Source organism: Lycorma delicatula, chromosome 9 (genome assembly GCF_047948215.1).
Source record: "Lycorma delicatula isolate Av1 chromosome 9, ASM4794821v1, whole genome shotgun sequence".
NCBI classification, from domain to species: Eukaryota; Metazoa; Arthropoda; class Insecta; order Hemiptera; family Fulgoridae; genus Lycorma; species Lycorma delicatula.
The window spans coordinates 88,221,759-88,353,368 of record NC_134463.1 but is presented as its reverse complement, the minus strand read 5'-3'; the positions used below and the strand labels follow the sequence as shown (position 1 = coordinate 88,353,368).

The following is a 131,610-nucleotide window of genomic DNA, read 5'->3' as shown; positions in this document are numbered from 1 at the left end:
TGTAACTAGACAAAAAAACACATATTTCATTGTGGGGCAGGCATTTAATTTTATATTTTTGCCTTTGTAGTATACAAAATTTTGTTCTAATTATTCAAGTATACTTTATATAGACTTACTAAATTTTAAATAGATTTAAATCAAGTATTAAGAAATGTATACATTTACACAAGGTTCAAAGGTAGGTGTTGAACAACTGCTATAACTTTCCTAAGTAAGATTACAACTAAAATGACATTATCACCTGAAGAGATAAAAATTAATTGTAGAGTTCTTGATTTTGTATTTTACTAAATAAAATTTTAGCAAAAGTTAATCATTGGATACACTTTTATCTATTAGTCACTACCCTCAAAACAGGTTGAAATATGGATTTGCTGTACAATTAAACAAAATTATTTCTATGATTTTAGATGGTATAAACTTTGCCAGCTCTACAATCTTATCCAATACCAGGTATAACCAACAAGGTTTTATTTATATACATTAAAAATAATACGTTCGTGCTAAAATAAAATTTCATTATAATAGATGAATTTAGAATTTAAAAATGTCAAGCCTTACCAGGTTTCATAATCAGAATCTTCTGTATGGCATTAATCAGCAAATGTTTCTAATAAAATCAAAGTATTTCAAAAACCTAAGTACTTTCCCTTCTGGCACGTACTTGAGTCGAAGTGAAGACATTAAAATCATATTTGTACAAATATTACCATCATTTTTTAACTGTGTATACAATATTGTAGGATTCTTCAAACTTGGTACAAACTAGCAGAAAAATGATCTATGGTTTACAATAATCAAACAGGTGATGCAGTGTAAAGTAATGTGGAGGCATTCAAAGGCCACATAAATAGCATATATTTGAATTCCTTCAGGAATACATCTTGGCAATTCATTTTTTATTATATATGTAAAAAATTATAGATCAGTAGTCATTTGATCCACAGTGATCAGAATAGTAACTGAACAGTATGGATTTATAGCTAGAAGGGTGTGACTACAACCAACTTGGTTACCTAACAATTATATTTATATATTCTCTGGAAAAAAAATCAGAAGACTACATTTATAGTTGGAGTCTTTATAGCTTTTTTAAATAGATTAAAAAGAAAAATCTGAGTTATGGTTTGTTGAAATGTAATTTATGGTTTTTTTCTAATATGAGAAATAAAACACAATTCAATTATATTAAATTAATAACAAGATATATTTTCTGTGATATACAATCACTATCAAATTCTTGGAATAATTGGAGATGTACATTTATTATCCATATATGTTAACATCTCTTGTGTAAAACAATTGATTGCTCTTAAAAATTTTCAGATTTAGAAAACATATTTTAAAGTAATAATTGATGACTAAAATAGATAGAATTAGTCAAAATCAGCATTAACTGCAATTTTTTTTAAAGAAAATTATTTTATTTGTATTAAAAAGGTAATAAATCTAGGAAAAAAATTTACTCAAGCATTTTTACAAGGTAGAAGAGTCTATATATTTTCTATTGCAGAATATATAGAGGAAAAATATTGTTTTAATGTAAAAAATGACCCAACAAAATCTACTGTACATAAATATATATATATATATATATATATACACACACAAGAGTATTTCTAAAATGGTGGGCAGGCTATACTTTTTCAGATTCTACTTGTAAAGCTAAACAAAAAATATCCTTAGGAAAAATGACAATTTCTCCTTTGTTATTTTTGTATAAAATGTATATCTCAAGTTTGGATAGAGTAATCATAATAATATTTGGTAACGGTCTTGGTAATAGTTTTAAAATTAGCAAAAAATCAAGACTTAAATATCTTTGCAAATTACAAAATGGTGGCTATGTTTATTTTTCAATCCATTATATCTCCATAAATATTAGTTTTATCAAAATTTATGTTATTTGCTAAAATATTAAGCCTTTTATTTTGAACAAAATGACATTTTATTTTTTTTAAATCTGTTAATAAATAGCTGAGTTAAAGCAGAAAATTGATGTAATTTTGTGTCTGTTTTCATGTCCTCCACTTTATGTTCAATTAAATATTAATTGTTACTTCTAGTATTGTAAATTAGGTAATAATTTTCTCACATTGACAGACCTATTAACTGCGACACAAAATTACATCAATTTTCTACCATAACTCCCAAAATTTTAAGCCTGTAGCATTAATAGTTCCTGCGATAATGGGCTTCAATGTAGCTAAAATTAACATGCAAAGGATAGGCCTTTATTGTTTTTATAGTTTATAACAATGGTGCCATGCTAAGAAAATTTAACTTAAAGGATAGGCGATTACGACTGTCCATTAAAACAAGGTTAGTATGACTTAACCAGTACAGCTGGGCAACCCACCGGGTTGGTTTAGTGGTGAACGCGTCTTCCCAAATCAGCTGATTTGGAAGTCAAGAGTTTCAGCGTTCAAGTCCTAGTTAAGCCAGTTATTTTTACACGGATTTGAATACTAGATCGTAGATACCGGTGTTCTTTGGTGGTTGGGTTTCAATTAACCACACATCTCAGGAATGGTCGAACTGAGAATGTACACAACTACACTTCATCCTCTGAAGTATTATCTAAACGGTAGTTACCGGAGGCTAAACAGGAAAAAGAAAAAAAGTACAGCTGGGCAAGTACCAGCTTTTTTGTATAGGGCAGATCCACTCCAAAAAAAATTATTTTATAATTGTAGTTCATTCCTTATCACAGTGCATCGAGTGGTAGAGAAAGTTAATGTTGGTCTTCTTCAACAGGGAAATGACATTACAAGACCAGGTCGTATTGCCCTTTTGTTTCATCCTTATCAGCTTCTCCTTGACACTGCTGCCCAGCCACCGTTCTTTTAAAATATATTTTTTAATTACCTGGACCAGGAAAGAGAGGGCTATAACAAGCTATAAGGTATAGACACTACACAAACCAGAGTCAACAGACTGGTGGCCCTGATTCAAGAAGGCTGGCTAGATATCAGGCTTTTTGAGTATTATTAATCACTACATATTATCACTAAGTATATTTAACAATCTCCCAGATATAATAATAGGAAGAAGAAATAAAACTACCACAATTTCCATTTAACTTTTTTCAGACATAAATTATTTACTATGTATTTAATTGCACTTCATTATTTATTTATACAAATATAATTCATTCTAAAATAGTGAACTAATTTACACATTTTTTTATTTATTGTTTAAAAACAATATAAACTACAAACATTTTAATATAGTATTTGCTAGCTACAATGATTTCAACTACCTGTAGAAATATATTTGTAAATAGGAAAATATTTTGGTGTTAATTATTTTTATTTACTTTCTTGTAAGCAAAATGCATTAACATTCTATTACTTGTTATCCAAAAAACTCTACTAACCAACAGATTTTTTTTAAAGTGTGCCTACTGAGTTAAAGAGAACTGCTGTTTTGTGTGTGAACACAGCTTGTGCAAAATATTAATATGCTTTTGTGAATTTTTACTACTCCCTTACTGAATGGTAATGTAGTAGTAGATCATCCAATAATGCCTGAAAATGTAGGAAGACTATATAGTTTATTTATTTGTTTCTCTTACCTATCACCCACTGAAATAAGGATGAGGGCAACACTGTATAGGTGTCCTTAGGTTGCTTCAAAAGATATGGTTCCATTTGACTACATCTAACTGTCCCTTGTGAAAGAGTTCTCTCCAATTTCCTATATCTAGGTTGGCAAGCACCTTAAATGTCTAGATGTTTATTTTAATTTTTAAATCATTATGCCAAATGTGCTCTCAGTTTTTCTGATACAGATATTGAAAATCTAAATTGGTTTTAAATTTTATTACATATATAGAAGGGGCTGATAATTTGGAGCAACAAGAGAGTTTCAAGTGAAAATAATTTGACTTTGAATTCTCTTAAGATTTTAATGGATTAAGATTAAGATTTTAACTCCCTTTGATTTTAATGGACTACAGCCCATTAAAACATTATCCTTTTTCCTTAAAAATCATTATACTTAAACAATCTATAATATTATGTTAATAGTTTATAAAATTCAGTCCACTGATCAACGTTCAAAACAATTTGATCACTACCTATCTGTAAAAAATTTCTATATTGTTTTTAATTCCATGGTAAAATTATTGGTAATATTAATATTTTTTATCAAATCCATATTTCTTTTATATTACAATAGGAAATTTTTGGAAAAGGATAGACAAGTTCAGTTTGTGAACCTATTACTGATGCTTAAATGTTTCCATTTCTCTTTTATTAAATAACCCTGCTAAATCCTGTCAACATCCAAAAGAAAATAATCATCTCTTCTACTTTTAATTGAAATTCCAGGGAAATCTTGTGAAAGTGGTTCCATTTTAAAATCTGCTAGCTCCACTTTGCATGCAATTATTATAAAATTATCTCTACATCTGTTGAAAACGGCATCCAGTTCTTTTAAAATCTGTTTTAATTTTATAAGTTCTTGTTTACAGTAAATTTTATGTTTTTAGCCTTAACCCCCATGTCCTGCTAACTTGCACTTGTAAAACTGACCATGTGAATACATATTACAAAATCCACAAATTTTTTTTAACGATTAATGTTCCATTTTTAAGTTCGCATCTAAAATTTTGAAAATCATTACATTGCCACAAAAAGGTTCTCTTAATGGCTTAAACAATCTTTTTTTTATCGTAGTTGTCAACATGGTATATCCACTATGTTTGTAACAAGATGTCGTCCAATATTTTCTGTTAAAAGTCTGTTAATTATTCCAGCATAAGTTAACTCTTTGTTAACCCATTCCAAATAAATATTTTATTATTGTTTTTATAGAGTTGGAACGTTATTTCTAACTACTTTTTGTTCATTCATATTCTTGAGTCTTTATTATAAGAAATAATTTCTTTAACAACCATATACATTTTCAAGTACCTTTTTTATTTTCCAATTACTTTCTCTTGTGGTCCCTTACTTTACATTCTCCAACTTCATTTTGCTTCCTCTTATTTTTATTCTGTTAGTATTGTTAGATTTCTGTGAAGATATTGTATAAGTATTTAAATAGTTGAAAACTGGTAGTTTATGTCAAAAGTCAAACTAATTTTTTACTTATCTGATGAATGGTGTCTGCCAGAGTAGTTGAGTTAATTCATCAGTGGTAGATGTTCTCATATATCCTTTTCCAAAAATTTTCTGTGTTATAAAAAACATAATTTGGTAAAAGATATATATTATAAAACAGTAACTTTACAATGTAATTCAAAAACAACATAGAAATTGTTTTTCAGATCGGTAATCATCAAATTGTTTTGGATGTTGATCGGTGGACTGAATTTTATAAACTAATTGATACTAATAACAAAGAATATTATAGACAGTTTATGTATCAATATTATGATGTTTAAGGGAAAGGATAAGGTTTTAATTTTAATGGGCTTTGGTGGTCCATTAAAAACAAGGAGAAATTAAAATTTATCTTGCTGGAAATTATCTTAAGAGCATTCAGAGTCAAAATTATTTTCACTTGAAACTCACATTGTTCTTAATTATCAGAGTTACTATATTTACATACATGCACATCTAGAACATTTCCTATCATATAACGTTTGAAACCTAGGCATTTGAACTTCACACAGTCCTGTAAATCTCAAAGATTTTGAGATAATTAAAATAAATTTTATTTTTCTTTCCAGGACAATAAATGAAATTTTATCTGAAAAGATACAAAATACTCATATATTTTAATGTAACTAGTCATATGCCTGTAGCTTTCAAGGCAAAGTGGATCCTTCAAATTTATGTACACAAATTTGCCTATGGTGTTTCTCAATTTATAGACAGAGTAAGAGGTTTGGCTACATTATAAATGGTTATGCTGTTAAAATACAGTATTAAGAAATGTTTAATTTTCATTATTGTGCAGTTCATTTATGAATAGTTCTTCTACTAGCTTTTAATAAATGTATTTTCTATTAAGGGACTTTATTGATGCAAAAATAGTTACACATACACACACAGATATAATATATATGTAATATACATTCACAAATACAGATGTAAAATTACAATAATTCAAATTCACTTTTATTACAATACATCAGTATTTCTCAAACAGTGGTCTACAAGATCTGATCTTGTAGCCCTCTAGATTGAGCATTATTCCAATAATGTTGGGAAAAATCAAATTTAATTAAGAGAATCATATATCACACAATATAATTAAAAATCTCAAAACAGGATTTCTGAAGCAAGAATATGTCTTGAGAATTGTCTATTTAGTTAAGAAATTTCATGTAGCATGTATCTGTCTCAGGACTGTCATTTTATAAAATTTATACTACTTAATCTATTCTTATTGAAAAAAAGGATTTTTCATTGTAAAAAAAAAAAAAAAAAAAAACAGTTGCTGTAAATCTTTTTCAGCATATGAACCTTTTTGTCTCCCTAGGACTGATATTTTATGAAATTTACAACACGTCTACACTAATCCCACATACAAAGGCTGGTTGCTGTTAAAAATAGCTTTTTACATGTAAACATGTGTTGGGAAACAATTTGGTAATGTCCAAGATAAATAGCGCCTATTATTTAGAAAGGAAACTGGTTCTGAACTAGATCATTGTAAAGAAAGAAATGTTACCATGATACACTTCATGTAGGCAATGCTAATAATGTGAATCTGATATTAATATCACTGGTGTTAGTGCCAATAGAGAAATGTCTAGTGATAGCTGTTTAAAGAAAATGTTGGAAAATATTAAAGTTATTTGGAATTTGATTTAGCAATAAAGTGAACCAAAACACCAGTACATTGGAGGTCTAGAAGCTCTTTTGAACAAATGTATAAAAGCTGCAAAATTGAAATTATATTTGGAAATGAAACATGCAAATATAAAAAGTAAATTTTTTTTAAATTTTTCAAATAAGTTGAAAACTGAGTAAAGTTGTTTATATTGTACGTTAGGTAATTAAAAAGACCTTAGAAACTACTATTAACAGTATTCACATAATAGCGCTATTCATCATCATGAAGAGAGCAGGAACTCCAGTCTATACACAAGATTTTAATACTTTCAGTTGCAAAAGATACAGGTCAAACAATATTTGGTGAAAAATTACCAAAGCATTTAACACTACTTTCAGGCAATACAACACTAATCATATTAATAATGACATGGCTAATAATGTAGAATCTGAACTTATTGGTGGAATAAAAGAAAGTTCATTTTATCTATGAGGGCAAGTCAAAAATTATCTGCACTTTCACCATAACACAGCTTCAAGGTTGTCATACTGTCTTCTGCGCATGCATACTTGGGAAGAGTTGGTTAAATTTAACATGTATGCTTAAGCGTGTGCAAAATCTATGTCAAAGAAAATGTTGTTCCATGATAACAGTCGCCTACACATGGCTCACCACAGCATTCAAACCATCAAGTTGAATTTTAAGGTACTGGAACACTCTCCAAGATGATGTTATAGATCATGATTCCTCCGACTTTCATATGTTTGGGCTGCTCAAGGATGCTTTGCGAGGTCATTGATTTTCCACACATGTGCAGGAACTGGTGCAAATGTGGCTTTGTGACCAACTGCAAACCGTCTTTTTAAGAATATGCAGGCTTGTGAACCGCTGGATCAACTGCATCAACAAGGGAGGTGGCCATGCAGAAAAATGATGTAAATGTTGAACCCCTACCTTTGTGTAAATAAATTGTAGAATGAAAAGTGTAGAACATTTCTGACTCGCACTCATATTTCAGATAATCAATACACCTGACATTTTAATTAAAGCACAATTAATTTGTTATATCAGATGCAGGTTAACAGTATGAAAATATATTACATGTCAACTTCTTCAAGTAAATAACATATTTTTTAGTTCTTAATGAGTACCAGCAAAAGGTGCATAGGTTTCCGATCGAATGGAGTTTGTGCGTTCACCGATAGATAAGTGACATTGTAGAATTCAAACTCCCAGTGTTATCTGGACTTAATGTTTCATTTATAGCAAGCCTTGGCAGCCAAAGGTATGCCATCTAAATTCATATGTATGTTACAATACAATCTTAAAATAATAAATTTTATTAAGGAAAGGTTTCTGAATAGCAGACTTTTTATTTCTTTGCGACAACATAAGTCATATTTCAGAAACAGCTTCTTTATTCTGAAATGTAGAGGCTCTGAAATTACGATAATAATAAATGAACTGTAACCTATCAAATAATAGCATATTTTGTTGTCAATATTATTAAAATCTGTTATGTATGTTAATATTTAACTTAAATAAATTAATCTAGTACATAATCAGTTGATTAATAATAATTCAATATCTGGACTACATATTAATATATTTATTAACCTGTATATCCTTATCTATTTTCATGCAAAGGTTTTAAAGTGTTAATAACTACTGAATGAGTATTATTAAATTATAATGAACTCTAAAATGTTTCTACACATACTGGTCTTCGAAGTACTGTAAATTCTATTTTACACTGCATGGGTATGAATATTGTCATATTCCTTTTTTCAAGAACTATTACTAATTAATACAATAATACAAAGGTTATATAAATATAATTAAAATTGAAACATAATTTTTTCTTCAAAAATTGAAATACATATTAAAAAAAAAAGAAAGTAAACTATGCAACATTTATCAATAAAATATTAGTACATGAAATCTATTAAAAAGTACAGTTCTTTTTGTAATAAAAATAATTAATTTTTAAAAAATGTACAGGGTAGGCATTAAGTCTCTTTACACTCAATAAATCCAGTTTAATCAGGCTTTGTTGCTGCTGGAAAAGGTGGGGAGGATAAGCCATGGTGGGGATTGTCCAATGTGTTCATTTGTGGTGGGATCACCTTAGTCACAGTTGAGTGTGGAATGATGGCAGATACGAGTGTGTTCATTGGAAAACATTACGAATGACTTCTATGTATGTTTTGGGAAATCATCACCATCATGGAAGAAAACATTTCTGACATGGGAAAAGAAGACTTTTGCAACAGGATGTGTTCTTGAAGAGCCACGCAGTGGAGGCATATACTCAACAATCACTGATGAAATTAACACGCAAACATTATGCAGAGTTAGGCATTCCAAGATCGCAATATGAGACCATATGCGGAAGGACTTGAGCCACACTTTTTCATCCAACCACAGTTAAAGAGTTGAGTGATATAACCACCAACTTGTTTATTCATGTCAGTTACTGCTTGAACACTTTATGAGAGCAAACGATAAAAAGAATGTAATGTTCTCAGACGAGTGTGCAATTTATCGAGGCTCTCATAACCGAATTGTTTAATTCTGGACAAAAGACAAGCCTCACTTTTTTGAGGAAATTGAACACCATCTGCCTCATGCTATGATTTGGGCTATCGGTTGAACATCTCCTTGGTCCTTATCTTTTTGATGGTGCAGTTCAACACAGTTATCTGAAAATGTTTGACGAGTGGTTGCTACCAGAATTAACGGCAAAAGGGATCATTGACAACAATCATCTGGAAATTGACAAGTATAGAGTATGATAATACCATGTTTTAATGAACCAGTTCCTGTAATCACTAAAACCAAAAACACTGGGGGCAGTACACCTCACAACCTGTTGGCATTTTTTTATTGGCTAATATCTATATCAGTCAATGTTATAATATACATACAAGGTGTGTTCAAAAAGTAATGAGAATTTTGAAATTTTGCAGGTTTTATTAGTCTAATTCTAATTCGTATCAAATTACATATTACTATTGAAATTAAAAATCATCCTATACTATACTTAAGATTTAAAATTGTTAAAAGATCCTTTTCTAAATTAAAAATCAAAACAAAAATAAAACTAAAAAATCTTTAAATTAAAAAATTCTAATGTTTCTGATAAACTTAATAATACACATTCAATATCTGATATTCATACAAATTTAGAAATACTGGAAATTTAAGAAATACAATAAAATTAATATTGTATTAAAATAAATAATAGAGTTTTTGACATTTTAGAAAGATTTTATATATATATATATATATATATATATATAAAAGTAATTTAATTTGACATACAGAATATGAGGATGACACATCATAAAAGCTGCTGTAGATAGCACTTCTTTAGATATTGATACTTCATAATATTTCAACTCTGTACAGTCACATAACTTTGGCTAGCTAGTGCACATGGATTTCTATTTTGTTTAAATTATTATTTTATTTTTATTATTGATTTTACTTTTAACTTAATTTTAGTAAATGACTTCATATTTATATATATGCAATTTTTAGTTTTATTTCTGTTTTGATTTTGATAAGAATCTTTTAATAATTTTAAATCTTAAGTATAGTATAGGATGATTTTTAATTTAAATTTTAATATGTAATTTGATATGAATGATTTGAAAAAAAAATTATTTGGAGCAACTGATGATGTGAGAATAATTCCCGAAGCACTCTTGCATGAAGTATGGAATAAGGTAGGTGTCATTCTATTTTATTTTATTTATTAATTCTGTACTTAGGTTGATCGGATTAATATAATTTGTATAGTGTAGACGAACATGATTCTTGAAAGGATCAACTTTAGAAATATATATATTAACAGTGTAGAAAAACTTTGAAGAAGCAGAGCTAATATAAACTTCAATTAATGTGTTGTAAAAATAATAATTTTCCCGAATGCATTAATTAAAAGCCTACCTTCCTTTTTACAAAAATTAAATATTACTGTTAGCCACATTCAAGGTTGAATCCCATCTTAATAGCACATCTGAAAAAAAAGACTATGAACATAACAGTCTTTGTACATCTTCTGAATTAAAGAAAACATATCTGAAATTTCAATATAAATAATTATTTCATTTCAATGGTTAATTAAAAAAAACTCCATTGGTAATAAATTAAATTTAAATATTTTTGATTGAAAGAAATTAGGAAATTTAAATTAAAATTAATTACTGATACTTGTAGAATGTTATGGCTATAAATAATGATTAACTTATGTTATAAACATGTTCACCTAATAAGGGTTATTACTGATCTGATTATATGACAGTAAAGAAAATAAAATTATATTGAGGATTAACGTTTTGAGCATGCAGGATCCCGTGAAAGTACTTTAATAAGAAATTAAGGTAAGATATGTCTTATCTGAATATTCTGTACTATGTGGTTTATTGAATAGAATTTAAATATAATTTAACAGTACAGAAAAATAATATGAATTTTAAAAAGATTAATTTCAGTAAAATAATAATAAAGTTATTATGTAAATAAAACAATTATCTGACATGTTAAGTCAATTTTTATGCTGTACTAATATAGAATTTATTTATTTAATTGGTTATTAATAAACTGTAACTTGCTACTATTTTATAATAATAACAATGCATGTCATACATAAAAAGAATGATTTTAAATCAATTTGGTAATAAAGTGTCAACTTATAAAAACAAAGAACAAAATAAATAATATATAAAATAATAAAGAAAATAGATATTTCTAAAAAAAAATGCTAATAAATAATTAATTTAGAAATACTGAAACAGTATTGCAAGTCATCATGAACAAGTTATTGTCTTAACAAGAACAAAATGTATGATTTTTCTAAGATTATAATAAAGTATTTAGTTTACCAAACTGCCAGTTTGCTACTTGGTTTTGTCATCTAACAAACAATATGCACTGAATAATTAAAATAAATCAACATTCTATAATTTAATAATTATAATTTCATTAATTTTAAAATTACATTTAAATCAATAAAGTAATTCAAGTCATTTCACACAAAGCATAAATATAATTGTTTCCACTTAGTATTCTCTAATTGCCACTTGTTTATAAACACGGAATATTTTTTTCTTCATATTCTGATACACCTCTCATTAGATTATTGTAAAAAGCATTAAAATTGTTACTATGGTTTAATGTATCAATAATTATAATTTTTCCTACTAACAAAACAGTAATATAAGTTCAGCTATTTTTAAAGAAAACAACAAACTTAAATTAAAACATTAATGAAAAGACTAACTTGTAACAATTTTTTATTTATTCAATAAATCTATAATTTTTTTAAGGAAACAAAGTATAGACATGGAAATAAGTACAAATACTCACTGGAAAAACTTTCAAAAATTATATATTCACGAGGACCAACAGCATGGTACCTATAAGTATATAGGAGAGATACTGTTTTACAGCACAGTAAATACATTTAACAATACCATGTTTGGGTGCAACTGGTTAATCTTGAGAAGACTTCAACTTTTAAATGTAATTTACATTAATCTATATAAATATACACACAATGTGTACATAAATAATTCATTAGCATTATTTAGTGATACAAATGTATTAAGACTTTTAATTCGGAATCATAATTTTGTTTTTGTATAAAGACTGATAAAACAGAAAGATTTTATAGAAAACTGTTAATGATGCTATATCTCCTAAACTATGAAAAAACTTACTTAAGGAATGGAATGTAATTCTGGAACTACACTAATACTTTTGAAATACTTTCTTTTTAGGCTGCACTAAAGATTTCTTAATGAAAACAGGAAACCGTATTTTTAGTCTGCATTTGTGTAAAAAGTTTTATAAAAATTATGAATATACTAGGTGGGTATTCTGTACGCCTTTCTATCTTGGGCCAAGTGTTCATGCCATTAAACACAGGTTAGAAACTTTAAAACAACAGGAACTACTTTGAAAATGAAGCTACCAGATGGAAGAATAGTTCATAGATCAGAAAACATTAATGTTATTATTGCAGCAATCAGCATGAATCAAAATTTTCTGCAAAATGCCATACAATAGCATTAAATATTTCTGCAAAAAGTATACAAAGGATTTCGCACAAAGACTTACATTTATATCTGTATAAAATTCACATCATTCGTGACATTAAAATTAGATAAAATTGCTTGAGTTTTTGTTGTATTGAGACAATGATGAAGAAATATCCGATCACTTGTGAATGTCTGATAAGGCACATTTTCAGTAAAGTGGTTTCAAAAATAAAATTATTGATAATGGTTAAATGAAAATCCTGAACAATTGCTTCATAGTGAAATAATGTCTGTGTGGTCAGCTGGTTAAATAGGCCAATTTTTTCTTTGAAGACAAAGAAGGAAGAACGGTAAATCAGTTTAGATTGATTCAAACATTTCTTATAATACATAACACTTTACCTTCATTTGAATTCTTCTCAACAAGGCGATCCTATCACGCACAGATTCAATAACTGTCTTATGGTTATTTTTCCCAACAGACTCGTTTTTTTGGGGTGGTAACATGCTACAGACAGTAAAACCTGCAGATCTATCTGTATATGATTTTTTTTTTTTAAGAAAAATATCTAGAAGACATCAGAAATTTAAAACAAAAGATTAGGCAAGGCATTTGAACATACCAAAAGATATGTTGTGCAGTGCTCATATGATCTGGATCGCTAATGGAACAGAATGTGTTTACACAGAGTGAAAAACATTAGACTCATCATATTTAAAACATAAAATGCACAGTATATATAACTTACTACTATATTTATATTTTAGAAAATTAATATATATATATATTATAACTGAAAGTATTGTTTAAATTATTGCCTATTTCCCTAGTTAACTCTTTATGTATTTATTTATTTTACTTTATTAAGACCTTGGTGGTGGTTTAACATGAATTTTAATGAATATGAGATGAATGAAATTACAGGATGAACTGTTTTTTTTCTCACAAACAGATTTTATAAATATCTCACCTTTATTATAAAGAATTTATTTTTTAAACATGTGCTATATATAAAATAAAAGTTGTTGAACAAACAAATAACTTCTGCCCCTTTCTTTTTTCCCCTAAAGAAAATAAATATATAATTAGGTGTCACTAGTACTCATTTGCTATTAAACTATGGCAATTATGTTATATGGTATGACTAGTTAAATCATTTAAATTTATTTAGCATATTTATTGTTTTAGTTTTATAAACTATAATATAGAGAGGTACAAGCTTTACTGTGAAGTACAAAATTAATGAAATGAAAATATTACTTACTATTGTAAAAGATTTATGAGCAAATATTTAATACTAGCTTATAAATTATAAGAATTATTAATATAAAAAAAGTTTAACTGCTTCCATATTAAAAAATAAAAGTTACTTTATTTACAAAAAAAAATTATTTTCATCAATAAAAGAATTAAACTGACAAATAAAAGTAGGATAACCATAGGATAAATCAAAGTATAAACAAAATTGATACTCTATTACTAACATGATTTTAAAAACTCTGGCTGTTGTATTCTTAACAAATATTGTTTATATAAACATATATACAATTTATAAAGCATTTTAAATAAATTATAAAAAATAAGACCATGATAAATAATTAAAATTAGTTCATTACTATAATGAACAAAATAATTTAATTAAAATATACAGAATCAAAGAGATACCAAAAAGTTTTCCAGATTTCCAACCGTGTGGCAGTGGTAGAATAGTCTAATAGCATTGAATTCAATATACTGTATAATATTGATTTAATAAAATAGATAAAATTTGTTAACATTTTCACATGAAGGGTGAACAGCAAGGAACATTATTTACCTATATTTTTAAACACTATGGTTTTTTTAAGTAAGCTTAATTTTACTTTAATATTTTTAAAATGTAATAAAGTGAAACTAAAATCTGTTTACTTTTTGATACCGCTTGCTCAAATTTATTTATTGTCATATGAAGTCCTGTTTATATATAACCTAATAAAAATTGTACTGCATTATGAATAGATTATCTATTTTACCTAGGTAACTAAAGCAAATATATCATATTTGAAAGATAAAATAGTTCAGCTAGATATAAAAACACTATTATAATAAAAAGTACACAATTATACAAATATAACCCTGCTTATCTGAAAGTTGGATCAAACAACCTTTTGATGGGTTAAATAACAATTTTTAAATTTAATTGACTTCAGCCCATAAACTGATGCCTGGCCGAAGTTAGTTAATGATATTTATGAGTTTTTTAATAACATGAAAAAATTCAGTCTGACAGAATAGAATTCAGAACTTTCTGGATGAAAAGAAGTTACCATTCCACCATAAAGAGAAAACATTGGTTATAAAAGTGATAAGATTATAGTATGAATATGTCTCCTTATAATATGTTGTTCTACAATACTTAAAAAATCTCAAATGACAAATTTCAAATAATGAAAATTATGCTGGAATCTACCCATGGCGTGTAATTTTTTTTAATGTAGATTTAATGCAGATGCCATTTAGTTGCTTCAATAGCAAATAGGAACTGTGCAGAATTTTTGTATGTTTATTTACTACAAAAGCTAAAAGCTTATGCTGTAGGTATATGAAATGAAAATCCAAAGCATGAAAAATGCCATGCCTGACCAGGATTTGAACTGGGACCTCTGGATATAAGGCTAATAATGACAATTTTGCCACTGCAATGAGTGGATTTTTTCTTTTCAATGGTAATAATGCTGGTTTTTTTTTAGCTTTCATCTTGTAATATTATGAAAATTTTATTACTTAAAACTCGATTTGTCTCCTTTACATCAGATAAACAGGATAGTGATAAAAATTTTAAGACAAGATAAACAGTAAATCTGTAAAGTAACTATTCTGTGGAGTTTAAAAGTTAGTTCTTATTATTTAAATGTCATAATACACACAATAACAATTTTTTTTAAAGTAAATTCATCATTATACATATAACAATACTTACTCATTACAAGTTTTGTTAGTTTTTCTAAAAAAAAAAACAAAACATAATGACAGAATAACACTCATCTCAAACATGTACACAATAAAACTATTAGGCTGAATAATAAAATTATTACAATATGACCATATACAACCTTATTAAAAAACAGAATAAAAATATATTATTTCACAAAAAAATTATTAGTAAATTAATACAACATAAAACAATCCTATATAAACATTTTATATCTCTAAGTAATTTTATGAAATCTATTTACCACATACGCAAACGTTTAACATTTCTACTTTTAAAAATGATGATTTGAAATATTTCTAAATATTCCTGAACACTACTACATTGATATACTTTCTTTTAAATGTATTTACTAAGTAGTACTTATACAAAATAAAATGTGTTATTCTTAATAAAATTAAAACTAAAAATATTACTAACCACGAAAAAATAAAACTATAATTAATTTAATCATTTTCACAATGCGAAGTATTTTACCAGTTAAGAACTCAGCAGTAAATAAAAATGTTTGAAAAAAATCATTAATAATTTTATTTTGGTTACAATTTTATTAACCAACATGCAGTATCTATAAATGATTTAAGAGATTGCAAACCGGTATATACATAAAGAATACAATAATAAAAAATAGTCATAGCTGATCGATTGATCTCTGCCTTTCATCCAGAAGATTCTGGGTTTGAATCTGGCTCAGACAAGCATTTTCACATAATAAAAAGTTCATAAATATAAAAATGATTCTAATCCATCTCATTATTTAGTAAATATAAAAGAAAATAAAGAGATCTACAACTCTATATAATACACTACCGCTTTCAACCTAAAAATGTAAATTTCCTAAAAAAATTATTGACAATATGCAATTTTACTAACTTTATATGTATACTTATAATTGCTTTAAATAAGTGATATCAGTTAATCATCATTTACATATTAAATTAGCATATTTTATAAAATTAATGTACATATGGAAACAAGCATTCTTTTGGTATGATTTAATGTGCAAAATTCAAGTTTTAGAGTCTTTTAACTCAATACATAAGAAGTTGATCTTTTTTATATACAGAAATCCTCTGATCAGATACTTTGTTGATATTAATATGAACATAGCATAAGTAAAACTAAACAATATATTTTTATCTGGGTAATATGTTTCATTACTAGTTCATAGCTTATGTTTCTGAAGGGGAAAGGGCTCTTTGCCTACTCATCTTCTTTAGTTTCTTATGATTTGTATAGCAACTGATGATGTGACAATAAGTACACCAAACTGTACTTTTACAGCTGATAAGAATACGAAAAATTTAGTTATTCACATTCATTTTTATATGATACATTTTTTTAACAGAATTTGCATCGTTTATAGATACCACAAATGGTAAGTTTTTATAATTAGTCCTCAATTTTTATACATAATTTTTCCTTAATCCTTAAAAGGTATTAAAAATTAAAAGTCTTTTGCTAAATTTTTGTTTGTCAACAGATCTGGATGCTTATATGAACAGTGAAGAATATTGTAATTCATCTTACATCAACAACAATGCAAATAGCATTCATTTGTTTTTTGTTAATGGTAGTTTTCTAACTAATGATTTCAATTTTGTCAAGCCTTTGTTAGTTGTTACATATATTTATATGCTGCAGGTGATGAAGGCATGACAAAAATATAACTGAAATTCATGATGAATTGAGTACCAGATTTTCAAATGGCATTGCCACCTTTGAAATATACGCAAAAATGAAATTTATTATTTTAAGAATAGAAAGAGTTACAACAAATGAGTTGGTGTCTGGACAGGCAAAATTGGCTAATATTGAAGAAAATGTACAATTGCTTACTTTTCAAAAATTTCTTTTAAATTAGCATGGAGACATCCTTCTAACCAAAAGAACTATTAAAATGTTGAAGGATTTAATAATCAAGTGGTACTATCCATTTTTACTTTACTTTTTTAAAATGATCTTTATGAAAGATGAATGGAGCTCTGCACAGTACTCATGATCTATAATGAAGCAGATTAAAATTTCTGTCTATCAATTTTATGGGCAGATAAGGTATATTTTAAATTTAATGAATGTGGTTACTGTACACGATTGTGTTTACTACTCAGCCAATAATCCTTGTGAATTAAACTGAATAGATCTCAATATGACATGGGAGAGAAATTAAAAAACTATGTGGTGAAGTGTGCATCTCTTCTTTTCAATAGACGATTCTGGAGGTGAATCCAGACAGACTTGGCATGTTTTCTTTGCAAAATTCATCACATCTCATTGCTAATTGTAATTGGAGGCAAGTCTGTAGCAGTGAGTATTATTAAATAAATAGGCTCTTTTTCAAGGGAACTGTTTTCTCAGCAGCTTTAGAAATGTTGCAGGAAGTATTATACTAGAAAATGCCATGATTATGAAATTTAATCACTTCTGGCAGCAAGATAGAGCCAAATCTCATTACGGAACAAACTGAAACATTTTCACATGAATTTGATGAATAGCTAGAACATCATGGTACAATTAATGAATTTTTGTGATTCTTAATGTTGTGATTTTGCTCTATTGGGGTATTATAAACAAAAAAAATGTACTGTTTCCTTCAAAGTACTAGGTGAACTGAAAAGATAAAATGAAAATGCAATCGATGAAGTTAATCAAGACACAATTATTCCTGGATGTTTGCAAATCAATCACAAATTGATTGGAAAGTATAGAAAATGGAAAATGACATTATAAATAATTTCATCGATATATAGAAAATAAGTACAGTTGGTATAACAAATTATTACTTTTTACATATATTTTTCATTACAATAGGGAAAACTGACTTATTCCATAATTCTGTAAAGTTATGCTTCTATGTTCTATTTTTACCAATCTTAGGAGAGATTGCAAATTTACCAAATACATTTTTGTTATATTTTTACAAAAAAAAATAATATTAACTTTTTGTCAAATTCTTAATACTACGTCTTAATTGTTTTGTTGTAATTTGAAAAAAAACCATAACTTTAGAAAAATAATTTTTTTAAATTTTAGCAATTAAGGTTTTTCTTGTTTTTAATGACAGATGAAGCATTTTCTGCTAGAGAATGAAACAATATTATAATATTAATTATTCATAATATTAATTATGAAGGTTTGGTTTGTGAATTTTTTAAAGAAAATACTGGACAGTATAAAGCAATTGCGTTGAGTTAAAATATGTGAGTGATTATGAAGAGTCAAGTTTTTCTGACTGAAAATTATACATGAATATACAAAACTTGAGGACTATTATACAAAAATTAAAACTATGTAACATTTTGAAAACTGCTATTGATATGGAAATAAAAAATGATTAGGAACTAATTTAAAAACAATGATAAATCAATTTAAATATTACCAAATTACCAGTACATATTTGTACAAAACTTGTAAATACAATATATTAAAACAATTAAATCCTTTTAAAATTGACTGATCAAGACTTAAATATAATAAATTTAATTACTAACGACAATATCTATAAAGCTATAATTAATAATTTAGGCACAGCCTAGTCTATTTATATATAACACACATATAAATTATCTGAATAATAATTGTTTTAACTCCATAATTAAGCTACTACAATAATCAATTGATTTTAGGGTAATGGTTGATAAAAAAAAACATAATTGATAATATCAATGACTTTTACTATACTGTATTCAAAGAATATATTAATGTACTATTGTAAAACAATCGGATGGAAATCAATTTAAAAACCGATTGATGATTTTAATCTCTACAGCTTTATAATGTATAAAATAAATTAATGGTAACTGAATTATAAGGTTTAACTTGTATGTTACTGAAATGCTTTAAGAAAGCATTACAGAATGGAAATTAATTTTTTAAATATGGATCTACATCCTAAATAAGTAATACTCTAATGCTTGTGTTTTAGATTCTTATACAATGAAGGGTTTTTTAACCCTCATAAATCTATTTTTAACCCTTATATATTCAGTGATTACATGCAATCATTGGATTGCATGTAATCAGTAAATGAGAGGGAGAACAATTCTGTATCTTCTCTTTATAAGTTCATTTATAAACAGACACTACAGAAAAAGTACTAACTCTGCTCTGTAAAACATAATTGGTATATTGTTACTTTTTTGATTTGTCAAATACTAATTATTATGAAAACATGTATATGAAATCTTAGTTTCAATTCACATAAAACAAATAGTAGAAAAATACATCTACAGCAAATTTACTTGTTTTAACAGTGTTAGATGATTCCTTAAGCAGCATAACACTAAAAAATCTTACGTGCAGCACCCTCCTCAAGAAAGAAACACAATTTTCAGTAACACTGTAGAATAAGTCACAATAGATAGAAGAAATACCATTTTAGGAGATCCAAATGTGTACAACTGATAGCAAACGATACTCCATTATAAAAACATGTATATGTAAAATTCTCCTTTATATTCAAGAAATCTTTGCTTTAGAAAAGGCCACCTTTTTACCACCTAATCTTACACCACCTTTCTGCCAGATATAGCATATTATTTCTTATGCAAAATAAAAATAAAGCTGATGTGATGAATGTTTAACAAGGTTGTCCCAAGGGAGATAAGCATGCTTCCAGGAAGCATGATTTGAAAAAAGGGCTTTCAGGATGATATCAGCATTGTTTGAAGTGTAGCCATAAAGTATATACCACCAAAAAGACTTTTTGGAAGGGATAAAGATAAGATGCTAACAAAAATCTGCATTTTAATTAAAAAAAAAAACATTTCAGCTACTAGTGACAACTCATAATTGGCACTTACGTGTAACAATCAAAAGCATCAGGAACTATAGCCCAACCTCCCAGAAAGTCTTTTATCAACTTGCAAAATATAATAGAAGTATTAAATACCATAACAATAAAATATACCATTAAATACAGATATATATAAAGCGTGAACTGTTTAAAAAAATCAATTTGAAAATAACAATAATCAACCATTAAACTAAAATAATCAGTCTAAATTTATAAATTAACAAAAAAAAAAAAATTAAATAACTAATATGTTACGGTTTGGCAGGCAAAAGTAAATGAACTATGGTGAGTCTGGTAAATTTAGTATTTCACTAACAAATTCTGTAATGTCTGTTGGATTTTCCTTTTCTGTTAGGCAAAATGGATGTTCTAGCAGACTTGTATAGTTAGGACGATCCATAAAATTCTTCTGAAGACTAAAAAAAAAAAATAAAAAAATAAATAAACATGATTATACAATGAAAAATATTATTACTAATAGTGTTAGCTAGAATTACCATATTTGTTCATACAATTTCAATTTATGACTAAAAGGTTTTTATAAAAACTACCAATGTATGTGTTATTCTCATAACAATGGGTAAATAAATGATTTCCTATAAAATGTGATAAAATATAATGGAATAAGCAATATAAACTAGCAATATTCAACCTGAATTTATTTGGATGAATGTCACACAAAATATATGGTAAATATTATGCTTCATAATAATTTAATCTAAACAATTATCTATATTATCCAAATTTTTTATTATCCATTTCAAGTGTCCCAATAAACATAGGCTGGTTGTTTGACAAATTCAAGAAAAATTGAAACTTACCCGTTTTTCCTACATGTCTCAGGTCCTTAAAACGACTTTTAAAAAATTTTTTATTTAAGTAGTCTACCTGTGGCGGCATTTTTGTTATGGTGCGCACACCCATTTTTGTGATTATAAATTTGAATTAAAAAAAAAAAAAAATAGTTCTAAAAAATACATATAAGTTTAGGGGCAAGTTTATATCACCATTAGTATTATTTATGGTAAACTAATAACGTATATCTACATATAAAAAAATAATTCAAACTGTATGCCATTCCTGCCTCTTGAAAAAATTACCAAAGTGAAATTTCACCACTTTTCATGTTCAACTTTATTGGTAATTTTCTCGTAGAAAGAAGAGAGATAGTTAAATAAACCACTGGACCAATCTTTTACTTTGAGAAAATATATGAACGATAGCTTTTTGTTTCATCCTTCCAGGACCAACAGTAGTTTTTTAGTTATGATTTTTACTGTAAACCCTTAAAATCACAAAATGGCCGCCACAGGTAAACTGCTTAAAAAAAAATAGTTTTAAGGACCTGAGACACGAAGGAAACAAGTGGGTAAGTTTCATTTTTTTTTTAATTGGGCAAGCAACTACCACCTTGAGTCACTTAAAATGGATTGACGATGTTTAAGGTTCAAGATTCTTTGGTGAATTCATAAAAAAAAAAAAAAAAAAAAAATTAATATTGAATAAAAATTATATCCCTTCCAAAACTATTGTTTATCTGTTTGTTAATTAATATAAATTAACGTATATGCTATTCTGATGTTAAATGGAGAAATAATTCTAGTGACCATCCCCAAATGTACGCAATACATGGTTCAATAAAACAAAGAAATATGCATGGTCTTCTAATATACATAATAGTAAATAACTACTTAATAAATTTTTCTGCACATAAAAAAGTAGACAAAAATTAAAATTTAGTAGTCAATTTAGGCTAAAATCAATTTTTTAAAAATATTTTTGGTTTTGGTTGAGGGGATCAATTTTAGGCCAGGACCATAACATTTACTTGGAGGGATGATCCCCAGATAAAATACCTAGAATTTTAATAAAGCGATATATTTTGTGAAAATGTTCTAAGAAACAGAGTAGACACTGAATATTTTAAAAACCAATTTTTAATTGACTCCATAACTGCCATCTTTATACACAGGTTTCAGTTTTCAGTAAGCTTCAATTTTTAATTAAAAATATTATAATTAATAATAATAATTTATATTATAATTTGTATATGAAAAATATAACATCAATGACTGAATATTTGAACAAATAAAAATGTCCAATATTTTCCTTTTTTATTTCAGCCATTTCTTTTTCATATTTTTTAAGGAAAAATTGAAATTAAAAAAAAATCAAACACTAAACATCACAATTCCAAGACAAAAAGCTCTATCACAATGAAAATATATTCTAAAAGGAAGACAACAGAATGTGGAAACCTTTTTTTTACATTAAAAAACACACAACAGGATGGAAGACATGGTCAACATTACACATGAGCTGTTACTTCTCTTGATGAAGTTAAATAAATTTTAGAAGACAAAGGAAATCATCCAATGGGTCTAAAATTTTAACTAGTCTGATGTAATTCAAATAGTGATTCTTGGGCTGAAAACCTAGAGCTCTAATGTTAAGCTACCTTTAACCTAACCTTAAAAATAATAATTAAAAATATCAATCTTACCATTGTACAATGAAGTCTTCAAAATCTGATGAAAATACTCCAGGAGGTAGTCTTGGAGGATCATCTTTTACGACCTGTTTTAATTGTTCAAATGGTGTACCCCACGTGCTGTAAGGGAATGAACCTGTAGCTAGTTCAACGAGAGAGATACCTAACGACCAAACATCTGATCTAATGTCATATTGTGATGGGTTACCAGAAGGGTCAATACGTTCTGGCTGTAAAAAATGAAACGATGTACAACAGATTTAGTAGCATACATTATGTGTTAAGGAAAGAAAAGGATCACTTCTAAGAACATTTAAAAAGAAAGCTAGCCAGATGTAGAGAATCCCAGAAAAATTATTAATTAAAAAAGAAATTTAAGTAGACATACATAAAGAAAAAATTAAGAGAAATTAGTTAATGCAATAAGTTCAATATTTGTCTTTCTATATAAAAGACTGTCATATCAAGCTTGGCCAACTAATTACATTTTAATGATATCAATAATATTAAAGTTCATTTGCTATTGTTATGTCTAGATTATGAAAACTTGATACTATATTCATTCTTCGATTTGTTGAAGTGCTTTTTTATTACTTTTCAATATTTTAATGGATAAAGAAAAAAATGATAATTGTAACTTATACTAATAAAATGACAAATAATAACTAGCCAACATTAAGATGTAATGCAGCAACATGAGTAAGACCCTACTTCTTACAAAGAATGCCAGAGTACATACAAATTCAAATAAATCATACATACATAACAAGGAAAATATTACCAGGATCAAATTGTTACATTCCTTTTAGTTCATTTTAATATGCTAAAACAATATCAAAGTCCACATATATATACAGTTCCGTGAAGAAATTGAGAAACTTTCACATATTCTACTGGTGAAAATAATGAAAAAAGTTATAAACATAGTCAACATAGATCCGGAAACGCTTTGCTTCCATCTACATTAATCTCAAAATTGATGCAGATCTAGTCCAATATTGCATAACATCAATAGCCTTGTTTGCTATGATGATCATAAAGTAATTAATGAAGTAACACCTTAATAGCTGTTGAATAAAATATTTTTCAATTGAGGTAGTGCTGTTATAACACTATCTAGGGAAATTTACATACACTAAAAATAAAATAATAAATGACATTTAAAAACTTTCATGAATATTCATTACAAACAATAGAAAAGAGGAGACAATATGTTACATCATTTTTCACAAAATTATTTCTGATATAAAATTACCAATCAAGGCAAGTTGCTAAGTTAAAAATAAATTCAAACAAAACATTTTATTTTAATCTACTTCATTTAAGACTTTCAAAAATATATAATCAATACATAAAAATTTGAATGTAATGAAAAGCAGCAATTAGTATGTTACTGCAGTTTACTCATATTTAGTCACTAGATCTACATCATCTCTAAACAAAATATCTAATAACGTTCTTATTTTACAGTTTTTGGTATACACAATATAAATTAGTAAAACTTACATATGGAGATAAAATTATAGAAAATTTGCTGTGTCAATTAAGAATAGTTACAAAAATAATTTTTTTTTCAAAATATATGGAATTGGTGTAACAATCTAGCTTTCAAAATACAAGAAGATACTTTCAAGGCTACAAATTGCATGTTTGTTAAAGGCGTAGTTAAATGTGATATGGCATTTTTGTTAATAATGCCAGTCTTGAAGTAGTTCGAAAACTATTTTATCATCTGGTTAAACAGTACATTTAATTCAGAGTTTGTTTTTTTTTGTCAAATTTAGTGTACAAGTTTATAGTCATTGTTAAACTGACTATAAGCTATTTATAAAATTAAAATGTTGTGCTTAACATCATTATGTGTGTGTCAATTTCCTAAGAGTTGTTATTTATGAAGATTGATTTTACTGTTGAATATAAAGCTTGAATGTTTTATTTGCATCCTAAGTCTAATTATTCTGTCTGTCTAACATAATATTTATTTATTATTCACTGACGTAAGTACAGTTTTACACTACCATTCACATATTACTATTATACTTTTTTATGTATGAAGGTAAATAAAAAATTATCTAAACTTTTCGTTCTGCAATTTGTTTACACAATTGTAGGGTTTACATGTACTTAATTTTTCTACTTGGTCACCTCACTTGTCAATGCACCTAGTGTAGTGGTTCTCAAGGTTGCACATCCTTCTAAGAAGATTTTTGGTTGGTCACGTAGCCACTTTCGCACTGCTTCCTGCATGTCTAAGTCTGTGGAATAACCAAGCAAAGCATCCTTGAGAAGCCCAAACAAATGAAAGGAGCAAGATCTGGGCTGTAGGAAGTGTTTCAGCACTTCAAAATTAAGCTTGTGCATGGTTTGAATGGTATGATGAGCCATGTGAAAGAGGGGGTTGTCATACAACAACACTGTTATGGTATCCGTCACACACAGTCTTAACAGAAGCTGAGTTCGTCATTGATGATTTGAAAGGCAGAAACCATGATGCATGTTCAAAGAAAATCCTATCTCATCAATGTTAACTCGCCTATTTGCCAGAACCATCTCTTGAGCTTTCTGAATTTTGTCAATCGTGGTGGAGGTTGATGGGCATCCTGCTCTTGCCTCGTGCATCACGTTCATCCAGTAACTTTTAATAACACTTACATCATAAAGCACTGTCCCTGTATTGTGATAAGTCTATGATGAATTTCAGCCCCTTTCACACCATTCCGACCAGACAAATTGGAACACTGCAATTTGTTGGTGCAAACTGCTAGCTGAATGGACATATTTACACTATAATAACCAGAAGGCAAATGACATGATTGGATCAAATTTTGTACATACCACCACAGTTGTAGGAACTCTAAGCTTGCATGCACAGGAGTATGACAACTTGAAGGTGCATTAATACAAAAAATTAAATAATTTTTAGCTTGCCCTCATGTAAAAAAAAAATGTCAAGTTTCACTAAAATTTGAACATAGACCGTTTGGATTAAAGCCACAGGTGCTATCTCTATCACTGAGATACCCTGTAATTAGTATTTTGTGCAAACTTTAATTTGTTATACAAAGGGTTGTTGTGTTCTGTTGGTTTGCTGTAAAATTTTGAACATTTGTTGGTATTTCTGAAACTAACCTTTATTCCACAAACATTGGTTACATTATGTATTTTCTGAGTTTGATGTAACATGATAAAAATACGGGTAAATATCTGTACTATATATGTTATTTAATTCTTCATTGTAGCTGCCAATTATGAAGAATGATACATTTGGTGATACAACATACATAACCTGCATTTTCGAGTAATGTACATTTCTTACACTTAGAAAATAAAACATTTTTTTAATTTTGGTTCTATAAAGTTTATAAATATCTACAAATAATGTAATTTCATAGCAATATTTTTACATTAAATTTGCTTTATTCAAGTACCGGAATGTCACTACTGCTATACCAGGAAAAGTTATATATATATAGGAATAACAGAGAATAATCAATCAATCAGTATCTCTCTCTCCCTCTGTAGTTCTGTACAAACTAAATTCACCTGTTTTTAGAAAAAATGACTTTTAAAATAAATAAAGTTCTAATTAAACATTTTTACATGGACATTGTCAGGTTGTTCGGGGCAGACTAGTTAAATAATTTGCTGCATACACACACTTGCATTTAGCACATTTACAATATACTAATAAAATAATCCACTAATAGCAATCTGTGTAATGTTTCTTTGCAAGATAATGTTACAAACAAAAGTAAAAAGGTTAAAATATTCTTTGTTTAATTACCGCCATATATGGTTTGCATCCAGCATCAATTGTTTTCGCAACTGAATCGACTAGATAGCCAGAAATTCCAAAATCGCACATTTTAACTTCACCTTTTCTGTTCATCAATATATTTGAAGGTTTCACATCACGGTGTATAACTTGCAATTCAGAATGCAGGTAATGTAATGCACTAACCACCTGAAACAAAAATTAACACTTTAGTTATATATTATAGTGAATAAGTGAAATGCTTAGCACTATAATCAATGAAATGTTAAATCAAATTGTAAACTCCAGTAAGTTTTAATTTTATTAATATAATTCAACAGAATATATAGAATTCAGATATAGGAAGTTAAAAAATACCTTTGTCTTGGTCCTTCAACTCAATTCTTACTAAGTAAAAAGTTGATCTTTTCCATTAAGTCACTACCATTTTAAAAAATGGCTCAAAACCATTTATTCACTACAGATGCATTGTAGTAAAATTTTTGAAGAGTTTTCCTTGTTAAAATCGACCGGGAATCTCAGCATTATTGACTTATTGCTTGATGCAAACCAGTCAGTTAATTGTTTTTGATAAGAATGTCTTCCACTGTTACTTTATTGCTTTATGATACGCCCTCAGTTCCATCTAGTTCTCTACTGTGTCAAGTAAAAAAATGAATCTGCTTACTGTTATCCAATATTAGGACTGCCTAGAGAGTTCATTCGAGTAAATTTCTTTGTATTCAATGAATTTAATTTATTTTCACCTCAATGTGGTGGTTAGGCTAGGTAAGTATATTTAAATAAGTATGCTTCATATAAATGCATAACCTAGTTAATTATCATATAAATATAAGATATTTATGTATGAATAAAAATATATTGTAGAAACATTTTTAGGTGGTAGTGAATTAATGTAAAAGAACTTAAAAAGCAAGTAAGTTTTTATATTTACAGAATTCCACATCATAAATAACATGCTACATTCAACCTCACTGAGCCATCACAAAGTCACAAACAAAAAATGAACTAAAAATCAGATTTATGTGAATGTAAAGCGATTTACCAAGTTGACCTTCTCCAAAGGCATGATTCCTGGGAATCAATTGAAGCATAAGTTTAATAACTTATGTCCAAAAATACATTATTTTTAAATTATACTAGTGAAAAATTTCACATTAATATTTATACCAAAGGTAAAATGCAATTAAATAAAATTCTTTTGACAAATTATCAGATAAAACTATCAAATTAACAGATTCTTGGGTGCACGATCTCTGAGCCTTCCTCTAACACCAAAGATTTCATACAAAAACTTCCCATATCTAACTTTAATTAGACTATGCACTCAATATTTTATTGAGCTTTTAACACCAAAAATACTATCCTCATACAAACAAAACAAGTGTTGATTGCAACAATTTTTCCTACAATTCAATTTACTCAAAGTCCTCTTAATTAACCTAAAAATCAAGAAACAGATTCAGAAATTTAATAAACCTCTGATGAAAACATACCCTATCTCTCTCTACTCTGGTCCGCTTTTGGGAACAAGGTCAATGCCTACATCTTATCACTCTGCAGCTCCATCTATCACAGAGTTCTATACATACATCCATTCTCATTCTAACCAGGACCTGATGCCAAAAATACCTATCTTGACAAAGTAAGCAACTGAGCGAGCCTCTAGCCACCTGGGTTGCTATTCCATCTACACATCTATAACAGCATCAGCCCCCCTCACCCATCCTCTGCAGGGCTAAGAATGTAAGAAAGCCAGCAACTATGTTCCATTCCCTTTCAGTTTTCCAGTTAACTTGTAGATCACACCCAGAATTGATCCTTGCAAACTCTCTAGCTGTTCTGGTACATTCAGCCTCGTACCTGGGGCAGACATATAAGACATGGCATAATATAAGCCATCATCAATGGGCCCTATACGCCACAGATAAGCCTGAATTAATCAAACTAAATCTGGTCAACCTATTTCGAAAAGCACCATGTCCAGAAAGAAACTGTGTAATGTGCCAATTAGGGCAAATCCACCTAACTACATGCATACTTCTCACATAAAGAAAGATACCATGAGTGTAATGACCATCTGATGATTCAGTCCATCTCACCTGCCATAAGTGGAATCCTTGGTCATCTATTTTTTTTTTTGTGCCCAGAGTTAAGAAGTTCACCTAACTTCTTGACATCATAACATAAATGGTGCTCAGTTGCAAGGATATTAATGGGCATAATACCAGAAATAACAAGGACCACCTCTCGATAGAGAGTCCTATAGGCACTAATCACAGATAATAGGAGACGCTGGGCTTAACAAAATATTCCTATAACACTTGTATGTCATTTGATGAGCCCAGACAGGTACCACATACAGCATTATAGCTTCACACCCTTATATAGAACGTGTTCTATATAAGGGATGGGTTGTTCCCTTATAAGGGATGGGATGTTCTATATAAGGGATAAGGCATGGTTCTGGAATTAAGACCCCAATCTAAATGAGCTGCTCTAAACCGAAAAAAAAAGAGCAAACTTTTTGGCAGCATATTGAAAGTGCTCCTTGAATTGAAGATTCTCATCAAGGATGACACCTAGATACTTCTTAAGTAGGACATACCTAATTTGATGAACTGCCATCCTTGAGCAACATTGTTTTCTCTGGGCCAAATACCATCTTATGTTGCAAACTCCACAACTGGAGTATCTTGCAAGCCTGGGCTGTCCTGAATTCAATCTCATTCTTCAAATCTCCTTTAACTAGCAAAAGCCCATCATCCGCATCAAAGAATTGAATTCAAAAATCCAGAGTAGGGGTCCAAAACATTACCCTATGGACAACCATTAGATAGTGTTTTTCCTACTTATGAGATACTGTCTCGATTGCTGAAATAACTACACAACACATTCAGCTCATTCTGCGAATAATCACGCTTCTGCAGTTGAAATAGGACAGAGGGCCACCACAAATTATTAAAAGCCCCCCTGATATGTCCAAAAAGATACCTAAGACATAGACTCACTAGAAGAAACAATATTCATAACCTTAAGAACTGTATCTTCAGTGTCCTGAAAACTGCACTGACCATCCATCAACAACTTTCTAGAATTCAATCTATCAGTAATACAAAGATACAAATCCTTCTCAAAAATCTTTTCAATAACTGGCAGGAGTGTTAAAGAAGCTGGTTAAGAGGGTTAAAGGCACAGTGGGGTTCTTGTCACCATCTTTAAACAATTTTAGATCACCTATTTTCCAACAAACAGGAAAATAGCCAGCAAAGAGCATGCTATTACAAATTCTAGTCAAAGTACCAATACAAATTCTGATAGAACGGACAAGGAGCTCCACCATAATTCCATTGAAACCTGGAGCTTTATTTCTTCCAAAACTGCAAATTACCTACATACCTATGCCTCTAATTTCCACAGATAAAACATCAGAGTGAAATGCAGCAACTTTCTCTTGGATTCACAGATGATATGAGGTTTCAATATCACAACATCGACTGGCAATAAATCATTAAATAGAATATTTAAAATCTCAGCTCTATTAGAAACAACACACTGCTGGGTTGAGAGCCAACAAAAGAATATTTTTCTTATGCTTATGTCCCAGGATTCTATATACAATATCCCAATAATCCTTATTTCCTTGCTCTCTAACAAAAGAACATTAAGAATTCCTCTTTGATGTCCTGACCAAAATGAAAATATTAGACCTCTGTTTTCAATAGTCATCTACCAAAACTGCTCTACATTCAAGATCACTGTCCCATTGAGCAGTCCTTCTCAGGCAGTTCATGGACTGTTTCAATAAAAAAAAGCTGTCTAGTTCACCAAGGGGCAATTCTCTCTCGACCTAAACTATGGGAAATTGAATTCTCAGTGGCAACAATGAAAGCCAGAATCTTTCTGCCAGGTCTTCCGATTAAATATCATCCAAATTTCAGTGTATTAACAAATTTAGTACAGTCTATCTTCCTGTGAAGGAAGCGTTCCTAATAAACAGGACATGACACCTGTCTGTCTGAGTCTTGCAACTCCCTAACCAACTCAAAGATAATAATTAATCAATGATCACTAGAAAAATCATCAACCCTACCAGGAATATTCCTACAAACAGTAATATCAATATTTGGTATTATTTAGGATTCATTTTTCATAACAAATAAAAAAAAATTATTGTTAAAAAAAGTAATCTGAATAAATATAGAAAAAAAGGGTTTATTTGGAGGTTAACTTAGGCTAATATATAGAAAACGCATAAAAAATTTACAAAATTTAATATAGTTTAGCTAAAATATCTTTAAAAGATGAAGGTTATTAGCTTAAAGGCTATATCTGTGAATTATATACATTAAAGATGGATCCCATTAGACATCCCAAACAAATATATACCTTTATGGAATAACTTAATCCGATCAAGTAATGATTTTCTGATTTCAGGTAAAGGTTTTTATTTTAAGTAAAGATCCAAATTTATCTTAATGTCTAATATTAAATTACATTTTAAACTATTATTTATATGAGCTATATTGTATAATCCTCACATGGCCCTCATTTTTACAATAAATTAATTTTGTAGTATGTAAAATATCAAGTCTGACTAGGATCTGAATCCAAACTAGAATCTTTCTCTAGAGGAAAGATAGCAGTTGCCATCAGTCCACCATGGAAATAAGAAAGGTAGTCATAAATTAACGTGTGAATTAATTTTCCTTCTCTCTTTTTAAACTAATTCTTTTGACCTTAGCTTCAGAGTTTAATGATAACTGACACAGAAGAAAAGTCATCTTACGGTAACTTTTTATTCCAATGTTATAACAAAGGAGATGATTGAAATTGTTACAAATTGGGAGGAGAAGGGAACAGTATCATTGAATTTTAGTTCATACTGATACACTACACAATATGTTATTGATATCTTGTGAAGAAAGTTTATTATACTTCAATATTCAAGGATAGAGCAGATTACAATCAAAGGAGTCCTATGATCATGAGTTTCATGATTTAACACACTACTGAATTACTGCACAAAGAACATCTCCCTACTTTCAACAATCAATTAAGTATGATCATCTTTTTTTCTCTCACATAACCTACTTTCCATTAACGTTCCATAAAGTCAATATGTATCTGTTTTCAGTCAGTAAGTCATCAATAGTAACAAGTAAGAAATGAATGAACAAATGCTGATCCATCACAGTTTACAAGATATTTAAAATATTTATTGTATATAAATTTAAAGAAAGAGTTGTAAGGGGTTAAGTAGCACTGTACACATATAAGCATGTATAAAATAAAAATTAAGAAAAAATATCAACTCACAGCAAGGGTAATATTAGCAAGAATATTTTCTGGTATTGTTCGTCCATGTCTATAAACTTTAGTATAAAATTTATCAAGACTTGTATCCATTACTTCCATGCAGATCCAAACATCACCTTCCCTAAATAATGCACCATAAAACTGTACAGTATGTGGGCAGTCAGATGACCTCATAGATATATCGAGATCCATAACTAACCTTTTCTGTTCCTGTGTATTAACAGTTGCTGCTATTCTCTGTTAAAACAAATAAATAAAAGATTAGTAACATACCTCACTACCACTAATCTAATATTGTAACAACATATATATCATAACCAAATCTACAAATTCAAAATACATATTAAAATTAACTCTGATGTTCTGCTAAAACATGATCATCATTCCTTTCTATTAGAACAAATCAAGTGTAAATTTAACAGAAATTACACCATATGAAAAAAAAAACCAGTTAAACTAATTTATTATTAATATATTCAGTGTTAAAGAATAACATTTCTTAGAAAGTTTTCTAAAAAGATAACTTTTTGGGGCATGAAAACTAATCCTCGTAAATGTTTGCAAACATATAAACTGTTATAAATAACTGGTAACTTCAAAATGACAAAAATAAGTGTTAAACTAATCACTGGCATAAAGCTTTGTTTTAAAAAGCATTTTTGGAAATCATCAAAATTTTTTTCACAAGAAAATATATAGCTGGTGAAATCTTGTGCTCAATAGAGACAACATACAGTAACTTATACAAGAAATTGGTTAGCTAGTGGTCTCATTTTCATTTTACACTCCATTAATATAACTGACCAATTACAACACTGTTTTTTTTAAAATGATAAATGAATTTTGTAATGTGAAAATTCCAAATAGGACTGGGATTTCAATCCAGAATATTTTGAATGAATTGCAGAGATCCTTCTGCCACATAGGATGACAGCAGCTTAAAAGCAGCATTATGAAACAATAGCTTTTTTACGAAACAACTCTATTTTTTTGCAATTACAATTAATGTAACACAATTTTTCCTTTTTTAATAATCATTACTGGCAGACATAGCTAATTAATCAAAATATGCCTGGAAAATGGTAAACCAAAGGTAAAAAAAGTCCAAATAAGGTAAATGTAATTAAAAAAACCAGTTACCCACATTTGGTAGTTAATAAATACACATTAAAAATGATTTTATTACATTTCATGAGGGTATAACGTCAGGTTAAATTAAAAATTAGTCAATAAAGCTACTTTTCTCCTTAATGGGATAAAACTGCATGCATAAAAAGTAAAATGATTGAAGAAAATAAAATAAGACCACCCATTAATTTTTAGTTATTTTGAAGCCTTTACAATTATCAATGATGCAGCATAACAAGTACATGACTACAGAACTACTCTAGAGAATTTTAATTCTAATACTAAAGCAGTACAATGGTGTTACATCACAGCATCATCCCAGTGGTTGAGGAAGCTATTATTATCATTAATCATCAGTTCCTATAACACCTATTTTGCTGCAGAATCCAATTTTAAATCCAGTTAATTGTAATCATATACATTATACATAGTATTAATAATACATACTTTGTCAGACTGTGCAAAGTTTCATAGAGAAGAAACAATTTTTTAATAAATATAATGAAAATCTTACCTTAACTGCCATTATAGTCTGTGATGGTATATGGTTCATTTTTTCAACAATACCATATGCACCTCTTCCAAGGTCACATATTTTTTCTAAATCATCAGCCTCAACAACAAATGTTTTGTCACCAATTGTAATAGTTGTACGCTTATCTAAATTTCTTGGCGGTGTCCTGTGAATAATCACAAAATACCAATTAAACACACATATACACATACTCACTCACTCTCTCTTCCTATATATATATATCATAACATTTAAAAATGATAAACTTTTTTAAATACAGAATTTGTTTATTTTTTATAAATGTTTGTAATCAAGAAATTATTAACCAGTTTATATATATATATATATATATATATATATATATATATATATATATATATTTACACACACATAATCTTAAAATTAATATTTTAGTGAAACTGTATTAGTGGCACATTGAACATTTAATTACAAAACTTGTTAATAATTTCTTAATTACAAGTATTTATAAAAAAATAAATCCTGTACTTAAAAAAGTTTATCATAATTAAATATTATAAAATGAAAATTTGTAAAATTTTGGGAAAAATAATACAAAATATTGAAATAATTAAATTATAAAACAGTTTGTGATCTATTTTAAATAAAACTATTGCCATTCAAAAAAGTCTGTCGAACACATTTTCTTAAGAACATTTTAATTTTAAAATCCATTCTTTGATATACCATATTAATTCACTTACTGTGTTTGAGCCATAAATATAATTTTTAAAGGTTTTTTTAATTCCTGTAACAGTTGACCAAATTTTGATAATTAGAAAAGTGGGATTATCCTGTTTTTTTTTCTTCATGTTGTCTACTAATCATTAACTGCTAATTCTAATAAAGAACTGATCAGGATATAAATCTATAATTCATTAATAAAGAAAAAAGATTTAATGGAAAACTTATAAAGTAGATTTTTAAATTCAAATAATAATTCCAAGTATTCCAATACAAAGAACCAATTTTTCAATTTTCATTTCACATATTTTCAATTCTAATGAAGTAACATAAGTTAACTATACCTGATGGTTTGTCAGTACTTAAATTTCAGCCAGTATCAGGATAATCTTGAAGGAAATTTGGAAGTTGTTTTACTTCCAAATTCAGAAGTCATTACAAAATGGTACTGCTTCTATTGATTAATGAATAATTTGCTCCTGGCTAAGTCCATTTTTCTGAATCAGTTACAGATTGTAATTTCTGACAACCTGCCATGTTTTGTCAATCATTCAATTGCCTGAAGAATAGCTATTTTTTTTTTTCTAAAAAATCTTGTATAGTTGTAGTTTCCCTCATCTCAGTTATTAATTGTTAAAACAAGTTTATATTAATCTATTTTTCTTTAAAATTTTTTTAGATGCTTTGGTCAAGTGGCTGGGATATAGCAGTGACATTAAGTGGGAAACAAACTAGCTCAATGCTTTAATGACATATGAGAAGCAGGATTATTGATGAGTAGCAGTATTCTGTGATTTTTGCATTATATTAATCGGTCAATTTGATAAGCTAATTCCTTTCTTTGTCATCCAGGAGATTTTAGTGCTAGTCAATTTAAAAGGAAACTTGTTGACAACCAGTCTTTAAAGCACCGAGATCAAGCTCTTTGCTGATTACTAAAGCCATCATTTTTCTCTAGTCATGATGAAATTGTTAAGACATTGTTTTTTCAAAACAATGTAATTTCAGTAAAAGTATCCTGTTTCATCTGTATTAAAAACTTTTTCAGGTGGGTAGGCTGACAATAACTTTGGCAAATAAGTTATCCATTCTTTTCCATTTTGGTCCATGCTGCTGTTACCACTATAACTATTTTACAACAATAGAATAATTCAAATTTTTCCAAACCAACTTTTACAAACATTCTGAAGCTTAGGAATTACCCCTAATACCTAAGAAACTTCGAGAGCTTTTTCTTGAAGCACAGACCAGGAAATTTTTCAGACACGCTTACCGAAACCTATAAAAATAAGTTTCAACTGTTGTATCTGGACTAGTTCCAATAAAATTATGCCTTACATTATAAATTTAATTTTGATTCAAATAACAATTTTTGAGACACAATTCACAATAAATAAAGATTTTTTAATTTTACTTAAACCATACAAACTATGTGACATTCAAATACAGGGCAGTAATTATGCTTAAAAAGATATCATTTACTGTAATGAACTGCATGATTTGTTAAATATCCCAAAATAACAAAATTAACTTTACTAATTCCAGTTAGACACATATGAATAGTTTCTTATACAAAACAGGGCACTTCCTATTGGAAATACAGCAGCTACATATATCTATTAAAACTTCATTCTACTGCAAAACAGAATATGAATGTTCTTGTAATTTTTAAAATTTATCCTACAACTAAATGTTTAAATTTCTATTGAAAAATACATCACTGTGTTTATAATTCACACTCTGACTGGATCTAATTAAAAAAAAAACCCCAAAAAAAAACATACATGTACTGTCTTAATTATTACCTCCTAATATATATATATATATAAATTGATTCTTAGCTGAGCTGAGCTGTTTCTATATTATTATTCTGTGAATCTTTACGTTATCATTTATTGTCTGGACAAGTTTTTAGTGCCTTTACCCTAGGAAAAGAGAATTCATACATACAGGAGAAAATGTAAATTTCCTTAGTCCCACAAAAACTCTGTGTTGGGAAGTTGACCAGTAGGGGTTTTACTATATACAGATACAATACAGGGGGTATTTTTTTCAACATACAATATTCTGAAGACTGTATGATTTCACAAAATCTGAATAATTCTGAGAATAGCTCTTTGAAAATAAAAGAATGCTAATGAAGGAAAAGATGATAACTGTCAATGTCATTTTTAATAAATTAGTATTTATATAAAAATAATCTGAGTACAATTGCAGATTGATTAGTTGAATGAATAACTAATGTTATTTAATGTTTCCTAACATTAAAAACTCTTTAATCAATCAATACCTTCAGCATAATAGCTGTTCAAAAAAGAGGATCATTCAAGCAAAGATTTATGAACTAAATAGAAGGAATGAGCCAAACAATCGGTGAGATATGTCAGTGTACTGGTTTCTCATTCAAGTACTAACAGATTCAATCACAATAAGAATATAGCATCATAATTTTCATTATATCACATCATTTAAAAAAAAAATTGACATTAGGAGGACAAAACCCAATTTCCATTAAACTAGATCAATAACTTACTGGTTTAATCTATATTATTAAAATTCTCTTTAGTCATGACATATATCTAACAATATAAGCATAAGCATACTTATTTATGGCTACTTAAAACTAGAAATTTAGAAAGCATCTGAAACATTTCATAAGAAAATGAAACAAAAAATGTCTAGATATCAATTTCCAATTATATCCCAGATTTTTACACAATCATTTAAGTTTTTAACATGTTTTCCATTAAACTGCCAACATATCAAGAACACTGCCTCCAATTTGATATAGTAAAATTTAAAACAAATTTGTACTTTCTCTTTACTTCACATGTAGAAATGTGTGTTGTATATAGCACAATTACGTACACTGAAATCTCAGCAAAAAAGAATGATCAGTTAAAAATTATAGAGAATCTATAATATTATTAATTTGTTCTGAGCAAAAAAATTACTTTGGCAAGAGATACCAGAGAAGAATCTAAATTTTAATAAAATTTTGGGAATATTAAAATGTAGGATCTGGACTGGGCTGAACTGTTGGCAGTACATCCACAAACTAATCCAGTACTAAGAAATGAAAATTTAATTTCCCAGGAGAGAAATTTTATGAAACAAGATACATTTTTTGTATGCAAGTTAGTTAAAATGAGTATGAGAATTATTACAAAACTAGGCTAAAGCATTATGCTTGTAAGTCTCAGTCAAGTGAAATAAGATAAGAACGTATCTTAGGTGAAGAATAGTTATCAAAATTTGGAATTAAATGTCCAGAAAATTCTAATTAAAAATGTAAAGTGGCAAAAAGCTTGCACAATCATACTATGAGATAATACATAATTTGTGTACATATTAGGAGGCCTGGTTTTATTTAATAAACAAATCTGTCTCAAGTTAAATTTTTTTGTATAGCCACTGGATAAGAAATGCCATTCTCAAACAGATTTTGAAGTAGTAGCCTCCACTAATAAACCACAATAATATAAAGAATAGTAATTAACCATTAAAGGGTCTATGTATGAAACCAATAAGTGTTCACTAAAAACCACAGGAAAGGAATGAATCAAAAATTCGGGTTGAAAAGCATAATGCACTAAGCCCCTCAACTCATGGGCAACCTCCCTACAAAGGACCTGAAAAACAAAATTAAATATCCAAAAGAGTCCTTCAAGAGTTACTTCAGATAGTGGCTCCAACCTATAACCTGAAAGTTTGTACTATTTCTGCTCAGGATATGATAATTACTGAATAATGATTTAGCATTAACAAGTTCAAATTACAACTTGCATTTTGTCTACATATTAAATAGCAATCTGAGAGTTCACTAAAACTTTCTTAAGATCCCTTGTACTTCTCCATAATTGTGTGGAATATGGGAGTACTTATCTGAACTAAAATCATTCAAACCTCTATCAGAGGGTGGAAACATTAAGGTAAAAAATTACAGCAATCATTCATAAAGTATTAATCAAACATCTAAAATAATACATTGAATTAATAAAGTAATTAAATAATAATAAAATAAACTGAACAAATTAAATAAAGAAATAAAATTAATACATTTAAAAAATATATATAGAAATTGAACTTACACAACAGGTTGATCATCAGGAACTGCTATCTTCAATTTTGGTTTGGGTTTACGACCTAGAAAACATGATTAGCTTAAAACAATGAATATATAAAAAAAAACTATAATTTTATTATCATTTTCATTAATTATAATATTTTAGATATTTAAATTCCAATGAAAGAGGCTTTAACCTTACTTCTCAGTTCAGAAGCTTCTACATTTTATAAAGAATAAATACATGGCACTACACTTGACTAAACCTGTATATTAAACAAATATTTTGTTAAGCATTATAAGTTAAAAATTTCCAAATCTAACCTTAACTAAATTAAAATTATTAAAAGGCATTCAATTTTCAAACAAAAACTACTTAAATAAAAAGTTGACTCCTTTAATAAGCATAACCAATTTATAACTAAAATGAAGTTACTCGAATGTAATAAAAAACTTAACCTATACATATTTATCTCAATTTAATACTTGTGTAACTTTACACTCTGTATGCATCTAATTAACAGTGACAAGAAAAACAATCATTTTAGCAAAATAAAAAAACATTTTTAATTCATTTTCACACTGAATATCGGTTACCTTGTCTTGATCCCACTACTGGCTATCTATAATAATTTAAAAAAATTTGTTTTTCTAAGCAAATAAGGGGATGAAACTAGCTGACCACAAATACAAATTGACAGCAAAAATAATTTGCTGAAGTATGGTGGATTTTACATTATTATATATTTTTATACACATATTTTTTTTTAGCAGCTTTTGTACTGAACTTTTGCTGTTTCAATTTCCTTTATGAAAGAGATTAATCGACTTTCATAACATAATTCTGTTGTAATTGCTATTTGTCAAGTGTAATTCTGTTTACAACTATCACCTAAATCCACATTTATGTTTCCTTCTTATATTTATAGGTTGTCGCTTCTGATAGTCTTTTTAAAGGCATAGATACTTGATAATTGTTTTAAAGAATAAGACTGATTTGTAACACCTGCATAACAAAAATTAACTACTTATCATTTTGTGTATATATACCTACATATATACATACCAATGTATATACATATAGGTAGGTATATATGTAGGTATATACATACCTATATACCTACATATATAGGTACGTACCTTAGCCAAGGGAGTTTTACACAACCTAACATAAAATTCAGAGTTAAAAAAACTCATTTTATTAATATAGGAAAAATGATTAAAAATGAATTCCATTTTCTTTCCAAATAAGAAGTGGATATCGGATAAATAAAAATATTAGTTACTAATAATAACTTAAAAAACTTACCTGCCATTTTATCAGCAAGATTAAAAGGTTTAAAAGTGTTAATAAAAAATTAACAGTGATAGCAATGTAGAGAATAACAACAATTGTTAATTAAACACATTTTAACTTGGAAATAAATTTCTTATTAAAAATCTGAAAGAAAAATGAAAAAAAAACATTTTATATACCAAGGGTAAACTAATTTTTAATATCCATTAAACATGTTAATTAACCAGCAGTATTTAAATACAATTACCCTTTAGTTAAGGGTAACACTATTAATTATTATTTTAATATTGCTGATTAATTTTTAATAAATAAATAAACTTATCATCTATTTTATAACATTTACAATAATTTCTGGATTAAACTTTATGAAAAATCCAGTAAAAGACTGCCTCTATCTATTTCATACTATTATTGGATGATGTTAGTAGTAAAGGATTCTTGGGCTGTAGATTTTAGGACATTTCAAGTTCAAGCGACATCAGCTAGATACGTTGAAAAAACTTTTTAAATTAGTTGATATAATACATAATTAAACTGATTTTTTTTCAAATAAATAATTTTAAAGGTGATAGGTAATACTTCAAATAAAATTAAAAAAATAATAATTTTAAAAACTACTTTAAAAATGGAACTAAAATATAAAAATTTTCCAGAATTAAGATTACACTTTTTGAAACTGAAGCCAAATTAAAAATCCTATAAGTTTTTTTCTAATTTAGTGAAATTCTACGGTCAAAATTTAAACAAGGATTAAAAAATATTAAACCTTTTAGCAGTATTTGTTTTTAATTTTTTATAATAATAATAATAATAATTTGTAATAATCAAATTTCTTATTGTAGGTTTCTATAAATATTATTTAAGAATATTATACTATTATATAAAGATTAAAAAGTAATAAGTTAAAAAAAAATTAACATAATTTTATATTATTTTATGTTTTACATTTAAATAAATTGTTTAAAACTTATTATACAACATATATACAAGTAAATTTTTTAGTTTTATAAATACAACATTGTTGGTAATTTTATGAAAGTAAGGTTTTTCTATACATATATAGAAGAAATGAAAGTCTGTGGTAAAGATTAATCATTAAACTTCATGCTGTCATCAGAAGCAACTGCTGCTGATCTACAGTAACTACATTGCAGTGTTAATAACCTATTTTCCAAAAATAAACAAACCAACCCTACTTCTCTAAATATGAAATACAAGGCCTGTTCAATATCAACTCAATTAGGCTACTGAAAAATAGTTACATTATGATTAGGCATATTAGTTCAATTTATCTTTAATGTAATTTGAGGCTAAAACTATAAATTACAAAACGGTTTTATTTTCCATTGAAAAATTACAATTTAGCAGACTTAATTACAATTTATTAATAACTGAAAAAGGAATATTTAGTCCAGCATTCCCTAAAATCTTTAACAAACATAAAAGTCGCCTTTTAGGATTTTAACTATTTCACACTAACAGATATCTTTTATTATAGGCCTTGTTGGTAGTTATTTTGAATTACGTTAACTATAAATACATGCTTATCACTTGTTGGACCTTTTCTGTTAAGTGGCAGCACTTGTGTTTCTGTTAGAATGGTATAAACATGCCCCAGTATAAGCTGGAGTGACAACATTGTTGCATATTGCCAGCAACACCACAGTGACTGGCCTACTGACTGTGACTCGGTGGTGACAGATTATTGGCAAAGCAATAATAATTCAATACTGGATTGATTCATTTTTTTAATATTTCTTTTTAACACATTGGTATTTTTAACTTATTTAATAATAAACTTACATAAAAGAAATATAAAGAAAATAACAAAATAAAGAATATAAGAAAAAAATATAAAATATTAGTACAAGTAATATTAGAATAAAAAACAATATAAGAATATCGTAGGCCTGTAATACAGAACAATAATAATGTAGAATATAAAATATAAAGGATAATTTATTCAAGTAGCATAAATCCTGAAATACATTGAAGAATTTTGTAAAATAAATTTTCATTTTGATACAGCTGCCGGTATTCAACTTGCATGAATAATTTTTTGAGGAATAGAATTTTATAAATAAATTAATTATAGTGTAATGGCAATGGTAATGACAAGCCATGCGGCTATGTGGTCATTCCATTCTATACAGAGGCACATTAACACTATTTCCAACAAAATGCAAATGCCACTAAATGGAAAAAAATCCCACTTGTTTAGGTCACATATCATTTATGAAAAACTAGATATACTCACAGAACTGCATCTATATGATAAGAAACAAAGGTGTGTTGTTATACTTAGCAAGAAATCATAATCCTGCTAGATAAAATAAAAAAATAAGATTTGGCTTGGAACCATAGTAGTACCAAATTTATGGTGATCATACACAACATTCCAAATTTACCCAACATGTAAATGTTGGGTAAATTACAATCAATGTCAACCACTTTGTTAATTTTGTGGAATAGGAGCCCACACATTTTATTGGCAAATGCAAAAATATGACAACTGCAATTTTGTGAGGATATCTGTATGATGAGTTTGTGTAGCACTGACTTATTTAGAGAGATTTTTAGATATCACTGCTTTTTGACAGTAAAAAACAATATTCTAACAGTAATTTTAAAGGTAAAAACTGGTTTTTCCGTTTATTATGTTTAAGAAGTACAGGTCATAAGAAAATAGAACTAAAAATCTACTAATATAACTGTAACGCATTCTGTAAATTTTCATGATAAAGATATATCTTCAAAATTCACTCCTACATAGCAATTTTACCATTATACGCATGATTATATTATATACTCAGTAAATATTCCATTAGTAAAAACTAAATTACATAAGCAAATAAAGTATAATCAACAGTATAGAATCAAATATATACAATTAATTAACTAGAATAGTGGGAATTTTAACAAGAAATACAGGTTTTAAAGCAAGCTAATCCAATTAATAAGGTAATTTTGACATTATAATCCAGTTTGATAATTTTCACATTAAAACTTCAATTAATACCTTGAAATGAAACAATTTTAATGATTTTCCAGTTAAAATTACGAAACCACATTAATATTTTTCAGCGCACTATAAAACAATTCGGATAGATAAAACAATACAGACAGATTTGCCGTAATTCTGGAGTCAAGATAAATATCCGAAATATTAAATAAAATGACACAAATATATCTATATAAAAATAACCCACAAAAATTAATAAAATACATTAATCGAAACAAGTGAAAATTAAACACTCGGCAAAATAGCCGACAATTAAATAATCGTTTTGGGTTCTTCATTAGATTAACCAAGCCCTTGACGAAAGGAAATAGTGTAAAACGATACTACATCAGTAAAATATGAGAGATAGAAAACTGACACTTTCACAAAAATTTTTCGGTACAACAGATAATGAATATAATAGTTTCATACTTACTGTGTAAAAAGCTATAGACATGTTTATGTGAATGCAACACAAACAAGCATTCGGACGGACGGACAAGAGCGTCACAAACCTTACTAGGTCTTCCCCCTTCTCATGGAATCAAACACTCAGGTGAGGAGCACAGTGAACCACTGTGATAACAATCTTTATTCTCATCATTATTGTGGATAGAAATTCTTATTAAATTTATATTAATTCAAATATAAAGTTAATAAATGTATAATGATGTCAACACAAAAAAAAATAAAAATTCTAATGAAATTTTTGATAATAGCAAAATTCTTTACGAACAATTTATTAGAATAAAATCATTAGTCAAATAAAATAATAAATTTACATTTTTTATTCCCGTTAATACAATTATAAAATCATCTATACTAAAAACTGTTTCATAAAACATTTAAAATATTTTCCTATTTTATTTCCAAGGGTATTATTTTGCTGTGTTAATCGATCGAGTTATTTAATTGAAAGCTTTTCCAAGAAATCAACTACATCGTAAAAGTGTTATAGGTTAGAAGTATGTTAGTAACCGAAGTGATTAAATAAGAACCAGCAAATTAAAATTCACTTCGATTAACTACAAATAATTTCGTAATTAGCTGTACCGATTTCTTATTAAATAATTTATTGAGTTATAATTTTAATTATTAAAATTTTATAGTGCCATTTATTTACAATAACCACTCTAATATCATAACGAAAACCAACCTAAAGTTACATAATCTTTTACGTAATTTAATTTTACTTAGAGTTAATTATTTAGGAAATACGTTTTGCAGCATAAAACAAATTATAATTTTAAATTGTTACATCAATACATTCTACTTTTGCTATGTAATCAATAATATAAAAAGCAAAGATAATCCAATAATTTATTTTATACTGAATTGTATTTAATTTTAGTAGAATAAAATCATAATTTGTTAACCGCTTTTGATTTACAAAATAATTTTCAAAATAGTTTTTGCAGAAATGCTCTAACGTATTTTGATAGACAAAAATGTTTTATTTTGAAATATTATTTTCTGATTCATATTATGTGCCCTCATCATTGTTGAATTGACCATTTTGTGATAACACGTATGCATTGTTGCATTTGTATGAAACCATCTCACATGTTAAATAAGCCATGAAAAGCCTTATTTAATATTTCAGTAATTTTGTTTTTATTCCTAAATGATGAAAAGTAAAATCTCTTTCTTTGGAAGGTTCCAGGTTCAATTATATATTAGGCATGACACTTTCATACACAAAAAAATTTGGTATTATCCATAATAGTAACCATTATTGAGCTAGTGTTATTATAATTATATGAATAAATAAATAATAGAAATGCCCTTAAATCTGCAAAAAAATTTGAATATAATTAGTTGTTGATTATGTCAGTTAACAGTGTTTGTACCATTGTACATGAATCAGTTAGTGTTATAGGAAAAGTAAAGAGTGTAAAATCTGTTTCAATAGCAGTAGTTCTGCTAAATATAAGTCAATTTATTGACTTATTTACTATCAATTTATTGGTATATGAGGTAACAACCATAGTGAATATTTTTGCCTTTAGTAGTGTGGAATAATCTGTTCACAACAAAAATAATACTTCTAACAGTAAGCAAACAGATTTTTTATGAAAAAATGTGTGTTCCACTAATTTTTTATTATTAAAGTTAGATACTTTTTATTTTACTACTGTCTAATATTACAATATCCATTGTAAAACACAATTAGTTTTGATACTGTCTACAATGTGTTGTAAATTTTTTTCCACGAGTTCTCTTTTTGTAAATAATAAAGTTTATTTATAAAAGTTCAAAGTAAAAAAAAGAGAAAACAACTGAAATAAATAATAATAAAATGTTAAGAATGCTCAGAAAAATGCACATAAAGGAGTTAATAACAAACTATATCTTAAAAATAAATTGCATCTAATGGCATTTTCAGGTAATAGCTGTACATGACAAGAGAGTTAAACATACAATAGTTTCATTAATGAAATACTTATAATAAAATGGAAAATGTAATCAAAGGTCTGTGAATTGGACTAGGGGGACTTTGGCTTCAGCGTTTTGGAGTGTGATATATAAATTCAATCCAGAATAAAATACAAAACCAGCAAAAGATTTCTCATAACCAATCCACTTCAACTCCAGTACTTATTCTACATGAAGCACCCTTATTAAATTCAGCTACCCAAAAGAAGGCCATGTAACCAATCATGGCAAGACAGTGGGTCAATGAGGAAGTATGTTGAGGACGGGGTTGGGAATTTTTCTCAGATTAAGGAGTAGTAACATGAAAGGGTGAAAACATAATCATCTCAAGAAGTAGATAATACTGTTTTCTTAAAGCTGCTTCAACAAATGGAAATAAACTTCTCAAATCAGAGGTCAGGAAACCTCATGGAAGCAGTCCCTCCACCTGATTGGTTTAGTTACCCAAGCCAAGTGAATTGGGAGAAGAAATGTAATCAAATAATCAGAAGAAAAATGTATACAAAGGTGAGTAGCCTAAAGTAAATTTAGCAAAGTTGCATTCTCTTCTTCATAGCATCTTAAATTATTATAAATAAAAGACTGTTTTTTTATAGATTGTATTTTTATATATAATACTGAATTCGTAACAAAGTTGAAATAGTGTGACCCATGTCTAGGTTTGAAATGTGTTGATATAACAATTATGTGTTTATAAAAAACAAACAAAACTGAAAAAGTATCACAGATGATAAACTAAATTTAGTAATCTTTTTAAAATAGTGTAATGAATTCAACAAGTTGCATTAAAACTGAACAAACTCAATAAAAGAAGTGAACTGAACTACAATAATAAAAGGGTACCTTTTAATAATCAGCTCTAAAAATTGGCTCTTATATTTATCTATAAAAATCTGTTTTTAATGTTTCAATAATATTCAAAAAGGCAATTATAAAACTAAATTTCTTATGTAAATCTGACAATAAACTTCATTTCCAAAAATATTATCCTCAAATTCAACTTTGTATATTCAACAATAGAATTACACCAACAATCAAATTGTTCCTGGACACTCAATTTATAATCCCTCCCTCATCTTACATTATTAAAAATTAAATTAATCTTATTCTTAATAATTCAGAAACTTGTTCATTACTGAGAAAAACTGATAAATAGTATCAGTAGTGAAATTCATAAATAAATCAATATTTCATTTAGACAGAACATAATTATACATCACAGATCACATCAGAAATGGAAATTGCAGTATTCCATGAGTAACAAGAAATAAAACAAGAAGTGATTACGATCCATTTGAATACATACAAATAATAATTAAATAAAGTAATAGTGATGCATTTGTATGAAAATAATAATTAAAATGACTAAAAATGAATAATTTTTTACATGTTAATTAAAAAATATTCAAGTACTCGTATATGTTTAAAACCATGTAGAAGTAAGCAGAAAACTGAAGTTTTATCTAATTAGTGTTATTTAGAAATTCATTTAATCGAATAATATTTTAGTAAAAGAAAATCATTTAATTTTAAACAAATTGGTTGGAAAATCTTCTAAATCATTAGGTAATCTATTAAAAATAGAAACTGAAGCATCATAGAATCCTTTCTCATTGACCAAAGTATTATACTTTGGTTTGATGCAAATGCATTCCAACCTAGATCAATTTTTTTTCGAGCATTTTGGTGAAAAGCAGTGAGTCTTCTTTCTGGCAGTGATGAAATCAACTAACAATGGCTTAAATAATATTATATTAAGGCACAATTTCAGCATCTATTATAAGATACTGTTTACAGGAGTGGACTGATAGCTGTTTCACACAGCATCGTCAATTCATATTAGGACTATTCGAGTTCAGTGGATGTTTTCCACACTAGGTTTCAAACTTTTTGCTATACTTGCATCAGTGTACTTATCCGCCCTGAGAATCTTCATAATCACATGTCACTCAGCCCATTAGTTCTAGAAAACCAATATGACTTGCATAATATTACAACAGTTGTTTTGGTAATTACTTTAACAAGTGAAACGAAATTTAGTAATCTACGTTAATATATCTAAGTATAGTGATTCTGTTGGCTGTTTCTTGTAGTTAACCAAAGAAGACATGTTTCATCCATCTGTCACAGCATTGCAGTATATTTACTCCTGAATTGTACATTTTAGTTAGGCCCTTCATGATAGTACAGATATATTTTTATGTGCTGTGATTCAGTAAGTACTCTATAAACACTATCTGACATCTTCACTGTACAATTACTGCATACATGTGTCTATTCTTAGCAGCCGTGCTTGTTTCATTTTATGCTGATTAGCCATGTAGTAATGCAGTTGCTAAGGAAGCTTTCATTTAACCAACTTTCAAGGATCATATTATTCATTCTAACTATTTACAATTTGTTAAATGTCAACTGAAGACAGCTTGGCAGAAGCTGTGACATAATGCTAATGTTTTCCCATAAAAATAGTTAACGTGAGACAGTTGCAATGAAGTTACCCTTGTAATTTGCACTGAAGGCACACTAGATTAATATATATACATTTCATGATAACTGATGATGCTCCAACAAGTCCCTTGATTAGTATTCCTTGATGGTATGTCATATTCTAGCCCTATGTTATATAGCATCATCTCAGAAATTCAGATTGGGACACAAAAATTGGTAATATTTTGGTTGATTATATCAAAAAAATTTTGGTTGAAAAAATTATCAAATTCATGAAGTTACTCAGACTATTTATCAGAATTCCATCCTAGTTTATTCTCATAAAACTTACATTTTATGAGAATAAATTAACTGCTTATTTATATATTTTTACTTTTCTTCTTAAATATTTTTTTATGACTATTTATTTAGTAACTCATAAGTAAAAATTTATCACTTGTCAAAATTTATTTGTAAAATGAAATTGATTTTTTTTTTTGTTTTGAACGATAATAACTAACTTGGCTGGTTGTTTACCCAAGTAATTGACTAGGAATGCCTTTTTTTAGTAAAGGTATGCACACACATACTCACCTAACTAAAATACAATGGTAATTTCAAAATGACCCAATAATAATTGGTATAGGAAAGTTTCTTGTGTTGACGATGAATCATAATGATAACTTACTATTGTAAGATTCATTACACTTGCTTTTAAAATTCAAGCCTTTAAAATAAAAACAATAAAAATTTTAAAATCACTGAATACAATATGCTTTATTTACAATATAAAAAATACACTGCATCTAAAATTCTTATTCTTTTATCACAATACTGTCCTCCAAGAACTAAATCAATATAATGTATAAAACTTTTGTTTCATGAATTAGCTCTTGGCTGCATTATATCTGATGTATATAGCAATATTTGCAGATCTTGCTGTAGTTGTGTCATGCGTTTAAAATGCCTTTCAGTAAATACTAAAATTGATTCCATAACTGATTTATCTACATGTATTTTTCCACTTGTTAAGTCATTTAATAAAAGTGATATCACAATCTGAAATAAAAATTCCAAAATGTAAATATACTATTTATTTACAAAAACAAATATTATAATATTTTAATTAATCATAAGGGGTGTTCCTTTTTAATTATGAAATACAGTACTTATAAATTCAATTGCAAAACGAAACTCCTATAAAGCTGGTGATGAAAATGCATACACTTATGCTAGTTTTACACATGCAATTTTTTAATTTAGGTAAATTATCTTCTGTATAATATTATGGAGTAACAGATTAAAGATAAAATACCAAATAATATAATATTCGTTAAGAGAAATTAAAACAGTGCTGAATAACAAATTTCAAATTATAATAATCACTAAATTTTGAATAATGTAGAATCTCACTTTTAAATAAAATAGTGTAATCATAGATTACTAAATTTTCCCTAGCAAAATATCCTCCTACTCTTCACTTGAACTCAAGACTCAAATGAAAGTACAGATTTGTATATTCAAATCTGTGTTAACATGTTTACATCACATTATTTAATCTTACTTAGGTTGTCTTTTGGAAAACATAACACCTGCCTAATTTCATTCCACAACTGATCAGTTTTATTCAATATTTCACAGACTCGGAATAATTTCATGATAATTATAATTTACAAATATTTTATTTTAAATATTTGCTGCCACAAAAAATAAAAGATTAGCAAGAGAAAAATCTTCTAAGTCATTTTAAGAAAACAAATTCACTTTATTTAAATAGGTGGTGCAACACATGATTAATTATTCTGGTAATTTATAGTTATATGATAAACCATTGTAGTTGTAAACATTGATAAAAGAATGGTACAACAAAGAGCAATATAACTTTTCAAGAATAATACATATATTCTTTTGTTTAAACCTCTCATTGCTTACTGCTCATATCAATAGCTAGGTACACATTTTAATTGCTCGTGTGAATGAAATCTCCATCTTTTAGCTGTTATGACACAATTTCAAAATTTGTTTATCTGCTTCAAGAACCTACAAACAATACATTTTATCTTATATATATATATATATATATATATATATATATATATATACAATAACTTTTAACTATATTTCCTATAGTAAAAAACCATCAAGTCTGCTTGGATAGTTAACAATGATTTTCCCACTTTCTAAGAGTCAAAGTGGAATCTACTTTAATTGGCAAACATTTTGATATGAAGAGCTATAATAGAATTAATATTCTGTAATATTTTAAGAAAATAATCCAATTTTATTAAATAAATATTCAAAATTAAACTTGTATTATTATTGATATGGAGAATATACACTATTGTTGCAACATTAGATAAAACAAAATAAATACTTACTTGTGCTGCCTGAACAGTTTTGGTATTTGTATTCCATACACTTGCACATTTTAATAAAGCTTCTTTATGAGCAGTATCTAAATCATTTATTGCAGTTTCAAAACCTTTGCTTTTATTTTGCTGAACATCTTAAGTAAAGAAAATAAAGAAATATTAAAAATTTTTAAATTCAGTCGCCTAATGACAAATACAAATTTATTCAAGAGATTTATAAAAATTAAAATATTATTATTTTAATTTGAATATTACAGGATAATATTATAACAAAACTTTTGGGTAGGAAAAATAAAAAAAACCAGAAAGTTTAGAAAACTGTATAAAAAGTGTCGAAAACCATAATACATTAACACTTATACAAAATGTAAATGAAAGTTTTAAGTCATGTGCTACCACAACTCAATAATGGAAGGTTTGCCTGCAATTGTGGGAGAGAAAGTTTATTTTATCCTAGATATGCTTTGAAAAGGTTACCTGAGATCTTTATTTAGAAGAAAGTGGAATTCTAGTGAGTCTTCACTCACTAGAATTCCACATCTTCACATCTTATAACACATCTTCATGTGTTTTCTTAGTGGATTATTTATTTTGCAAAATGGAACAATGAGTTTGTGTCAAATTTTGTTTGAAAATAGGGAAATCAGCTTCAGAGACTTATGAACTCTTAAAAACAGCTTTTGGGGATAAATATCTGAGCCAGTCAAATGTTTTTTTCTGGTTCAATAAATTAAAAGCTGGCTGCGAATCAGTTAACAATGATCCTGGTCTGGCAAGCCTTCCATTTTGAAAACCAATGAAAACATTGTGAAAGTTTGAGATTTAGTGCGCTCTAACCATAGTCTTACAATTAGGGAGATGACTGATTATCTGAATTTAAGATTCTATATGGTTCAGTCAGTTTTAACTGAAGATTTGAACATGTGTCGATTGTTCGTGAAATTCATTTTGAAATTGTCAGACCAGCAGCAACAACTCAGACTTGAAGTATCCCAAGAATTGATTAACTGGGCTGAAACCGACCTAGATTTGTTAAATAGGGCAATAACAGGCAACAAATCATGGGTAATGGGTATGACCCAGAAACAAAGGCATAATTATTGCAGTGGAAGAGTCCAAGTTTGCCATGGCTGAAAAAAGCAGGACAAAGTCAGTCGAGTTTGACGACAATGTTGGTGGTTTTCTTTGATTCTATGGTTATCATGGATCATGAATTTGCACTTAGGGATTATAAAAGTACCTTCATGAAATATTAAGGTAAGATATATTCTATCTCAATATTAGGTACTAGGTGGATGATTTATTTAACAGAATTTCAATATAATGTAACAGTACAGTAAAATAATAAGAATCTTAAAAAAAATTGATTTCAGTAAAATAAATTATATGTATGTATTAAAATAGTCCACTTGCTATTCTGCTAAAATATCAACTCAAATTATATTATTTATGAAAGATACCAAAATAGTTTATATAAAAGTGTTCACACAAACACACACACACACACGAGTATTTATTATTTAGAGCCTATTTTATTATAAGCGCAACAGAATACCAGTCTTAACACATTCACGACATAGTGCGCCCGTAGGGGTACACGAGTTTTTTTATAAATGACATTGTGTACCTGTAAGGGTGCACTCAGCCCATTAGTAAAATGCATTGTGCGCCCAACAGGGTACATGTTTACAAGGCCTCTTAAGGCATTTATTTTTAGTCTGACTATACTGTAGGTGTTTAAAATATAAACATATCTAATATGCAGTTGTATGATTTTAAACACCTACAGCCACACTAAAAATAAATGCTATACGGGGCCTGTGAAACACACAACTACATATTAGCAGTGCCATGAAAATAACTATATAATACAAGTTTACAAATAACTATTTTATTCAGGTAATATTACATTCAGGTGTCTGGGCAACTAGTGGTGTTCCTCGTGGCAGGCTCAGAGAAATAAGAGAGGTTGTGTACCTGTGCGGGTGCACGACACCCAGGAGTTATATGTACAAAGGCGCGTCTACAACTGACAGGGTACAGGCATAAAAAGTGAAAAAAAACAAACATATGATTAGAGTTCTAGTTCTTTGAAATTGTTTCATGTATTTGTCACCAAATATAAACTAAAAAATTAAAAAGAGAATTTCTGGATATTTGTAAGTATACGAGTAAATAACTATGGCAAATAAAAAACCTATGTACTTTGGCAGCTGTTGTAAATGTGTTAAAGAATATGATTGAGACTGATTCAAATATGTGGGCTAGTTTTAAAAAATACATTCACATCACTAGCAAATAAAAACTTATGAAGAAATTATTAAATTTATTTTTGCAACATAACCAGAAAAGATAAGTTTCGCAATAGTTTCTACACTTATCCACAATTAGACATTTAAACCCTTAGAAACCTACTTTGAAGTGATTTGTGTGCTGACCAACCTGAAACTGATGAACATATAAAGTTATGGTGGAAAAAGTAAATGTAAATATCTAGGTTCTAGATTGATATCACTATGCCAGTTAGCTGGAACTGATATTGATAATACTATTTGAAATCTTAATTGTTAGCTGAATTATATGACAGCCTATCATTTTGTAAAGAAAATTTAGTTTTTTACATTTGGATCAAAAATGGATGTGCGCATGCAGTCAAGGGCTCCATTTCCTATGTATGGATTGATTAAATTTATTTTCTCATACAAGGGATAATCAAATTTAATCAGTGATTTTGCTATTCAACGGAGCAAGCAGTTCCAAGCTGGATGGCAAAGTGGGGTTGTTAATGCTTGGTGTGTTAGAGAGGGGGAATCAGCTTGGTTAGCTCCGCTGCTCTGTTATGTCAGTACAGCCATGAGTGAGCAAGAGGTTCCATCATCTGTTGCACAACATTTAATCAAGTTTTTAACTAATTAAGGCGTTAACAGAGAAATTTTAACTCATTTAAAGGTACAGTTTAGAGATACTACACTGTCCCAGAACCAAGTGTATATGTGGGCCAGACAATCTAATGGTGGGTGAGAAAGTGTAGAAAACAAAAGTCATGATCAACACCCAAGGTCAAGTCTCACAGCTGATAACATCCGTGCTGTTCGAGAGCTTATCAAAGGTGATTACTGGTTTACTGTCGAAGAAATTGCATCAGAAGAGGGTACCAGCTATGGGAGAGCTCAATCCATTATCATTGATCATCTCAGCTTTAAAAAAAATTAGTGCTTCACGGGTTCTGAGGTTCTTGACCAAAAATCAAAAACAGGTCAGGCTGTAGATCTGTGAGAGACTTCTGAATCGATTTTGGCAAGAAGGGGAAGATTTTTTGAGGTGCATTATCATGTGATGAGACATCATTATACTATGGAGTCAAAAATGGCGAAGGAAGGATGAGGGCTGCCCAGTGAAGGCTAAAACCCACTTGTTAGCCAGAAAAGTTCTTGCAATGTTTTTTTTTGACTCAACAGGAGTTTTACTCATAGATTTTCTGCACAATCAATGAATGGTGAATGTGGCTTACTATTGCCAGCTGCTACAGTCAACAATAGCCACCTACCGAAACAAAAGATGGGGTACGCCAATTAGAGATGTCATCCTTCTCCATGACAACGCCAGTCCGCACACCATGGTTTTCACAAGGGATAAATTGGAAAAATGCACTAGGAAATCTTCAATCACCCTCCCTACAGTCCAGATTTGTTCCTCTGTGAATAACTTTTGTTTGCGCTCTTGAAAGAATCGCTTGGAGGAAAACGATTCAAAAACAATGAAGACGTCAAGGAGTGCATGCACAACTGGTTGACGACTCATCCTCAAACTTTTTATGAACAAGGCATATTCAAGCTCTCAAATCATTGGCAAAATTTTGTAAATCATGCAAGAGACTATGTAGAAAAATGATGAAGTTATGAATTGTGTATATTATTAAACAATAAATTTATATATAAACATTATTATTTATATTTGATTCACCCTAGTATAAGAAACTAAAATAAAAAAAATTATAATTTGGTTTATACTATGAGTATCCATAAAAGAATAATTTCTCATGAATATGTTTTATGTGATTTAAAATATGTCTGAAATTTAAACAGAAAACAATTGTTAAGGTAATCATCAATTTTTAAATGAAATGCGTTATTCATATTATGTCAAAATATCTATGATATGATTAAACATACAGGATGATCAATTTTATTGGAGCAATTTATTTTGGATTTGAAAAACTAAATATTATGATTTAAAGATGGCTTACGATGCAAAAGAGTGCATAGTTGTTCTGGTGTTCGCAGTTAGACATTTCATGAAATTGTTATATCATGCTACATAGCCAACAAACAAAGGCACAATCATTGGAGTGAAACCAAAAAAAGTATGACAAAGTTGGTCTAATGTGAAGAAAATGCTGGTAGTTTTTTTTTATTCTATGGATATTGTATTGTGCATCCTGAATTTGCACCTAGGAAGCAGACAGTCAACGAGGAATACTATAAAAGTCTCCCTCAGTGTTTGTATGAAAATGTGTAGAAGAAAGGGCATGCACTCTGGTTCTCCACCACAATGCACCGGTTCATCATGCATTCTCGATCATAGAATTTTTGGCCTATTTCCAAATTCCTGTGCTTCTGCAATCTCCCTATTCCCCTAATTTAGTTCCAGTTGACTTCTACCATTTCCTAAACTCAAATTTTTACTGAAAGGGAACCAATTTGACTTAATTGAAGACATCTGGGCAAGTACAGAGAGGTTTCTTACCACCCTTAAGAAAGAAAATTTCTGGGAATGCTTCCTCAAGTGGTAACTCTGTTGGAGTTAGTGTATACTGTCTGAAGGGAACTACTTTGAAGATCTTATTACAGTAGCCTGTAAGGACTGCCATTTTGAAATTACAAGCCCAGTCTTAAAATTTTGACACGAGTACATAAATATTTCATCATCCTGCTAATTTTTTTTATGCGAAATCTGTAATATATATTTTTATTTGAAACTTAGGTAAAGGTTTAACTTTTGTTATGAAAATTTTACTCTTCTACGCATTAGTATCCCAAATCAAACAAGAAGGTTATTTGCAAAAAGTTAAATAATTTATAAAACTTGGTCTGAATTTGCAGTGATAATACTAGTACTTTTTAAACAACCAATTTATTAATTAATTGTGTATTTGAAATATACGTCACTATATAATATAAAATTCTCAATACTTTTTTAAATAAAATGGATTTTGATGGATACATTTTAAAATAAGTAATAAAACCATCAAATATGATGAACACACACACACACACACACCCACCCACACACAGAGACACACACACCCACACCCACACCCACACACACCCCCACCCCCACCCCCACCTCCACACATCCCCACCCACACCCACACCCCCAAACCCCACCCCTCCACCACCCACATACACACACACACACCCCACACACACACACCCACACCCCCCCACACATGTTTCATGTTAAGGGATTTATTAGGTTTATGCTTCATTAATCAAAGTGCTTACAAAACATGAAAAATTCTAATACATTATGTTACTTATACCTTATATACAATTTCCAGTAGTGAAATTTGAATTCAATGAAGTAGATGGATGAATTACAGAGATGAGTGAGATTCATAAAAACAGGTAATTGGAATAGGTTAATGTGCTTAAATCAATGTTTTCTGGATGTATAAAGGTGTACAACTTGTTTACTATGAAAAGGCTTTTGGTGAGTGTACTATGGTCTCGTCATATTTAATTACTTGAAGAAAAGCACTTCTACAGGCAACAGCTCAGAATTTAGAATATTGGAATAGTGCATTATAATCAGTAATTAACTAAGGAAAAGTAATTAACTAAGGTAATCTACTTCTATAACAATTAAAATGGATCTGAGATATGTTTGCATTTGACATGTTTACTATTCAACAATTACTCAGAGGCTATAATACAAGCTCTAGATAAAGCAGCAGGTTTAACTAATTTATCTTCAGCTTCTAATCATAATAACCAGTATGTCAATGGCACAGCAGTATCAGCAATCTTGAGAATCTACAAGAATTACTTCACACTTGGGAAGATTATTCACATGTTTGGGCTCAGTATGAAATGAAAGAAAACAAAATTTGACATTTACAAAATTTATAGATAACAAAGCAAAAAGGTGTAATACTTGGACACATGAGTAATTAGATATATCATAAGATGAAAATATCTATTGAAATCCATTAATTGAAACATGGTATTTCCTTAAAAAAAAGAAGCTTCTTTTACTGTAACACAAAATATCCAATTAAGATTTTATACGCTGAAGTGTTCCATTCAGTTCTTTTTTACAGAATAGAAGATGTAGTACCTTTAGTTACAATATGTTTGGCAGCATTTTAAATGAGGCTATTAGAAGGAGGATGAAAATAACTTGAATAGAATATAACTTGGTGACTAAAAAGAATCTGATCAATGATATTAAGATGCTGAAATTTGAATAATTTGATCATGTTGTTCGGTATTTAAAATAGAATTTTCTTTTTTCTGGCTTTTCAGGTGAAAATTGAAGGAAGATGGAGTTGTTGAAGAGAGTAAGATAATATGACTCTGCAACTTGAGAAAGCAATTTGTATGTATATCTGTCCAATTATTTGTATGGCAGTAGATAGGATGAAAACTGTTACATGAACTGTTACCCTTTAAGAGAAGACAGCACAATAAAATTAATATGGAGAACAGAAACAACAGTTAAGTATATGTGGAACGCATAAGGTAGAAATAATTATCAAAAGAATGAGAGAAGAAAATGGTTTCAATGTAAGAGATTGGGTAGTCAAAAAAGTGGAAAGGAAAGGTTCCTAATTTATGTTGAATTGCTTTAGTAATGAACATTGGGTATTATAAAGGACAATGTAAAATGAAGAGAGTTAACTCACATCAAAGATGAATCAAGACTAAAAATATATGAACTGCAACAATTGTTAATTTCAAATGTTGTTGAGAAGCTTTGTCAAGATTAAGCATTACATACAAATTAATGGTTTAAAATATTTGTTTAGAGCTGTTCAATTTCTACATTTAATGGTAAATCTATTAAATTTAATTAGTACCTAATTTATTTAAACAATTTATCTAATTTAATTTACCTAGTATCCTAGATAATGAAATAAACATTTACTGAGAACTTAAACTAACTGCTAACAATTACTATCCTCTAATACACAGTTTCATATCACAACTTCATTCATTTGGCTAACCAAAGATTAAAGATTGAAGTACATCATACATATTACTTACCATTAACAATTTTTAATACTGTGGCAGGATGATCTAATGTTAAAGCTAATTTCAGTGCAGGTAATAATTTTTTGTTATGAATTAAATTAGATAATTCCTGTTCTTGTAAAATATATTCTTGTCTTTTATTGGTAGCTTCAGTTTTGGTTTCTTCTGTTACATCTTTCCATATTAATAATTTTGAATCAGAACCACCTGTTACTAGTTCACTCTCATCTTGTGAAACTAAATAAAATACACAGTATATTATCTCAAAGGAATAAAATCGATACAGAAAAATTTCAAATATTAATACAGCATTCATCCAACAACATTTCAAATATCAGAATGAAATAGTAAATAGTATGTGCTTAAAAAAATTTGATATTTATGAGTAAATAATCAACTTTGTTACACTATGGAGCATCACAGACAGATGACAAGTCATTCAACAGTGTATAGAGAAACATTCTGTGATTCTGTATTAAGATTGTTTTGAAATACTACTTTGGTTGTAAAAAATGGGCAGCTTGCACACATCAAGTTTTTAGGAAAAGTATGTGCAATATATTAAAAGGTACTTTTACTTTAGGAGTGAACAAATGTTAATTCAAGATTAATAGTGGTCACATCATTTGGATAACTTGTGTAATTTGCATGTATTAATATTCGAGTAGTAATATGTCTGGGATCAGAACAAGTCAAGGTAATCCTTATATGTGATTTCAATCTGCAGGGTCATTATGAATTTAATTATCAGGTTCCTGATAATTAATACCAGAAATAAAATTTCTACCTTAAATTATTCCACCTGAAGTTTTGAGAAACCTGGTGATCGAAAGGTGTTGAAAGTTAGGTTTACAAAAAAATTATCGAAAGACTACAAAACAATCGTAAAAAAGTACATCAGATCAAGAGCAAGATAAAAGAACTTTTCTGAGAATACACAATTTGTGAATCAGGAATTAATCCCTTCAATATGACTGATTACTATACAATTTCTAAGAGAAAATTCTACACAAATGATTAGTTATGGTGTAACCATGATTGGCTCTTAAATCACAACAAATGGTTTTTTAAGAAATACAGTATACTGTTCTTGACAGCATGTAAAGCCCAGATATTTATAGATCTCAACGTGCACCAGAGATTTATCACATTTTGAATTTGTCTAAAAAACAAAAAAGTTCTAAAAAAAAGTTGAAGGAAGCTTTGGTAGGTTAAAGCAGAAAATAATGAAAGGTAATCAGAATCAATGGTGGGTACTTCTTGATGAGTTTCAAGAAAAAAATTTCCTAGTCATAACAGAAACTCAGGTACCATTTAATGTTTGCACAAGCAAAACATTATATTAGAAGTCACAAAAAAAGAAATATGACACATTTAAACAACTGATAATTTTATATGTAAATAAATTAAGCTAAAATACTCATTGATTTTTTATTCATTAGTTAAAATAAATCCTGCCTATTTTGAATGTTTATAAAATTTCTTCACTACATAGAAAAAATAAACTATATTTGTAAAATATTTTTAAAAACCATGAGGTTCACTATTATAATACAAAAAAGGAAAAAAAATATATCTTTATTTTAGACTGGATCACTTGATTTAATCACAACATAAGAAAAATTTTAGAATGGGTAATTCTGATTCTAAATGACTTGACTTGACTGATTGACTGACTTTATATAAAAATATCTTTATCAATCTGTAAATCAAAAGAGATTTGTATCCTACACCTATACCAATTTCATTATCAGGTAATAGATGTTAATCGAATTACTAAAATCTTGAATCAGTAGTAATTAGGATTTGTTATTAAATAAAGCAGAATCAAAATTATTTTAAACAATAGGTCAAATTGAAATCCAAAGCTAAGTTAATGATAAAAATAAAAAAACTAAAATAATGGTGAGAAAATGTTGCAGTGGAGAAGGTATTTAAAAAGAATTGGTAGATTGCGAGCTGAGTTCCTTGATTCATTGTATAGTGCAATAAGTTGAATACAAAACAAGTGGCAATATAAAAAAAACATACCTGATAATGCCCATATTTTTCCATCATGTTCATCAAACGTAGCAACACATTCACTAGTTTTTATACACCAAAGCTTTACAAGACCATCACCCCCTGTGCTAGCAATCTGTAGTCCTCTAGTAAGGAATTCTGCACGAAGTACAGATGAATCATGGCCTTCAAAAGTCTAAAGAAAACAATCATAAGTTATTAAACAAAAATATTAAGATAAATAATTCATTTAGAGCAGTGTAATATCAATAAAAAGAAAGACAAAAAGTATCATCAATGGTAGCACGAATGTAAGACATCAAGGGCAGATTGGCATAAGCACGTCTGGAAAAAAAAAGAAGAAATTGCTAATAATAAATATATAAAACAAAACAGGATTGCGCCAAGGAAATGGGTTCTCACTGCTACTATTCAACTGTACTTTGGAAATGGTAATGAGGAAATAGCTCAAAAAATGCCCCAAAAATAAAAATAGGCAAAAAAATCAAAACAAACTGCCTTGGTTTCTCTGATGTCTTGGCACTGCTAGCAAATGACGTCGATGAAGCTAAAAGACATATTAGAACTTCAAAATATTGCAAATAAAATTAGCCTCAAATATCATTTGAAAAGACAAAAGTTACTGCCCAAAAACCAACACAATTAAAAGAAGTAAACATAAACAGTAATAAAGTAAAAATAGTGACTTGATTTAAAAACCTCGGAGAAATAATAACAAATAACCTAAATGAAAAACTTCAATCCAAACATGAACAAACAAACTAGCTAAAGTACAAATATTAACCTAGTACATCTACAGTGAAAAAGTCTATCCATAAATGCAAAAATAAGACACTACAACAGTTATAAAACTGGAAGCCATGTATTCAGCAGAAACACTCTTTGATCTGAATGAACAATCTAAGACCAGAAAACTGAAAGAAGAATTGAAAGAAGAACCTACGTCAACAAAAAGTACTAGAAAGACGGGCAGTGGTGGATCTTGCATAACAAAGTCGTGTTCGAAGAGTTAGAATCCATCACTGATACCATGCATAAGGGAAGACTAGGATTTTTTGGCCACATCATGACAATGCAAGATTCGAGATTCTGAAACAGGTGGTACAGTTCAATCTCTACTTGATAAACACCAAGTCAGGATGCAGATGGATCAAAGAAATAAGAGAGGATCTGAAGGAAATTGGCCTTACACCAAAAGACATTCCAGATAAGATAAAATTAAATGAAAAAATCAAGAACAAAAACACTTGCTTCACATCCACAACAAAGAAAAAAACTCAAAACTCAATGAAGATTTTCAACACCAGACCGGGCAAGGAGATCAGAACGTATGTAAAGTACTGGGAGGACCATAAGGTTTGAACAGTCCCTTCGAAGGGACTTTGATAATGGACTGATTAAAGTGGCCATAAAAGATGAAAAAAAAAATAAAAAAAATATACATAAATAAAGGGATTACAAAGAAGAAATTAATAAAATATTTATGTTGTGTAAAATTATATGGTGATGAAATATGAATAATAGAAAGCCAGAAACACAAATGAAAAATAAAAAGTTTTTTTGCTATTGGAGAATTCTGAAAAGGTTGATTCATAACATACAAAATGTAAATTATTTAAGAGAATGATGAAATTAATGACTCCCATGATTTATGATTTGGCGATAGTCTGACTAAAACTTATTTTTAATTTGAAAAAAAAATTTAAAAACCAATCCCTACATCATTAATTTATTAAACATGAACCACTTAACTATAAATGCAAACTTATGTGTTAAATCCTATAACACATCACGAAAATTAAAAAAAATATCACTATGATTTTATATTAAATAATGTATTTTAACACAAAATATTATTCTGGTGTGGATAGAAATAGCATTCAAGATACTGAAGTATAATGAGTTTATTCAGTAACGTAAGTTACAAATTAAAATAATGAATACATTTTTTATGCAAAAATGCAAATGCCCAACTATCAAGACACTTCTTTGTATATTAACCCAGTTTTAAAACAGTAACATTTAGGTTTAAAAATCTATACCAACTGATTGGCTATCACAAAATTTAACCCAATTAAGATTATTTTATAATAACAAAATCACTTTGAAAGAAAGATATCATTACTTAAAGATATCGTGCCTAATGTAAATAGGCGCGATATAGAAAACGCCACTCTCACCTCCACCTCCACAGACAATGGAATTCATAATGTTATAGTTAAAATCGGAAGTATAACTGTGTCCAATATCTATAAATTGCCAGCTGTATCATGGCCAACGTCAGTAATCCAAATACAACCTCATCCTGCGGTCTACTTGGGTGATTTTAATAGCCACCATGAGCAATGGAAGTATAAAGATTGTGATGCGAACGGTGAGGCTCTAGTGAGATGGGCTGATGATGAGAATCTTAGTCTTGTCTTTGATGCTAAAGACCGATTTACTTTTAAATCAGCGGCTTGGAGGCGGGAGTATAACCCGGATCTATGTTTCACCTCAACTGACAGCAAAGGTCGGCCGCCGAAGAGTTCTCTGCGACTTTCCCCACAGCCAGCACCGTCCAGTTATTATTAAGGCAGGTAGCCGAATTTCTCTTGTGACCTCTGTACCCTGCCCTAGATGGAACTTCAAAAAGGCTAATTGGGAAAATTTTTCTAGGGATCTGGATAAATGCCTAGGCTGGATACCACTAATCAGCAAAAACTGTAGCAGATTTATTGGAGCAGTAACAAGTACCGCTAAGAAGTGCATCCCTAGAGGGTTTCGCAGAGAATATATCCCAGGGTGGTCCCAAAATAGCAAAGTTCTCTACCGAAGATTCCTCAAGACGGGCGATCAAGAGGTGGCAGACGAGCTTCTCCATAGCCTTGATGCTGCAAGACTACAGAAATGATCAGAAATGGTGGGAAGCTTGACTTTCAGGCCTCGAGTCGTCTTGCATGGACTTTGCTAAGAAAATTAGGAAGCGGATCTCCTATTCCACCCCCGAACCTGCGCCGTATGAATGCTCTTGTAAGACAGTACAAGAAGATTATGGACAATCAAAACCTGCCAATACATGAGGACACTGAGGATGCCAATCGTGGTCACCTTTGGTCTAGAAGGCCACCTATCAAAACAGCAATTGCTGCCACAGAGGACAGATTTGACCTAACTGACGCCTGGCGTCGAGAATGGACCACAAAGCAGAATAACCAAATTCCATGTATTACTCAAAGGCCGCTGGGTTTTGGCTTGCCATATAAGACATGGTCAACGCTAAACAGAATACGGACTCAGCAAGGTAGGTGCATCTATTTCCTGTATAAATGGGGTAAAACACCAACGCCTCTTTGTGAGTGTGGTGAACATCAAACTATTAGACACATCACAGAAGTTTGCCCTAGGACAGCTTATGAAGGGAATCCTGAAGATTTCCTGATGGCGACTCCAGAATCGATAGCATATATTAGTTTGTTAAATCTTTGTTTATAATGTTGACTGTAATTGGTGTTATGTTTTAGTGACATGCGCTAAATAAATAAATTACTTAAAAACACATAATTACTATCATGAAACTAGCATCATAAAATCTATAGCGGTTGAAAATGAATATGATACTACTTTAATTAATAATATTTAAAAAAACAACTATCGAAACACAATAACAAAATATCTACCTACAACCAGTATATAATAAGACACAAAATAGTAAAAAAATATATACATAAAGTATTTATATACTAATATTATCATTGAAAATATTACTAAAACTTACAATAAAGAAATATTTAAATCAGCATACAGACTTAATAACACATAATAAAATATTATTAAAAAAAAGTAAATAAAATAAAAAATCTGTATGGAATTTATAAAACTAAACGCAATGATTGTGAGGATGTACATTAATAGAGGAAAAATAAATAGATCGTTTGAAACTTCATTTCTTGAGTATTACAGAAATTACAAAAATAATAAATTAGGTTTATCTAATGTGGCAGATCATTTAATAAACAATAAACATTCTATTTCTGATATTATAACAAATTTAGAAATTAATAAAGATTACATAAAATTAATATATTATATATATATATTTGTAAAAATATTACATATATAAATACAAACAAAATTTCAGTTTGATAAACTATCAGTTTTATTTACTTTTAAAAATGTCCAATACCTTTCTTTCCTCTTTTAACAGAAAATTATCATTTATTTTATGATTTAAAATGAAAATTTAGAGTTTATAAATTTGTTAATTTTCTTAATTTTGGATTTTATTGTTATTGATTTCTTTTACCTTTTTTTTTTTTTTTGAGTGAAGATTAATCCCTTTGTTTTACTTATCTTATTCCTAGAAATAAAACAAGATCTATTAAAATTTTACAGGTTGAACAAAAAATCGTTTGAGTGGTCAAGTAGGTGTAATTTTTAAACCAATAAAATAAAACAGTAATGTTTCACATAGTTCATGACAATAATAAATAAAGGGGAAAAAAGGAAAACTTACCTTTAGACAAGACAAATCAGACAGTGACCAGAGTTTAAGAGTACTATCAGCAGATGTAGTCAATACAACCTGATCAACTGGAGAAAATCTAACAGACCACACTCCTCTTCTGTGACCTCTAAGAACTCCTATCAGTGACAAATCATTGGCATTCCATATCTAAAAACATAAATTAAATAATGATTTTACTTACATTTTTAATCAGTGGAATATATATAATTATGTAATAGTTTCATGTACTTGAAATACAATGTCCTGCTCTGAGGCAGTATAAACTTGAACTGAAAATGAAAAAAATAAAAGAATGTTTTTACTGCAATTCATAGTAGGAATTTATTAACAGTCATATACTATAAGAAAAACATACCGTTGGTTAACTGATAACAAAAAAAAAAGAAGATATATTTTATTACATAAAGGCCAAAATAATCAAGAAATAATACTCAAAAGGGCTGGCTAGCTGCTGCTTTAACTATAAATACTCTACTAGGACTCAGAAAATTCATACCAATATGGAAGTGGGATATGAACTTGAAATGGTAGTGGAATTTTATAAATATAGTTTCAACATGCTCTGAAAAATTTCAAGGTAATAAATAAAAGTTTTCCATTAAGTGAGATAAGCCATTAATTGTTTTGTAGACACTAATGTACAACATAAATAATTTCTGATAAATCATGAATGCATATTGTCACTAAAATTTTAGCACTTTGTAACGTGACTATCATCTTATTTATACAAATATCAAATTATTCAGGAAAAAATTAATTCTACTATATTTTAAAAATTTCCAATGAGTAGCACATTTATTTATTACATCATTTAAAATACAAGGCGTGTTTTTTTTAAGTAAGAGCTGTTTACAATTTGCTGCCATTACATGCAGTGGAATTTGATGACGTTAGTGTAGCATGTTTATTTATATCAATGATTATCTGTTCACAACAGTATGTTAATGTTATTTGTGTTAGTTGTTGTCTATAATCTGGCTGAAATGAGTGCTAAAATAAATGATCCCACGAGTTGAGAAGTGGGATCAGTAATTCGTTATCTATTGGTGAAAAACAAATCTGCTGCTGATATTCATACAGTAATTGTCAATGTTTACGGACCCATTGTTATGTGTGAAAGTAAAGTTCGCCGATGGTGTCGTTTGTTTCGTGGAGGAAGAATGAATGTTCACAATGAAGAACGTAGTGGTCACCCGACTGTCATCACAGATGAATTGCCTGAAAATGTAAATCCAGAAATCCATGAAAATAGAAGGCTTCCTTTTGTTTCATGATTAGTAATTTACAACATTTTATCTGAAAAACTGGGTTACAGAAAATTGTGTTCCAGATGGGTACCAGAAATGTTGACAGAAACACACAAAGAAAAATTTTTTGCTGCAGCTCAAATAATTTTGAGACACTAAGAAAATGAAGGTGATAATTTGGAAACACGTGACTGGTGATGAAACGTGGATATCTTATTCAAATATTGAGACAAATCAGCAATTGATGTAATTGCGGCATTCATCATCCCAGAGGCCCAAAAAGTTTAGTGAAAAAGTTCAATGAAAAAGCTTACGGCTATGGTTTTTTTGGAATGCCAAAGGGATATTGCTGACTGAATTTCTTGAATGTGGAAAAACTGTTAATGCTGATATGTACTGTGAAGCGCTTACAAAACTTAGATGTTCGATTCGATACAAAAGGCATGGGAAGCTAACTGAGGATTTTGTTTCTCCACGATAATGCACGACCTCACATGGCAAACAAATTCACTAAACAATTGCGATGATTTCGTTGGGAAATCTTTGAACATCCGCCTTATAGTCCAGATCTTGCACTGCGAGATTATTACATTTTTCTCCACTTACAACAATGGTTGCATCACAGAAGTTTAAAGGTTATGAGGAATTGCAAAACAAAGTAATTAAATTATAGGTAGAAGAATTCTTCAGTAATGGAATAATGAAGCTGGTAAGCCAATATTAAAAATGTAATTGAGTGAATGGCAAATATGTAGAAAAATAGTATCTATATATGTAAGTTTATTTTGTTATAATAAAGTTTATTCGATTTCGCTTATTTCAACTTTTATATCAAAATGGCCCCCCTTACTTAAAAAGCAACATAAAATGAATTGAGTAATACAAAATAATGTGCTATAATTAGACACAAACAGACATCAAAGTATTTTTAGTGGATTTGCTATCATCAGACCCATAATTTTAAAACTCCATCTCTAAAATTAAAATTATAAAAGAGAACACTTTCTTTTGAGTCAAATAAACTAAAAAACATAATGTTATTATTCAATGGAAATTATTATCCTTGTATTTTTATGATTATCAGTAAAAGCAGCAGTAGTCTTACTTAAAATATCATTTTTAAATTGAATTTGTTCACTTACAATAAAATCTAAACTGGAAAACAGAATTATTATATTCAAAAGCTGTTGACAAAAACTTTTACTTAAAATCTAAAACTAGATGGCTATTTTGGTAGTAAAATAATCATCAGTAGACAGTGACGAAAAGTACTTATAAGTAAATAAATCTGATAAATAACTGAAAAAAAAAGAAATTATAATAATGAAAAATTTTAAATGACAACTGGACAGTACTTAGAAAACAATACAAAATGAAAATTTTTAAAAATGTTTCTTAGAAAGAGTAAAAAATGTAAATGTTATTTTTTAGGCAATCCCAATAGAAAGCATAAATTTGGCTTAAATCATCTAAACTTCTGAAACCTAAGCCTAAGCCTGGTCTCCTAACAATATAGGATCAATATTTAATAGCCATTTTAGATTATTAAAAATCTTTCTGTGAGAATGTTCAAATTCTTAAATTTTAAATTAAGATATTTTACAATATTAAGTAAAATATCTCAGCACAAATTATACACCTAACAAATGTCAGGGTTTTCAGTACAGCTAATTTATCAAAGTACAGCAATATGTGAACCCCTCATTTAAATAGAAAAGAAAGTAGTTTATGTGTATTTTATGTAACAGCCGAGTGTTTTAAGGATTAAAAAGCATGAAGATAAGAATAATTCTGTAGCATCACATCATTGGCAATCATATAAAAAGGTGTATAACTACAAACTTCCATATAAAGATTATCATAAAAACTTTTCTAAAAATAAAGAAAATGTACAACACAACATTTAATATTCAAAGAAGAAAATGAACTAACCTTGGCAGTCTTGTCAAAAGATGCAGTTGCAATGATTTTATCATTTGGTGAAACACAAACACCATTAATATCTTTATCATGAGCCAGCTCAGTATGTTTTACATTTAAAATATCTACATAATCTGAAATAATTTAACAAAACATAATTAATAATACTTGGAAAGGATAAAAAAAATTATAGAATAATTATAAAAAAAAGTTATAAAATATTATAATGTAACAAGAAATTGTAGCAGATTTCAAAACTAGCTAGTTCCAAAAATCAGATTTAATTAAAAATCAAGATCAATTTTACAGTTCCATTTATTAGAAACTGGTGTATCAGTATTCGTAATGGCTGATAAATCAGTATTACCCAGGCTTTACTTCCTGTCTTTATTCATTACATTTTTTAACAAAAATTAGATTCATCAGTGACACTTTGTCGGTAATACAGAAACTTTACATGTTCATCTATTGCAAAACAATTTTTTTTTTTTTGTTTTCAGTCATTTGACTGGTTTGATGCAGCTCTCCAAGATTCCCTATCTAGTGCTAGTCGTTTCATTTCAGTATACCCTCTACATCCTACATCCCCAACAATTTGTTTTACATACTCCAAACGTGGCCTGCCTACACAATTTTTCCCTTCTACCTGTCCTTCCAATATTAAAGCGATTATTCCAGGATGCCTTAATATGTGGCCTATAAGTCTGTCTCTTCTTTTAACTATATTTTTCCAAATGCTTCTTTCTTCATCTATTTGCCGCAATACCTCTTCATTTGTCACTTTATCCACCCATCTGATTTTTAACATTCTCCTATAGCACCACATTTCAAAAGCTTCTAATCTTTTCTTCTCAGATACTCCGATTGTCCAAGTTTCACTTCCATATAAAGCGACACTCCAAACATACACTTTCAAAAATCTTTTCCTGACATTTAAATTAATTTTTGATGTAAACAAATTATATTTCTTACTGAAGGCTCGTTTAGCTTGTGCTATTCGGCATTTTATATCGCTCCTGCTTCGTCCATCTTTAGTAATTTTACTTCCCAAATAACAAAATTCTTCTACCTCCATAATCTTTTCTCCTCCTATTTTCACATTCAGTGGTCCATCTTTGTTATTTCTACTACATTTCATTACTTTTGTTTTGTTCTTGTTTATTTTCATGCGATAGTTCTTGCGTAGGACTTCATCTATGACATTCACTGTTTCTTCTAAATCCTTTTTACTCTCGGCTAGAATTACTATATCATCAGCAAATCGTAGCATCTTTATCTTTTCACCTTGTACTGTTACTCCGAATCTAAATCGTTCTTTAACATCATTAACTGCTAGTTCCATGTAAAGATTAAAAAGTAACGGAGATAGGGAACATCCTTGTCGGACTCCCTTTCTTATTAGGGCTTCTTTCTTATGTTCTTCAATTGTTATTGTTGCTGTTTGGTTCCTGTACATGTTAGCAATTGTTCTTCTATCTCTGTATTTGAACCCTAATTTTTTTAAAATCCTGAACATTTTATTCCAGTCTACGTTATCGAAAGCCTTTTCTAGGTCTATAAACGCCAAGTATGTTGGTTTGTTTTTCTTTAATCTTCCTTCTACTATTAATCTGAGGCCTAAAATTGCTTCCCTTGTCCCTATACTTTTCCTGAAACCAAATTGGTCTTCTCCTAACACTTCTTCCACTCTCCTCTCAATTCTTCTGTATAAAATTCTAGTTAAGATTTTTGATGCATGACTAGTTAAACTAATTGTTCTGTATTCTTCACATTTATCTGCCCCTGCTTTCTTTGGTATCATAACTATAACACTTTTTTTGAAGTCTGATGGGAATTCCCCATTTTCATAAATATTACACACCAGTTTGTATAATCTATCAATCGCTTCCTCACCTGCACTGCGCAGTAATTCTACAGGTATTCCGTCTATTCCAGGAGCCTTTCTGCCATTTAAATCTTTTAATGCTCTCTTAAATTCAGATCTCAGTATTGTTTCTCCCATTTCATCCTCCTCAACTTCCTCTTCTTCCTCTATAACACCATTTTCTAATTCATTTCCTCCGTATAACTCTTCAATATATTCCACCCATCTATCGACTTTACCTTTCGTATTATATATTGGTGTACCATCTTTGTTTAACACATTATTAGATTTTAATTTATGTACCCCAAAATTTTCCTTAACTTTCCTGTATGCTCCGTCTATTTTACCAATGTTCATTTCTCTTTCCACTTCTGAACACTTTTCTTTAATCCACTCTTCTTTCACCAGTTTGCACTTCCTGTTTATAGCATTTCTTAATTTCCGATAGTTCCTTTTACTTTCTTCATCACTAGCATTCTTATATTTTCTACGTTCATCCATCAGCTGCAATATATCGTCTGAAACCCAAGGTTTTCTACCGGTTCTCTTTATTCCGCCTAAGTTTGCTTCTGCTGATTTAAGAATTTCCTTTTTAACATTCTCCCATTCTTCTTCTACATTTTCTACCTTATCTTTTTTATTCAGACCTCTTGCGATGTCCTCCTCAAAAATCTTCTTTACCTCCTCTTCCTCAAGCTTCTCTAAATTCCACCGATTCATCTGACACCTTTTCTTCAGGTTTTTAAACCCCAATCTACATTTCATTATCACCAAATTATGGTCGCTATCAATGTCTGCTCCAGGGTAAGTTTTGCAGTCAACGAGTTGATTTCTAAATCTTTGCTTAACCATGATATAATCTATCTGATACCTTCCAGTATCGCCTGGCTTTTTCCAAGTGTATATTCTTCTATTATGATTTTTAAATTGGGTGTTGGCAATTACTAAATTATACTTCGTGCAAAATTCTATAAGTCGGTCCCCTCTTTCATTCCTTTTGCCCAGCCCGTATTCACCCACTATATTTCCTTCCTTGCCTTTTCCAATGCTTGCATTCCAATCTCCAACTATTATTAAATTTTCATCTCCTTTTACGTGTTTAATTGCTTCATCAATCTCTTCGTATACACACTCTACCTCATCATCATCATGGGCGCTTGTAGGCATATAGACGTTAACAATCGTTGTCGGTTTAGGTTTTGATTTTATCCTTATTACAATGATTCTATCGCTATGCGTTTTGATGCAAAACAATAAGAAATAAAAAAAGAAAATCAATAGATCAATATGAGGGTCATTCTATAAATCAAAATTCTGATGCACAGACTGAGGAAGAGCAGTGAATGTGGTTGGGCGCTACAGGTAGTTAATTGGATGTATTTAGAGGGGAGCAACTGGCCAACCATGCTTGTAGATCACAATCCCATGTCAGTAACAGAATGTCTGAGCAGAAGATACCATCAGCCGTTACACAATGAATTATAATCCAATTTCTTGCCAACAAAGATGCCAAATATTCTAAAATTTTGTCACAACTCCAGGCACAGTTTGGAGATGCTACCCTGTCAAAAACTCAAGTGTTTGATTGGGCCAAAAAAATTCAAAGTGGCTATGATGCAGTTGATGTCAAATGTCATCTGTGGATCAGCATCAATGATGACAACATATAGGCCTTGTGGAAGGTGACTGCCACACAACTGTCGTTGAAATTGCATCAGAGGTGGGTATAAGTATCCAGAATGTGCATACAATATTGTCAGACACTCTTGGATACAGCAAAGTGGGTTCCACATCTCACTGAGAAATCTCCAGAAAGACATCTGTCAGCAACTTCTGAATCACTTTGAGGAAGGAGGAATTTTTGGACATATTGTGATCTGCAACTAAATGTGGGTCTACCACTGCACCTTAGAAAGCAAGAGAACAATATAGAGTGGAGAAAAAGTGGGAAGGTGGCACCAATTAAGACAAAAAAACATTTATTAACTGGATAAGTTCTGACAAATATGTTTTGGGATTTAAAAGGTGTGCTGCTGATTGATTTCCTGCATGAACAAAAGGACGGTGAATGTTGCATACTACTGCCAGTTGTTGGATAATCTCAGGGCTGCTTATCACAACAAACAATGCCAGTAAACGATCTGAAACGACCTCCTTCTCCACAACACATGGTTGCATAGAGCAGTTCACTTGTGATAAATTTGTTAAAATTCATTGGACACCTCTTCAACACCCCATACAGTCTAGACTTGTCGGCACATGATCTCCACAAGTTTTGTTTGCTGAAAGAAACTATAGAGGGGAAAGAATCAAAGATGATGCCATAGTTGAGTATTATGTGTGCAATTAGTTGTTGGGGCAGCCACCTTGTGTTTTTTTATCATCTTATATTTCTGTTGAAGGAAACTGTGTAGTAAAATAAGGTAATTTATTTGTAATTTTATCTTATATCACTAAAGCTATTTAAACAAATTCCGGTTTATATTTGAATGACCATTGTGAATAACAAAATATAGTTATTATTATACTATTACATTTAATTTTGTAAACATATAGAAAGTTAATTCTATCCTGTTTATTCTGGACAATAAGCAGTATCTCTTAGTAAAATAATATTAAGCAAATAAAATATTTTATACAACAAAGATTCTAACCATGTTTAAGTTTTTTTGGTAACAACCACAATTTTAAAGTAGTATCCAAACTGGCTGATACAAGTAGATTACTATTAATACATCCGAAAGCTACACTTGATACAGAAGCAGTATGACGACAACCTGTTGCTACACACTGTACCACACCAGCACTATTTAACAACCACACTCTAATACTGTTATCCTGTAAAACAATTTAATTCAATAATTAACTAACAATAGTAACTTCGTACATCATAATTAATGTTATACTATTAAATAATGATTAGTTATAATAATTACGTTTTTTAAGATAATGCAAATTATGTAAAATCAACTGATCAACACTAGTTTCATTATTTTAGTAGAAAATAAGAATGTAGTCAAAAATTATTTCACTATTGAATGGAAAGAAAATGAAAATGAAGGCTGAAAGTAGGGACAGATGACTAAAATACTGACACTAAAAAGGAACAATTGAAATAGAAGACAATTTGGAAAAATAAGAAGGATTGGAAATTGTTAAACGTACATAGAATATGTAATATCTAGGGAACGAAAATCAATTTAAAAAAATTAGTATAGAATGCAGAGTAGAGAAAGATCAGTTTTCATGAAACTGCTTAAAAGATTAATGTAGGATAAAGATGTGCCAATAAAATGTAAACAGACAATACTCAGTAGTTACTACACCTCTATTTTAACAGATAGTTCAGAGTCATCATAGATAACTACAAGAAGAGAAAATTAAAGTATAAAAGAGTAAAGTGAAGTTTTTAAGATGTAGTGGTTAAGTTTAATGCTAATGCTAGAAAAGATACAAAGAGACTGAGTAAAGAAATGCTATAACAACAGACTGTGAATAATAAGAATTTAGATGAATGTACAAGAAAGTTGCATAGGACAAACTAAAGAGAATGTCAAGAGGAGAGAAGCAAAAGAAATTTTTAGCTCAAGTGCAATGGGAAGACCCAGAAATCAATAGGTTCATTATGTAAAGAAAAAAGAAAAAGTGGAGAAAGTATTTAATAAGAATGGTAGATGTACAAAGTTAAGAGGAGGTCAATAATATTGCACAACCTGACCCAATAGAAAATGGATTAAAGGAAAGGGTGATGATAGATTTGTAATAAAAAGCACAGTACTTCTGCAAATAAAAAAAAATCTTAAATTAAAAATGTATAAATGTGCTATTGTTCACAGAACTGCTAGGTATTAATTATATCATTACAGTTTACACCAGAAGAATGAACAACAAAAGACCCTTAAGTTTCACCAATCCATTTTCAGCGGTTAAAATTTTAAATTAAATCATCACCCTAATAACTGATAATAACTGTTATTGATATGTGAATAAATTATCAATCAAATTTCCCTAAATTCTTTTTGAATATTTATCTTTTTTCTTGTAACAAGAACTTTTGCAGTATGTATTTAATCAGGTGTATAACAAATTGATAAAAACACTAAAATATGGAGTAGGACAGATTCTTTCTTCAGTCATAAATTAAAACTTATCACGTAAATATGTGAAAAATTATATTTAATACCATATATTAATGATAATATAATAAATAATAACATATATTAATAAATATAAATACATAATATATGTAATTTAATACATACGTATATACATATATCAGTAATTATTAATCATTAATAATATATATTAATGATAATATAATATTTTACAAGTGACATTTAAACATTTAAAAATATTATAGTTAAAGGGCATATTCCATATACAGGAACTTGAACTTTGTTTGTTACAGAGTGGAAAGTTAGAGAACTTCATGAGGGAAACAAGACAAATAAAATGGCTATATTAAGATTAGGAAGGGAAGGACAAAGAGAAATGAAAAGTGGAGAAGTTACCATATTCTACTTTAGTTAAAAGAAATGAAAAAATGAACTGGCATTAATTATGAGGAATGAAGTAGTGAAATGGGTGTAGAAAGCATGTTATGTAAATGATAGATTAATATCATTAAGGACTGATATGTTACCAAAGATTCAGTAGTTATAATATATGCCAATATTGAATAAGATATATGCCAACAAAGAAAGTAGATATTGAAGATATGTATGAAAGTAATAAAGTTGTAATAAAATTAGAAAAGGATTGCTGTAAGGTACTCATTAGTACCTTACAGCAATCCTAACAGGATTAGTATGGTATACTAACGGGATGTAAGAAATGAGGATTAAAAATCAACTGACTATATGAACTTTCCATAGATTTTATACATGCTTAAATGATAAAGGAGTAGAAGAAACAGTTAACTGTGTAATAGGAAATAGTTAACTATGTAACAGGATATACCATACAGGAAAATGGCCTGAAGACTTTGTTCAAACAGAAATGAAAACAATTTTGAAGAAAACTAGTATCAAAAATGTACAGAACACAGAACAACAAATTTAATAGCCCATGCCACTACAATATTGTTAAGTTAATAATGTAAGGGAATGCAGGGGAGAAACTGCCTGGCTTCAGGAAAGGGAAAGAAACTAGAGATGACATTGGGCTACTACGGATGGTTGGAGAGATATTTAGAAAGAGGAGGAGGAATGGGCATGTGTTTCACTGTTTTAGAGGAGTCATTTGACTGAGTCAAATGGAAGAAAATGGAGATTCTTAAAGAGACAAAAGTAGAATGGAAAGACAGAAGATTAATTAAAGAATTTTTACATGAGACAAACAGCAGCAGTGAAAGTAAATAAGAGTATGACAGACTGGATGAGTCTATGCCGAGATGTTAGGCAAGGATGCTGTCTCTCACTGACACTAACAACATTTACATTAAAGCTAAGATAAGGAATATATTAGAAGAAAGAGAAGAAGGAATTGCAGAAAAAGTAAAAAAATACAATTATTTAGGGACTATAACAGACTGAAAAAGACAATGGAAATAAAAGGAAGGATAGCAATGGCAAATAAAGTCTTCAGTAAGAAGAGGAAATTACTATGTAGAAAAAGTCTGGACTTAGAGTTAAGGATGAGGTAGCCAAATAATATGTATAGTGTCTTGTTATGTAAGAGTGAAGGGTGGATGATGAAGAGGGAGTCCAGACTGAGACTTTTGAGATGTGGATATGAAGAAGGATGGAGAAAGTAAGATGGGCATGTAGAGAGAATGAGGAAGCACCTATATGGGAAGTATAAAAAAGAAAGGAAAGTGGTTTAAGACATGTGGTTAGAGGAAGTAAAATCTTAGTAACTAGAAGGATAAAGGAAGCAAGGAAGAAGAAGGATGCATTTAATAGATGCAGTAAACTACAAGAACAAAAATGGTTACAGACAGTCTAACCAAATGGTACGGTCCAGGAATTCATCCTCACATGTCAATGAGTTTTTTAAACTTTGATGAGTTATACAACCATTACTGAGTAATTTTATATATGTTGTGCTACAACACAATAACTGATTTTTTAAAAATAAAAATGTTTAATGTAACTAAACATATGAGGTGTGTGAGAAAAGTAATGAGATTGGCAACACTGTGAGCGATCTGGCAATGCTGTGTCTACCGGTCTGTGATAGACCGGTTTGTTCATCCCTTCTACATGCTCAGTACGAGTTTCAACTCCGTTCAGCCAACAGATTATTTTTGACAGCACCATCAGTGAAGTTGTGTTTTTGTTGTGTGTTACGAAAATGGAGTATCGAAATTTAGAGCAATGTTGTGGGATCAAGTTTTGTGTTAAACTTGGGGAATCTGCGAGTGTGACCTTTGAAAAGTTGAAACAGGCCTATAAGGAACATTGCTTATCAAGAGTACAAGTTTTCCGCTGGCACAAATCATTTTTGGAGAACACGTTGAAGATCAACCTCGCCCAGGGAGACCTTCAACTTCAAAATCTGATGAAAATGTTCTTGTGAGATCAGACCATCGTTCAACAATAAGGATGATGAGTGAACAGTTAATTTAAACACTTTCACCGTACATCAAATTTTTGACAGACAATTTGGACATGCAAAAGGTTTGTGCGAAATTGGTGCTGAAAAACCTCACAATGGAATAGAAGGACAATCGAAGAAACGTGTGCGTTGAATTTCTTGAGAGGATTGATAATGACCAAGAATTCTTCAATTGTGTGATCACGGGTGATGAATCCTGGATATTTGAGTACAATCCTGAAACAAAGTGGCAAAGTGAAGAGTGGCACACTCCGTCATCTCCTCGACTGAAAAAAATGTTGAATGAGCAAATCAAAGATCAAAACCATGCTGATTTGCTTTTTTGACAGTAGGGGTATCGTGCATAAAGAATTTATTCCTCCAGGACAAACTGTCAACCAAGTGTTTTACAAAGGTGTCCTTGAAAGGCTCAGGAAAAGAGTGATTTGTGGGAAACCAGACACTGCAGACAAGTGGATGCTTCATCATGACAATGCCCCATGTCATATAACCATTTCTATAAGGGAATTTTTGACCTCAAAATGCATTCCTACGGTTCTTCAACCCCCTTATTCACCTGATTAGAGTTCTTGAGACTTTCTTTTTCCCAAAATTGAAACATGTCTTAATAGGACGTCATTTTGGAACTCTGGAGAACATTCAAAAGACTGTGACCGAGCAGTTGAAGCCTTCCAGCGCTGCTACCAGGAGTGGGAACAATGAATCCGCCGGTGTATAGCTGCCCAAGGGAACTACTTTGAAGGGGATAATACTGTTAAAAAAAATTAAAACTTTGCTAAGTAAAAAGTCATCTCATTACTTTTCTCACACACCCCGTAGATACATGAATCCAAGTAAGGCTTACTACAGAAAGTAAATATTTTTTACTAGTGGTGGTATAGCATTATTAATTCTTTATATTGGCATAATAAAAAAAATGTGTTGATAAATCGCTATATTTACATACACATGCGCACATGTGTGTATACACACACACACCTTTTCTTTCTTTAACTTTTTTCTTTATGTAGAGAGGTAGATAATGAATAAACTTACTTTGGATCCAGAAACAAATAGAGAAGTATTTGATCGTGTTGTCGCTAAACTTATAACAAGATCAGTATGTCCTTTCAATAACTGACAATCCATATTAGATGATCTGTATAGTTTAATATTTGGACTGTTTGTAGCAACAGCCATATGTGACTGTTTTTCTCCAATAAAAACTATATCAAGTATATCATCACTAAATCCTACAAGCTGTAAAAAAAGAATAAAGACAAAATAAGTCACTTGAAGATCACATGTATATACATATACAAAGGGTATCCAAAAATAACTGAAATCTGTACCCGAAATATAATCTAGATGTAGCTGTAAATTCCACTCCTTAGTATAGCAAGCTTATAGTATTTTTGTGTATAATATTTAGTTTACAAAGAGGCATTGCTCTGTGTTAATTAAAACATTGAGTGAATTTTGACAAACCAAGTGATCTGTCAGGCAGTTACTTGAATCTCAAAAGGAAATCAATTTGTTAAAGAAAAACATGTCAAAAAATTTCAACAGCCACAAACATGACTTCCTAATCCTACACTAATCAGTTGTTTTTTTGCCAATATCAACTGTCCCTAATTCCCTACTCTTTGTACAAAATAAATTCATACATTCTCCCAACAGATTATTTTGAAATTAAATGAATAAATATGTTACACAAATGGGTGGTCTGACCAGAACCCAACACCTTATTTGTCGCATAATAAGCGACTCAACCCTAAGTTGAGTTTTTTAAAGTCACCAGATAAATCTGTAGGCATAGCCACCTCCACCAAATCAAATAAATACCAAGCACTACCTTTAAAGAAATACCTTACTTTACATCTTTAGTAGATCAATATAGATGTCGAACCAAAACCCAAAGAACAAAACAGGAGGAAAGAATGAAGATAAGGGAAAGAAATTGTATGAAAGTGAAAAATTTCCACAAAGGGACCATGAAACCAGAAAAACTATTCAAAAAGTACCTCAAACCCCTACAAATAGTATTGATAAATACTATGTCTAAAGATACAATATTTTTTGGAAAAATACTATTACACAGACAAAAATCAAAAACAACAAAACTATAATGCTAATGAAGCAGCAATGGTCTGGTCTGTGATAGACCAATAGTTGGATTCAGTATACCCTACATTATCTGCAGATATATCATGAAGTAAGTAGATGTCTTTGGTCTTGAAAAGACCTTTAAAATGTAGCAATTTACATGTAGTTTGAGTCCGTTGTAATTGAAATAAAATTCACATCACTTTCAATACACAAAATGATATAGATATTTATAATTTATTTACTCGTATCCACATATTAGTATTGGCAGGATGATGCCAAATACCAGTTATCATGGTGAATGATGAATTTTTAGCATGTAAAAAATGCCATCCCTGACTGCGCCTCAAACTCACAATGTTCAAATGAAAAGCAGAGTTGCAACCAAGTCTCTTATTATTATATAATAATAATTACGTAATATCTATAAATAATACAATTAACACACTGTATAATTAACAATAAAAAACAGAGTCGTTACAGAAATGAATACTAACCTGTTTATCAACATTAAGACTGTTATCAACATCAAGTATAGCTATAGTATGGTCAGAACTTACAACAGCTAATCTTTTACGAGCAGCACAATATAAAAGTTTAATAATGGAAAAACCATCTTGACCACTAGAAAATAATGATTCTTGCTCAACATAAAGTTCCTTAATTTTTGTTGCATCCCATATTTTAAGAGTACCTAAAAATAAATAAATTTATTGCTTTTTCTAATTAAAACAAACATGATTCAATAAATACAAAAACGTATGTAAACAGATTAGAATGTTCATTAAAGGATGGAAAAATGTGAATGATAACCAACTGGCTTTCTGTTACCAAGCACAATTTAACAGAAAAACTTAATTGAAAACTGATAATTCATAATTTCATAATATCAGGATTCACGACCTTGTTGTAAAACCATCAGGTTAAAGAGAAAATAATTTACAATATTACTCAGGATCTTTTATAGGTATTATTAATGCAGTATTTTTTTCATTCTTTTGGGAGGTGGTATACTTCTATTTAATTTCAGCTAATTATGGATTACTGAGACTGCAAAAGCCTTTTACTCAAGCAGGTATTCAATAAAGCAAACACCACAACTGCTTGATATTGGTGCTGTATAAAACTAGATATACTCTTCTCTTCACCCTTAATTTTACCCAATAATTAATTTTAATGAATTTAATTTGATCTAGTAATAACCTTTTCTTTAAACCTTACAAACTTAAATTTATTAAAAAAAAAGAAGATAATGAACATAAATTTACAAAAAAATTAAAAATTATACCTTTTTCTCCAGCGACTACTACAAATGTTCCTTTGGTTAAAGGTTTACTATGTCCTGGTAATGTAATGTTATCAGAAATTACTGATAGAGCTTCTAAACTTTCATATACAGGAACAGTATGTAATGATCGTCCAGTTTTAATATCCCAGATAAAAAAAACCTTATCTCTACTGCAACTACAATACAAAATCAGACACTGCTCTTAATACTGCTGTATAATAATTACAAAATAATTAATTTATATTAAACACAAGGAATATCACAAGCTGTAAGTTAATTAGATCATCTATAACAAAAAATTTACATTAACTTTGCTGAAACTTAAAAAAAAAGACAAATATTACAAAATTTATAAATTTCAACATGAAGTAAAAAAGAAAAAAGATTTTTGCAGTTTAAAGTTAGTAAGGGAATCTATTAAAAAAATATTGGAAAAGCAGTCACATGAGCAGATAAAGTACAGAAATAATTTTGTAGGTACTACATTTAAAATTTGTATAAACATATGGTAAAATTCATAAAACAGGTGTGAACGAATACTACGGAAGATGTTTACCATAATAATATGGCTAGAATGGAACCAAATAACAAGCTTTAAAAAAAAATGCACCATTGTTGAACATAGCACAGATATATAAAATGCCAACATCAGTGATGTTGGCATTTTATATATCTCAGGATACCACTTAGTGACTTACTTCTAACTTCATCTTCCCTTAATGTAAACAATCCTTCAATGGTTTTGATTGATTTACTCTCCTTCTCCTTATTATTATTTTTTATTCTTTATTCTCTGCCTGCAGGTACCATAGGAATTGTGTAAGCTGCCATTCCAGGGGGATTCCCAGATGTATAAGGATTCTTCTCATGAAGAATACTGTTGAACATCTTGTGTTCTATCGTTTATATAAATAATAAATTACAATTCTATTTAATTTTATCAAATAATGAATTGAGAATGAAACGGGTTTTTACTCAGCCAGGTATTCAATAAAGCAAATACCACAGTTGTTTGATATTGGTGCTGTAAAAAGTTTCCTATTCTTAAAATGATTATATTAATCAAGCAGATGGTAAAGCACTAGCCTTCTTGTGCAGGAACTTACTAGTACAATGTCTGGCCAAATCAATCTCTATCATTATTCTCCCTTAGATCAGTAAATTTCTGCCCAACATCATTATCATTTTACAATTTCTCAACGAACATTACTCAATTCATACATTTTTCTTTCTAAAAAGAGTAACTGTAATAAATATATTTCATAATTGATTCTTAATAAGAAAGATCATTTTTACTATGAAACTGGCAAGTTTTTGATAATGCTTTAGTTAAATACGTTTTATAATATATACAATAAAATATCTAAAAAGAAAGTATAAAAGTATTAAAACAGCAATTGTGTTACGTCATCGACTAATAGGTATGTACTCTTATAAATAATGTGTTAAGTATTTAAAAAAAATTAAATTGATTAATAAATTTAAAAAATAAAAATATTAAGGATTTAATAAATATTATAATTTAAGCTTTGTTAATCATAATTGTTAACGATAAAGAAAGCAAGTATATCATTTATACTTGCTATCTAAGAAATAGCAACATTACTTGTAACTACCTTAAATTATGATAATCTATTTAAAAGTATCACAAGTTGAATTTGACGAAGTAGATGCGTGCAACTAGGTGAATGAATGTAGAAGTCATTTCAATATTTAACAGATAGAAACAAGAAGTATCAAAGAGATCTTATGAATAAGAATATTCTATTAAAAATGAGCATAAAAATAATAGAAAAGTAAGTTAAAAAATAAAATACAAAGGGATTTAACTAAAGTAATCCAAAGAAATAAAATCAGTAGAACTGAGGAACAAGATGAAAGTAAAATGAATCAGTATTGTGATACAGAAGATAAATAATAAAAAACTTTCATATAATAACTGTAATAATAAATAATTTAATAAACAAGGAGTTACAGATTAACGAAGAACTTTCAAAGTAACAGGATTAAATTTAAAAAAAAAGAATAAAACTTTATTAAATTATAAAATACATACCTGATCATACGACAATTGTCATCACAAATTATTACGCCAGTAACTTTACTAAAATGACCTCTATAAGTCATATGAAGTAATCCTTTTTGAACATCCCAACACCTGATGACAGCATCATCAGCAGCTCCAAACAATAATTTGGTATTTTCATTTTCATGAAAAAATAAAATACTGTAAACAGTAACAATAATAATATATAACAACTAATTAATCGTGAACATAAATACAATAATTAAATTATTAACAATGATATTAAGATAGCAATAGTTTTAAGGTAATTGTAAACATACAAAAGCATTCAGTTAAACTACCATTAAAAATAAGCAACTACCATTTTGGACCTGGGAAAGATGGTAAATTGAATCAATTTACAATATGATAATTTTATAGCGACCAAATTAAATGAAAGGATAAAAATTACAAATAAAATTGAAAGCTTCAAAAACATATTTAATAATCGTATTTCTTTCCTGTAGATATAATATTATGCATCAGAAGCTGGTAAAGTGAATACTGAGGATGAACCTTGCAGTCATCAACCCGTTTTTAGGATGCACCAAAAGGATTTGGATGAATTGATTCAAACTGACTGTCACATCACTCAAAATCACATCAACATCCAGACATTGTAGGATATATTACTGCACAACTGGGCTACTGTAAAGTCTATTTGCGGCAGGTGCCATGCAAACTCACACAGAAGAACAAACAACAATGAAAAGAATGTTGTGAATAGTTTCTAAAATGTTATCACGATGACTTCATTTAAAATGTTAGAGGTGACTTCTTTTTCAATATTGTGACAAGAAATGTTACGCAGGTGCATCACTATGACTCAGAAGACAAACAGCACTATGGTTCACAATCAAAATAATTCAAAAGACAAGCCACTGCAAAATAGTTTCTCATGTTCTGGGATTTTAAAAATTTGTATGTGGCTACCTCACAAGCTGGACTAACTGTAAATTTTGTGCGATACATCAAGATGTTAAACACCTTATGAGACATGTGTATCATGTGTGACAATCCATGGAACTGATAATTCTGCAAAACAATAATGGCTACACACATTGAGTGCATGACTGAGGATATTGTGAAGTTGAAATTTGGAATTATTCTATACTTTTCATACTCACCAACCAAATTTGGTACCCTACAATCTTAATTTCTTTTACAATTAAATAGTGTTATAAAGAGTATTCATTTTATCGTGGATCATGAACTGAAGAATGCAGAATCATGGATCAAGGAAAGACTGCTACCATTCTTCATTGATGGCATGAGAAAAATGGTCCGCTGTTGGGAGAAATATACAAGTTTAAATGATGACTATGCAGAAAAATAAATGTAAGTTTTTGTGGCAATATAGTACACTTTTGAGCTATATTTTTTTGATTTGACTAACTTATAACGGTTGATGTTCTTTGCTTAAAATTAGGTCACATAATTTGTTATTTCTTTTAAAATTCTTGAATCCAAGGGTTGCTGTTAAAACTCAAAATTGCTCTTTCTTATGCAGTTATAACTTGCCCAATATGGGAGTTAAATTTAAAAATTGTCAATTTTCAAGTTTTGCACTTTTTACAAGAGAAAGAAATAATGATTAATTTAATTCTTCACATGCTCCCATTAATACATTTCTTTGTATAATTTTAAGCTTTATCACTATAAAAATGTTATTAATTCCAATTAAAACTTTTTCATTTTCATTCTAATTAATCAAATTTTCAAATCAAAGAATGTCAAATATTAGTGGACCAATTTCCATCATTTAAATTTTACTGTCTTTAGAATTTTTGTAGAACTATTTGATCTCCTTTTTCAACTTAAAAAGGATTTCAAATTTTGAAATGTGACAAAAAATATTTTAATAAACTATTTTAATATACACAGAGTTACTCAAAACTATATGACAATCTCTTTGGGAGCTGATTCTATAGCTAAAAATAGAAAAAAGGTTCATATAAACACAGGTTCAAAAATCTTTGTTAGTGAGTTACGGCTAGTGAAAGATTTTCCTGTATTTTGGTTCCCTGGGAAAATGAAGACTTCCTGAAATTCTGGGAAGGTAAATTAAGGGATGAATTTAGTTGTTTGTTATGGTTTTTGATCTGAAAATATTAAAAGAAATGAGTCCCAGAACTGTATTTCCATTAGTTTCAAATATATCTGACATAAGACATAAAAAATTGGGCTAAAAAATACCATGTTTTTGGGTTAAACATAAGAAAACTTTGTTAAATGGTTAATTACATTGTATTCTTTTTCAGTTAGAAATGTAGAAAATTTCATTCTGAAAAGATTCATGTAAACTACTTAAGAAAAAATTTCCATACAGGATATTGAAATTTAACTTTATTAAGAAACAAAACAGACTGAATTCTGAAAAAAAAAAACAGCATGAAATAAATAATTTCATCTGTAGGTTAGAAACAGCTTTTAACATAGTGTGATTTAGCTTTGAAAACAACAGAAAAATGACAACAGAAAAATCAGTGTTACTAATTACTTTCAAAGTTGCTAGAAGTGGCCCCTGTTTTGTTCAATACATGATTTCACTCGACGATCCATTCTTTTCTAGCACATCTCATAATGTTAGGAGTATTCTTAATAGTTTCTGCAGCTTCTATTATGTGATTCCTTATTTCCTCATGTGTGTTAATCTATTTTGAATAAATGATTGGCTTCATCCATCCTCATAGAAAAAAGTCTGATGGTGTGAGGTCAGGAGATCATGGTGGCCATTTCAATGATACATTTCGACCAATCCATTGTCTACTATATGAATTATTTAAATGAACCACATGTGTAACCTGTTTTCATAAGAAATATTTTCCAAGAGGGTGGGCAGATTTGTTACCAAAAGGTTTAAGTATGTTTTTCCTGTAACCCTTCTTGGTAAGAAAAATGGACCAATCAAATTATCACCTAGAACACCATACCATACATTAATTGAAAATGTATGCTGGAAATGTGTTGTCACAGTCTCATGTGGGTTTTCATCTGCCCAAATATGGGCATTATGAAAATTTAGTATTCCATTTCTTGTGAACCATGATTCATCAGTTACCAAAATATGATGAAGGAAATTGCAATTTTGTACCCATTTTCCAGTTAACCACTGGCAGAATAACTTCAGTTTATTATAATCTTGTGGTAATAAGTCTTGTAACTGTGTTAAAAGGAATGGGTACAACTGTGCTTCATGAAGTGCCTGCCATATGCTTGATTGTGAAATATTTAAAAGCCAAGATACCAAGAAAGCCTAGATTGTGCTTGTAGTTAGTGATAATTATACAGTATTTATTATTCCTCATTCATTATTATGGTTTGTTGTGCTTCGTTAATAACCAGTATCTTCTCGTTTAGGTTTAAAACTGTTGGTTTATCTAAGTCAACTCTCCACAGGTTCAAAAGTTTTGTGAGCAAGTGCTCTTTGATGTGGTTAAGTACCACAATATTCTTGAACTGCAGCCAAACTATTCTTCTTTACTTTACTGTAAATTAATATCATGCTTGTATACTCTTCAAATGAATACAAATTTCATTGTCTCCAATCATGTATTAAAAAAATTGTTAATTTTGTAAAAACGTTTTTTTTAATTGTACACAGAATCTCACAGATGCCTTAATACAATACAAAAACCACTATCAAGATTATTCAAACACCATTTTAAAAAGTTAATTGTTGATCATCTGATATTGCCAACCTATGAAAACAAATTAATTCACAAAACAATGTTTTTCACAATTCAGTCCGTTTTGTTTTAAATTTCAATATCTTATATTAAATTTTTTCTTAAGTAATTTACAAGAAACTTTTCAGAGTTAGATTTTCTATATTTCTAATTGAAAAAAATATAACTTAATTAACCATTTAACAAATTTTTTAACGTTAAACACAAAATCTTATAATTTTTTAGCCCAAATTTTTGTGTTTTACATCAGATATCTTTAAAACTAATGAAGTACAGTTCTAGGACCCATTTTTTAATATTTTCATGTCAAAAACCACAACAAACAACTAAATTTGCCTATTAATTTATCTTCCCAGAATTTCAGGAAGTCTTCATTTCCCTGGGGAAACCAAAATTCAGGCGAAATTTTTCGCTAGTCATAACTTACTAATGAAGCATTTTTGGCTAATGTTTATATGAACGCTTTTTTTTTTAGCTATAGAATCAGCTCCCGAGAGATTGCTGTATAGTTTTGAATCACCTGTATTTTCATTTTGTATTAATGTTTAGGTCATTACTAGTTGTGGCAACATAAGTAGTAACTTTCTAAGTCATTAATAGGCATTAAAATTTATTTAGTATTGCTATTACTGTACTGTATCTTAGTCCGCTGTCAGCAGATTATATCATCCAAAATGGGAATTTATCTAGAAGTTCAGTAATTTCATTTTTCCCTGTTTCCTACTCAAACAATACTATTTTTTTTAAATTTCAAACATGATAGTTTTATAGTTAATATATTTATAAATTGTCCAGATTCCTGTCCAAGCAGTTCAACTCCAGCTATCATATAGATCAGTTAACAAGCCTTCTTCGGTCTGATCAGTCTTGATTAAGTATGGAGTAAATTTTACTGGTACATAAATTTCTTTAGGAAATATATTTTTTCAAATGCAGCTTTTATTATTTATATTTTTTTATGAAAGGTTTGGATCAGAAATCACAAAATTAAAGGTTTATATATTAAATCATAATTGCTAAAGTTTTCTAATATTGGTAATAATTAATTTATATTAAGGAAATATTTAGTTCACAAAACACCAGAGTTTAACAAATTAAAAAAAAAATTTAATATTATTTAAATTAAAAAAAATTAATACTTTTAGCTTTTCACTGAACCAGATATCTCAGAGGATGAGTTCTCACCCTTCAAAATGAATTAAACATTTATTTTTATTTTAGAATTAAGAGCATATTCCAACATATTTGTTTACAAGAAATAATTGGATTTATGAATTTGCTGAAATTAATAAATCTTAATAATATTTAGAACGTTATTTCCAATTACTTTATCATACCATGTGGAATTAAACAGGTAAGATAACACAGGACATGAATCAAAATAAGTATTAATATGACCAACAAACAAAAATAATATATTGAAAAAGAAACAGTAAAATTCAAAACTTAAACAACTATCATCTAACTTATACTTCTACTGCTGTTTATTTCTGTCGTACATAGCTTAACGGTCTAGATTATTGGCACAAATAAATAAATGTTTATTCTGATTGGAGTATAAATACATTATAGTATTACATTAATACTATACATTACATTATAGTAAGTCAATACAAAATAACTTTAATGTTTAAAAATGAAACCTAAGATAAAAAATGTTTATCATTAATGTAATGTAATGTCTATGTTTAAAGTTCACATGGATTACTGAAATATACACACAAAATAATTTTACGGTAAATACTTTAAATATAAAAAATTACTATAAAATAATTTACAACTCAGTGGCTACTACTGAAGTTTAGTTTGAGCATAAATTTATGTACAAGTTTTAACAGGACACAATGCTACACTAAATGAGTTCTAATGCCTCTGATGGACTTCAGTAACGAAAACTATTAAAACTTTGAAGAACTGAAGAAAATGTTACATACAAAACTTATAGCATTTAAATGTTAACAGATGACTGAAATGATATATTTTGCTGAAATACTTTCAGTGAATACATGCAAAAAGATTTGTTAAAGTTTATTTTATTATTAAAGGAGAAACTAAGGAATCCAGTGATAAATAAAAAAAAAAAATTACCTAATTACACCTTGCATATCAACAACTGGAAGATTATGAGTGCACGCATGATTATTTAGATCCCATAATCTAATACTGGCATCAGTAGCTCCAGTAGCTAACTGAGAACAATCTGAAGATATAGTTAATTTGCATACAGGAACTTTGTGCATACTCTGCCAAACTTTTAACAACTTTTTATCTGCAACAAACAAAAATGGTAAGTAAAAAGAAAAAAAAACTTACTTTAAAAAAGTACACTAAATCTAATATTCAATTCTTTAAATTCTGATTCAAGCATTAGTGTCAAGTTGAAAACAACTCACCATCCCTTAATTTGGTACAAACAAAAAAAAGTCAAAATCTAAAATATTGAAATATTAGATTTTTAGCGTTTTGTGTGGTTTTTATACATTTTTAAATGTCTATTTTATTTTAAATTATTTACAATTGGGTCATTCCATGTCAAGAGGTCCAGTTTTGAAAATCATCCCCAGTTGACCATCTTCAAATATCATCAAATTTTTGGTGGAGGTTTCCCATGATCTGAATTTTCCATTTTACCAAATTGCAGTTCTTTATCTGCTATGTCTGATTTTTGTGGCCTCTTGAAAAAGGAATACTTACTTATAGTTTGTGGACACATAAAAATTGTTATCTTTGACTATCAATTTTGATGGCAATAATAAAGATATAGATTTGAATTTTGGTACTGTGGTAAATTTTTATGCTATATTAAAACGTTAGTCACAATTTTTTTTGGAACCTGGTTTTGAGATATAGCAGCTGAAATTCAGCCAAAAATTTGTCACAACATTTTGGAAGTCAAAGTTTGAGCTTATATATTTCCTTATCTAATTCTTTAATTGGGGTGAGACTTTGTAATTTGAAAAGGTAAATAATTATGTGTAGGATCCTGCAGTATCAAAGTAATTGGAATCTTATGTCAGGAGAAATCCATCACCAAATTTGGTTAAAATGTGCTATTTGCTCACCTATTGCTACTACAGCAGGACCTGCTGATGGTTTGAATGTTACTGATGTAATGCAAACATTAAAGAGTAAGCAGTGTCAAGGATGTAAAGATCTGGATATCCTGATTGAACAGCTCAAAGCCAAACTTTTGATCTCAGCTTGCCCACAACAGATTTTGACATTGGCACCCAGTAGCTGGAGTACTGAGAAAACAGCTGATGAATTCCAGGTTTCAATGTGAGGTGAAGCAGACCAGGAAGCTTAAATCTAAGTTGGTATTTTGGTGTCACCAGAAAAAAAAATTTGTGAACTTAGGCCGAAGTGGTGCATTACAGTTGGTGCTGCTGGCACACATTCAGTTTGTGTCTGTACCATTCATCAAAACATTAAGCTCACGATAGCTCCAATATCCATCAAGGATGACTACAAGGTATTGATTGAGAAAAACTGGATTGGAGTCCTATTTATTACAAGAGTTTAAAAATTATGACTTGGAGGAACTAATACAATATAAGCAGTGGATTCATACACAGACACATTGGAGATGCAACAGGCGACTATGAAAATTTTATTGAAGAACTTTCCTTAAAGATTTTTTGCCTGACTAGCCAGCATTTTGTTTCAAAACATCAAAGTTCATATTTAAAACAACTGAAGAAAAATTTAAATGATATCATACCATTATCCTGATGGATTTTGCTGAGAAGTACTCATTTGTTGTGCAAGATGCTGTACAGGGATTCCATCGGGAAAATAGCCACGCTACACTGCATCCATTTATTACAATAAAAACGAGCTTCAGAATCTTAGCATTTGTATGGTCAGTGATTGTCTGCACCATGATACCATTGCTGTTCATATATTTTTGACTGAACTGATCAAATACTTGAAGACAGTTGACTGCATATCCAACTGTATACTTCAGTGATGGTTCAGCTGCTCAATACAAGAATTTTATCAATTGTGCCATCATAGAAGACTGAGGTAACAGCTGAATGGAACTCTCTGGTACTAGCCACGGAAAATAACCTTGTGATGGAATAGGACATAATACAAAATGATTAGCAGCACATGCCAGTCTTCAGTGACCTACAGAAAACCACATATTGACACCAAGAGACTAATTTGAATTTTGTAAAGAAAATATACCAGGAATCAGGTTCTTTTTTATTGTTGAGAGAATCCAACCTGAACAGGAAAGCCAGTTTAGTAATGGTCACACAACTGCTGGAACAAGAGAGAGACACCAATTTAAGCAAGTTAGCAAAGCCAAAATCTAAGTCAGCAGAGTCTCAAATGATACTTCAGTATTTGAAGCTGTTGTTTATGAAACTGGTAAACCTACTCACGGCACATACATCACTTATCAGCTTGCAACCAGGCCAATATGTGGCTTGCATGTATGACAATTCTTGGTGATTGGAAATATAAATTATATATCTTTTGAAGAACATGATGCCATCATTAGTTTTATATACCCTTATGGTGCAGCTTGTTCTTTTCATTGGTCTCGTAGAAAGGACACTTGCTGGATTCCAGATTAGTACATTTTTGCTAATCTTGAAGCACCATAAATGACATCATCAAGACGACAATATATGTATCCAGAATACACAGTCTATGATTTAGAAACAATTTAAGCTGAAATGTAATTAAAAGTATTGTGTTAAAACATTTCTGACTACTTTAGATATTTTTAATTTATTTTGAAGCTACTGTGTTCTATAATATTGTAATAATTTATTGCATTCTGTTATTACTACTACGACTAAATTTAATTTTTTTATGATTTTAGTATTTTTGTGTATGTATAATAAATATTTTAAAAAAATTATGCTTTCTGTAACAGACATGATTAGTTGAAACGGTTTCCTCTGCATTCAATAGGAGCCAAGATATAGCTAATAAAGTTGCACAACTTTATATTAACAGGCAGCAAAATGGATGATATTACTTAATAAAAAATGACTTTCTACTACAGAGTATTCATTTAATCCATAAACATTACGGAAAACTTGCTCCCTGTATGAAAGAAACATTACCTTTCAACTGTGTTTTCTGCCACTTATAAACTACAAGTCAAAAGACAAACTGCATGAATTTTGTAGTTTAAAAGTTGCTCTTTCTAACTATTATAAAACTAACAAAATCTAAGAAGGCATACCACCTGAGATATGAACTTTCAAAGGTAGGTCAAAAATCGAGCTAAAAGATTTTGACCAAATTTGATGATGAATTTCTCCTGACATAAACCTCCAGTTGCTTTGAAACTTTAGGATGTTATACACAATTATGCCCTTTTCCAGGTCTCATTCCGATTAAAGTACTAGATAAAAAATTATATAAGCTCAACTTTGATTTACAAAATATCGCAACAACTTTTTAGATGAATTTCAGCTGTTATATCTCAAAACCAGGTACTAAAAGAAACTTCTGAATAAAATATTTGAATTCAGCATAAAATGTTAACTGAAAGTATTAAAATTCAAACCTACAGCTTTATTATTATTGCCTTCAAAATTATAAGTCAAAGTTAGAATGTTTTGTATATATGTGTGAACTACTAATAGTACCCTTTTTTCAAGATTACAGAAAATCAGCATAGCAGATATAGAGCTACAATTTGGTAAAATGGCATTTAAGTCCTGATCCACTTGACATGGAGTGACCCAATCATGAAAAAAATATTCATGTGAAATGTAAAAAGCTGAGAAACCATTCCTTATAAAAAATAAAAATAAAAAAATGCAGGAAAACATGTAAGGTTACAGTAATTATAAATATGCATATAGCATAGTTATAATTATTGAATAATAATGATTTGTATTATGTAGCCATTTAATAAGTATAAGATCATATAATTTTATATTATGATGTAATTTCACATCAGTTAATCTTAAGATCAGATTTAGTGTTTAAAATATTTAAAAAATGTAACAGCTAGTACTGGGTACTTGTCTTAAATTAAATAGCAGGCACTATATGTACTAACTACTAAATAACATAATCCCAAATTTTAATTTGCCTTCACAGTCAAGATTCTGAAAGCTCGATTTATGAGTGGAGTGGATAGACTGCTGAGTCGATGAACGGCTCCTTGCTACCTACATTGTCCTATTCCCTCTGCTATATTATAGCAGTGTCAATACTATTTCCCCATGCAGAACTACTGCACATATATTGGTTTTTTCTTTTTAAACTTTAACAAGTAATACTATATTAAAGAAAAAATAAACGTATTATATAAAACAGCAAAATATTTACCTTTCCATAACCACATTTTGAAAAGCTTACTCTTATGTGCAGACACTAATATATTATTATCTTTACTGAGAGTAAATGTCAATATTGAATCCTCTTCTATTTCATCATCAAATCCTTTACTGTCAACTTCTTCATCAATTGAAGAGATAACCTGACCTTGATCAATATCAACAACTTTCACTGTTGCTCCACATTGAAATAACATTACATCTCCATCATCTGGCCACTACATTAATAAAAAATTTAAAAAATCATTATACAGTTAAAAGAATGATATTATGTATTAACAAGGGCAGACAGTGAGTGTATATATTGTACATAATCGCAAATAAAATAAGATAATTAGTTTGTCACTATAATGTCATACATCTAGCTAATGGTGAGTGAATAATTTAGTTGATGTATTTCATTAATTTTCACTGGTTAACCTCATTAAGTCTATGCCTTGTCTATTTCATTTATAACTTATAAAAATCTGAGTGTGATTTTTTCTTAATTATTTAAAAACAATTTTTATGGATTTCTTGCAATTTTTCAAGACCTCAGATATCCCTGTACCTGACCTTTAGGGAGTAAAAGAAAGATTCCAGAAAAAGAAGGCTGCATTTGAGTAAATATTATTTAACTGTATTAACACATACTTTTCAGTATTATAAAGAATAATCAGAGTAAATTTTTGGGTTAATTTTTCTACCAATTCATATCATAGATGGTATAACTTCAAATGGCACCACTACTTAAAGCAGTAGCTATTGGCATTAGTTCTAAGATTGTAAATAAAACTATTGAACAATAATGAATGATTTGTATTGTGTAGTCATTTAAGAAGTATAAAATCATATTCTTAATAATCAAGCTGATATAAAACTAAGTCATGATATAAAACTAAGTGATCAACTACAGCAGCATTAAATTCGATGATACGATGTACAAAACTGATTGATAAAGAAAGAGAAACATCAAATAAAACAAAACTCAGAAAAAGATTGTCTTAACTTTAATCTGTTTTCAAAATTTTATACTCATTTCACAATTAGTAATACACATTACTGTCACTAAATAGCTCTTAAAATAGTTATACTAAGACGCTACAATATGAAAGTTTAAATCAAGGTAAAATTATTATTAATTTCAACTTAATTTGAATGTAATGACACAAACTGATTACAGTTATTTGTAACTATTAATTATTAATACTGACCCAAAAAAATTTGCTTGGTTCTGCACAAAACTAACACCCATAATCAACCTCACCTCATCGAATGAAAAACAAATACTTCTAAGTATTTTTTAGAATAAGTTAATTAGAAATTACTTAACATTTAAGAATGAAAATGTACCAGCCTTTCAAAAGTACTATTATACAATTTTAAAATATTTTTTCATTAAGGAATAACATAATGAAATGTTTACATTTTCATAAAATATAAATCACTACTTATTTTTTAAAATCAGTATTCCAAAGCATATCAACATTCTTGTTCAACAGTACTGCTGTGAAAGAAACTGAATTACAGTCTTGAAGAGTTCTTCTTGATGCATGTTTTCAGATATATAAAAGTAGATTATAATTTTTATTATTTAAAAAAATAACACTGCCCAATAATGGAAATGTTTTGGGCTCAAAAATAGCTTATTCTTACATATTTTCATCTGCAGAATTCAAAAATCACCATAAAAATAACAGATTACCTCTTTCTTTGGAGATATATGTCATTTTTTACCAGATCTACATTTTTAGTTTGGGGTAATTTTGTTTTTCGGGTTGTCACACCTGTTAAATGACAAAACACAATGTTCTCCAGCTGTTTGTAGGTCAGGGCTGTGGAAAAAAAGCAATGATGGCGGATTACTGCTTGTCTGTGTATAGGGATGCTCCAGAATTCACTTAGAAGAGGAACGCCAAAAGAGAATGATCTCATGAAGCCACCACATGATTCCCTTCAGACCCAACCAACTGCCAGGATTCTTCCATCAATTAAGAAATCTTAAAATGTAACTGTCATTAAAAAAATGTCAAATTGACTTTCTATGTTGTTGGTATATGTAATTAAAATGCATTGTTTTCTCATAATCTGTTAAAATAAATACTTCCACCTATTGTATATCACAGAAACTAGGGCTAGTAAAGATTTTTCTTTGTCATATTCATTTTTCTCAACCCAAAATTAGTAATATTTGACTCATGAAGTGAAGGAAACATTAAAAAAATTTTTTGTTGGGCAGTGTAATTAAATATTTTTCCTTTACAAACTAACAGTATGTATACCAAGTGGATGTTTTTACTGGGTTGAACACCTTTGTTTTCTTAGTATATTACTGCACAATGAGGTCTAGTACATGATTTTAACCTTTTATAATTGTGTGATTGTTTGTTTATACAGACATGCTCTAAACACATAAGTTTTTTGCTGCCATGCAACTAACTGATATCTGTACATGTTTTTCTCAACCCCCCCCCCCCAATTTTTATTTCATGAAAATTAAGAAAGTTTTTAAAATATTAATTATAATTAATGATTTGTTAATTTTATTTGGCTAAAAATTGACACCTGGGTTGCATCAAGTATCTTTGTGTACTTAGCATTGTATAATTTCATTAAACAGCAAATTAAAATTTATAAAAGCTGCATTACAATAAAATAGAATAGATATTTTCTATATCATACCACAACATCTCCTCCAGTGAAAAAAGCAGTGTGTGTGGCCTTAACTTTATACCTGCAAAAACATACATCATTTTTACTTTTCTTTATACAAATATTATTCATAAAACATAATAAATGAGTTACAATGTTCAACAAATTAATACAAAGGCAAGTATTTTTGGTTCTTTTGCATTAAATCCTGCCACAGTTAATAAACTATAATAATCTTTACAAATTATTATCCATCATAATAATTTACAATCAAGTTATAATTTCGTTTTTGAAATATTAACTATAATTTATAGCACATTACAATGAAATCATTATTACTGTGAAAGGTAAGGTGCATTGTTGCAAATGAATGCCATCATGTCTTGTTTCAATATTATCTCTGTGCTGCCAGCTAATTATTAATTATTAGTAAGCTACATGTACATCTAGAACTACAATAATCACACAATATTTTACCAATTATAAACAAGTATTGAAATTTTTTTTTTTGATGAGAATACACGTGAAAATTTCGGACCTTCCCTTGATCTAATTTTGAAGAACACCAAGATGTAGAATGCAGAGTGCCCCAGGAGAATGTTCTCAGTCCCTTGTTTTAGCATTGTTTATTAATTACCTGCCTCAAAATCTCGAGCCATTCATTGCAACCCTTTTTTACAGACACACAACTGTATCTATGTCTGAATATAGCAATCTGAAAGAAACTGAAAATTCTACAATACCAGTTCAAATAATTTCCCACAGATAGGTAGTAACATCTAACTTTACAGTTTATAAGTATTTATAAAATCCATTGTATTGTAGTTCTCAGGTAGATTTAACATTTCAAGTGTATGGGTAGAATTAACATTAATGACAAAAACAGTTTTTCTGTTGCACAAAAAAACAAAATTTGTGTGTTTTATTAGATGACAAGTTCTTGTAGGATTATCCAATTGATTTCGTAACAAAATCAAGCATTGTGTTTATATTTATACATTTTTGCTAAAAAGAATGTTACTTCTTAAAAAATAACAACCTTTACCAAATCAGTTTTCATATAACTCAATACAATACTTCGACTTAAGAGAAAGAGCTTTATTATGCTTCTGTTGCCATTTTTAATTAAATGGCAAACTATTTGAAAAATCTTCCCCATCTATTTAAATTACAATGAAAGATTTAAAAAAAAATATTACTGTCAATGAATTTTTAATACTAATTTAAAAAAAAAAAAACAACATTTATCTGCATTCCACTCCACGAGTATGTAAGTATGTGCTTAAAATAATTTACAATAGCAGCTTCTAGATTATGAATTATTCTGTAGTAATTTTTTTATATTTAATGTGTTTGTATTTAAATAATTAATATGGACTTTAACCGCATCTATTTTATATCTTATTTTTTTGTTTTTGTATTTATAACTTATCTAATAGTCATGTGAATCTATATAATGTATTATTACACACTGATCAAAATAATAGATTTATTTATTTTGAAAAATATAATTTCCATTGTTTGGTTTAATCCATCTTGTCTCTGTTCTGGTTGGTGCAAAAAAAAATTTGATTCTAAAACAAAGCAATAAATTTCTCCAGTTGAAAGGAGTTCTGTACAATATTCATTTATATAATGGGCCAAAATCTCTTTACATTTGTCAGACAAAATTTATTGTTGGTGAAGTATAGATGATTGTTCTATTTGTTTACAATATAATTAAGAGGACAAATTGTTATTTTATAAAAAAAAGCCTAATTCACATTAACGAGCTGAATTGATCATAACAGAACTAGAAAATTATGGGAAGACACCAACCAAAATACTCTACATAAAGTAAGATAACTCATGTTACAAAGAATAAATGCTGCAATAAAATGCACACTGCAATAAAGCACACTGGACTGAATGAATGAGAAGAAAAATATTAACTTTGAAATTTGTGAAATGTGCATTAATAAGTAAATTAATTGATATTTCATGTTAATCAAATTAAAAAATGTTTAATAATGGCTTAAGACCATTTGCCCCTCCTGTAAAAACGGGTTTAAAAATTGGCTAAGGTAATCTTATGGCAAATTGTAATAACAAGACATGGATTTAATATTTTAACCGTTCTAAATAAAACGTACTATTTCAATTTCAAAAAACAGGTCAGAAACAGTTCAACGTAGCACTTCATTTTATATACATAACCTCAATCTAGATACTTATCGATAACAATGCAAGTTAAATTAGATTACAATCTCAACAAAGTAATGCTATGAATTAGACTACTTACACCTCTTTTAATTGCGTCATTTTAATTAAACGAAAGAAACATAAGGTTGATTTTACAAAAAATAACCTCTACACAATCACATGGATTTCACAAACTATACACACTCAAGATTACCAGTAATCGATTGAAGTGTATCGGAAATGAATTCGAAACTATAAATCGATTTCCCAAAACCAATTTGATAATTATTTAATTTTGTTAAGATTTAAAACTATCATTCGTAAAATTATCATTTTGTACTGGGAGAAAAAATGAACTTAAAACATATATAATTAAAATGCTAACATTAAGAAAAATTATTTTCAACTTTACTAGATCACAGATGATTCGCTATAATAGACTAGTTTGTCGGACTAGAGATTTTTGATTTTCTTAAGTAGCGGGCGAATCGAATTTTCAATAAACAATTTGAGCAAGCATTAGCTAATTTTTTGGTAGAAACTAGATTAAATTTCGAAAAAAATTTATTTTAAGCAGCCCTACACAGGGCAGCTTAATACTAAGGGAAACATCTCTACTAATTTTCAAGCTTTTTACTTCAAATTTAACAAATTTCTTTAAGTCTTTCCAATTTATATGCAGATTTTTAATCAAAAATATATTTTGTTTACTTTTTTAATAAACTTTCATTCTGATCTATAAAATCAGGTACAATATTTAAAAGCTTGAGATGGTTCAGATCATTTGTATTTAAAGGAAATACCGTGTCTTTTTTGTTTCAAGAAAATGAAAAATTGCAAGCGTCAAATTACACGTATGCGGTATCTATTCGCTAGTTCCTTTGGTGACTTAAACGTTCATAAAACGTTTGATCGAGTAATGTCTAATTTGAGCCCTATCTTACTCAAAACACAGGGATTGCTTCAAAAGATAGGGTTGTTTAATAACTCAAAAATAAAAATAACAGTTTCTTGTACATAATATTTATTAAAGGGAAATTCCAATATGGCAGAGGGCTAGGTTAAGTTAGGGTAGGATATAAGATGGTTTTCGAAGTCGAGAGTTCTAAGGTTCAAATTCTAGTAAAGGCAGTTACGTTTATACTGATTTGAATACTAGATCGTGGATACCGGTGTTCTTTGATGAGCGGTTACGGGTGTCCTGCGGTTGCCGCATCGTGGCTTATGCCGCCATGGGTTGCTGCTGGTCAAGGGAAACTCGCGTGCTGAGATAGAACTCAGAGCGACTCAGGCATGTAAGGTACTAAGGTGATGAAGTCTTCAGTATAAGATGGCTTTCAGTGCGGAGAAAACTACTGTGATGTTTCTTACAGAGCCTTAATTGTATGCATTGGTGTTTTTAAAACAACGCTACGAGGCTACCACCGTATTGGGAAAGACTCTCCCAATCGATTTAGTGGTGAAAGTTCGGGCAGACATCTGGTCATTGCGAAGAGGCCAGGAGGCCGAAGTATTTGGTATGCGGTTTCGGGCCGGGCCAGTACAGGAACGGAACGGTGATCGCAATGCACCGGATCTAAATTTCGTTCAGTTACCCATCTCCCGCCTGTGGTAGAGGCTGCTGAGCCCCGCGATGAAAGCATGGCAGCTGGAATGGGACACCACCACTAAGGGAAGATCCCTGTACAAGTTTATACGGAATCTGGGGGGATGGTATGCCTCGAGTTCGTTTTTAAGAACAACGGGTGCTCAGGTGGTCACCAACCATGTTAATTTGAACCAATGTTTTTTTCGGTTTCGCCTGCCAGCTAAAGAGCTGTGCGTCTGCGGGGAGGTCCAATCAAATGAACACCCGATGTTTGACTGCCCTGCGCTTGGGGGAGCCAGAGACCGGGCCACCCTGGAACTTAGAGGTCAAGGGGAAAATTGGCCGCTCACAAGCGGCGAGTCAATGTGGCGAGAGCTTGTGACCTTGTTGGAGTTTCTTGATGCGGTTGCAAAGTTCAACCGTCATCAGTAGTTTACTTACGGGAAAGACTCATAACGCACTGCTTTGGGAAGCTAACCTTGAGATACGTGGCTGACCACTAGCCAATTAGTGCTCCAAACGGTTTAATATGGTGGACAGGTACTTGCTGGCATTCAGCGACCTAGGCGTGGAAGTGAATTGCTGTCTTGACAAAGTATATTTTAATTTACGGATATCGTATATATTTTTAGTAGTTCACGTGGTGCGCCTACCCATTTTAGTAAATATATGATAAGCTGTTGGGACATGTAAACCGGTGGTGTGTGGCACCACGCTTAGGTCGCTTACGCAATTAGGTTAGGTCTAGGAGCTAGTTAGGACACCGGTCGCTAAACTGATTCGAGCCTCAGTAGCCCTTTGTGGTACAGACATTCGGTCTTATGCTTTATGGCGACCGAATGGGGCGGTGGCGGGAGTAATGCCAAGCAAACCAAGCTCTCCCTCCATCATAAAAAAATATGTTATGTAACATTATTTTGGTTGTACATTTTTTAATAGATTTTTTTTAGTTTCTTTCATTTAACATAGTAAACGTAGAAAAATAAAAAAAAAGTCTTGGAAGGTGATTTTGGAGGGGAGCACAAAAATAAAAGAAATACCGATTTTATGAGTTTTAAAATTTATTTTGGTTTAATTAAACACAAACCAATAAAACTGGGTATAATTTTACGATAAAACTTTATCATAAATTACCCCCAGCTCAAAATATGTAACGTTTTTCATATATAATTATTTTCCCATAATAATTATAAAATCTGGTAAGTGTGCTTCTACTGATAATAAATCTACAGCTTTATTCACCACAGAACCAATAATACCACGTCCTTTTTTCTTCGTCTTCGTTATCTTTTTGTTCATATCTTTATATAAAAAAAAGTTAATTTCAAATTAAATAAATTTTTGATAATAACATTTCTATGGTTTATCAAGTACTTTTAATTTAGCCATTTCATTTTCTCGAATCATTGCCCCGACAATGGATTTAATCTGGTTCCCGATGAGATCTTCTGTAATGCGATCGTTTAATTCATCGTCTATATACTTTGCGATTTTTTCTTTAAGAGGTTCGAGGGAATCTTTTATAAATTCAACAGTTACATCTGCAAGTTTCACTTTTTCATCCTCTATATATTTTTTTATGTTTTCATCAAGATTTATCATCTCCTGATTTAATCGTTCTAAACCCACAAACTTTTCACAGACTGTTTGTGTATTCGTCAAACATAAGTTTACATCGTTTAAAATTCAACGAATCCTTATCATCAATAGGATCAGATATATTACACAATCTATGATGTTTTATATAAAAATTTCCATCTGGTGTGAGTGAAAACCTCGTTCTCCTCGTCGCCGGCCTTTACCTAATTTTATTCGTGACATTTCTCTATATAAAAAAATAAAAAAATAATACTTTAAAACCTATACAAATTCGACATCTTTCAATTCTTTAATTATGGATATGATTTCATTTGAAACGGTCTTGTTTCCAGCATCATATTCACCCACAAGTGTATACAATCTATCAATCAACTCGTTTGGATCGTCAGAATATAAATATCCCGGATTATAATTGAATTGTGCAGGTAACAACCCAGAACCACGAAAAGACGTGGATGGTATTTTATATGGGGAGATTAGGTAAACGAGTTTTTTTGAAGGGAACAATTTTCTAATCACTTCATTATATTTAAAAGATTTATTCGATTTCACTACATCTGTATCGTGTCGCTCCATCAAATAAGCACCAGTATATTTAAAAATTTCTTTATAAGCCATCACATCTGCAGTATGAACATTTTTCAAGTCTGGATTTTTACGAACCAACAACTGTAAAAGCCCTGGTGTAGCCGAATAGATTACACGTCCCAAATGAATTTTATCGTTTTTAAACTCAATTTTAATGTCACCCAAAGTACAAGTATCTGTATTTTTATCATACTTTACACCATATACATGATCTAGAGATACTTTTGGACCAGTTTTTAACATTTCCAAGCACGGTTCAATTATTTCAGTTGCAGTTATGTCGGAAGACTGACTGTCTTCTAATATAGGCGTATATTTTGTACATATTCTAGGTTGTTCATGAGATTGTTCAGAGTATAGTGGTAATGTTGTTTGTTCAGATAATAATATATAAGACGCTACATCTTCTTCATCATCATATGAAATTTCTAAATCTTGTTCCAATATTCACATTTATCTTAGTGTCTTTCAAAATGAGCCGACAATCTATCACCCAATTCACGCCCTACTCTATCTACATCAATTTCTCCATCAATTTTTGGGTGAAGGAGGTCTTGGTCTATATACTTTTTTTTTAATTTCATTTATAGGATCTATTATCGGTTTTAAACTTTAGCAAATAAAGCTTCTTCTTCAGCCGAACCCATCGTAAAGGCTGCAATTTTAACGTTTAAAATTATTACTAAGCTTTTCAATTTCAATCATTTTTTTCTAAATTTTCAATGTTCTATAAAGAAAAAATTTAATTAAAATCAATTATTTTATTAACGTAATATAATTAAAAAAAACGTTAAACGTTATATTACAATGTTAAACGTTAAGTTACAAACATAATCCACAGTCACACTGCGGGAAGCACAGTGAGTGCTTCCCGCACTCCTCAAAGGTTCATCATATGTCGAGGGTCACCATTGCCACCATCAGTAAGCCCTGCTTCCCCACTGATGCGAGTGCGTGGAGAGAACAAAATAGCCATAGGGTGAACCAACCCCTCCCACCAAGACCTACACGGTGCCAACGTTAATCCCAAGTTCACTTTATTTGGGATCACTTATCTGAAAACACATTAATCGGAAACCGTGAAACACATTAATCGAAACACATTAATCGGATTAATCGGAAACCGTGAATGAAATGATAATGAGTAACCGGCGCAGTAAAATTGGAGAAATTGCGAGTGAAGATAACGTCTGTGAAAGTATTGTGTATGCGATTTCATTCACGATCAGCTTGGTTACACCAACATTTGTTTACAAATTATGACACATCAGTTGACCGACAACCACAAACGTCAACTTTTTGCATCAGCTCTATTATTTTCATCAACATTATTCCATGACTGGTCCACATGTTTTGAAAAAAATCCGCATAAGGGATGAGAGCTGTGTGCTACATTACCCTATTTAAACTTAATGAGCAACACATAAATGGAGACACAAAAATAAAGGCAGTCAAAAAATATATATAAACATGAAGGTTTGTCTTATAAATATATGTTTGTTTCATACACGAGTGTAACTTACTTTCTGATCGACCCTCGTATTTTACTCACTGTCAAGCAGTCTTGAAAGCAACCATTTTTAAAATGTGTAATGTGTCAAATGATAACAATTACATCTGAAACAACAAAAAAAAGTAATAGTTTTAAAAGCATTTTAATAGTCATAAAAAAAAATTTATGATTTTATTATTAATCTATGTGCTTATTATCCAATAAAATCTAATAATAGTGTAAAAAGTAAAAACTGTTAGTTAATATGACGATGCTAAAAAAACAGTACATTACCGCTATTTAAATTATACTAAACATGATATATTAATCAGCTCCAAAGTCTTGAAAGTGGCCTGATTTTAAAAGAAGTATAGTACTTAAATAACAATTCATGCATCTGAAACATAAATAAACATATTTTTTAAATCTCAAACAATATACAATAATTTTAATGTTAATTAACTACATGGATAATTTCAAATAAAATCTTATAATTATAAATCAACATGTATAAACCAACAAAAAATATAACACTAAGTTACTGAGATAAATGTTTACTATCGTTATGGAATTATTACTGAACATCATGTATTTGTCACACCGAACAGCTCTTTGAAATAATATGAAGTTAATATTAAGCAAAAATCTTTATATGTAACATACATACCTGAAAAAAAAAAAAATTTATTCGTCAGAAATATTATCTTGATGATATTATGAAACAATAGTTATATTATCTAATAAAAATCATTAAAAATTATTATTACCTGGTAGAAAATATGGTGATGAAAGTGAATAATTATCAGAAATATTTTCTTGAAATTTAGGATTTGCATCAGGGCTGTACTTTTGAACGGCTGATCTTATATTTGTATCCTAACAAAATTATTTTTACAAACTCAAACTATCCTAGGAATTTCTACTTAACACACACAGAACATGCAAAATACATATGCAAAAACCAAAATACTCCACATCTCACACTACTAAAGTTAACCGAACAACAAAACCAAGGCAATACAGTAAGATAAACATTTATTAATGAATAGCGTTCTACAAAGAGTTAAAAATAGCAAACATGATATTACAAAAAATTAGCATTAAAGAAAATGCCCCTAAAAATTATTAAATGCGAGAAGTAAATTGTATGATCCGGAATTGGAATTTTCCAAAAAAAACATGCATAAAAAAATTTTTTTTCCACTTCTTTTCAAGGTAAAGTCATATTTTACATACCTTGTGTACAGCTAATCCTACAATATAATAATCAATAAAAAATATAAAATCCAGTTTCTATTACCTTTTAACAAATTGTACTGGGTGGGATACGAACACGATTTTAAACTAAAATATAACCGAATGCATTAAATGCATACAACACCTGAAAATACACACATGTATAAAAATATACAAATAAAAAATATACACAACCTACAGAGGGACATACCTTGGCCATCACGATATTTTTCTTAAAAAACCATGCATATATTTATTATCCGTACATTCATATGTTTACAAAATAAATATAAACAAGTATGTTAATGAAACAGTAAAATAACTAGTTTAACGTACTGGAAAAAAGAACACCTGCTACAAAATAAATATTCCTCCTTCCAGTCGTTGGTATTACATTAGGAGATAAATATTTAGTACAGTTAGCGCCGTTCAAATAATCCACAGTCTTTAACCTATGAAGTAAATTACCTGTGTCGTACCTGTAAAAATAGAACAAAAGAATTATGTTAAAAAAATATTTTTTGTAATTTTTTAATAGTTTTATAAAAACAACACATCTTCAGCACCATTCAAAACATAATGGTATGATCACTCACTACAAATTATAATCATGACAAAACATACAAATAAAAAGAAAATTACTATTTATCAAAAATAAATATTGCATAACTGTTAAATATATAAGCAACAATTACACCGTATTGTTCAAAATCTACAAATGCAGAATTCAATAAAAAATATACTATCTAATAGAACTGCAGATTTATATCGTGCACTGATAAAATGAGCTACTTGTAACAGTATTTATACCGCCATAAGAACAGTATTTACCATAGGTTTTTTGATTATTTAATTGGTTTGACGCTATTGTACATTCCTTTATGTGTATTCACATTTTTTAAAATTAATTTAACATAGGGCTATTATCCAATAAAATCTATCTAGTAATCAAACAACTATAAACTTTTAGAGTAACAGACGATGCTGAAAAAAATGTAAGTTACGACTATGTAATTAATAATATACATGATACATTACCGAGAGTGCAGACGTTTTGAAAGTGAGATAATTGCACAAAAGTAGATAGTATAAATGACAACTCATACATCTGAAAAAAAAAAATTATTTGTCTAAAACAAAAATTTATTAATTATATTAATTAAACTATATGGGTATCATCCAATAAAATCTAATAATCATAAAATAAGTATAATGTGTTAGAATATATGAAGATTCTGAAAATTGTACGTTACCACATTGTAATCACTACTGTACATGATTCAACAAGTGCACCAAAAAATGAGTTACACCTTTGCCGTCAATTAAATTGAACGGAATACATTAATGTGTTCTGATGAAGCACTGGCTTTATTGTTGTTTTCACCGTCCCCCAGCAGCAGTTCTGTTCATCATTCAGTGTATATGCATTATCGTGTTCGACACTCCGTTTCATCTAGAGGTTTCGTCGATTACAGAACTGCGTTCGGTAGTCCGATTTTTGTAAGCAAATAATTACACTTGTTGTTAAATTCCTCAGCAAATTGTTGAGATATACGATGAGAATGAATATCATACACCACGATCATAATAACCTGCAAAATGTTCGGAAAAGGTAGAACAAATGTGAGTGACGAGCTGGTTGATAACGTACATAACTTTTTTTTTTTAATGATGGCCTCCTCTCACCCCTCATAGCCATTCCCAACCTCCACGAATATTTTTAGCATCCGCAAGGAGAGTGTTGTACGTGTTTTAGGATAACACTATCACCTTGAAGTGCTATGAATAAAGTCTTTGCCCACCCTTTCTTGCTCCTATTTAAGGAGCTTATCCATCCGGATCCCTCCCGCTACATTGAAACACGCCAACCTCCTTTTCCACATTACCGACGTGATTATCTGTTGAAGATAGTGATTAAGAAGTGATTATCTGTTCCCGGGGCTAGCCTATCAGATCCCGACTCGCTTAGCACATGTCCTTCCCGCACTCCTCACAGGTTCATCATATGTCGAGGGTCACCATTGCCACCATCAGTAAGCCCTGCTTCCCCGCTGATGCGAGTGCGTAGAGAGAACAAAATAGCCATAGGGTGAACCCCCCCAAGACCTATACGGTGCCAACGTTAATCCCAAGTTCACTTTTTTTGGGATCACTTATCTGAAATCACGATGGATTAATCGGAAACCGTGAATGAAATGATAATGAGTAACCGGCGCAGTAAAATTGGAGAAATTGCGAGTGAAGATAACGTCTGTGAAAGTATTGTGTATGCGATTTCATTCACGATCAGCTTGGTTACACCAACATGTGTTTACAAATTGTGACACAACAGTTGACCGACAACCACAAACATCAACTTTTTGCATCAGCTCTATTATTTTCATCAACATTATTCAATGACTGGTCCACATGTTTTAAAAAAAATCCGCATAAGGGATGAGAGCTGCGTGCTACATTACCCTATTTAAACTTAATGCGCAACACATAAATGGAGACACAAAAATACAGGCCGTCGAAAAATATATGTAAACATGAAGGTTTGTCTTATAAATATATGTTTGCTTCATAGAAGGGTGTAACTTACTTTCTGATCGTCCCTCGTATTTTACTCACTGTCAAGCAGTCTTGAAAGCATCCATTTTTAAAATGAGTAATATGTCAAATGATAACAATTACATCTGAAACAACAACAAAAAGTAATAATTTTAAAAGCATTTTAATAGTCGTAAACACAAATTTATGATTTTATTATTAAACTATGTGCCTATTTTCCAATAAAATCTAATAATAGTGTATTAAGTAAAAACTGTTAGTTAATATGACGATGCTAAAAAAACAGTACATTACCGCTATTTAAATTATACTGAACATGATATATTAATCAGCTCCTAAGTCTTGAAAGTGGCATGATTTTAAAAGAAGTATAGTACTTAAATAACAATTCATGCATCTGAAACACAAATAAACATATTTTTTAAATCTCAAACAATATACAATAATTTTAATGTTAATTAACTACATGGATAATTTCAAATAAATTCTTATAATTATAAATCAACATGTATAAACCAACAAAAAATATAACACTAAGTTACTGAGATAAATGTTTACTACCGTTATCGAATTATTACTGAACATCATGTATTAGTCACACCGAACAGCTCTTTGAAATAATATGAAGTTAATATAAGGCAAAAATCTTTATATGTAACATACGTACCTGAAAACAAAAAAAAAATTTATTCGTCAGAAATATTATCTTGATGATATTATGAATAAATAGTTATATTATCTAATAAAGATCATTAAAAATTATTATTACCTGGTAGAAAATATGGTGATGATAGTGAATAATTATCAGAAATATTTTCTTGAAATTTATGATTTGCATCAGAACAGGGCTGTACTTTTGAACGGCTGAACTTATATTTGTATCCTGACAACATTCTTTTTACAAACGCAAACTATCCTAGGCATTTCTACTAAACACACACAGAACATGCAAAATACATATGTAAAAACCAAACTACTCCATATCTCACACTACTAAAGCTAACCGAACAACAAAACCAAGGCAATACAGTAAGATAAACATTTATTAATGAATAGCGTTCTACAAAGAGTTAAAAATAGCAAACATGATATTACAAAAAATCAGCATTAAAGAAAATGCCCCTAAAAATTATTAAATGCGAGAAGTAAATTGTATGATCCGGAATTGGAATTTTCCAAAAAAAGATGCATGAAAAAATTTTTTTTCCTCTTCTTTTCAAGATAGTCATATTTTACATACCTTGTGTACAGCTAATCCTACAATATAATAATCAATAAAAAATATAAAATCCAGTTTCTATTACCTTTTAACAAATTGTACTGGGTGGGATACGAACACGATTTTAAACTAAAATATAACCGAATGCATTAAATGCATACAACACCTGAAAATACACACATGTATAAAAATATTCAAATAAAAAATATACACAACCTACAGAGGGACATACCTTGGCCATCACGATATTTTTCTTAAAAAACCATGCATATATTTATTATCCGTACATTCATATGTTTATAAAATAAATATAAACAAGTATGTTAATGAAACAGTAAAATAACTAGTTTACCGTACTGGAAAAAGACCACCTGCTACAAAATAAATATTCCTCCTTCCAGTCGTTGGTATTACATTAGGAGATAAATATTTAGTACAGTTAGCGCCGTTCAAATAATCCACAGTCTTTAACCTATGAAGTAAATTACCTGTGTCGTACCTGTAAAAGTAGAACAAAAGAATTATGTTAAAAAAATATTTTTTGTAATTTTTTAATACTTTTATAAAAACAACACATCTTCAGCACCATTCAAAACATAATGGTATAATCACTCACTACAAATTATAATCATGACAAAACATACAAATAAAAAGATAATTACTATTTATCAAAAATAAATATTGCATAACTGTTAAATACATAAGCAACAATTACACCGTATTGTTCAAAATCTACAAATGCAGAATTCAATTAAAAATATACTATCTAATAGAACTGCAGATTTATATCGTGCACTGATAAAATGAGCTACTTGTAACAGTATTTATACCGCCATAAGAACAGTATTTACCATAGGTTTTTTGATTATTTAATTGGTTTGACGCTATTGTACATTCCTTTATGTGTATTCACATTTTTTAAAATTAATTTAACATAGGGCTATTATCCAATAAAATCTATCTAGTAATCAAACAACTATAAACTTTTAGAGTAACAGACGATGCTGAAAAAAATGTAAGTTACGACTATGTAATTAATAATATACATGATACATTACCGAGAGTGCAGACGTTTTGAAAGTGAGATAATTGCACAAAAGTAGATAGTATAAATGACAACTCATACATCTGAAAAAAAAAAATTATTTGTCTAAAACAAAAATTTATTAATTATATTAATTAAACTATATGGGTATCATCCAATAAAATCTAATAATCATAAAATAAGTATAATGTGTTAGAATATATGAAGATTCTGAAAATTGTACGTTACCACATTGTAATCACTACTGTACATGATTCAACAAGTGCACCAAAAAATGAGTTACACCTTTGCCGTCAATTAAATTGAACGGAATACATTAATGTGTTCTGATGAAGCACTGGCTTTATTGTTGTTTTCACCGTCCCCCAGCAGCAGTTCTGTTCATCATTCAGTGTATATGCATTATCGTGTTCGACACGCCGTTTCATCTAGAGGTTTCGTCGATTACAGAACTGCGTTCGGTAGTCCGACTTTTGTAAGCAAATAATTACACTTGTTGTTAAATTCCTCAGCAAATTGTTGAGATATACGATGAGAATGAATATCATACACCACGATCATAATAACCTGCAAAATGTTCGGAAAAGGGAGAACAAATGTGAGTGACGAGCTGGTTGATAGGCGTACATAACTTTTTTTTTTTAATGATGGCCTCCTCTCACCCCTCATAGCCATTCCCAACCTCCATGAATATTTTTAGCATCCGCAAGGAGAGTGTTGTACTTGTTTTAGGATAACACTATCACCTTGAAGTGCTATGAATAAAGTCTTTGCCCACCCTTTCTTGCTCCTATTTAAGGAGCTTATCCATCCGGATCCCTCCCGCTACATTGAAACACGCCGACCCCCTTTTCCACATTACCGGCGTGATTATCTGTTGAAGGGTTAACCTTCCCGGGGCTAGCCTATCAGATCCCGACTCGCTTAGCACATGTCCTTCCCGCACTCCTCACAGGTTCATCATATGTCGAGGGTCACCATTGCCACCATCAGTAAGCCCTGCTTCCCCACTGATGCGAGTTCGTGGAGAGAACAAAATAGCCATAGGGTGAACCCCCCCAAGACCTATACGGTGCCAACGTTAATCCCAAGTTCACTTTTTTTGGGATCACTTATCTGAAATCACGATGGATTAATCGGAAACCGTGAATGAAATGATAATGAGTAACCGGCGCAGTAAAATTGGAGAAATTGCGAGTGAAGATAACGTCTGTGAAAGTATTGTGTATGCGATTTCATTCACGATCAGCTTGGTTACACCAACATGTGTTTACAAATTGTGACACATCAGTTGACCGACAACCACAAACATCAACTTTTTGCATCAGCTCTATTATTTTCATCAACATTATTCCATGACTGGTCCACATGTTTTGAAAAAAATCCGCATAAGGGATGAGAGCTGCGTGCTACATTACCCTATTTAAACTTAATGAGCAACACATAAATGGAGACACAAAAATACAGGCCGTCAAAAAATATATGTAAACATGAAGGTTTGTCTTATAAATATATGTTTGTTTCATAGAAGGGTGTAACTTACTTTCTGATCGTCCCTCGTATTTTACTCACTGTCAAGCAGTCTTGAAAGCATCCATTTTTAAATGAGTAATATGTCAAATGATAACAATTACATCTGAAACAACAACAAAAAGTAATAATTTTAAAAGCATTTTAATAGTCGTAAACACAAATTTATGACTTTATTATTAAACTATGTGCCTATTATCCAATAAAATCTAATAATAGTGTAATAAGTAAAAACTGTTAGTTAATATTACGATGCTAAAAAAACAGTACATTACCGCTATTTAAATTATACTGAACATGATATATTAATCAGCTCCTAAGTCTTGAAAGTGGCATGATTTTAAAAGAAGTATAGTAGTTAAATGACAATTCATGCATCTGAAACACAAATAAACTTATTTTTAAATCTCAAACAATATACAATAATTTTAATGTTAATTAACTACATGGATAATTTCAAAAAAAAACTTATAATTATAAATCAACATGTATAAACCAACAAAAAATATAACACTAAGTTACTAAGATAAATGTTTACTACCGTTATGGAATTATTACTGAACATCATGTATTAGTCACACCGAACAGCTCTTTGAAATAATATGAAGTTAATATTAAGCAAAAATCTGTATATGTAACATACGTACCTGAAAACAAAAAAAAAATTTATTCGTCAGAAATATTATCTTGATGATATTATGAATAAATAGTTATATTATCTAATAAAAATCATTAAAAATTATTATTACCTGGTAGAAAATATGGTGATGATAGTGAATAATTATCAGAAATATTTTCTTGAAATTTAGGATTTGCATCAGAACAGGGCTGTACTTTTGAACGGCTGAACTTATATTTGTATCCTGACAACATTCTTTTTACAAACGCAAACTATCCTAGGCATTTCTACTAAACACACACAGAACATGCAAAATAAATATGTAAAAACCAAACTACTCCATATCTCACACTACTAAAGCTAACCGAACAACAAAACCAAGGCAATACAGTAAGATAAACATTTATTAATGAATAGCGTTCTACAAAGAGTTAAAAATAGCAAACATGATATTACAAAAAATCAGCATTAAAGAAAATGCCCCTAAAAATTATTAAATGCGAGAAGTAAATTGTATGATCCGGAATTGGAATTTTCCAAAAAAAACATGCATAAAAAAATTTTTTTTCCACTTCTTTTCAAGGTAAAGTCATATTTTACATACCTTGTGTACAGCTAATCCTACAATATAATAATCAATAAAAAATATAAAATCCAGTTTCTATTACCTTTTAACAAATTGTACTGGGTGGGGTACGAACACGATTTAAAACTAAAATATAACCGAATGCATTAAATGCATACAACACCTGAAAATACACACATGTATAAAAATATACAAATAAAAAATATACACAACCTACAAAAAGACATACCTTGGCCATCACGATATTTTTCTTAAAAAACCATGCATATATTTATTATCCGTACATTCATATGTTTATAAAATAAATATAAACAAGTATGTTAATGAAACAGTAAAATAACTAGTTTACCGTACTAGAAAAAGACCACCTGCTACAAAATAAATATTCCTCCTTCCAGTCGTTGGTATTACATTAGGAGATAAATATTTAGTACAGTTAGCGCCGTTCAAATAATCCACAGTCTTTAACCTATGAAGTAAATTACCTGTGTCGTACCTGTAAAAATAGAACAAAAGAATTATGTTAAAAAAATATTTTTTGTAATTTTTTAATAGTTTTATAAAAACAACACATCTTCAGCACCATTCAAAACATAATGGTATGATCACTCACTACAAATTATAATCATGACAAAACATACAAATAAAAAGAAAATTACTATTTATCAAAAATAAATATTGCATAACTGTTAATTATATAAGCAACAATTACACCGTATTGTTCAAAATCTACAAATGCAGAATTCAATTAAAAATATACTATCTAATAGAACTGCAGATTTATATCGGGCACTGATAAAATGAGCTACTTGTAACAGTATTTATACCGCCATAAGAACAGTATTTACCATAGGTTTTTTGATTATTTAATTGGTTTGACGCTATTGTACATTCCTTTATGTGTATTCACATTTTTTTTAAATTAATTTAACATAGGGCTATTATCCAATAAAATCTATCTAGTAATCAAACAACTATAAACTTTTAGAGTAACAGACGATGCTGAAAAAAATGTAAGTTACGACTATGTAATTAATAATATACATGATACATTACCGAGAGTGCAGACGTTTTGAAAGTGAGATAATTGCACAAAAGTAGATTGTATAAATGACAACTCATACATCTGAAAAAAAATTTAATTTTCTAAAACAAAAATTTATTAATTATATTAATTAAACTATATGGGTATCATCCAATAAAATCTAATAATCATAAAATAAGTATAATGTGTTACAATATATGAAGATTCTGAAAATTGTACGTTACCACATTGTAATCACTACTGTACATGATTCAACAAGTGCACCAAAAAATGAGTTACACCTTTGCCGTCAATTAAATTGAACGGAATACATTAATGTGTTCTGATGAAGCACTGGCTTTATTGTTGTTTTCACCGTCCCCCAGCAGCAGTTCTGTTCATCATTCAGTGTATATGCATTATCGTGTTCGACACGCCGTTTCATCTAGAGGTTTCGTCGATTACAGAACTGCGTTCGGTAGTCCGATTTTTGTAAGCAAATAATTACACTTGTTGTTAAATTCCTCAGCAAATTGTTGAGATGTACGATGAGAATGAATATCATACACCACGATCATAATAACCTGCAAAATGTTCGGAAAAGGTAGAACAAATGTGAGTGACGAGCTGGTTGATAACGTACATAACTTTTTTTTTTTAATGATGGCCTCCTCTCACCCCTCATAGCCATTCCCAACCTCCACGAATATTTTTAGCATCCGCAAGGAGAGTGTTGTACGTGTTTTAGGATAACACTATCACCTTGAAGTGCTATGAATAAAGTCTTTGCCCACCCTTTCTTGCTCCTATTTAAGGAGCTTATCCATCCGGATCCCTCCCGCTACATTGAAACACGCCAACCTCCTTTTCCACATTACCGACGTGATTATCTGTTGAAGATAGTGATTAAGAAGTGATTATCTGTTCCCGGGGCTAGCCTATCAGATCCCGACTCGCTTAGCACATGTCCTTCCCGCACTCCTCACAGGTTCATCATATGTCGAGGGTCACCATTGCCACCATCAGTAAGCCCTGCTTCGCCACTGATGCGAGTGCGTGGAGAGAACAAAATAGCCATAGGGTGAACCCCCCCAAGACCTATACGGTGCCAACGTTAATCCCAAGTTCACTTTTTTTGGGATCACTTATCTGAAATCACGATGGATTAATCGGAAACCGTGAATGAAATGATAATGAGTAACCGGCGCAGTAAAATTGGAGAAATTGCGAGTGAAGATAACGTCTGTGAAAGTATTGTGTATGCGATTTCATTCACGATCAGCTTGGTTACACCAACATGTGTTTACAAATTGTGACACATCAGTTGACCGACAACCACAAACATCAACTTTTTGCATCAGCTCTATTATTTTCATCAACATTATTCCATGACTGGTCCACATGTTTTGAAAAAAATCCGCATAAGGGATGAGAGCTGCGTGCTACATTACCCTATTTAAACTTAATGAGCAACACATAAATGGAGACACAAAAATACAGGCGGTCAAAAAATATATGTAAACATGAAGGTTTGTCTTATAAATATATGTTTGTTTCATAGAAGGGTGTAACTTACTTTCTGATCGTCCCTCGTATTTTACTCACGGTCAAGCAGTCTTGAAAGCATCCATTTTTAAAATGAGTAATACGTCAAATGATAACAATTACATCTGAAACAACAACAAAAAGTAATAATTTTAAAAGCATTTTAATAGTCGTAAACACAAATTTATGACTTTATTATTAAACTATGTGCCTATTATCCAATAAAATCTAATAATAGTGTAATAAGTAAAACTTGTTAGTTAATATGACGATGCTAAAAAAACAGTACATTACCGCTATTTAAATTATACTGAACATGTTATATTAATCAGCTACTAAGTCTTGAAAGTGGCATGATTTTAAAAGAAGTATAGTACTTAAATGACAATTCATGCATCTGAAACACAAATAAACATATTTTTTAAATCTCAAACAATATACAATAATTTTAATGTTAATTAACTACATGGATAATTTCAAATAAAATCTTATAATTATAAATCAACATGTATAAACCAACAAAAAATATAACACTAAGTTACTAAGATAAATGTTTACTACCGTTATGGAATTATTACTGAACATCATGTATTAGTCACACCGAACAGCTCTTTGAAATAATATGAAGTTAATATTAAGCAAAAATCTGTATATGTAACATACGTACCTGAAAACAAAAAAAAAATTTATTCGTCAGAAATATTATCTTGATGATATTATGAATAAATAGTTATATTATCTAATAAAAATCATTAAAAATTATTATTACCTGGTAGAAAATATGGTGATGATAGTGAATAATTATCAGAAATATTTTCTTGAAATTTAGGATTTGCATCAGAACAGGGCTGTACTTTTGAACGGCTGAACTTATATTTGTATCCTGACAACATTCTTTTTACAAACGCAAACTATCCTAGGCATTTCTACTAAACACACACAGAACATGCAAAATAAATATGTAAAAACCAAACTACTCCATATCTCACACTACTAAAGCTAACCGAACAACAACACCAAGGCAATACAGTAAGATAAACATTATTAATGAATAGCGTTCTACAAAGAGTTAAAAATAGCAAACATGATATTACAAAAAATCAGCATTAAAGAAAATGCCCCTAAAAATTATTAAATGCGCGAAGTAAATTGTATGATCCGGAATTGGAATTTTCCAAAAAAAGATGCATGAAAAAATTTTTTTTCCACTTCTTTTCAAGGTAAAGTCATATTTTACATACCTTGTGTACAGCTAATCCTACAATATAATAATCAATAAAAAATATAAAATCCAGTTTCTATTACCTTTTAACAAATTGTACTGGGTGGGATACGAACACGATTTAAAACTAAAATATAACCGAATGCATTAAATGCATACAACACCTGAAAATACACACATGTATAAAAATATTCAAATAAAAAATATGCACAACCTACAGAGGGACATACCTTGGCCATCACGATATTTTTCTTAAAAAACCATGCATATATTTATTATCCGTACATTCATATGTTTACAAAATAAATATAAACAAGTATGTTAATGAAACAGTAAAATAACTAGTTTACCGTACTAGAAAAAGACCACCTGCTACAAAATAAATATTCCTCCTTCCAGTCGTTGGTATTACATTAGGAGATAAATATTTAGTACAGTTAGCGCCGTTCAAATAATCCACAGTCTTTAACCTATGAAGTAAATTACCTGTGTCGTACCTGTAACAATAGAACAAAAGAATTATGTTAAAAAAATATTTTTTGTAATTTTTTAATAGTTTTATAAAAACAACACATCTTCAGCAAAATTCAAAACATAATGGTATAATCAATCACTACAAATTATAATCATGACAAAAAATACAAAACCCTATTTATTAATCAAATAAAAAGAAAATTACTATTTATCAAAAATAAATATTGCATAACTGTTAAATATATAAGCAACAATTACACCGTATTGTTCGAAATCTACAAATGCAGAATTCAATTAAAAATATACTATCTAATAGAACTGCAGATTTATATCGTGCACTGATAAAATGAGCTACTTGTAACAGTATTTACACCGCCATAAGAACAGTATTTACCATAGGTTTTTTTGGTTATTTAATTGGTTTGACGCTATTGTACATTCCTTTATGTGTATTCACATTTTTTTTAAATTAATTTAACATAGGGCTATTATCCAATAAAATCTATCTAGTAATCAAACAACTATAAACTTTTAGAGTAACAGACGATGCGGAAAAAAATGTAAGTTACGACTATGTAATTAATAATATACATGATATATTACCGAGAGTCCAGACGTTTTGAAAGTGAGATAATTACACAAAAGTAGATAGTATAAATGATAACTCATACATCTGAAAAAAAAATTTATTTGTCTAAAACAAAAATTTATTAATTATATTAATTAAACTATATGGGTATCATCCAATAAAATCTAATAATCATAAAATAAGTATAATGTGTTAGAATATATGAAGATTCTGAAAATTGTACGTTACCACATTTTAATCACTACTGTACATGATTCAACAAGTGCACCAAAAAATGAGTTACACCTTTGCCGTCTTTTAAATTGAACGGAATACATTAATGTGTTCTGATGAAGCACTGGCTTTATTGTTGTTTTCACCGTCCCCCAGCAGCAGTTCTGTTCATTATTCAGTGTATATGCATTATCGTGTTCGACACGCCGTTTCATCTAGAGGTTTCGTCGATTACAGAACTGCGTTCGGTAGTCCGATTTTTGTAAGCAAATAATTACACTTGTTGTTAAATTCCTCAGCAAATTGTTGAGATATACGATGAGAATGAATATCATACACCACGATCATAATAACCTGCAAAATGTTCGGAAAAGGGAGAACAAATATGAGTGACGAGCTGGTTGATAGGCGTACATAACTTTTTTTTTTTAATGATGGCCTCCTCTCACCACTCATAGCCATTCCCAACCTCCATGAATATTTTTAGCATCCGCAAGGAGAGTGTTGTACTTGTTTTAGCATAACACTATCACCTTGAAGTGCTATGAATAAAGTCTTTGCCCACCCTTTCTTGCTCCTATTTAAGGAGCTTATCCATCCGGATCCCTCCCGCTACATTGAAACACGCCGACCTCCTTTTCCACATTACCGGCGTGATTATCTGTTGAAGGGTTAACCTTCCCGGGGCTAGCCTATCAGATCCCGACTCGCTTAGCACATGTCCTTCCCGCACTCCTCACAGGTTCATCATATGTCGAGGGTCACCATTGCCACCATCAGTAAGCCCTGCTTCCCCACTGATGCGAGTGCGTGGAGAGAACAAAATAGCCATAGGGTGAACCCCCCCCAAGACCTATACGGTGCCAACGTTAATCCCAAGTTCACTTTTTTTGGGATCACTTATCTGAAATCACGATGGATTAATCGGAAACCGTGAATGAAATGATAATGAGTAACCGGCGCAGTAAAATTGGAGAAATTGCGAGTGAAGATAACGTCTGTGAAAGTATTGTGTATGCGATTTCATTCACGATCAGCTTGGTTACACCAACATGTGTTTACAAATTGTGACACATCAGTTGACCGACAACCACAAACATCAACTTTTTGCATCAGCTCTATTATTTTCATCAACATTATTCCATGACTGGTCCACATGTTTTGAAAAAAATCCGCATAAGGGATGAGAGCTGCGTGCTACATTACCCTATTTAAACTTAATGAGCAACACATAAATGGAGACACAAAAATACAGGCCGTCAAAAAATATATGTAAACATGAAGGTTTGTCTTATAAATATATGTTTGTTTCATAGAAGGGTGTAACTTACTTTCTGATCGTCCCTCGTATTTTACTCACGGTCAAGCAGTCTTGAAAGCATCCATTTTTAAAATGAGTAATACGTCAAATGATAACAATTACATCTGAAACAACAACAAAAAGTAATAATTTTAAAAGCATTTTAATAGTCGTAAACACAAATTTATGACTTTATTATTAAACTATGTGCCTATTATCCAATAAAATCTAATAATAGTGTAATAAGTAAAAACTGTTAGTTAATATGACGATGCTAAAAAAACAGTACATTACCGCTATTTAAATTATACTGAACATGTTATATTAATCAGCTCCTAAGTCTTGAAAGTGGCATGATTTTAAAAGAAGTATAGTACTTAAATGACAATTCATGCATCTGAAACACAAATAAACATATTTTTTAAATTTCAAACAATATACAATAATTTTAATGTTAATTAACTACATGGATAATTTCAAATAAAATCTTATAATTATAAATCAACATGTATAAACCAACAAAAAATATAACACTAAGTTACTAAGATAAATGTTTACTACCGTTATGGAATTATTACTGAACATCATGTATTAGTCACACCGAACAGCTCTTTGAAATAATATGAAGTTAATATTAAGCAAAAATCTGTATATGTAACATACGTACCTGAAAACAAAAAAAAAATTTATTCGTCAGAAATATTATCTTGATGATATTATGAATAAATAGTTATATTATCTAATAAAAATCATTAAAAATTATTATTACCTGGTAGAAAATATGGTGATGATAGTGAATAATTATCAGAAATATTTTCTTGAAATTTAGGATTTGCATCAGAACAGGGCTGTACTTTTGAACGGCTGAACTTATATTTGTATCCTGACAACATTCTTTTTACAAACGCAAACTATCCTAGGCATTTCTACTAAACACACACAGAACATGCAAAATAAATATGTAAAAACCAAACTACTCGATATCTCACACTACTAAAGCTAACCGAACAACAAAACCAAGGCAATACAGTAAGATAAACATTTATTAATGAATAGCGTTCTACAAAGAGTTAAAAATAGCAAACATGATATTACAAAAAATCAGCATTAAAGAAAATGCCCCTAAAAATTATTAAATGCGAGAAGTAAATTGTATGATCCGGAATTGGAATTTTCCAAAAAAAACATGCATAAAAAAATTTTTTTTCCACTTCTTTTCAAGGTAAAGTCATATTTTACATACCTTGTGTACAGCTAATCCTACAATATAATAATCAATAAAAAATATAAAATCCAGTTTCTATTACCTTTTAACAAATTGTACTGGGTGGGGTACGAACACGATTTAAAACTAAAATATAACCGAATGCATTAAATGCATACAACACCTGAAAATACACACATGTATAAAAATATACAAATAAAAAATATACACAACCTACAGAAAGACATACCTTGGCCATCACGATATTTTTCTTAAAAAACCATGCATATATTTATTATCCGTACATTCATATGTTTATAAAATAAATATAAACAAGTATGTTAATGAAACAGTAAAATAACTAGTTTACCGTACTAGAAAAAGACCACCTGCTACAAAATAAATATTCCTCCTTCCAGTCGTTGGTATTACATTAGGAGATAAATATTTAGTACAGTTAGCGCCGTTCAAATAATCCACAGTCTTTAACCTATGAAGTAAATTACCTGTGTCGTACCTGTAAAAATAGAACAAAAGAATTATGTTAAAAAAATATTTTTTGTAATTTTTTAATAGTTTTATAAAAACAACACATCTTCAGCACCATTCAAAACATAATGGTATGATCACTCACTACAAATTATAATCATGACAAAACATACAAATAAAAAGAAAATTACTATTTATCAAAAATAAATATTGCATAACTGTTAATTATATAAGCAACAATTACACCGTATTGTTCAAAATCTACAAATGCAGAATTCAATTAAAAATATACTATCTAATAGAACTGCAGATTTATATCGGGCACTGATAAAATGAGCTACTTGTAACAGTATTTATACCGCCATAAGAACAGTATTTACCATAGGTTTTTTGATTATTTAATTGGTTTGACGCTATTGTACATTCCTTTATGTGTATTCACATTTTTTTTAAATTAATTTAACATAGGGCTATTATCCAATAAAATCTATCTAGTAATCAAACAACTATAAACTTTTAGAGTAACAGACGATGCTGAAAAAAATGTAAGTTACGACTATGTAATTAATAATATACATGATACATTACCGAGAGTGCAGACGTTTTGAAAGTGAGATAATTGCACAAAAGTAGATTGTATAAATGACAACTCATACATCTGAAAAAAAATTTAATTTTCTAAAACAAAAATTTATTAATTATATTAATTAAACTATATGGGTATCATCCAATAAAATCTAATAATCATAAAATAAGTATAATGTGTTACAATATATGAAGATTCTGAAAATTGTACGTTACCACATTGTAATCACTACTGTACATGATTCAACAAGTGCACCAAAAAATGAGTTACACCTTTGCCGTCAATTAAATTGAACGGAATACATTAATGTGTTCTGATGAAGCACTGGCTTTATTGTTGTTTTCACCGTCCCCCAGCAGCAGTTCTGTTCATCATTCAGTGTATATGCATTATCGTGTTCGACACGCCGTTTCATCTAGAGGTTTCGTCGATTACAGAACTGCGTTCGGTAGTCCGATTTTTGTAAGCAAATAATTACACTTGTTGTTAAATTCCTCAGCAAATTGTTGAGATGTACGATGAGAATGAATATCATACACCACGATCATAATAACCTGCAAAATGTTCGGAAAAGGTAGAACAAATGTGAGTGACGAGCTGGTTGATAACGTACATAACTTTTTTTTTTTAATGATGGCCTCCTCTCACCCCTCATAGCCATTCCCAACCTCCACGAATATTTTTAGCATCCGCAAGGAGAGTGTTGTACGTGTTTTAGGATAACACTATCACCTTGAAGTGCTATGAATAAAGTCTTTGCCCACCCTTTCTTGCTCCTATTTAAGGAGCTTATCCATCCGGATCCCTCCCGCTACATTGAAACACGCCAACCTCCTTTTCCACATTACCGACGTGATTATCTGTTGAAGATAGTGATTAAGAAGTGATTATCTGTTCCCGGGGCTAGCCTATCAGATCCCGACTCGCTTAGCACATGTCCTTCCCGCACTCCTCACAGGTTCATCATATGTCGAGGGTCACCATTGCCACCATCAGTAAGCCCTGCTTCGCCACTGATGCGAGTGCGTGGAGAGAACAAAATAGCCATAGGGTGAACCCCCCCAAGACCTATACGGTGCCAACGTTAATCCCAAGTTCACTTTTTTTGGGATCACTTATCTGAAATCACGATGGATTAATCGGAAACCGTGAATGAAATGATAATGAGTAACCGGCGCAGTAAAATTGGAGAAATTGCGAGTGAAGATAACGTCTGTGAAAGTATTGTGTATGCGATTTCATTCACGATCAGCTTGGTTACACCAACATGTGTTTACAAATTGTGACACATCAGTTGACCGACAACCACAAACATCAACTTTTTGCATCAGCTCTATTATTTTCATCAACATTATTCCATGACTGGTCCACATGTTTTGAAAAAAATCCGCATAAGGGATGAGAGCTGCGTGCTACATTACCCTATTTAAACTTAATGAGCAACACATAAATGGAGACACAAAAATACAGGCGGTCAAAAAATATATGTAAACATGAAGGTTTGTCTTATAAATATATGTTTGTTTCATAGAAGGGTGTAACTTACTTTCTGATCGTCCCTCGTATTTTACTCACGGTCAAGCAGTCTTGAAAGCATCCATTTTTAAAATGAGTAATACGTCAAATGATAACAATTACATCTGAAACAACAACAAAAAGTAATAATTTTAAAAGCATTTTAATAGTCGTAAACACAAATTTATGACTTTATTATTAAACTATGTGCCTATTATCCAATAAAATCTAATAATAGTGTAATAAGTAAAACTTGTTAGTTAATATGACGATGCTAAAAAAACAGTACATTACCGCTATTTAAATTATACTGAACATGTTATATTAATCAGCTACTAAGTCTTGAAAGTGGCATGATTTTAAAAGAAGTATAGTACTTAAATGACAATTCATGCATCTGAAACACAAATAAACATATTTTTTAAATCTCAAACAATATACAATAATTTTAATGTTAATTAACTACATGGATAATTTCAAATAAAATCTTATAATTATAAATCAACATGTATAAACCAACAAAAAATATAACACTAAGTTACTAAGATAAATGTTTACTACCGTTATGGAATTATTACTGAACATCATGTATTAGTCACACCGAACAGCTCTTTGAAATAATATGAAGTTAATATTAAGCAAAAATCTGTATATGTAACATACGTACCTGAAAACAAAAAAAAAATTTATTCGTCAGAAATATTATCTTGATGATATTATGAATAAATAGTTATATTATCTAATAAAAATCATTAAAAATTATTATTACCTGGTAGAAAATATGGTGATGATAGTGAATAATTATCAGAAATATTTTCTTGAAATTTAGGATTTGCATCAGAACAGGGCTGTACTTTTGAACGGCTGAACTTATATTTGTATCCTGACAACATTCTTTTTACAAACGCAAACTATCCTAGGCATTTCTACTAAACACACACAGAACATGCAAAATAAATATGTAAAAACCAAACTACTCCATATCTCACACTACTAAAGCTAACCGAACAACAACACCAAGGCAATACAGTAAGATAAACATTTATTAATGAATAGCGTTCTACAAAGAGTTAAAAATAGCAAACATGATATTACAAAAAATCAGCATTAAAGAAAATGCCCCTAAAAATTATTAAATGCGCGAAGTAAATTGTATGATCCGGAATTGGAATTTTCCAAAAAAAGATGCATGAAAAAATTTTTTTTCCACTTCTTTTCAAGGTAAAGTCATATTTTACATACCTTGTGTACAGCTAATCCTACAATATAATAATCAATAAAAAATATAAAATCCAGTTTCTATTACCTTTTAACAAATTGTACTGGGTGGGATACGAACACGATTTAAAACTAAAATATAACCGAATGCATTAAATGCATACAACACCTGAAAATACACACATGTATAAAAATATTCAAATAAAAAATATGCACAACCTACAGAGGGACATACCTTGGCCATCACGATATTTTTCTTAAAAAACCATGCATATATTTATTATCCGTACATTCATATGTTTACAAAATAAATATAAACAAGTATGTTAATGAAACAGTAAAATAACTAGTTTACCGTACTAGAAAAAGACCACCTGCTACAAAATAAATATTCCTCCTTCCAGTCGTTGGTATTACATTAGGAGATAAATATTTAGTACAGTTAGCGCCGTTCAAATAATCCACAGTCTTTAACCTATGAAGTAAATTACCTGTGTCGTACCTGTAACAATAGAACAAAAGAATTATGTTAAAAAAATATTTTTTGTAATTTTTTAATAGTTTTATAAAAACAACACATCTTCAGCAAAATTCAAAACATAATGGTATAATCAATCACTACAAATTATAATCATGACAAAACATACAAATAAAAAGAAAATTACTATTTATCAAAAATAAATATTGCATAACTGTTAAATATATAAGCAACAATTACACCGTATTGTTCAAAATCTACAAATGCAGAATTCAATTAAAAATATACTATCTAATAGAACTGCAGATTTATATCGTGCACTGATAAAATGAGCTACTTGTAACAGTATTTATACCGCCATAAGAACAGTATTTACCATAGGTTTTTTGATTATTTAATTGGTTTGACGCTATTGTACATTCCTTTATGTGTATTCACATTTTTTTTAAATTAATTTAACATAGGGCTATTATCCAATAAAATCTATCTAGTAATCAAACAACTATAAACTTTTAGAGTAACAGACGATGCTGAAAAAAATGTAAGTTACGACTATGTAATTAATAATATACATGATACATTACCGAGAGTCCAGACGTTTTGAAAGTGAGATAATTACACAAAAGTAGATAGTATAAATGATAACTCATACATCTGAAAAAAAATTTAATTTTCTAAAACAAAAATTTATTAATTATATTAATTAAACTATATGGGTATCATCCAATAAAATCTAATAATCATAAAATAAGTATAATGTGTTAGAATATATGAAGATTCTTAAAAATTGTACGTTACCACATTGTTATCACTACTGTACATGATTCAACAAGTGCACCAAAAAATGAGTTACACCTTTGCCGTCAATTAAATTGAACGGAATACATTAATGTGTTCTGATGAAGCACTGGCTTTATTGTTGTTTTCACCGTCCCCCAGCAGCAGTTCTGTTCATCATTCAGTGTATATGCATTATCGTGTTCGACACGCCGTTTCATCTAGAGGTTTCGTCGATTACAGAACTGCGTTCGGTAGTCCGATTTTTGTAAGCAAATAATTACACTTGTTGTTAAATTCCTCAGCAAATTGTTGAGATATACGATGAGAATGAATATCATACACCACGATCATAATAACCTGCAAAATGTTCGGAAAAGGGAGAACAAATGTGAGTGACGAGCTGGTTGATAGGCGTACATAACTTTTTTTTTTTAATGATGGCCTCCTCTCACCCCTCATAGCCATTCCCAACCTCCATGAATATTTTTAGCATCCGCAAGGAGAGTGTTGTACGTGTTTTAGGATAACACTATCACCTTGAAGTGCTATGAATAAAGTCTTTGCCCACCCTTTCTTGCTCCTATTTAAGGAGCTTATCCATCCAGATCCCTCCCGCTACGTTGAAACACGCCAACCTCCTTTTCCACATTACCGGCGTGATTATCTGTTGAACGGTTAACCTTCCCGGGGCTAGCCTATCAGATCCCGACTCGCTTAGTACATGTCCTTCACGCACTCCTCACAGGTTCATCATATGTCGAGGGTCACTATTGCCACCATCAGTAAGCCCTGCTTCACCACTGATGCGAGTGCGTGGAGAGAACAAAATAGCCATAGGGTGAACCTTCCCCAAGACCTACACGGTGCCAACGTTAATCCCAAGTTCAATTTTTGGGATCACTTATCTGAAATCACGATGGATTAATCGGAAACCGTGAATGAAATGATAATGAGTAACCGGCGCAGTAAAATTGGAGAAATTGCGAGTGAAGATAACGTCTGTGAAAGTATTGTGTATGCGATTTCATTCACGATCAGCTTGGTTACACCAACATGTGTTTACAAATTGTGACACATCAGTTGACCGACAACCACAAACATCAACTTTTTGCATCAGCTCTATTATTTTCATCAACATTATTCCATGACTGGTCCACATGTTTTGAAAAAAATCCGCATAAGGGATGAGAGCTGCCTGCTACATTACCCTATTTAAACTTAATGAGCAACACATAAATGGAGACACAAAAATACAGGCCGTCGAAAAATATATGTAAACATGAAGGTTTGTCTTATAAATATATGTTTGTTTCATAGAAGGGTGTAACTTACTTTCTGATCGTCCCTCGTATTTTACTCACTGTCAAGCAGTCTTGAAAGCATCCATTTTTAAATGAGTAATATGTCAAATGATAACAATTACATCTGAAACAACAACAAAAAGTAATAATTTTAAAAGCATTTTAATAGTCGTAAACACAAATTTATGACTTTATTATTAAACTATGTGCCTATTATCCAATAAAATCTAATAATAGTGTAATAAGTAAAAACTGTTAGTTAATATTACGATGCTAAAAAAACAGTACATTACCGCTATTTAAATTATACTGAACATGATATATTAATCAGCTCCTAAGTCTTGAAAGTGGCATGATTTTAAAAGAAGTATAGTAGTTAAATGACAATTCATGCATCTGAAACACAAATAAACTTATTTTTAAATCTCAAACAATATACAATAATTTTAATGTTAATTAACTACATGGATAATTTCAAAAAAAAACTTATAATTATAAATCAACATGTATAAACCAACAAAAAATATAACACTAAGTTACTGAGATAAATGTTTACTACCGTTATGGAATTATTACTGAACATCATGTATTAGTCACACCGAACAGCTCTTTGAAATAATATGAAGTTAATATTAAGCAAAAATCTTTATATGTAACATACGTACCTGAAAACAAAAAAAAAAGTTTATTCGTCAGAAATATTATCTTGATGATATTACGAATAAATAGTTATATTATCTAATAAAAATCATTAAAAATTATTATTACCTGGTAGAAAATATGGTGATGAAAGTGAATAATTATCAGAAATATTTTCTTGAAATTTAGGATTTGCATCAGGGCTGTACTTTTGAACGGCTGATCTTATATTTGTATCCTAACAAAATTATTTTTACAAACTCAAACTATCCTAGGAATTTCTACTTAACACACACAGAACATGCAAAATACATATGCAAAAACCAAAATACTCCACATCTCACACTACTAAAGTTAACCGAACAACAAAACCAAGGCAATACAGTAAGATAAACATTTATTAATGAATAGCGTTCTACAAAGAGTTAAAAATAGCAAACATGATATTACAAAAAATTAGCATTAAAGAAAATGCCCCTAAAAATTATTAAATGCGAGAAGTAAATTGTATGATCCGGAATTGGAATTTTCCAAAAAAAACATGCATAAAAAAATTTTTTTTCCACTTCTTTTCAAGGTAAAGTCATATTTTACATACCTTGTGTACAGCTAATCCTACAATATAATAATCAATAAAAAATATAAAATCCAGTTTCTATTACCTTTTAACAAATTGTACTGGGTGGGATACGAACACGATTTTAAACTAAAATATAACCGAATGCATTAAATGCATACAACACCTGAAAATACACACATGTATAAAAATATTCAAATAAAAAATATACACAACCTACAGAGGGACATACCTTGGCCATCACGATATTTTTCTTAAAAAACCATGCATATATTTATTATCCGTACATTCATATGTTTACAAAATAAATATAAACAAGTATGTTAATGAAACTGTAAAATAACTAGTTTAACGTACTGGAAAAAAGACCACCTGCTACAAAATAAATATTCCTCCTTCCAGTCGTTGGTATTACATTAGGAGATAAATATTTAGTACAGTTAGCGCCGTTCAAATAATCCACAGTCTTTAACCTATGAAGTAAATTACCTGTGTCGTACCTGTAACAATAGAACAAAAGAATTATGTTAAAAAAATATTTTTTGTAATTTTTTAATAGTTTTATAAAAACAACACATCTTCAGCAAAATTCAAAACATAATGGTATAATCAATCACTACAAATTATAATCATGACAAAAAATACAAAACCCTATTTATTAATCAAATAAAAAGAAAATTACTATTTATCAAAAATAAATATTGCATAACTGTTAAATATATAAGCAACAATTACACCGTATTGTTCAAAATCTACAAATGCAGAATTCAATTAAAAATATACTATCTAATAGAACTGCAGATTTATATCGTGCACTGATAAAATGAGCTACTTGTAACAGTATTTACACCGCCATAAGAACAGTATTTACCATAGGTTTTTTTGGTTATTTAATTGGTTTGACGCTATTGTACATTCCTTTATGTGTATTCACATTTTTTTTAAATTAATTTAACATAGGGCTATTATCCAATAAAATCTATCTAGTAATCAAACAACTATAAACTTTTAGAGTAACAGACGATGCGGAAAAAAATGTAAGTTACGACTATGTAATTAATAATATACATGATACATTACCGAGAGTCCAGACGTTTTGAAAGTGAGATAATTACACAAAAGTAGATAGTATAAATGATAACTCATACATCTGAAAAAAAATTTAATTTTCTAAAACAAAAATTTATTAATTATATTAATTAAACTATATGGGTATCATCCAATAAAATCTAATAATCATAAAATAAGTATAATGTGTTAGAATATATGAAGATTCTTAAAAATTGTACGTTACCACATTGTTATCACTACTGTACATGATTCAACAAGTGCACCAGAAAATGAGTTACATCTTTGCCGTCAATTAAATTGAACGGAATACATTAATGTGTTCTGATGAAGCACTGGCTTTATTGTTGTTTTCACCGTCCCCCAGCAGCAGTTCTGTTCATCATTCAGTGTATATGCATTATCGTGTTCGACACGCCGTTTCATCTAGAGGTTTCGTCGATTACAGAACTGCGTTCGGTAGTCCGATTTTTGTAAGCAAATAATTACACTTGTTGTTAAATTCCTCAGCAAATTGTTGAGATATACGATGAGAATGAATATCATACACCACGATCATAATAACCTGCAAAATGTTCGGAAAAGGGAGAACAAATGTGAGTGACGAGCTGGTTGATAGGCGTACATAACTTTTTTTTTTTAATGATGGCCTCCTCTCACCCCTCATAGCCATTCCCAACCTCCATGAATATTTTTAGCATCCGCAAGGAGAGTGTTGTACTTGTTTTAGGACAACACTATCACCTTGAAGTGCTATGAATAAAGTCTTTGCCCACCCTTTCTTGCTCCTATTTAAGGAGCTTATCCATCCGGATCCCTCCCGCTACATTGAAACACGCCGACCTCCTTTTCCACATTACCGGCGTGATTATCTGTTGAAGGGTTAACCTTCCCGGGGCTAGCCTATCAGATCCCGACTCGCTTAGCACATGTCCTTCCCGCACTCCTCACAGGTTCATCATATGTCGAGGGTCACCATTGCCACCATCAGTAAGCCCTGCTTCACCACTGATGCGAGTGCGTGGAGAGAACAAAATAGCCATAGGGTGAACCTTCCCCAAGACCTACACGGTGCCAACGTTAATCCCAAGTTCAATTTTTGGGATCACTTATCTGAAATCACGATGGATTAATCGGAAACCGTGAATGAAATGATAATGAGTAACCGGCGCAGTAAAATTGGAGAAATTGCGAGTGAAGATAACGTCTGTGAAAGTATTGTGTATGCGATTTCATTCACGATCAGCTTGGTTACACCAACATGTGTTTACAAATTGTGACACATCAGTTGACCGACAACCACAAACATCAACTTTTTGCATCAGCTCTATTATTTTCATCAACATTATTCCATGACTGGTCCACATGTTTTGAAAAAAATCCGCATAAGGGATGAGAGCTGCCTGCTACATTACCCTATTTAAACTTAATGAGCAACACATAAATGGAGACACAAAAATACAGGCCGTCGAAAAATATATGTAAACATGAAGGTTTGTCTTATAAATATATGTTTGTTTCATAGAAGGGTGTAACTTACTTTCTGATCGTCCCTCGTATTTTACTCACTGTCAAGCAGTCTTGAAAGCATCCATTTTTAAATGAGTAATATGTCAAATGATAACAATTACATCTGAAACAACAACAAAAAGTAATAATTTTAAAAGCATTTTAATAGTCGTAAACACAAATTTATGACTTTATTATTAAACTATGTGCCTATTATCCAATAAAATCTAATAATAGTGTAATAAGTAAAAACTGTTAGTTAATATTACGATGCTAAAAAAACAGTACATTACCGCTATTTAAATTATACTGAACATGATATATTAATCAGCTCCTAAGTCTTGAAAGTGGCATGATTTTAAAAGAAGTATAGTAGTTAAATGACAATTCATGCATCTGAAACACAAATAAACTTATTTTTAAATCTCAAACAATATACAATAATTTTAATGTTAATTAACTACATGGATAATTTCAAAAAAAAACTTATAATTATAAATCAACATGTATAAACCAACAAAAAATATAACACTAAGTTACTGAGATAAATGTTTACTACCGTTATGGAATTATTACTGAACATCATGTATTAGTCACACCGAACAGCTCTTTGAAATAATATGAAGTTAATATTAAGCAAAAATCTTTATATGTAACATACGTACCTGAAAACAAAAAAAAAAGTTTATTCGTCAGAAATATTATCTTGATGATATTACGAATAAATAGTTATATTATCTAATAAAAATCATTAAAAATTATTATTACCTGGTAGAAAATATGGTGATGAAAGTGAATAATTATCAGAAATATTTTCTTGAAATTTAGGATTTGCATCAGGGCTGTACTTTTGAACGGCTGATCTTATATTTGTATCCTAACAAAATTATTTTTACAAACTCAAACTATCCTAGGAATTTCTACTTAACACACACAGAACATGCAAAATACATATGCAAAAACCAAAATACTCCACATCTCACACTACTAAAGTTAACCGAACAACAAAACCAAGGCAATACAGTAAGATAAACATTTATTAATGAATAGCGTTCTACAAAGAGTTAAAAATAGCAAACATGATATTACAAAAAATTAGCATTAAAGAAAATGCCCCTAAAAATTATTAAATGCGAGAAGTAAATTGTATGATCCGGAATTGGAATTTTCCAAAAAAAACATGCATAAAAAAATTTTTTTTCCACTTCTTTTCAAGGTAAAGTCATATTTTACATACCTTGTGTACAGCTAATCCTACAATATAATAATCAATAAAAAATATAAAATCCAGTTTCTATTACCTTTTAACAAATTGTACTGGGTGGGATACGAACACGATTTTAAACTAAAATATAACCGAATGCATTAAATGCATACAACACCTGAAAATACACACATGTATAAAAATATTCAAATAAAAAATATACACAACCTACAGAGGGACATACCTTGGCCATCACGATATTTTTCTTAAAAAACCATGCATATATTTATTATCCGTACATTCATATGTTTACAAAATAAATATAAACAAGTATGTTAATGAAACTGTAAAATAACTAGTTTAACGTACTGGAAAAAAGACCACCTGCTACAAAATAAATATTCCTCCTTCCAGTCGTTGGTATTACATTAGGAGATAAATATTTAGTACAGTTAGCGCCGTTCAAATAATCCACAGTCTTTAACCTATGAAGTAAATTACCTGTGTCGTACCTGTAACAATAGAACAAAAGAATTATGTTAAAAAAATATTTTTTGTAATTTTTTAATAGTTTTATAAAAACAACACATCTTCAGCAAAATTCAAAACATAATGGTATAATCAATCACTACAAATTATAATCATGACAAAAAATACAAAACCCTATTTATTAATCAAATAAAAAGAAAATTACTATTTATCAAAAATAAATATTGCATAACTGTTAAATATATAAGCAACAATTACACCGTATTGTTCAAAATCTACAAATGCAGAATTCAATTAAAAATATACTATCTAATAGAACTGCAGATTTATATCGTGCACTGATAAAATGAGCTACTTGTAACAGTATTTACACCGCCATAAGAACAGTATTTACCATAGGTTTTTTTGGTTATTTAATTGGTTTGACGCTATTGTACATTCCTTTATGTGTATTCACATTTTTTTTAAATTAATTTAACATAGGGCTATTATCCAATAAAATCTATCTAGTAATCAAACAACTATAAACTTTTAGAGTAACAGACGATGCGGAAAAAAATGTAAGTTACGACTATGTAATTAATAATATACATGATACATTACCGAGAGTCCAGACGTTTTGAAAGTGAGATAATTACACAAAAGTAGATAGTATAAATGATAACTCATACATCTGAAAAAAAATTTAATTTTCTAAAACAAAAATTTATTAATTATATTAATTAAACTATATGGGTATCATCCAATAAAATCTAATAATCATAAAATAAGTATAATGTGTTAGAATATATGAAGATTCTTAAAAATTGTACGTTACCACATTGTTATCACTACTGTACATGATTCAACAAGTGCACCAGAAAATGAGTTACATCTTTGCCGTCAATTAAATTGAACGGAATACATTAATGTGTTCTGATGAAGCACTGGCTTTATTGTTGTTTTCACCGTCCCCCAGCAGCAGTTCTGTTCATCATTCAGTGTATATGCATTATCGTGTTCGACACGCCGTTTCATCTAGAGGTTTCGTCGATTACAGAACTGCGTTCGGTAGTCCGATTTTTGTAAGCAAATAATTACACTTGTTGTTAAATTCCTCAGCAAATTGTTGAGATATACGATGAGAATGAATATCATACACCACGATCATAATAACCTGCAAAATGTTCGGAAAAGGGAGAACAAATGTGAGTGACGAGCTGGTTGATAGGCGTACATAACTTTTTTTTTTTAATGATGGCCTCCTCTCACCCCTCATAGCCATTCCCAACCTCCATGAATATTTTTAGCATCCGCAAGGAGAGTGTTGTACTTGTTTTAGGACAACACTATCACCTTGAAGTGCTATGAATAAAGTCTTTGCCCACCCTTTCTTGCTCCTATTTAAGGAGCTTATCCATCCGGATCCCTCCCGCTACATTGAAACACGCCGACCTCCTTTTCCACATTACCGGCGTGATTATCTGTTGAAGGGTTAACCTTCCCGGGGCTAGCCTATCAGATCCCGACTCGCTTAGCACATGTCCTTCCCGCACTCCTCACAGGTTCATCATATGTCGAGGGTCACCATTGCCACCATCAGTAAGCCCTGCTTCACCACTGATGCGAGTGCGTGGAGAGAACAAAATAGCCATAGGGTGAACCTTCCCCAAGACCTACACGGTGCCAACGTTAATCCCAAGTTCAATTTTTGGGATCACTTATCTGAAATCACGATGGATTAATCGGAAACCGTGAATGAAATGATAATGAGTAACCGGCGCAGTAAAATTGGAGAAATTGCGAGTGAAGATAACGTCTGTGAAAGTATTGTGTATGCGATTTCATTCACGATCAGCTTGGTTACACCAACATGTGTTTACAAATTGTGACACATCAGTTGACCGACAACCACAAACATCAACTTTTTGCATCAGCTCTATTATTTTCATCAACATTATTCCATGACTGGTCCACATGTTTTGAAAAAAATCCGCATAAGGGATGAGAGCTGCCTGCTACATTACCCTATTTAAACTTAATGAGCAACACATAAATGGAGACACAAAAATACAGGCCGTCGAAAAATATATGTAAACATGAAGGTTTGTCTTATAAATATATGTTTGTTTCATAGAAGGGTGTAACTTACTTTCTGATCGTCCCTCGTATTTTACTCACTGTCAAGCAGTCTTGAAAGCATCCATTTTTAAATGAGTAATATGTCAAATGATAACAATTACATCTGAAACAACAACAAAAAGTAATAATTTTAAAAGCATTTTAATAGTCGTAAACACAAATTTATGACTTTATTATTAAACTATGTGCCTATTATCCAATAAAATCTAATAATAGTGTAATAAGTAAAAACTGTTAGTTAATATTACGATGCTAAAAAAACAGTACATTACCGCTATTTAAATTATACTGAACATGATATATTAA

At 29.8% G+C, this 131,610-nt stretch overlaps 2 protein-coding genes across 2 annotated transcripts; both read right to left on the bottom strand.

Moving 5' to 3' along the window:
• Window positions 1-14,135: 14,135 nt before the first annotated feature.
• On the bottom strand, window positions 14,136-43,375 carry lic (dual specificity mitogen-activated protein kinase kinase lic). The gene is made up of 8 exons (XM_075375886.1): window positions 43,279-43,375; window positions 39,854-39,985; window positions 38,570-38,624; window positions 33,777-33,942; window positions 32,135-32,371; window positions 26,825-27,004; window positions 23,053-23,270; window positions 14,136-20,965 (listed from the first exon to the last, which is right to left on the bottom strand). Exons 2-8 carry the CDS (start codon window positions 39,858-39,860, stop codon window positions 20,830-20,832), a joined length of 999 nt encoding a protein of 332 aa, XP_075232001.1. The 5' UTR covers window positions 39,861-39,985; window positions 43,279-43,375; the 3' UTR covers window positions 14,136-20,829.
• A 5,080-nt stretch (window positions 43,376-48,455) lies between these two features.
• Window positions 48,456-95,951, bottom strand: LOC142330157 (transducin beta-like protein 3). Its single transcript, XM_075375265.1, has 15 exons — window positions 95,805-95,951; window positions 93,554-93,605; window positions 90,885-91,110; window positions 86,667-86,847; window positions 80,881-81,051; window positions 78,825-79,000; window positions 78,034-78,230; window positions 76,487-76,690; window positions 71,548-71,731; window positions 67,042-67,163; window positions 63,851-64,009; window positions 59,365-59,530; window positions 57,346-57,570; window positions 50,084-50,211; window positions 48,456-48,764 (listed from the first exon to the last, which is right to left on the bottom strand). Exons 1-15 carry the CDS (start codon window positions 95,822-95,824, stop codon window positions 48,585-48,587), a joined length of 2,391 nt encoding a protein of 796 aa, XP_075231380.1. The 5' UTR covers window positions 95,825-95,951; the 3' UTR covers window positions 48,456-48,584.
• Between the last annotated feature and the right edge of the window lie 35,659 nt (window positions 95,952-131,610).

What these genes read in the sequence shown, in the direction of transcription:
- LOC142330157 (XM_075375265.1), bottom strand. Translation starts at nt 95,824, where the DNA reads ATGACGCAATTAAAAGAGGT. An exon ending in ATGACGCAATTAAAAGAGGT is followed by an intron (nt 93,606 to 95,804) that starts GTAAGTAGTCTA and finishes ATGTTTTTGCAG; the next exon opens with GTATAAAGTTAAGGCCACAC. An exon ending in TATTTGTTTCTGGATCCAAA is followed by an intron (nt 71,732 to 76,486) that starts GTAAGTTTATTC and finishes ATTGTTTTACAG; the next exon opens with GATAACAGTATTAGAGTGTG.
- lic (XM_075375886.1), bottom strand. An exon ending in AGACTATAATGGCAGTTAAG is followed by an intron (nt 32,372 to 33,776) that starts GTAAGATTTTCA and finishes TTGTTTTAACAG; the next exon opens with AGAATAGCAGCAACTGTTAA. An exon ending in GAAGACTTCATTGTACAATG is followed by an intron (nt 20,966 to 23,052) that starts GTAAGATTGATA and finishes TTTTTTTTTTAG; the next exon opens with TCTTCAGAAGAATTTTATGG.